Here is a 144,179-nt window from a genome sequence, read left to right as displayed (position 1 = left end):
GAACTCAGTCGAGGGGTTCAAGAGAGGCCTGGATGTCTTCCTGGAGCAGAACAATATTGTATCATACAATTATTAGGTTCTGTAGAAGGACGTAGATCTGGGGATTTATTATGATGGAATATAGGCTGAACTGGATGGACAAATGTCTTTTTTTCGGCCTTACTAACTATGTTACTATGTTACTATGTTACTATATGTGTCTTTTTTGGCTATGCACTAGCATAAATTATTATATATATTGTTCAGTCAGTTTACTATTTTTATTATATACTATTTTCTGACTTGAACGTCCTGCCCTTCACCATGCTGGTATTTTAATTACATCTCAACACAGTTGGTTCTGAGCCTCCTATATAAGTAGGCTTTATCATGTCATTAGCCACAAGTAAGTGTTCACATTGGGCAGTCAACTCAGATACCATAGGTAAGTGTTCACACCAGGCAGTCAGTGTAGTTACCCATTCGATCTGAGATTACCTTGACGTTTGGTGAATGGGCTCACAACGTTTGGCCAAATCTTGTGCTAAATATCTCATGTGTTTTTTCATAAAGTTCATAAGCCATTATGCTATTCATATTCCTTATATTTCACATTTCCTTACTTTAGCACAGATGAGTGCGGCCATAATCTATTTTATATGTGTCTTTTTTGGCTATGCACTAGCATAAATTATTATATATATTGTTCAGTCAGTTTACTATTTTTATTATATACTATTTTCTGACTTGAACGTCCCGCCCTTCACCATGCTGGTATTTTAATTACATCTCAACACAGTTGGTTCTGAGCCTCCTATATAAGTAGGCTTTATCATGTCATTAGCCACAAGTAAGTGTTCACATTGGGCAGTCAACTCAGATACCATAGGTAAGTGTTCACACCAGGCAGTCACTGTAGTTACCCATTCGATCTGAGATTACCTTGACGTTTGGTGAATGGGCTCACAACGTTTGGCCAAATCTTGTGCTAAATATCTCATGTGTTTTTTCATAAAGTTCATAAGCCATTATGCTATTCATATTCCTTATATTTCACATTTCCTTACTTTAGCACAGATGAGTGCGGCCATAATCTATTTTATATAAAATTATATAACCATAAATACAAATATTTAAAAATAATAAATATGTACCGTATATACTTAAGTTTAAGCCCCATAAGATACTCCATAAAGGTTGATAGCCCCATAAGATGCTCCATAAAATAATATGCCCCATATGCTGCTGCTGTGATTAAAAGAAATTTAAAAAAATTACATACTCACCTCTTGTCGCTGGGGGCGAGGTGCAGGTGTCCTGAGCAGGCAGGGACACTGGCGCGCTCTGGGGGCCAGGTGCCGGAGTCACCGCTGGCTCAGGTCCCCGACACTTGGGATATTCTCCTGTCCCCATTCCACCGCCGCGGACGGCTGTGTCTTCCGGGTCTCTGCAGTGACTGTTCAGGCAGAGGGCGCGCACTAAACACATCATCGTACCCTCTGACCTGAACGTCACAGCCAGAGGATGCGGAAGACAGAGCCCAGCAGTGGAACGGGGACAGGTGAATATTGCATGGCTCACCCTCCCCCATCATACTCACCCCATCCTGGCGCGGTCTCTGCTTCTCCGATGGTCTCTGGCACCGGCAGCTTGTTCCTGTTCGAGTAGGAGGGCTTCTTAAAGAAAAACTAACAGGTCTGTGAGAGCGAGAATTCTTGCTGGTTGGTAGGTCATCAAATACTTATTTAATTTCATCAAACGTAATTATTGAAAAATCATACAATGTGATTTTCTCGTTTTTATTTTTAGATTCTGTCTCTGACAGTTGAAGTGAACTTACGATAAAAATTACAGACCTCTCCATTCTTTGTAGGTGGGAAAACTTGCATTATTTTCCCCACTGTGTATAATATAAATAATAAAAATAAATAATACTTTATATGTAAATGTTTTAAGTCTTTTTTTGTTTCGGGATGTTGAAATTTTTTTTATATTTTATACATATTTGCTGCTTGATACCTCACAAGCTTTATGTTTGCACAATAAAGTGGATTACACAGAGACCAGATTGAACAACACATATATATTGGATGGGTGAGCTGTGTTCACAAACTTTCTAGTATTAGGCCGGCGTCACACTGGCGTTTTTAACGTCCGAGTGCAATGAGATAAAAAATCGCATTGCACTCGGACCAATGTTCAGCTATGGGGCAGCTCCCACCAGCCGACTTTTTGTCGGCCGTTTTCCTCGGTCCGAGACAATCGCAGCATGTTGCGATTGTCTCGGACCGAGGAAAACTCTCGGCTCACTCACACCCATATAAGTGTTATGAACTGTGTTTCTGGGCTCCCTCTGGTGGTCACTAACGGTATTGTGTTAGGTATGTCTTGTAGCAGGCCTGAGCTCCAGCTGTGTCGTTAAGCAGCGGGTGTTTCCTATTTGAGTCTCCTCTGGACTCAGTCTCTTGCCTGGCATCGTTGTATCCAGACCTATTTGGTCTCCTCCGGATTCCTTTCAGTCTGCCTCATGCAAGAAAAGCTAAGTCTGTTTTGTACAATTTGGATCGTTTGCATTATTCAGTGTTTTTGTCCAGCTTGCTTTACATTTGATTTTTTGACTCGCTGGAAGCTCTAGGGGGCTGATATTCTCCCTCCACACCGTCAGTCGATGTGGGGGTTCTTGAATGTTCAGCGTGGATGTTTTGTAGGGTTTTCTGCTAACCGCATAGTCCACTATCTATTTTCTGCTATCTAGACTATTGGGCCTCACTTTGCTGAATCTAGTTCATCTCTACGTTTGTGTTTTCCTCTTGCCTCACCGTTATTATTTGTTGGGGGCTTTCTATATCTTTGGGGTTCAATTTCTCTGGAGGCAAGCGAGGTCTTATTTTTTCCCTCTAGGGGTAGTCAGTTCTCCGGCTGGCTCGAGACGTCTAGAACCAACGTAGGCACGTTCACCGGCTACTTTTAGTTGTTTGTGTCAGGATCAGGTATGCGGTTAGCCCAGTTTCCACCTCCCTAGAGCAGTATTTATATTTTTGCTATCTTGCCGGAATATCAGAGATCCTCTGCCATTGGGATCATAACAGAATGCCAGGCCAAAAGAAAATGTTTAATGCACCGCAGAAGCGGGATTAAAAAGAAGTTCTGAGTTTTTTTTTTTTTTTGCTTTGCTGCAGTTTGCCTAGCTTCTTCCATCCCCTTTTTCTCTGAGTGGCTGAAACTCTGCTGCAGATATGAATGTCCAGACTTTGACTTCTAGTGTGGATCAGCTTGCTGCTAGGGTGCAAAGCATTCAGGATTTTGTTATCCATAGCCCTATGTCTGAACCAAAAATACCTATTCCTGAGCCGTTTTTTGGAGATAGATCTAAATTCCTGAATTTTAGGAATAATTGTAAATTGTTTCTGTCTCTGAAACCTCGTTCCTCTGGTAATTCCGCTCAGCAAGTTAAGATTGTTATTTCCTTCTTGCGCGGCGACCCTCAGGATTGGGCCTTCTCTCTGGCGCTAGGAGATCCTGCATTGGTGAATGTTGATGCGTTTTTTCTGGCACTTGGTTTGCTTTATGAGGAGCCTAATCTTGAAAATCAGGCTGAAAAAATGTTGCTGGTTATCTCTCAGGGTCAGGACGAAGCTGAAGTGTATTGCCAAAAATTTCGGAAATGGTCCGTGCTTACTCAATGGAATGAGTGTGCACTGGCCGCAAATTTCAGAAATGGTCTTTCTGAAGCCATTAAAGATGTGATGGTGGGGTTTCCTATCCCTACAGGTCTAAATGATTCAATGGCTCTAGCCATTCAAATAGATCGACGTTTGCGGGAGCGCAAATCTGATAATCCTTTGGCGGTGCTGTCTGAACGGTCACTTGATTCTATGCAATGTGACAGAATTCTGACCAGAGCCGAGCGACAAAATCATAGATGTCAAAATGGGTTGTGTTTCTACTGTGGTGATTCAACACATGTTATCTCAGCATGCTCTAAACGTTTAAAGAAAAAAGTTAATCCTGTCGCCATTGGTACTTTTCAGCCTAAGTTTATTTTGTCTGTGACTTTAATTTGTTCATTATCTTCTTACTCAGTTATGGCTTTTGTGGATTCTGGTGCTGCTTTAAGTCTGATGGATTTGTCGTTTGCCAAGCGCTGCGGTTTTGTCCTGGAGCCTTTGGAAAATCCTATTCCTCTTAGAAGAATTGATTCTACGCCATTGGCAGAGAATAAACCTCAGTATTGGACGTAGGTGACCATGTGCATGACTCCTGTACATCAGGAGGTGATTCGTTTTTTGGTACTGCATAAAATGCATGATGTTGTCGTTTTGGGTCTGCCATGGTTACAGGCCCATAATCCAGTTTTAGATTGGAAAGCTATGACTGTGTCTAGTTGGGGGTGTCAGGGGATTCATGGCGATTCTCCATTGGTGTCTATTGCTTCTTCTACTCCTTCTGAGATCCCTGAGTTTTTGTCAGACTTTCAGGATGTATTTAATGAGGCCAGGTCCAGTGCCCTTCCTCCTCATAGGGACTGTGATTGTGCTATAGATTTGATTCCTGGTAGTAAGTTTCCTAAGGGACGACTCTTTAATTTATCTGTGCCAGAGCATGCCGCGATGCGGAGTTATATAAAGGAGTCTTTGGAGAAGGGACATATTCGCCCATCCTCGTCCCCTCTTGGTGCAGGATTCTTTTTTGTGGGCAAGAAAGACGGGTCTCTGAGACCTTGTATTGATTATCGTCTTCTGAATAAGATCACTGTTAAATTTCAGTATCCTTTGCCATTGTTGTCTGATTTGTTTGCTCGGATTAAGGGATCCAGTTGGTTCACCAAGATAGATCTTCGTGGTGCGTATAACCTTGTGCGCATAAAGCAGGGAGATGAATGGAAAACGGCATTTAATACGCCTGAGGGTCATTTTGAGTACCTGGTGATGCCTTTCGGATTATCTAATGCTCCTTCTGTGTTTCAGTCCTTCATGCATGACATCTTCCGGAAATATCTGGATAAATTTATGATTATTTATCTGGATGATATTTTGTTTTTTTCTGATGATTGGGAGTCCCATGTGAACCAGGTCAGGATGGTGTTTCAGGTTTTGCGGGAGAATGCTCTATTTGTGAAGGGCTCAAAATGTATCTTTGGGGTACAGAAGGTTTCTTTTTTGGGTTTTATTTTTTCCCCTTCTACTGTGGAGATGGACCCAGTTAAGGTCCGTGCCATTCATGACTGGACTCAGCCCACGTCTGTTAAGAGCCTGCAGAAGTTCTTGGGCTTTGCTAATTTTTACCGTCGTTTTATCACTAATTTCTCCAGCGTGGTTAAACCTTTGACGGATATGACCAAGAAGGGTTCTGATGTTGCGAATTGGTCTCCTGCGGCCGTGGAGGCCTTTCGGGAGCTGAAGCGTCGGTTTACTTCAGCGCCAGTCTTGTGCCAGCCGGATGTCTCTCTTCCCTTCCAGGTTGAAGTTGATGCTTCTGAAATTGGTGCAGGGGCTGTTTTGTCGCAAAAAAGTTCTGATGGCTCCGTGATGAAGCCATGCGCCTTCTTTTCAAGGAAATTTTCGCCTGCTGAGCGGAACTACGATGTTGGTAATCGGGAGTTGTTGGCCATGAAGTGGGCATTTGAGGAGTGGCGACATTGGCTCGAGGGAGCTAGACATCGTGTGGTGGTCTTGACTGATCATAAAAATCTGATTTACCTCGAGTCTGCCAAGAACCTGAATCCTAGACAGGCCCGTTGGTCGTTGTTTTTCTCCCGTTTTGACTTTGTGGTCTCGTACCTGCCTGGTTCGAAGAACGTGAAGGCTGATGCACTTTCTAGGAGTTTTGTGCCTGATTCTCCGGGAGTCTCTGAGCCGGCTGGTATTCTCAGAGAGGGAGTAATTTTGTCTGCCATTTCCCCAGATTTGCGACGAGGGCTGAAAAAATTTCAGGCTGATAGGCCTGATCGTTGTCCACCAGAGAGATTGTTTGTCCCTGATGGATGGACCAACAGAGTTATTTCTGAGGTTCATTCTTCGGTGTTGGCGGGACATCCTGGGATTTTCGGTACCAGAGATTTGGTGGCCAGGTCCTTTTGGTGGCCTTTCTTGTCGCGGGATGTGCGTTCTTTTGTGCAGTCCTGTGGGATTTGTGCTCGGGCTAAGCCTTGCTGTTCTCGTGCCAGCGGGTTGCTTTTGCCCTTGCCTATCCCAAAGAGGCCTTGGACGCACATTTCCATGGATTTCATTTCGGATCTTCCGGTGTCTCGGAAGATGTCTGTCATCTGGGTGGTGTGCGATCGTTTTTCTAAAATGGTCCATTTGGTGCCCTTGCCTAAGTTGCCTTCCTTCTCTGATTTGGTTCCTTTGTTCTTTCAGAATGTGGTTCGTTTGCATGGCATCCCTGAGAATATTGTATCTGACAGAGGATCCCAGTTTGTGTCCAGATTCTGGCGATCCTTTTGTGCTAAGATGGGTATTGATTTGTCTTTTTCGTCGGCTTTTCATCCTCAGACTAATGGCCAGACCGAGCGAACTAATCAGACGTTGGAGACTTATTTGAGATGTTTTGTTTCTGCTGATCAGGACGACTGGGTTACCTTTTTGCCACTGGCCGAGTTTGCCCTTAATAATCGGGCTAGTTCTGCCACCTTGGTTTCGCCCTTTTTCTGCAACTCTGGTTTTCATCCTCGTTTCTCCTCGGGTCAGGTTGAACCTTCTGACTGTCCTGGGGTTGATTCTGTGGTGGATAGGTTGCAGCGGATTTGGAACCATGTGGTGGACAATTTGAAATTGTCACAAGACAAGGCCCAGCGGTTTGCCAACCGCCGCCGTGGTGTGGGTCCCCGACTTCGTGTTGGGGATTTGGTTTGGTTGTCTTCTCGGCATGTTCCTTTGAAAGTCTCCTCTCCTAAGTTCAAGCCTCGCTTTATCGGTCCTTATAAGATTTTGGAAATCCTTAACCCGGTGTCTTTTCGCTTGGACCTTCCAGCGTCTTTTGCTATTCATAATGTGTTCCATAGGTCCTTGTTGCGGCGATACGTGGTGCCTATGGTTCCTGCTGTTGAGCCTCCTGCCCCGGTTTTGGTTGAGGGCGAGTTGGAGTACGTGGTGGAGAAGATTCTGGATTCTCGTATCTCTAGACGGAAACTCCAGTATTTAGTTAAGTGGAAAGGCTATGGTCAGGAGGATAATTCCTGGGTTGTCGCCTCTGATGTTCATGCGGCTGATTTGGTTCATGCCTTTCACGCTGCTCATCCTGATTGCCCTGGGGGTCTTGGTGAGGGTTCGGTGACCCCTCCTCAAGGGGGGGGTACTGTTGTGAACTGTGTTTCTGGGCTCCCTCTGGTGGTCACTAACGGTATTGTGTTAGGTATGTCTTGTTGCAGGCCTGAGCTCCAGCTGTGTCGTTAAGCAGCGGGTGTTTCCTATTTGAGTCTCCTCTGGACTCAGTCTCTTGCCTGGCATCGTTGTATCCAGACCTATTTGGTCTCCTCCGGATTCCTTTCAGTCTGCTTCATGCAAGAAAAGCTAAGTCTGTTTTGTACAATTTGGATCGTTTGCATTATTCAGTGTTTTTGTCCAGCTTGCTTTACATTTGATTTTTTGACTCGCTGGAAGCTCTAGGGGGCTGATATTCTCCCTCCACACAGTCAGTCGATGTGGGGGTTCTTGAATCTTCAGCGTGGATGTTTTGTAGGGTTTTCTGCTAACCGCATAGTCCACTATCTATTTTCTGCTATCTAGACTATTGGGCCTCACTTTGCTGAATCTAGTTCATCTCTACGTTTGTGTTTTCCTCTTGCCTCACCGTTATTATTTGTTGGGGGCTTTCTATATCTTTGGGGTTCAATTTCTCTGGAGGCAAGCGAGGTCTTATTTTTTCCCTCTAGGGGTAGTCAGTTCTCCGGCTGGCTCGAGACGTCTAGAACCAACGTAGGCACGTTCACCGGCTACTTTTAGTTGTTTGTGTCAGGATCAGGTATGCGGTTAGCCCAGTTTCCACCTCCCTAGAGCAGTATTTATATTTTTGCTATCTTGCCGGAATATCAGAGATCCTCTGCCATTGGGATCATAACATATAAGCCTATGGGTGCGAGTGAGACAGCGCACACCACTCGGATATCATCCGAGTGCTGTGCGTTATAAGCGGACCCCAGCAATGGAGGAGATGGAGAAATTCATTTCTCCGCAGCTGTGTCCGATCCTCCCTGTGAGAGAGAATCGGAGCACAGACGCATGACACTCGGCTCCTGCTCTGCTGCGAGCAGGAGCCGAGTGTCATTAGCATATCGCATCCGATGATCTCGCTTCGGATGCAATACGCCAGTGTGACGCCGGCCTTACTGTTAAAATGTATGGCATCAAAACCATACTGTTAGCAGCAAATTATTAATCTAGGTGCATACTTTATATTCTGAACTCACTGTTGTAACTACGAACAAGGGAGCCAAAAAAATCACTAACCTATCCTTTTCAAAAGTTTTAAAATGAATAATAGCAGCATGGGCATAAAAAACACTAACGCGTTTTGAGTCTGGCTGACTCAGGCAGACACGAAATGCGTTAAATTTATTTTTATGTTACTATTTTAATGAAGTCACAATAAAGAATTTTTGCTTTTAAATCGCTTTTGCTGTATTGCAAAACTTCTTTTTATCATGTTGAACAAAGCTTCTTGATACCCCACAAGCTTTATCCGGGCACAGTGGATTACCAAGAGACCAGATCGAACAACATGTATAGATTTGGATGTGTGAGTTGTATCCACAAACTTTCTTATATTACTTTTAAAATGTATGGCAGCAAAACCAGAGACCTGGTAAACATTTGTCTAAGACTGAACCAGCCTCAGCTTTCAATACTTATTGCACTTTAACCCCTTTACCCCCGAAGATGGTTTGCACAATAATGACCAGGCCAATTTTTACATTTCTGACTATTGTCACTTTGAGGTAATAACTCTGGAACGCTTCAACGGATCCCGATGATTCGGAAATTGTTTTTTCGTGACATATTGTACTTCATGATAGTGGTAAAATTTCTTCAGTATGAATTTGGTACAAATTTTGAAACTTTATCAAATTTGAATTTTCATGCCCTTAAATCACAAAGCTATGTTACCAAAATAGTTAATTTTAATAGTTAATAAATAACATTTCCTAGATGTCTACTTTACATCAGCACAATTTTGGAACTAATTTTTTTTGTTAGGAAGTTATAAGGGTTAAAAGTTGACCAGTGATTTTTCATTTTTCCAACAAAATTTACAAAACCATTTTTTTTTTAGGAACCACATCACATTTGAAGTCACTTTGAGGGGTCTATATGATAGAAGATACCCAAAAGTGACACCATTATAAAAACTGCACCCCCGAAGGTGGTCAAAACCACATTCAAGAAGTCTATTAACCTTTCAGGTGCTTCATAGGAATTTTTGAAATGTGGGAAAAAAATAAACATTTAACTTTTATTCTCACAAAATTTACTTCAGATCCATTTCTTTTATTTTGACAAGGGTAACAGGGAAAAAATGGACCCCAAAATGTGTTGCGTAATTTCTCCTGAGCATGCTGATAGCCCATATGAGCAGGGCTCATGGAGTCGGTATTAAATGGACCGACTCCGACTTCTAAAATGTATAATAAATTGGGTACAGTAGTTCAATGCAGTTTGTGGGGAATATTTTGTTCATAAGAATTTGGGAAAGTTATGAAATGTCCTATAAATGTCTGTCCTATTCCTGATCAAAGGTCTAGACTTTTAGCTGAGATGAATCTGTGCAAGAGTTTATGTTCATGATAAGTAGTGAGGCTCCTCCTCTACAGATAAGGGGAAAAATAACAAACATACATAGAAGGAAAGCCTGCATTGATCTCAGAACTTCTGGAGTGAACAGGAAAGCAGGATTAAAGAAGGTAAGCACATCGTAAAGCTTATCTAAACTTTTAATAAACTGTCCATAAATCAATAGTCCAGTATATGTTGTCTCCGTATGCTTGATGTTTTAGTTTGTTTTTCCTCTTAGCTCATGTTTGGAAAAATTAGCTGCACTGATGACTTATATACACTACACATGGAATATAAAGGGAAAAACTGTTTTGTAACATCTCAAATTCAGAAATACATTAACAGGATTGATGAGAATATATATTTGTGTGTTCTGCAATATGATTCATCACAAACATGCTCCCTCCCTCCTCCCCTCTTCATAGACTGTGAAGAAATATGATGTGAAGCATTTAGTGAGCTGTACACTGAGACAAGCCTGACATTGTAAAATATGTTAGATAGCGTGATGCTGAACTTTCAAACTTTATACTTATCATCTGTCCTATTGATTTATGCAAAGATTGTTTTATTTATATCCTAAATTATACAGTGCATGATTCCCTATTCTTGCAAGAATTACAATATACCTTATTTTTTTACAGGACAAAAATATTTTGAGAGCGAATTTACATAATTACAAAATGTCTAAGAAGCATCTTATGAAGTCAGCTGTATGTGTGCATTTTACAGTGACTCAAGATAAAAAAACATTTTGTGTGTCAGTGTGTAAGTGACCCAGATGAAAACAAATGCTGTGATGCCAAAATCAGTGATACTGATACTCAGGCAGTGATAAAAATGCTCCTTCAAGAGATTCCAATCTAAGAAGACATTTACAATGCTGCCACCCATAAGTTTACAAAGCTGTGATAGAAAAAGATCAAAGCAGCACCAAGAAACCAGAGACCAGCACTTCCGCCAGGCAAAGGAGGAAAGAGTGTCTCAAACATCAGTTACAAGATATTTTGTAAGTGATAAGGTTACTGCAACAATGACAGAGGATGTGTTTGAAAGACATCTCATCGAGCTTGTTGTGAAGGACTGTGTACTATTATCATTATTTGCATGACCAGCTTTTACAGCTCTTAATGGAGAAATGGCCCACAAACTTGGGGTTTCTCTTGAAAGAGAAAGTATTAGAAAATTAGTGATTGAAGAAGCCCTTAGGCTACTTTCACACTAGCGTTAACTGCAATCCGTCACAATGCGTCGTTTTGCAGAAAAAACGCATCCTGCAAAAGTGCTTGCAGGATGCGTTTTTTCTCCATTGACTAACATTAGCGACGCATTGCGACGGATTGCCACACGTCGCAACCGTCGTGAGACAGTTGCGCCGTGTTGTGGCGGTCCGCCGGGAGCAAAAAACGTTACATGTAACTTTTTTGCTCCCGACGGTCCGCTTTTTCCGACCGCGCATGTGCGGCCGGAACTCCACCCCCACCTCCCCCGCACCTCACAATGGGGCAGCGGATGCTCTGGAAAAATGCATCCGCTGCCCCCGTTGTGCGGCGGAGACAACGCTAGCGTCGGTGACCTCGGCCCGACGCACTGCGATGGGCCGAGCCAGACGCTAGTGTGAAAGTAGCCTTAGCCAAAAGGAAGATCGTAAAAAGACTCTCAAGAGATGCTTTGTATTTCTTAAAATGGATGCCTGCACACGTCACAGAGTGAACTATTTTGCTAGCAATGTTCGATATGTTTGTGACAACAAAAAAACTGTTACTAAGACGCTGGCACTAAAAGATACTAAAGCTCTTCACAGCAGCCAGTTTCTCCACAACTTAGTAGAAAATGTTCTGCAAGACTATGAACTAAAAAACAGGTTCTTGCTAGTGTAAGTGATAATGCTGCAAACATGATAAGTACAATTAAACTGATGAATGAGAATAATGAAGGTGAACTAGAAGAACATTTCAAATTCAGTGTGTTAAAGATGGAGGGCCACAGTCCTGTTCCCATAACAGGGGAACAAACAGATATTACTACAGATGAACAGCAAAATGATCCTTTACAATTAGATGATCTTGTTTAAGCTGCTTCACGCCTCTTTCCTATTCATCACATGCGCTGTGTTGTGCACACGCTGCAGCTGGCAATAAGAGATTGTCTGCAAGAGGGACAAGCTGGAACTCAGATTAGCAAAGTGAGGAAATTGGCTATTGCTGCCAGAACCCCTAAAATTGATTCTATCTTCAAGAGACGTGCTGGAAAGGGGGCAATGGTGGATCAAGCCACTCGGTGGGGCAGCACCTATTTAATGATTGAGTGATTGCTTGAGCTGAAACCCTTCCTTGTAGATATGGCCAACCCTCAGGTAACAGTACATGAAGGTCAATGGACACAGGTGGCTGAATTGAAGGAATTTCTTCATCACCCATTTACAGTGACTAAAAAGTTACAAGCTGAGGATTTAACTCCTGGTATTTTTAGAAAGGAGTGGAAGAACTTGTTGTTTTGCCTGTCCCAAAGAGGAGGCTAAATCACAAATTGCATTGCTGCTTCAATGAAACAGAGACACTTCTTTAAGAAAATAAAACTCTTCTAGAAGCTGTTTATGAGGACCAGAGTCATCGTATATTGCTGGACGATCAACAGCTTACTAAAGGAAAAGCTTTGATTCAGGTAGCAGTTAGGATGAGCTACAGGACGGCCAAGAGAAAGAGGACTCGGGTCCTGCCATTGCTGCTGCTGTTCCTTCATCCTCATCAGATGAGGAGTTTGATTTCGACAAGTATCTGGATGACATGGAGCAGGCAAGGCATTGCTGCAGGGAAAAAGATTCCACTCCCATAGAAAACAGATTGACCATATTTCAGCAACGTTTTTCACTTGCTCTCAAAGAAGTAGAAGAGTTCAACTGTTCATCAAAACTGACTGTGCATGAGGCAATTCCTTTATACCCTGAAATTGCTAGAGATGTTGCTCATGTGGTTACTGCTTTGCCACCAACCCAATATATAGTTACATAGTTACATAGTTATTAAGGTTGAAGGAAGACTTTAAGTCCATCTAGTTCAATCTTAATCAGCAGGAAGAGTATAACCCATAATTAAAACATAACTTTTACTGGTATGGTTAAAATAGACATTAATAAACAATAATAGTGCTCACGCCGAAAACTGTGCAGAATAAAAACTGGTTCAGTCTCACCGATTGTAGACGTGGGATGCCCACACAATTGAGGAAGGGTCCCAAAAGGGGGGTCCAGTATAGCACCAAAAAATTCTGGGGTAGGGGACCTGTTCCCTACTCCCCTGTCGTGCCCCAGCAATTGACTCCTGTCCTAACAAGGACAGGCCCGAGTATGCCCTGCTATGGACACCCCCCACCAAAACAATAGTAACCAACGCCTCCCAACGCGTTTCTTCTCCGGTCACGGAAATTCATCAGGGGAGTTTGAGAGATATCAATGGGCAAGGTATGCTCAAATGTCCATTATAATGTAGGTATCAGCAGTGGCTGTATACCCTCAAGGTAGATGTTTAGAAGTGGCCGCTCGCCACAATCAGTGAGTGACCCGGCATAGCACCCGCTGTCCACTTATATAATATATCCTGTCCCGCCCTCAAAACGGTCATTCGGTCCTCCCCCCTCCATATATTGTGTGGCCACAATCCCCATATTGTCCCATACCATTCAGTTGGAACGCACGCCAGCTCCTCCATCCGGTACACGTGCATACTCCACTCGTCGCGCATACCGGAAGTGTCGACGCCATCTTGTGATCGTCACTTCCGGTGCGCGGCCTCCGTTCTGCGCTCCACTCTTGGACCGCAAGCCAAATCCAGGCAACGGGGCGAGATATTAACGTCACAGGTGCGCATGCCCAACGACCCAACACTGCACCATATCCTCAGGGATGGACTACCAACCTCGTACATCAGTACGGACAGGCTGACGTACCAAAGCTTCATCTATAAATGATGATGTAACAGACGCAGCTGGATACATGCGTGTAATTGCTCAGGCTGTGCTTCATATATCACAAAATAAGTTTAATTACCTATGTTGCTACAACACTTGATAAATGTATATCCCATGAATACCGTTTTGTAGCATGGGTATCTACATGTATGTTGTCTGGAAGTGTCCAGACAAACTTATTATCCAGCACATTAGAAATATCAGACCAAATCTTGGATATTAGGAATAGCACCCAGGTGCTCACATAGATGCAGTCTCAGTCATGTCAGTACTATGAAGGTGGGACCAAACAACCGGGGGGGGGGGGGGGTGGGTTTGAGGGGGAGGGAGGGGAGGAACCACATAGACCCGGGGCTATAAGTTATTGGGGGGACACAAAATACGGACAGACATCCACTTATTGAGTCAGCACAAATGTCAGACATATGTCAATTTAACAAACACATCCCCCACTACTGGAAAATCACCCGATTCCAGTAAAATGCACCATCGGTCCCAGTTTATTCATAAGGGGGAACAAGGCAAGCAGAATAATGATCCTGCTCACATACATTGCAAATGTTTTGTTTATTATGGCTAGTTTGAAGGCAAGCAGAGTAGAACACCACCCATTCACCTGTACATGTTGGAACCAGAAATAATAGTAATAATAAATCCCCAAGAACCCGCAGAATAGGGGTCAAACGAAACAAGAACCCCGGTTTAGGGAGGAAAGGGCTAAAGGACATCCCAGGAGACATCCAAAAGGACTATAGGGAGCACAGGGCCACCAAGCATAGAGAGAGTCCTTTTGAGTGGAGCGCAGAACGGAGGCCGCGCACCGGAAGTGACGATCACAAGATGGCGTCGACACTTCCGGTATGCGCGACGAGTGGAGTATGCACGTGTACCGGATGGAGGAGCTGGCGTGCGTTCCAACTGAATGGTATGGGACAATATGGGGATTGTGGCCACACAATATATGGAGGGGGGAGGACCGAATGACCGTTTTGAGGGCGGGACAGGATATATTATATAAGTGGACAGCGGGTGCTATGCCGGGTCACTCACTGATTGTGGCGAGCGGCCACTTCTAAACATCTACCTTGAGGGTATACAGCCACTGCTGATACCTACATTATAATGGACATTTGAGCATACCTTGCCCATTGATATCTCTCAAACTCCCCTGATGAATTTCCGTGACCGGAGAAGAAACGCGTTGGGAGGCGTTGGTTACTATTGTTTTGGTGGGGGGTGTCCATAGCAGGGCATACTCGGGCCTGTCCTTGTTAGGACAGGAGTCAATTGCTGGGGCACGACAGGGGAGTAGGGAACAGGTCCCCTACCCCAGAATTTTTTGGTGCTATACTGGACCCCCCTTTTGGGACCCTTCCTCAATTGTGTGGGCATCCCACGTCTACAATCGGTGAGACTGAACCAGTTTTTATTCTGCACAGTTTTCGGCGTGAGCACTATTATTGTTTATTAATGTCTATTTTAACCATACCAGTAAAAGTTATGTTTTAATTATGGGTTATACTCTTCCTGCTGATTAAGATATTTATCCTAAGAGTTGTGCAACAGTCTGGTAATTCCAAACTGCAGCTGCTAAATAAATATCCATCTAGTTCAACCCATAGCCTAACCTAACATGCCCTAACATGTTGATCCAGGGGAAGGCAAAAAAACCCCATGAGGTAAGAGTAAGCTCCACCATGGGGAAAAAAATTCCTTCCCGACCCCACATATGGCAATCAGACTAGTTCCCTGGATCAACGCCTTATCAAGGAATCTAGTGTATATACCCTGTAACATTATACTTTTCCAGAAAGGCATCCAGTCCCCTCTTAAATTTAAGTAATGAATCATTCATTACAACATCATACGGCAGAGAGTTCCATAGTCTCACTGCTCTTACAGTAAAGAATCCGCGTCTGTTATTATGCTTAAACCTTCTTTCCTCCAGACGTAGAGGATGCCCCCTTGTCCCTGTCACCGGTCTATGATTAAAAAGATCATCAGAGAGGTCTTTGTACTGTCCCCTCATATATTTAATATATTTATACATTAATATATGATCACCCCTTAGCCTTCGTTTTTCCAAACTAAATAGCCCCAAGTGTAATAACCTATCTTGGTATTGCAGACCCCCCAGTCCTCTAATAACCTTGGTCGCTCTTCTCTGCACCCGCTCTAGTTCAGCTATGTCTTTCTTATACACCGGAGACCAGAACTGTGCACAGTATTCTAATTGTGGTCGCACTAGTGACTTTTATAGAGGTAAAATTATGCTCTCCTCATGAGCATCTATGCCTCTTTTAATGCATCCCATTATTTTATTTGCCTTTGTAGCAGCTGCCTGACACTGGCCACTGAATGAGTTTGTCATCCACCCATACACCCAGGTCCTTTTCATTGACAGTTTTACCCAGAGTTTTAGAATTAAGCACATAGTTATACATCTTATTACTTCTACCCAATTGCATGACCTTACATTTATCCCCATTAAAGCTCATTTGCCATTTATCAGCCCAAGCTTCTAGTTTACATAAATCATCCTGCAATATAAAATTGTCCTCCTCTGTATTGATTACCCTGCAGAGTTTAGTGTCATCTGCAAATATTGAAACTCTACTCTGAATGCCCCCTACAAGGTCAATAATAAATATGTTAAAAAGAAGAGGGCCCAATACTGACCCCTGTGGTACCCCACTACTAACCGCGACCCAGTCCGAGTGTGCTCCATTAATAACCACCCTTTGTTTCCTATCCCTGAGCCAGCTCTCAACCCACTTGCACATATTTTCCCCTATCCCCATTATTCTCATTTTATGTATCAACCTTTTGTGTGGCACCGTATCAATAGCTTTTGAAAAGTCCATATACACTACATCCACTGGGCTCCCTTGGTCCAGTCCGGAACTTACCTCTTCATAGAAGCTGATCAAATTAGTCTGACATGAACGGTCCCTAGTAAATCCATGCTGATATTGGGTCATGAGGTTATTCCTCTTCAGATACTCCAGTATAGCATCCCTTAGAATGCCCTCCAGGATTTTACCCACAGTAGAGGTTAAGCTTACTGGCCTATAATTTCCGAGTTCAATTTTTGTCCCCTTTTTAAATATTTGCACCACATTTGCTATACGCCAGTCCTGTGGTACGGACCCTGTTATTATGGACTCTTTAAAGATTAAAAATAACGGTCTATCAATGACTGTACTTAGTTCCTGCAGTACTCGGGGGTGTATCCCATCCGGGCCCAGAGATTTGTCAATTTTTGTGATTTTTAGACGCTGCCGTACTTCCTGCTGGGTTAAGCAGGTAACATTTAATTGGGAATTTTTATCACTAGTCATATTGGCTGCCATGGGATTTTCTTTTGTAAATACTGATGAAAAAATAGAATTATTCTTACCGCTAATTCGGTTTCTAGGAGCCTACCACGACAGCCACCAGAAGGTTGTCTCCATACCCTAATGGGGGACAGGAAGCACGAGAGGTTAAAAGCCCCTCCCACCTCCCATTAACCAGTGACTTACAACTGAACCCACAGCACCGGTTACCTTTTAGGTTCTCAGAAAATTATCCAAGAACATCGGGAGGGAATTAATGCTGTCGTGGAAGGCTCCTAGAAACCGAATTAACGGTAAGAATAATTCTATTTTCTCTAGTAGCCTTCCACGACAGCCACCAGGAGGAATGCCAACCAATTCTGTAGGGAGGGACCACAGCCTGAAGAACCTTTCGGCCAAAGGCAAGATCCCGGTTGGACCAGAAGTCCAATCTGTAATGCTTAGTAAAAGTGTGCAAGGAAGACCATGTTGCTGCCCTGCAAATCTGCTCTGTTGAAGCACCAGCCCTTTCAGCCCAAGAGACAGACGTAGATCTGGTGGAATGAGCTTTTAGGCCCGCAGGAATAGCAATATTCTGGGTTAGGTATGCTTCAGTAATGGCTTTCTTTATCCAGTTGGCGATGGTACTCTTCACTACCTTCTTGCCCTTGTTTCTGCCAGAAAGATGAACGAAGAGATTTTTGTCAATCCTGAATGATTTAGTATGTTCTAAATAGTACAACACTATACGTCGTACATCCAAAGTATGAAATCTGTGTTCTTCCAGCCTTGAAGGATTGTGACAGAACGATGGGAGGACTATATCCTGTGATCGATGAAACTCTGACACTACCTTCGGGAGAAAACATGGATCAGGTCGGAACACGATGGAGTCATCTCTTATGGTAAGATAAGGCTCTCTGACTGAAAGGGCTTGTATTTCTCCCACTCGTCTTGCAGTAGAAATTGCAACCAAGAAGGCCGTTTTGCAGGAGAGAAGTTGCGAGGAACAAGATGATAATGGCTCAAATGGAGGAGCCGTAAGGCCCTTTAGAACTATGTTTAAGTCCCATGATGGTACAAAAATTTGTTTTCTTGGACAATGCCTTGATGCTGCGACCATAAACCTCTTTATCCAACGATGACTTGCAAGGTCTTGATCGAAGACAGAGCTCAAGGCTGACACTTGAACTTTCAAGGTACTTGGCTTCATCCCCAACTCCAAACCTTTTTGCAAAAAATCTAATATCTGTGAGATATTAGGATGGAAAGGGTCAGGATTATGAGGATGACACCACGAGGAGAATCTATTCCAAATTCTTCCATATATGGCATTGGTAATAGGTTTTCTAGACTTCTGTAGGGTAGAGATTACCGACTGTGAAAGGCCTTTAGCCCTTAGTACCTGGGCTTCAATAGCCAGGCTGCCAGATTGAACCTTTGTGGTTCCGGATGATAAAAGGGGCCTTGGCGGAGAAGATCTTCTGCTTGAAGAAAAACTGGACCATCCACCTTCAGTTCTTTTATGAGGTGGTACCAGCTTCTTTTCGGCCATGTCGGCGCTACTAGGATAGTTTGGACCTGATCGTCCCGGATCTTCCGGAGGGTCTTCGCCAGTAACGGTATTGGAGGGAATGCGTACGCTAGATGAAACCTCCATGCGTGAGCGAAGGCGTCTACTGTCATGATTCTCAATGGCGAGAGAACATAGCCCAGCATATATGAGAACTAGCTCTTGGAAGATGGAAACTATACTGACCATGAACTAAACCTGCCGCACAACTAGAAGTGGCCGGGTAGCATGCCTACGTTTTTTTATCCCTAGATGCCCAGCGCCAGCCGGAGAACTACCTAATCCTAGCAGAGGAAAAGACAGTCCTGGCTCACCTCTAGAGAAATTTTCCCAAAAGGCAGACAGAGGCCCCCACATATATTGGCGGTGATTTTAGATGAAATGACAAACGTAGTATGAAAATAGGTTTAGCAAAAATCGAGGTCCGCTTTCTAGATAGCAAGAAGACAGAAAGGGCACTTTCATGGTCAGCAGAAAACTCTATCAAAACACCATCCAGAAATTACTTTAAGACTCTAGCATTAACTCATAACACCAGAGTGGCAATTTCCGCTCACAAGAGCTTTCCAGACACAGTAACGAAACAGCAGCTGTGAACAGGAACAAAATGCAAAAACACACAAGGACAAAAGTCCAACTTAGCTGGGAGTTGTCTAGTAGCAGGAACATGCACAGAAAGGCTTCTGATTACATTGTTGACCGGCATGAAACTGACAGAGGAGCAAGGTTATATAGCGACTCCCACATCCTGATAGGAGCAGGTGAACAGAGGGGATGATGCACACAAGTACAATTCCACAAGTGGCCACCGGGGGAGCCCAGAATCCAATTTCACAACAGTACCCCCCCCTCAAGGAGGGGGCACCGAACCCTCACCAGAACCACCAGGGCGATCAGGATGAGCCCTATGAAAGGCACGGACAAGATCGGAGGCATGAACATCAGAGGCAGTGACCCAAGAATTATCCTCCTGACCGTATCCCTTCCATTTGACCAGATACTGGAGTTTCCGTCTGGAAACACGAGAGTCCAAGATCTTTTCCACAACGTACTCCAACTCACCCTCAACCAACACCGGAGCAGGAGGCTCAACGGAAGGCACAGCCGGTACCTCATACCTGCGCAACAATGATCGATGAAAAACATTATGAATCGAAAAGGATGCAGGGAGGTCCAAACGGAAGGACACAGGGTTAAGAATCTCCAATATCTTGTACGGGCCGATGAACCGAGGCTTAAACTTAGGAGAAGAAACCCTCATAGGGACAAAACGAGAAGACAACCACACCAAGTCCCCAACACAAAGCCGAGGACCAACACGACGACGGCGGTTGGCAAAAAGCTGAGTCTTCTCCTGGGACAACTTCAAATTGTCCACCACCTGCCCCCAAATCTGATGCAACCTCTCCACCACAGCATCCACTCCAGGACAATCCGAAGATTCCACTTGACCGGAGGAAAATCGAGGATGAAACCCCGTATTACAGAAAAACGGGGACACCAAGGTGGCAGAGCTGGCCCGATTATTGAGGGCGAACTCCGCCAAAGGCAAAAAAGCAACCCAATCATCCTGATCCGCAGACACAAAACACCTCAAATATGTCTCCAAGGTCTGATTAGTCCGCTCGGTCTGGCCATTAGTCTGAGGATGGAAAGCAGACGAAAAAGACAAATCTATGCCCATCCTAGCACAGAATGCCCGCCAAAATCTAGACACGAATTGGGTCCCTCTGTCAGAAACGATATTCTCCGGAATACCATGCAAACGAACAACATTTTGAAAAAACAGAGGAACCAACTCGGAAGAAGAAGGCAACTTAGGCAAGGGAACCAGATGGACCATCTTAGAGAAACGGTCACACAACACCCAGATGACAGACATCTTATGAGAAACAGGCAGATCCGAAATAAAATCCATCGAGATGTGCGTCCAAGGCCTCTTCGGGATAGGCAAGGGTAACAACAATCCACTAGCCCGAGAACAACAAGGCTTGGCCCGAGCACAAACGTCACAAGACTGCACAAAGCCTCGCACATCTCGTGACAGGGAAGGCCACCAGAAGGACCTTGCCACCAAATCCCTGGTACCAAAGATTCCAGGATGACCTGCCAACGCAGAAGAATGAACCTCAGAGATGACTCTACTGGTCCAATCATCAGGAACAAACAGTCTACCAGGTGGGCAACGATCAGGTCTATCCGCCTGAAACTCCTGCAAGGCCCGCCGCAGGTCTGGAGAAACGGCAGACAATATCACTCCATCTTTAAGGATACCTGTGGGCTCAGAATTACCAGGGGAGTCAGGCGCAAAACTCCTAGAAAGGGCATCCGCCTTAACATTCTTAGAACCCGGTAGGTAAGACACCACAAAATTAAACCGAGAGAAAAACAACGACCAGCGCGCCTGTCTAGGATTCAGGCGCCTGGCAGACTCAAGGTAAATTAAATTTTTGTGGTCAGTCAATACCACCACCTGATGTCTGGCCCCCTCAAGCCAGTGACGCCACTCCTCAAAAGCCCACTTCATGGCCAAAAGCTCCCGATTCCCAATATCATAATTCCGCTCGGCGGGCGAAAATTTACGGGAAAAAAAAGCACAAGGTCTCATCACGGAGCAGTCGGAACTTCTCTGCGACAACACCGCCCCAGCTCCGATTTCAGAAGCGTCGACCTCAACCTGAAAAGGAAGAGCAACATCAGGCTGACGCAACACTGGGGCGGAAGAAAAGCGGCGCTTGAGCTCCCGAAAGGCCTCCACAGCATCAGGGGACCAATCAGCAACATCAGCACCCTTCTTAGTCAAATCAGTCAATGGTTTTACAACATCAGAAAAACCAGCAATAAATCGACGATAAAAGTTAGCAAAGCCCAAAAATTTCTGAAGACTCTTAAGAGAAGAGGGTTGCGTCCAATCACCAATAGCCTGAACCTTGACAGGATCCATCTCGATGGAAGAGGGGGAAAAAATGTATCCCAAGAAGGAAATCTTTTGAACCCCAAAAACACACTTAGAACCCTTCACACACAAGGAATTAGACCGCAAAACCTGAAAAACCCTCCTGACCTGCTGGACATGAGAGTCCCAGTCATCCGAAAAAATCAGAATATCATCCAGATACACAATCATAAATTTATCCAAATAATCGCGGAAAATGTAATGCATAAAGGACTGGAAGACTGAAGGGGCATTTGAAAGACCAAAAGGCATCACCAAATACTCAAAATGGCCCTCGGGCGTATTAAATGCGGTTTTCCACTCATCCCCCTGCTTGATTCGCACCAAATTATACGCCCCACGGAGATCAATCTTAGAGAACCACTTGGCCCCCTTTATACGAGCAAACAAATCAGTAAGCAGTGGTAACGGATATTGATATTTAACCGTGATTTTATTCAAAAGTCGATAATCAATACACGGCCTCAAAGAGCCGTCTTTCTTAGACACAAAGAAAAAACCGGCTCCTAAGGGAGATGACGAAGGACGAATATGTCCCTTTTCCAAGGACTCCTTTATATATTCTCGCATAGCCGCGTGTTCAGGCACAGACAGATTAAATAAACGACCCTTAGGGTATTTACTACCCGGAATCAAGTCTATGGCACAATCGCACTCCCGGTGCGGAGGTAGTGAACCAACCTTGGGTTCTTCAAAAACGTCACGAAAGTCAGACAAGAATTCAGGAATCTCAGAGGGAATAGATGATGAAATGGAAACCAAAGGTACGTCCCCATGAGTTCCTTTACATCCCCAGCTTAACACAGACATAGCTCTCCAGTCGAGGACTGGGTTATGAGATTGCAGCCATGGCAATCCCAGCACCAAAACATCATGTAGATTATACAGCACCAGAAAGCGAATAACCTCCTGGTGATCCGGATTAACACGCATAGTCACTTGTGTCCAGTATTGTGGTTTATTACTAGCCAATGGGGTGGAGTCAATCCCTTTCAGAGGTATCGGAGCCTCCAATGGCTCCAAATCATACCCACAGCGTTTGGCAAAGGACCAATCCATAAGACTCAAAGCAGCGCCAGAGTCGACATAGGCGTCCGCGGTAATAGATGACAAAGAACAAATCAGGGTCACAGATAGAATAAACTTAGACTGTAAAGTGCTAATTGAAACAGACTTGTCAGGCTTCTTAGTACGCTTAAAGCATGCTGATATAACATGAGTTGAATCACCACAATAGAAGCACAACCCATTTTTTCGTCTAAAATTCTGCCGCTCGCTTCTGGACAGAATTCTATCACATTGCATATTTTCTGGCGTTTTCTCAGTAGACACCGCCAAATGGTGCACAGGTTTGCGCTCCCGCAGACGCCTATCGATCTGAATAGCCATCGTCATGGACTCATTCAGACTCGCAGGCACAGGGAACCCCACCATAACATCCTTAATGGCATCAGAGAGACCTTCTCTGAAAATCGCCGCCAGGGCGCACTCATTCCACTGAGTAAGCACAGACCATTTGCGGAATTTTTGGCAGTATATTTCAGCTTCATCTTGCCCCTGAGACAAGGACATCAAGGCCTTTTCCGCCTGAAGCTCTAAATGAGGTTCCTCATAAAGCAACCCCAAGGCCAGAAAAAACGCATCCACATTGAGCAACGCAGGATCCCCTGGTGCCAATGCAAAAGCCCAGTCTTGAGGGTGCCCCGGAGCAAGGAAATTACAATCCTGACCTGCTGTGCAGGGTCTCCGGCAGAGCGAGACTTCAGGGACAAAAACAATTTGCAATTATTTTTAAAATTTTGAAAGTGAGATCTATTCCCCGAGAAGAATTCAGGCAAAGGAATTCTAGGCTCAGACATAGGTGCATGAACAACAAAATCTTGCAAATTTTGTACCTTTGTGGCGAGATTATTCAAACCTGTAGCTACACTCTGAAGATCCATTTGAAACAGGTGAACACAGAGCCATTCAAGGATTAGAAGGAGAGAAAGAGAGGAAGGCTGCAGTATAGGCAGACTAGCAAGTGATTCAATTAAGAGCACACTCAGAACTAGAGGAAAAAAAAAAAAAAAAATTGTAGCAGACTTCTTTTTTCTCTCCTTTCTCAGCCAGTAATTTAACCCTTTTTTTTGGGCCGGTCAAACTGTCATGATTCTCAATGGCGAGAGAACATGGCCCAGCATATGTGAGAACTAGCTCTTGGAAGATGGAAACTATACTGACCATGAACTAAACCTGCCGCACAACTAGAAGTGGCCGGGTAGCATGCCTACGTTTTTTTATCCCTAGATGCCCAGCGCCAGCCGGAGAACTACCTAATCCTAGCAGAGGAAAAGACAGTCCTGGCTCACCTCTAGAGAAATTTTCCCAAAAGGCAGACAGAGGCCCCCACATATATTGGCGGTGATTTTAGATGAAATGACAAACGTAGTATGAAAATAGGTTTAGCAAAAATCGAGGTCCGCTTTCTAGATAGCAAGAAGACAGAAAGGGCACTTTCATGGTCAGCAGAAAACTCTATCAAAACACCATCCAGAAATTACTTTAAGACTCTAGCATTAACTCATAACACCAGAGTGGCAATTTCCGCTCACAAGAGCTTTCCAGACACAGTAACGAAACAGCAGCTGTGAACAGGAACAAAATGCAAAAACACACAAGGACAAAAGTCCAACTTAGCTGGGAGTTGTCTAGTAGCAGGAACATGCACAGAAAGGCTTCTGATTACATTGTTGACCGGCATGAAACTGACAGAGGAGCAAGGTTATATAGCGACTCCCACATCCTGATAGGAGCAGGTGAACAGAGGGGATGATGCACACAAGTACAATTCCACAAGTGGCCACCGGGGGAGCCCAGAATCCAATTTCACAACAGTCTACTCCTTGAGACTTGTCCTTGGGGTTAAGGGAGAAGTAGTTCTCGACCTGTGCATTCTGACTTGACGCTAGAAGGTCTATATCGGGAAGTCCCCATCTGTCTGTCAACATTCTGAAAATGTCCGCCTTCAGGCTCCATTCTCCCGGATGCAAGTCGTGACGACTTAGGAGATCTGCATGAATGTTCACTGACCCTCTGAGGTGTATTGCTGATAGTGAGAGGAGATGTTTCTCTGCCCAGCAAAATATTCTGTTTGATATTGCTCTCAACTGGTTGAACTTTGGACTTCCCTGGTGTTTTAGATGCGCAACAGTCGTCATATTGTCCGAATAAATTCTGACATGTTGACCTATAATGAGACTGCTGGCCGCCAGGAGGGCCCTCTCCACTGCCATCAATTCTCTGGAGTTGGAGGAACTGGAACTTTCTCTTTGATTCCAGTGACCCTGGAATGGGATCTGCGAGACAACTGCTCCCCAACCTTTTTGACTGGCATCCGTTGTCACCGTGATCAGAGGATCTTGTACCCAGTCTACTCCTTTTAGCAGGTTTGATTGGATCGCCCACCAGGTTAACGAGACCTTTACCTTCCCAGGAGTGTATATTCTTCTGTTCAGGGAATTTGGATTTCCGTTCCAGTTCCCTAAGATGTGTGCCTGCAGTACTCTTGAGTGGCTTTGAGCCCACTGGACTGATTGTATACAGGCCGTCATTAACCCCAGGAGAGACATTGCAGCCCGTAGAGTCGGAGAACGTTGTTTTTTGAAGTCTGAGACTTTGGAAATCAGGTTTATTCGGTGTTCCTCTGGTAGGAAAGATTTCTGATTCTCTGAATCCAAGAGGACCCCGAGGAATTTCCTCACCTTTGATGGTGACAGTTGAGACTTTTTTAGATTTGGTATCCAACCCAAATCCTGTAAAATGTTCAGAGTTTTGGAAATTCTCTGATTGAGAATTTCGGCGGAAGGACCAATTAATAGAAGGTCGTCCAAGTACGGCACTATAGCGATGTCTTGGCTCCTGATATGGGCTACTGCTTCCGCCATGACTCTGGAAAACACCCTTGGGGCTGAGGAGATCCCGAAGGGGAGAACATTGTATTGGAAATGTAAGATTTTTTGATTGAATTGAACCGCAAATCTTAGGTATTTCCTGTGGCGAGGATGCATTGGAATATGGAAATAGGCATCATTGAGGTCTATTGTTGCCATATATGATTGAGGCGCTATTAGAGGGATGGCTGTTTTTACTGACTCCATCTTGAACTTGCGGTAAGTTATATATTTGTTGAGAGCTTTCAGATTTATTATAATCCGAGATTGCCTGGAAGGCTTTTTTATCATGAAGATACGGGAATAGTGCCCTTTCCCTTGCTCGTTCACCAGGACCGGGGAGATAGCTCTCGAGTCTAGCAAGTCCTGAATTCCAGCCATCATCAGCTTCTGGGTCTCCCGAGATGACAGGGAGGTGACTCTTACGATAATGGGGGGAGGTGCATCGAACTCTATCAGAAGCCCCTGTTGTATAACACTGACCACCCAGGGACTGTTGGAGATATTCTGCCAACTGTAAGCGAAGTTCGAAAGCCTCCCCCCCACTGGATCGGAGTCATTGTTTTTCTTGTTGAGTTTGCTGGGGAATAAGGATGTTTTTAGGCTTCCCCTTAGCATAACTCCACCTCCCGGTTTTTCCTTTCCCTTTTCCCTGGGAGGGCTGGGACTGGGAGGCTCGAAAAAAACGCTTCCTGGGAGGCCTCTGTTCAGGAAGAGTTTTCTTTCTGTCTGTGGCTTTCTCTAAGATGTCATCTAATGAGGGCCCAAACACATAGTCACCCTTAAAGGGAATGGAACATAGTTTTATTTTGGAAGTGACTTCTCCGCTCCACATTTTTAACCAGAGAGCTCTTCTGGCTGAATTTGTCTGGACCAAGGACCTGGCTGCCACCCGGATAGATTCCAGTGAGGCGTCTGCGAGGAACCCAGTCGCTCTGTGTAAAATAGGCAGGGAGTCCAGAACTTCTTCTCTCGGAGTACCCTGAGAGATGTGGTTTTCTAGCTCTTCTATCCAGCGGAAGAGGGAGCGGGCCACACAGGTGGATGCGATGTTGAATCTGAGGGCTGAGGTAGACGTCTCCCAGGATTTTTTGAGCAGGCTCTCAATCTTTCTATCTAAGGGGTCCTTTAACTGGGAGGAATCCTCGAACGGCAAAGCCGTTTTTTTAGCCACTCTAGCCACCTGAACATCAATTTTTGGGATGTTCCATTTTATTGCGTCCTCATCAAGAGGAAACTGATGAAAGTCTGGAGGAGTTGTCAGACGCTTCTCCGGCAATTCCCATTCATTATTAATCATGTCTATTATGCTTTTATGGACGGGAAACCCAGGTTGTTTTTCAGTATGTATACCGAAAAGTTCGTCCTGTATAGACTGAGGAACTGACTCCTCTTTTAGCCCCATGGTGTTCCTCACTGCAGATACCAATTCCTCAATGTATTCAGAGGAAAAAAGATATTTCCTAATTTCCACAGATTTATGGGGTAACACATCCTCCCATTTGACAGAAGAGGACGTATAAGATCCCTCAGACTCTGACTCAGAATACTCCTGGATTTTTCTCTTTTTGGGGAGAGATGGACCAGGTGAGGATGGTGGCAGCGGTGGAGGTGGGGCGAGCGTGGCCAGAGAGGTCTGAACCTCCTGCCTAACCAAAGAGCGGATTTCCTCAATTAATGAAGGGTGTTCCGCCCGGACAATTTTATTCGTACAAGGTTGGCACAACTTTTTCTCCCAATCTAGTGGCATTTTCACATTACAGGTAGCACATTTGCGTTTGGTAATGTTTTTAGGGCCAGACTTGACTGCCTGCAAAGAGAGAGGAAGCGGTGTAAGAAGGTGTATAAGGCACTACCTTAGAATGGGACCCATCTCTGCCACACTTACTAGGGCTTGAGGAGCGTTGGGCTCTGCAGCTGCAGGGCAAGACGAATCCATGCTTACAGCAGGCTTACCTGAGACGTCTTCGCAGCTTATATAGAAAATAAGCCTGCACCAGCGCGAAGCAATTCGCCGCCCCTCCCCCTCCGCAGTCCCAGGCAGGCGTGCGAGGATTCAGCGTGCCTCACACGCCGTTCGGTGATCCATAGCGCTGGTCTGTCGCTCCTGTGCAGGAGCGCCGACCCGGAAGTGGAGGATCACCTGACTTCCGGGTCACCGAACAGCGTGCGTCAGGAGGGGGAGATGCCGGAGAGCTCAGGGAGGCCTCCGGGATGGGCTCACCGGCCAGCTTTGTCCCCGCAAGAGGACGCAGGAGGACCGGGAACGCGGTCCCAGAATCCAGGGGAGACGGGAGGCACAGCGCAGGAGGAAGCCCCGAGGGACCCGACCATTAGTGCCCGGCAGAATAGAAATACAGGTACACTGCTCAGAGCCGCCGCTGCAGCGCACCAGAAACCTCTCCATGCCCCATGGGGGACAGGAAAGACACTGGTTAATGGGAGGTGGGAGGGGCTTTTAACCTCTCGTGCTTCCTGCCCCCATTAGGGTATGGAGACAACCTCCTGGTGGCTGTCGTGGAAGGCTACTAGAGAAAAAGTCATTTAGCATATTGGCTTTTTCCTCATCCTCATCCATTTCACCCAGACTATTTTTAAGGGGGCCAACACTATCATTTTTTAGTTTCTTACTATTTATGTAGTTAAAGAATATTTTGGGGTTATTTTTGCTCTCTCTGGCAATGAGTCTCTCTGTCTCAATCTTTGCTACCTTGATTTGCTTTTTACAGAATTTATTTAATTTTCTATATTTATTTAATGCCTCATCACTAGGGTTGAGCGACTTATTTTTATAGGATCGGGTCGGGTTTCACGAAACCCGACTTTCTCAAAAGTCAGGTCGAGTGAAATTGGCCGATCCTATAAAAAAGTCGGGGTCGGGGTCGGCCAAAACACGAAACCCAATGCAGTGCAATGGGATACTATGGTTCCCAGGGTCTGAAGGAGAGGAAACTCTCCTTCAGGCCCTGGGATCCATATTAATGTGTAAAATAAAGAATTAAAATAAAAAATATTGATATACTCACCTCTCTGACGCAGCCTGGACCTTACCGATGGTAACCGGCAACCTTCTTTGCTTAAAATGAGCATGTTCAGGGCCTCCCATGACGTCACGGCTTCTGATTGGTCGCGTGCCGCTAATGTGACCGCCACGCGACCAATCACAAGCCGTGACGTAATTCTTAGGTCCTAAATTCCTAATTCTAGGAATTTAGGACCTGAGAATTACGTCACGGCTTGTGATTGGTCGCGTGGCGGTCACATGGGCGGCCGCGACCAATCACAAGCCGTGACGTCATCTAAGGCCCTGAACGCGCTCATTCTTAGGAAGGAAGGCTGCCGGAAAGAAGCCGAGGGTGAGTATATTCCTATTAGGTATATACTCACCCTCGGACGCGCCCTGCTTCTTTCCGGCAGCCTTCCTTCTTAAGAATGAGCGCGTGAAGGGCCTTAGATGATGTCACGGCTTGTGATTGGTCGCGGCCGCCCATGTGACCGCTCACGCGACCAATCACAAGCCGTGACGTAATTCTCAGGTCCTAAATTCCTAGAATGAGGAATTTAGGACCTGAGAATTACATCACGGCTTGTGATTGGTCGCGTGGCAGTCACATGAGCGGCACGCGACCAATCAGAAGCCGTGACGTCATGGAAGGCCGTAAACGCGCTCATTTTAAGCAAAGAAGGCTGCCGGTTACCAGCGGCGATGTCCAGGGGCCTCCGGAGAGGTGAGTATATCAATATTTTTTATTTTAATTCTTTATTTTACACTTAAATGTGGATTCCGATACCGATTTCTGATATCGCAAACATATCGGAACTCGGTATTGGAATTCCGATACCAGATTCAGAAGATCGCCGACCTCATGGCCGACCCCACACAGGGGTCGGGTTTCATGAAACCCGACTTTGCCAAAAGTCGGCGACTTCTGAAAATGGCCGACCCGTTTCGCTCAACCCTACTCATCACTACCTACTTCCTTTAATTCTCTAAATGCTTTCTTTTTGTCACTTATTGCGCCCCTTACAGCTCTATTTAGCCATATTGGTTTCCTCCTATTTCTAGTATGTTTATTCCCATACGGTATATACTGTGCACAGGTCCTATCCAGGATGCTATTAAACGTCTCCCATTTTCTTTGTGTACTTTTATGTCTCAGGATATCGTCCCAGTTAATTGCACCAAGATCCTCTCTCATCCGTTGGAAATTTGCCCTCCTGAAGTTTAGTGTCCTTGTCACCCCTCTACAACACATCTTATTAAAGGAGACCTGAAAACTTATTATTTTGTGATCACTATTCCCCAAGTGACCCCCAACCCTTATATTTGATATGTGGTCTGGCCTGTTGGTTAATATTAGGTCTAGCAGTGCCCCCCTCCTTGTTGGGTCCTGAACCAGTTGTGAAAGGTAATTGTCTCTCATAGTTGTCAAAAACCGATTACCTTTACTGGAACTGCAGGTTTCTGTTCCCCAATCTATTTCAGGGTAGTTGAAGTCCCCCATAATAATGACTTCTCCTTGAGTCGCAGCTTCATCTATTTGCTTTAAGAGGATATTCTCCATTGCTTCCATTATTTTTGGAGATTTATAACAAACCCCTATCAGTAATTTATTATTTTTCCCCCTCCCCTTATCTCCACCCACAGGGACTCTACATTTTCATTAGATTCACCTATATTATCACGCAGGATGGGTTTTAAGGTGGATTTTACATACAGTCACACCCCTCCCCCTCGCTTATCTGTACGGTCATTTCTGAACAGACTATAGCCCTGCAAGTTAACAGCCCAGTCATGGCTCTCATCCAGCCATGTTTCAGATATCCCCACCATGTCATAATTATGTTCCAACAACATTAGTTCTAATTCGTCCATTTTGTTGGCGAGGCTTCTGGCATTAGTATACATGCACTTGATGTTCCTCTCTGTACCTCTATTCTTTCTTAAATTATTAGCTGTTCTAACCCCACCCCCCATGCCAATATAGTGTAGAGAGGTTGTTCTCTAGCCTTAAAATAATTAGGTCAGATGTGAGGTCATCTATGAAGGAGGATCTGATGGAGGCGATACTATTTCTCAGAACAAATTCATAGACTGCACAAATGCTATTCAGTACGTTTTTGTTGAAAACGTTTTTTTTTTTACACTTACTGCATAGTGTATAATAAATTGTAAATATGAAAAAGTTTTTGTTCTAAAGTTGTATTCCAATAAATATATTTTATGTTCTATCTACATGGCGTGATTATTGTATCATAATAATGATTAAAAGCCTAATGTGACCATTTTACCACAGTAAATTTGTCACTTTAACTTAAACATGAGCCATGTATGAGGGAGGTGGAGTTGCAGTCATTGAAATTGAGGATTTAGCCTACCGACTCCACAGCCCTGCATGAGGGAGAAAACCACTGATTGGGTGCACGACAGAGCAGCAAAATTTGCTGAAACAATTGGCGGATGCCATGTCGCATTTGGAGAACCTCTGATGTGCCTAAACAGTGAAAATCCACTACAAGAGGCACCATTTTGGAAACTAGACCACTCAGGGAATTGATCTAGATGTGTAGTGAGCACATTGAACCCTCAGTGACTTCACAGAAGTTTATAACGTTGAGCCGTGAAAATAATAAAATAACATTTTCCTCACAAAAATGTTATTTCAGCCCCAAATTTTGCATTTTCATAAGGGTAACAGGAGAAATTGCACCATACAATTTGTAGTGCGATTTCTCCGGAGTACGCAGATACCCCACATGAGGGAGAAAACTACTGTTTGGGCGCATGGAAGGGGTTTGAAGGGAAGGAGAGTCATTTGACTTTTTGAATGTAAAATTTCCTGGAATCACTAGCGGACGTCATGTCCCATTTGCAGAGCCCCTGATGTGTCTAAACAGTGGAAACCCCCCACAAGTGACCCCATTTTGGAAACTAGACCCCTCAAGGAATTTATTTAGATGCGTGGTGAGCACCTTGAACCCCCAGGTGCTTCACAGAAGTTTATGACGTTGAGCTGTGAAAATAATAAAATTACCTTTTCCTCAACAAACTTTTGTTTTAGCCCCAAGTTTTTAATTTTTCCAAGAGCTAATAGGAATTTTTTTTAAATCAAACCGAGGTCCATTTTTTCCTGCGTGCACCAATACCGTACATGTAATTGGGAAATATTTTTCAGGCACAGTGTTATGGTTTGCAGGTGCCATCACTCACTGGGAGAGCCCCTGAGGTGCCAGAACAGCAGAACCCCCATAAGTAAGCCAATTTTACAAACTACACGTCAATGAATTCATCTAGGGGTGCAGTGATCATATTGACAAAACAGGTGTGTTACAAAATATTATACCATTGTGCAGTGAAGAAAAAATAACTACATTTTTACCACCAAAATTTTATTTTAACCTCAAATTTTACATTTTCACACAAGTGGGTAAAAATGGTACCATAAATTGTCCCACAATTTCTACTGAATGTGGCAATACCTCATATGTGAATGTACAGCACTATTTAGCGTTCCGTTCCTCCAGAGTCTCTCCATATGGCTATTTGCCTTCTGTAGCGCAAACTGCCGCTGTAGTGACCAGTACGTTGCAGTCACCAGTACGCTGCAGTCACCAGTATGTTATGCCCAGCCCGTGCGTCTGGAGGTATGCACCCATAAGTTAGGTGGGCTCTCATGGCTTTAAAAAATGCCAAACATGTGGACTCTATATGTGGTTTAGGTACACTGTGGGGCTCAGACGAGAGGGGGCATTTGGATTTTGGAGCACAGAATTTGCTGAATTTCTTCTGGAGAGTTATGGAGCCACTTAACTTTTCCAGAGCCTTTGTGATACCAGTAACATGGAAGCCCCCTATACTTCCGTTAACAGATGACAGACCTGAAGGGGAACTTGCTTTTTTTGTGGATTGAGTTGAAGCTTTTATTGGGAACATTTTACATAACGGTTGGGATCAAACTTATCTGGCGCTCTACGCTGTCCACTTACTTTGTTGTTTCCATCTAAATCTCTGAGTGACAGGATTCAGATGAAACCCCTGAAGGATCCATTCACTATAATGAGGCAGCAGAGTTACTCTGGACTCCTTCTGGCCTCTGTTCAGCGGTGTCCTTTTCAGAAGTGCATAAAACTGGTCCACCACACTTTTATGCTCGCCTAACGCAAGATCACAAGTCCTATGACATCCACAGTGCCTCAATCTGCCTCATTACAGGGAATATTCTGCCAGAAGTTCCATCTGAATCACGTATTTCAGAGATTTATACGATGTACAATAACAAATTGTATTGTGGTACCGTGTTAGCCAGAAAAATAGATGTGAATACTTTTCTTCCCAACGATGACAAAAGTATTCTAGGAGTGATACCTTTATTGGCTAATATGAAACAAAGATGACAGAGACACATGATCCAAATTATCTGCAATATATTTACCCACATCATGTGTCTGCTAGGACTATCAGACTCATCATCATAAACCATGAATGAAAAAACCACAAAAAAGATGATACAATAGCCAATGTATAGAAAATATTATTATAAACTTTATTAGCACATATTAAAAACTCCATCACACCAAATTGGAACAGAGAGTGAACATCGGCACTACAATGCGCTCCGTGTGATACATGGGTGACCGACACACTCACCCGGCACCGCAGCCAAACACCCGGCATCAATATGTATATGTTATATGTTAGCCCTCTATATGTAACGCACCAGTAACTATGGCCATTGCTTACTCCATACAAGAAAGAGTGCTAGTTACTTACGCTATTTACTGGCGCAATAGACAGGGCACACCTGCTTCACTTTACCCCATAATTCCTAATAGCAACCATATAGTAAGTAAATAATTTTACCTGTGCCGCAGGGATACCAGGGTGAGGCTGTGGTCCGGGCGAGAGCGTCTGCCCCGACGTACGTTTCGGACCTATACCTTTTTCAAGGGGCCCTTGAAAAAGGTATAGGTCCGAAACGTACGTCGGGGCAGACGCTCTCGCCCGGACCACAGCCTCACCCTGGTATCCCTGCGGCACAGGTAAAATTATTTACTTACTATATGGTTGCTATTAGGAATTATGGGGTAAAGTGAAGCAGGTGTGCCCTGTCTATTGCGCCAGTAAATAGCGTAAGTAACTAGCACTCTTTCTTGTATGGAGTAAGCAATGGCCATAGTTACTGGTGCGTTACATATAGAGGGCTAACATACACTCACTGGCCACTTTATTAGGTACACCTGTCCAACTTCTTGTTAACACTTAATTTCTAATCAGCCAATCACATGGCGGCAACTCAGTGCATTTAGGCATGTAGACATGGTCAAGACAATCTCCTGCAGTTCAAACCGAGCATCAGTATGGGGAAGAAAGGTGATTTGAGTGCCTTTGAACGTGGCATGGTTGTTGGTGCCAGAAGGGCTGGTCTGAGTATTTCAGAAACTGCTGATCTACTGGGATTTTCACGCACAACCATCTCTAGGGTTTACAGAGAATGGTCCGAAAAAGAAAAAAAATCCAGTGAGTGGCAGTTCTGTGGGCGGAAATGCCTTGTTGATGCCAGAGGTCAGAGGAGAATGGGCAGACTGGTTCGAGCTGATAGAAAGGCAACAGTGACTCAAATCGCCACCCGTTACAACCAAGGTAGGCCTAAGAGCATCTGAACGCACAGTGCGTCGAACTTTGAGGCAGATGGGCTACAGCAGCAGAAGACCACACCGGGTACCACTCCTTTCAGGTAAGAACAGGAAACTGAGGCTACAATTTGCACAAGCTCATCGAAATTGGACAGTAGAAGATTGGAAAAACGTTGCTTGGTCTGATGAGTCTCGATTTCTGCTGCGACATTCGGATGGTAGGGTCAGAATTTGGTGTAAACAACATGAAATCTTTGGGATGTGGTGGAACGGGAGATTCGCATCAGGGATGTGCAGCCGACAAATCTGCGGCAACTGTGTGATGCCATCATGTCAATATGGACCAAAATCTCTGAGGAATGCTTCCAGCACCTTGTTGAATCTATGCCACGAAGAATTGAGGCAGTTCTGAAGGCAAAAGGGGGTCCAACCCGTTACTAGCATGGTGTACCTAATAAAGTGGCCAGTGAGTGTATAACATATACATATTGATGCCGGGTGTTTGTTTGGCTGCGGTGCCGGGTGAGTGTCGGTCACCCATGTATCACACGGAGCGCATTGTAGTGCCGATGTTCACTCTCTGTTCCAATTTGGTGTGATGGAGTTTTTAATATGTGCTAATAAAGTTTATAATAATATTTTCTATACATTGGCTATTGTATCATCTTTTTTGTGGTTTTTTCCTTTATTGGCTAACCAGAAAATAATATGTTTGCAAGCTTTCACAGCACAGAGGCTCCTCCAGGCAAGATTACAAATAGATTAAAGGGCCACTGTCACCCCCCTCCAGCCGTAATAAACTAAAAGAGCCACCTTGTGCAGCACTAATGCTGCATTCTAACAAGGTGGCTCTTTTAGTTTTTGGTTCAAGTATTCCCAAAATAAAGCGCTTTGAAACTTAGCCAAAATACCTGTCTTTAGCCAGGGAGGCGGGTCCTCACTCCCCAGCTTCAACCGCTACTCTGCTGTCACTCAAATCTTCAGGGGCTTTCGGCGCCACCCCCTCCACGCTTTTTTCTCTTCAAAACCGGCGCCTGCGCTGTGTGTAAGCTCTGGCCGTGTGACGTCCCAGCCAGGCTTGCAGACTGCGCCTGTGCGGGCATTGCGGCCACCCACCTTGGGAATCCCAGCCCCGCAGTGTGTTATGCATTATGCACAGTGCGGGGCTAGGATTCCTGGGCATGCGCACTGCGTGTGTCAGCCTGTCACCCAGGTCCCCCGCCTTACAGAGTTTGTATACTGTATTCAGCTGATCGTGCCTCCTCATACAGTATACAGTACAGTATACAGACGCTGTAAGGCGGGGACCTGGGTGACAGGCTGACACACACAGTGCGCATGCCCAGGAATCCTAGCCCCGCACTGTGCATAATGCATAACACACTGCGGGGCTGGGATTCCCAAGGTGGGTGGCCGCAATGCCCGCACAGGCACAGTCTGCAAGCCTGGCTGGGACGTCACACGGCCAGAGCTTACACACAGCGCAGGCGCCAGTTTTGAAGAGAAAAAAGCATGGAGGGGGTGGCGCCGAAAGCCCCTGAAGATTTGAGTGACGGCAGAGTAGCGGTTGAAGCTGGGGAGTGAGGACCCGCCTCCCTGGCTAAAGACAGGTATTTTGGCTAAGTTTCAAAGCTCTTTATTTTGGGAATACTTGAACCAAAAACTAAAAGAGCCACCTTGTTAGAATGTAGCATTAGTGCTGCACAAGGTGGCTCTTTTAGTTTATAAAGGCTGGAGGGGGGTGACAGTGGCCCTTTAATAGGAAAAAAAGCACAACATTTAAAGAATACTACAGCAGGACATTTGTTCAGAGGGGTGGGAAGTGTGATGCCTTCTAAAGATAAGCCAAGGAAATCAAATTAGGCATTTTCTTACAAATGGAGTTGCAGTGGGAATGATGTTCTTTGTTATCTGGAGTCCGACTGGTGGAGGTGTGAATTGTATCCATGTAGTAACTCATGAATCCAGGTGTTAAATTGAGTCCTAGTGTCAAAGAATTGAACATCTTCATTAGCTTGAATTTCCAAATTTTTCTTTCCCTGTCACCCTTAAAATGAGTAGTAAAGTATGTAGGGAAAAAAGCAGATGTTTGGACCAATTACATCCAATACCTGGAATCGGCAGCTATATTCCCCTTACGGTCCTAATAAACTTCAGCTGTAGAACATGAAATAGCATTACAGGAACTTGTATGAGCTTGAGATTTATGCAGAAAATAATGCAAATCTACGTTTAAAAAAAAAATATCTTGGAGAAATAACATGAACCTCGCTAGGTTGCATAATTACATCGTTAATTAGCTCAACCATTCTAAAGACTTAGCTGGTTGATTTAGAAAAAGGCAAATCTCTGTCCAACGATTGACTCATGGTAGTTGGACAATTTCACTATATCAATTATGTATCAGTTAATGGTAAATTAGAAATAATCCTCATTGACATTTGTGATAAGCTATGCATCCGACTATGGATTAGAATGCTTAGTACTGTGCAGGGGAGGGAAGGGAGGTGGGGCATTTGCTCCAGGGCCGGTCCCCCATCTCATGCTCAGGGCTGGAGTGGCTAATTTAAATGTGACAGCTGCTGTCTTTAGCACCAGCCAATGAGATTGTTGAGCAGAAGCCCTGCAGAAACCAATGAGAAGAGTTGGGCGGGGAACAATTACAGTGCTGAGCTCTTCCTCTCATAGCAATTTCGGCCTCCATCTGCTGTGATGTCACCAGAATGACGGAGGACCAGTGCGTCTGTGCTTCCTTTCTACTCCTAAACACTGTCCTCCATCTCTGATTGACGTGGATGACCCGTCCTGGGTCATCAACATAGCACAACGAAAACTTTTAGCGGCGTAGTAGCATTGCTCACCCGCGCACTTTCACCTGATATCTGATTACATGATATCTTTCACATCTTACACAATAATGTGCTTTGCTCTGCCCACAGTAGGACAGAGCAAAGTGCGCATGCCGGCAATGCTACTACGCAGGTGCAAGATTTCTTTGCATTATGTAGATGATGCAGGAAGTGTCGTCAACATCAATCAGAGCCAGAAGATTGTGTTTAGAAGCAGAGAGGAGGCACAGATGTCGCAGCAATCACGCCAATCAGCCTGGACCATCCTCATTTAACCCCTTCACCACCAAGGGTGGTTTGCACGTTAATGACCGGGCCAATTTTTACAATTCTGACCACTGTCCCTTTATGAGGTTATAACTCTGGAACGCTTCAACGGATCTTGGCGATTCTGACATTGTTTTCTCGTGACATATTGTACTTCATGATAGTGGCAAAATTTCTTCGATATAACTTGCGTTTATTTGTGAAAAAAACGAATATTTGGCGAAAATTTTGAAAATTTCGCAATTTTCCAACTTTTAATTTTTATGCCCTTAAATCACAGACATATGTCACGCAAAATACTTAATAAGTAACATTTCCCACATGTCTACTTTACATCAGCACAATTTTGGAACCAAAATTTTTTTTTGTGACGGAGTTATAAGGGTTAAAAGTTGACCAGCAATTTCTCATTTTTACAACACCATTTTTTTTTAGGGACCACATCTCATTTGAAGTCATTTTGAGGGGTCTATATGATAGAAAATACCCAAGTGTGACACCATTCTAAAAACTGCACCCCTCAAGGTGCTCAAAACCACTTTCAAGAAGTTTATTAACCCTTCAGGTGTTTCACAGGAATTTTTGGAATGTTTAAATAAAAATGAACATTTAACTTTTTTTCACACAAAATTTATTTCAGATCCAATTTGTTTTATTTTACCAAGGGTAACAGGAGAAAATAGACCCCAAAATTTGTTGTACAATTTGTCCTGAGTACGCTGATACCCCATATGTGGGGTAATCCACTGTTTGGGCGCATGGCAGAGCTCGGAAGGAAAGGAGCGCCATTTGACTTTTCAATGCAAAATTGACTGGAATTGAGATGGGACGCCAAGTTGCATTTGGAGAGCCCCTGATGTGCCTAAACATTGAAACCCCCCACAAGTGACACCATTTTGGAAAGTAGACCCCCTAAGGAACTTATCTAGATGTGTGGTGAGCACTTTGACGCAACAAGTGCTTCACAGAAGTTTATAATGCAGAGCCGTAAAAATAAAAATTCTTTTTTTTTTTTCACAAAAATGATTTTTTAGCCCCCAGTTTTGTATTTTCACAAGGGTATCAGGATAAATTGGACCTCAAAAGTTGTTGTCCAATTTGTCCTGAGTATGCTGATACCCCATATGTGGGGGGGAACCACTGTTTGGGTGCATGACAGAGCTCAGAAGGGAAGGAGCGCCATTTGGAATGCAGACTTAAATGGATTGGTCTGCAGGCGTCACGTTGCATTTGCAGAGCCCCTGATGTACCCAAACAGTACAAACCCCCCACAAGTGACCCCATATCGGAAACTAGACCCCCCAAGGAACTTATCTAGATGTGTTGTGAGAACTTTGAACCCCCAAGTGTTTCACTACAGTTTACAACGCAGAGCCGTGAAAATAAAAAATCTTTTTTTCCCACAAAACTTATTTTTTGTCCCCCAGTTTTGTATTTTTCCAAGGGTAGCAGGAGAAATTGGACCCCAAAAGTTGTTGTCCAATTTGTCCTGAGTACGCTGATACCCCATATGTGGGGGTAAACCACTGTTTGGGCGCATGGGAGAGCTCGGAAAGGAAGTAGCACCGTTTGACTTTTCAATGCAAAATTGACAGGAATTGAGATGGGACGCCATGTTGCGTTTGGAGAGCCACTGATGTGCCTAAACATTGAAACCCCCCACAAGTGACACCATTTTGGAAGTAGACCCCCTAAGGAACTTATCTAGATGTGTTTTGAGCGCTTTGACCCACCAAGGGCTTCACAGAAGTTAATAATGCAGAGCCGTAAAAATAAAACAAAATTTTTTTCCCACAAAAATTATTTTTTTAGCCCCCAGTTTTGTATTTTCCTGAGGGTAGCAGGAGAAATTGGACCCCAAAATTTGTTGTCCAAGTTGTCCTGAGTGCGATGATACACCATATGTGGGGAGAACCACTGTTTGGGCGCATGGGAGGGCTCGGAAAGGAAGGAGCGCCATTTGGAATGCAGACTTAGATGGAATGGTCTGCAGGCGTCACATTGCGTTTGCAGAGCCCCTAATGTACCTAAACAGTAGAAGCCCCACACAAGTGACCCCATTTTGGAAACTAGACCCCCCAAGGAACTTATCTAGATGTGTTGTAAGAACTTTGAACCCCCAAGTGTTTCACTACAGTTTATAACGCAGAGCCGTGAAAATAAAAAATCTTTGTTTTTCCCACAAAAATTATATTTTAGCCCCCAGTTTTGTATTTTCCCAGGGGTAACAGGAGAAATTGGACCCCAAAGATTGTTGTCCTATTTGTCCTGAGTACGCTGATACCCCATATGTTGGGGTAAACCCCTGTTTGGGCACACGGGAGAGCTCGGAAGGGAAGGAGCACTGTTTTACTTTTTCAACGCAGAATTGGCTGGAATTGAGATCGGACGCCATGTCGCGTTTGGAGAGCCCCTGATGTGCCGAAACAGTGGAAACCCCCCAATTATAACTGAAACCCTAATCCAAACACACCCCTAACCCTAATCCCAACAGTAACCCTAACCACACCTCTAACCCTGACACACCCCTAACCCTAATCCCAACCCTATTCCCAACCGTAAATGTAATCCAAACCCTAACCCTAACTTTAGCCCCAACCCTAACTGTAGCCTTAACCCTAGCCCCAACCCTAGCCCTAATGGGAAAATGGAAATAAATACTTTTTTTTTATTTTTCCCTAACTAAGGGGGTGATGAAGGGGTGTTTGATTTACTTTTATAGCGGGTTTTTTAGCGGATTTTTATGATTGGCAGCCGTCACACACTGAAAGACGCTTTTTATTGCAAAAAATATTTTTTGCGTTAACACATTTTGAGAGCTATAAATTTTCCATATTTTGGTCCACAGTCATGTGAGGTCTTGTTTTTTGCGGGACGAGTTGACGTTTTTATTGGTAACATTTTTGGGCACGTCACATTTTTTGATCGCTTTTTATTCCGATTTTTGTGAGGCAGAATGACCAAAAACCAGCTATTCATGAATTTCTTTTGGGGGAGGCGTTTATACCGTTCCGCGTTTGGTAAAATTGATAAAGCAGTTTTATTCTTCGGGTCAGTACGATTACAGCGATACCTCATTTATCTCATTTTTTTATGTTTTGGCGCTTTTATACGATAAAAACTATTTTATTGAAAGAATAATTATTTTTGCATCGCTTTATTCTCAGGACTATAACTTTTTTATTTTTTTGCTGATCATGCTGTATGGCAGCTCGTTATTTGCGGGACAAGATGACGCTTTCAGCGGTACCATGGTTATTTATATCTGTCTTTTTGATCGCGTGTTATTCCACTTTTTGTTCGGCGGTATGATAATAAAGCGTTGTTTTTTGCCTCGTTTTTTTTTTTTTTTTCTTACGGTGTTTACTGAAGGGGTTAACTAGTGGGCCAGTTTTATAGGACGGGTCGTTACGGACGCGGCGATACTAAATATGTGTACTTTTATTGTTTTTTTTTTATATTTAGATAAACAAATGTATTTATGGGAATAATATATATATTTTTTTCATTATTTTGGAATATTTTTTTTTATTTTTTTTTACACATTTGGAAATTTTTTTTTTTACTTTTTTACTTTGCCCCAGGGGGGGACAATACAGATCGGTGATCTGTCAGTTTGCATAGCACTCTGACAGATCACCGATCTGAGAGAAGTGCAGGCTGCTTCACAGTGCCTGCTCTGAGCAGGCTTCTGTGAAGCCACCTCCCTCCCTGCAGGACCCGGATCCGCGGCCATCTTGGATCCGGGTCTGGAGCAGGCACGGAGGGAGGTAAGACCTTCGCAGCAACGCGATCACATCGCGTTGCTCCGGGGGTCTCAGGGAAGCCCGCAGGGAGCCCCCTCCCTGCGCGATGCTTCCCTGCACCGCCGGCACATCGCGATCATGTTTGATCGCGGTGTGCCGGGGGTTAATGTGCCGGGGGCGGTCCGTGACCGCTCCTGGCACATAGTGCCGGATGTCAGCTGCGATATGCAGCCGACACCCGGCCGCGCTCCCCCCGTGAGCGTGGCCGATCGCGTATGACGTACTATCCCGTCCGTGGTCATGGGGGCCCACCCCACCTCGACGGGATAGTACGTCAAATGTCGGGAAGGGGTTAAATACCCATTTTTGGGGTTTTATGTGAAACCATGTAAACGTTGCCTTTTTTCCTCTATGTTGTTTCAATACACACAAAGGAAATAAATGTGTATAACAAAACATGTGTAACTTGAAATCATTTTTTGGGAGAAATACTTCATTTTCTGCAACAAGTGCCAACTAGTGATAAGAGAACGTGCTCAGATAACAGGTTATCTGAGCATGCTCACGTTTTTTCCAAGTATCTGTTAGGCAAACCCCGCATGTGTTGTGGCTGTCTAACAAACAGGCAATCCCCGTATGTGTTGCGGCTGCATTTCATATTTTCAAAAATAATTGCTAAGCAAGATTAGATGTGTCCAACCTAAAAAATTAATTAAAGAACCATGCATCTGTTGTTCCACGGTTATAGCACATCTCAGCGATCATTAGAATTCTCCTTTCTAAATTATTTTATCCTACAAAAGACTTTTAACCCCTTCATGACCTTGGGATTTTTCGTTTTTCCGTGTTCGTTTTTCACTCCCCTCCTTCCCAGAGCCATAACTTTTTTATTTTTCTGTCAATTTGGCAATGTGAGGGCTTATTTTTTGCGGGACGAGTTGTACTTTTGAACGACATCATTGGTTTTAGCATGTCATGTACTAGAAAACGGGAAAAAAATTCCAAGTGCAGTGAAATTGCAAAAAAAGTGCAGTCCCACACTTGTTTTTTGTTTGGCTTTTTTGCTAGGTTCACTAAATGCTAAAACTGACCTGCCATTATGATTCTCCAGGTCACTACGAGTTCATAGACACCTAACATGACTAGGTTATTTTTTACCTAAGTGGTGAAAAAAAATTCCAAACTTTGCTAAAAAATAAAAATAAAATTTGCGCCATTTTCCGATACCCGTAGCGTCTCCATTTTTCATGGTCTGGGGTCGGTTGAGGGCTTATTTTTTGCGTGACGAGCTGGCGTTTTTAATGATACCATTTCTCGCTATGCTGTTTAGCGATCAGGTTAATGCTTTTTTTTTTTAATTGATAGATCGGGCGATTCTGAACGCGGCGATACCAAATATGTGTAGGTTTGATTTTTTTTAATTGATTTATTTTGATTGGGGCGAAAGGGGGGTGATTTAAACTTCTATATTTTTTTTATTTTTTTCACATTTTTTTTAAACTTTTTTTTTTTTTACTTTTGCCATGCTTCAATAGCCTCCATGGGAGGCTAGAAGCAGGCACAGCACGATCGCCTCTGCTACATAGCAGCGATCTGCTGTTCGCTGCTATGCAGCAGAAAATCAGGTGTGCTGTGAGCACCGACCACAGGGTGGCGCTCACAGCTGCCGGGATCTGTAACCATAGAGGTCTCAAGGACCTCTATGGTTACTATTCTGAAGCATTGCCGACCTCCAATCATGTGACGGGGTCGGCGATGCCGTCATTTCCGGCCGGATGCGGTAGTTAAATGCTGCTGTCTGCGTTTGACAGCGGCATTTAACTAGTTAATAGGCGCGGGCAGATCGCTATTTTGCCCTCGCCTATTGCGGGCACATGTCAGCTGTTCAAAACAGCTGACATGTCCCGGCTTTGATGCGGGCTCACCGCCGGAGCCCGCATCAAAGCGGGGCTTCTGACCTCGGACGTACTATCCCGTCCGAGGTCAGAAAGGGGTTAAAGGGTGCCCCCAAAATGTAATAAAATGGCCATCGTCTCACAATTCTAACGACAGCCCGTCCTAGTCACGAGTCAGTAAGGACTACAGTCTGAAGAAGCACAGCTCCAGAAACCGATGTCTCAACTGTCAGAAGACCAGTATCGTAGGCACACATACAAGAGCTGCGAGAAAAATGTACAATGGGAGAAGAAATCTTCTCGGCTGACTGAGCGCAGAGGAAAAAATCCTCTGTGCTCAGTCAGCAGCGGAGATTCATTTCTATTCCCATCACACACGTCTGCGACAGCTCTTGTGTTTGTGCTTTCGATACTAGTCGTCTGTCAGTTGAGACATTGGTCTCAGAAGCAGTGTTCCTTCAGACTGCAGGCTGTCCTGACATGTGAACAGGACAAGTTGCCTTTTGTATTAAGTGACATGGGCCATTTTATTATATTCTTTAGAACGTCTTTAAAAAAAAAAAAATTCAGAGACTACATTTACACATCAGCTTGGTTTTGCTTTTCTTTATTTTTATCTAGTAGACATGGTATAAAAAAGAAAATAAATGGCAGTAACCAAGTGGTCATTCAGCATTTTTTTGGTCTTTCCCTCCATTTGTATAGTATATCAGATAAAAGATGGTGCAGGTAATTCTCTCACTGATCCATTTTATTGCTAAATTATCAGCTCTGTTGTCATCCATTGTTAAATTACCTGACCGACATTCTGTGGAAGCCAGTCACACTGTACAGGCCTACGATTCATATCAAGGCTCCCCAAGAAATGTGTAGAAAGACCTTCTTTCTTTTCACACAGATTACGCTACAGGGTTTGGATAGTTGATGCTTTTGTAAGGGCCCCCACAATTTTGCCGTGTTGCCCTCGAATCCTGATGCAGTTAAATATATGGACTGTAAACATAAATTATGCTTTATAAAATTATACATTTTTTGTTTTATTTGGAAATGATCTCTGTGAACAGAGATTGTATTAATGCCTAGATACAGAGGCTGGACACCTCCAACATATTTAAATAAATGGAGTTGGTAGAAAACCCGGCAAGTCATATGTGTAGCATACAATAGACATCTCTGGGGAGTAGTTTCACCGTTCTTCCACACTTGCACATCCTGGTGTCAGTGATGGATTACTAGAACTGTACAAGTATGGTCCATATCTTTAGTCTCAGGGGTTTAGTTCACAGACACCACAGAGGACTGTAATGTGGCCACGGACGCCTCTTACTTTTGTCCAAGATGAGACAACTGGAAGGGGAAAAAGAAAAACAAAAATTATTGAATTAATCAAAAACAGAATTGTACATGATATTATGAAGACAAGTAATGAAAAAGCAGTACTGAGGGATTAAACATTAACACATGTAAGATGATAGTGCAGAGAACGGGATGAACAATTACTTATGTCTGAGCAGTCAACTTTAACTAGATGTTCCTGAGATTCCCACTGTTTCAGCCTTTGTTCTTAGAGGCCACATAGCAACGTGTGTGGGTAAAAACATAATAATACCTTTCTTTCTTCACTTACTGGATAGGAATACAGCTCACTTTAATGTACAGTATTGCTGCATTACAAATTAAAGGTGTCACATATAAGAAAGAGGCGCTCATTTGTGCTAAGCCCCCATGGTGTATTCTTCGTGTCTTTATGGGGCGCCTGCATTGTCCACAGCTTTAAAGTCGCTTTGATGTCCGCCATAGAAGGACAACTGCTTTACCACAATATACTCTTCCCAACCCGTTTTTCCTCTCTCTTACTAATCTACAAACCTTAAAAAATCCCAACCTATACATTATCCAGGAGAGGTGATGGATGCCCTACAATGGCAGTCTTCATTTACCATACGTCACAAAAAGGTATTGAAAAGCTCACAATTTCTCCGTTTAAAGAATGTCTGTTTTCAGATGCATCTGTCACTGTAGGCTGCCCATGTTAAATAAAATTACAGACTAATGTATAGAAAAAAAACCCATATAAAAGATATACTTTATTAATAATGATATAAAAAGAAGAAATAAACATTACAAAATTCCCAAAAAGGTATAGTATTAATTGGCCAAAGTGGTCACAATAGACATCCGCCACTACGCCAAATCAAGATAACAAAGCAATAAGACAAGAGTAAAGGTACCTTCACACTAAACAACTTTACAACGATAACGATAGCGATCCGTGACGTTGCAGCGTCCTGGCTAGCGATATTGTTGTGTTTGACACGCAGCAGCGATCAGGATCCTGCTGTGAGATCGCTGGTCGTTGCTGAAAGTCCAGAACTTTATTTCGTCGCTGGATCTCCCGCTGACATCGCTGGATCGGTGTGTGACACCGATCCAGCGATGTCTTCACTGGTAACCAGGGTAAACATCGGGTTACTAAGCACAGGGCCGCGCTTAGTAACCCGATGTTTACCCTGGTAACCATTGTAAAAGTAAAAAAAAAACAAAAACCACATACTCACATTCCGGTGCCCGGCGTCCGCTTCCCTGCACTCCTCCTGCATCCTGTGTAAGTGCCGGCCGTAAAGCAGAGCGGTGACGTCACCGCTCTGCTCTGTGGGAGATGCCGGAGATGTTCGGCGCTGACACAGGATGCAGGAGGAGTGCAGGGAAGCGGACGCCGGGCACCGGAATGTGAGGATGTGCTTTTTTTTTTTTACTTTTACAATGGTAACCAGGGTAAACATCGGGTTACTAAGCGCGGCCCTGCACTTAGTAACCCGATGTTTACCCTGGTTACCAGGGGACTTCGGCATCGTTGGTCGCTGGAGAGCTGTCTGTGTGACAGCTCTCCAGCGACCACACAACGACTAAACAGCGACGCTGCAGCGATCGGCATCGTTGTCTGTATCGCTGCAGCGTCGCTTAGTGTGAAGGCACCTTTAGTGACGACGGGACAGGGAGAGGGAAAAGAACCGACTTACTATTTACATTTAAAAAGGGGTATATCTCGTGGACCACTATGTGTTTGCGCACAAACTTGGTACAACCCTCAACTCGGTTGCAAAAACTGTGAACAATCCAAGGCCCCGGGTAGTATCCTTCAAAAAAAGGTTTATTGGCACCAGTGTACAGGTCAGAGAAATGGACATGCGACCTTTCGGCCACACAGGACTTTTTTCAAGCCAAAAACCATGTTCACCTTGTTTTTGGCTTGAAAAAAAAAGTCCTGTGTGGCCGAAAGGTCGCATGTCCATTTCTCTGACGTGTACACTGGTGCCAATAAAACTTTTTTGAAGGATACTACCCGGTACTTGGGATCCTTTGATTGTTCAACTCTCTATTTACTCTCCCTAAGAGGTAGAACCTACAGATGACCCAACCTGGTCACGAAGGATGGCACCCTAGATAAGCCCGCAATATAGGTGCCTCCGTCAGACTAACAAAAAATTAAGAAATCTGGAGGACTGAAATACTAAGTAAAGTTATACTTTAATGAATACGTTTTTATAGGACTCCATGGTTGGTACAGCATAGTCTACTATGCTTTATTTTGAAGTATAGTGGCCAAATTAAGGCCAAAAAGATACTTTTGGACAATGGAGTATGGCAGGAGCTTTAAATTGTGTACATACTTATTGTAAACAAAAAAAAAAAAAGGCTATGTGCACACGTCAGGATTTCTGGCAGAAATTTTCCTGACAAAAACCGGACATTTCTGCCAGAAATCCGCATGCGTTTTTACCGCAATTTTACTGCGTTTTTACCGCATTTTTGACGCGTTATTCCCCAATGCATAGAATAGCGGGAAAAACGCGAAAAAAACGCTAAATTAATGAACATGCTGATTTTTTTTACCACGATGCGTATTTTTCCGCGAATGTGCATGTGCACAAAACATGCAGAATGCATTCTAAATTATAGGATGCATAATGTATGCGTTTTTAATGAGTTTTTATAGCGTTTTTATTGCGAAAAAACCTGAACGTGTGCACATACCCTAATAACCACAGCTAGAAAGACAGTATCATGTGTTACTCTCTACCACTTGAAAATCCCTTGGCATTGGTCTCCAGTCTTTCTATAGAAGAGAGTTAGCATAACACAGAGGTGCAGATAATTCCTTATATAAGCCATTATGAGGGTTATCTGCAGGGTATACTTGAGAAGGCTTGAGAACCTGTCTCAGGGGTGGGGGGGCACTTGTTAGATTACCTGCTTAACAAACTGTGCAGCGTTGAAGAGCTCGGTGCAGCCATAGAGAATGTGCTTTGCTTGTTTGGTCTGGGAAGAGAACACGGGAAAGAAGAAAGTTTAACAAACACATGAAATGCAAAGGCTAAAATATGGAAGAAGGAAACAGTAGAGGTCCTACATGACCAAACCTATGGGAGCACACAATTGAGGTTTCCCATTCAGTCCCATGGACACAGATTTATAAATTCCATCCTGTCTCCGTGCCGTCTGCCTTTACTAAATTTTGTGAAAGAATGACTCGTTGTAAAGCGTTCTCTGATACCAGCGTGGTCCTGTGATGTTACACCGATGGCGTCATAAGTCAGTTCATAAATCTCTTCTCCATTAAATATTCCAAGAACTGTGAGTAATATTATTGAAAAGTAGAATTGTTTAGGAACCAAAAGCTACTATCACCAAAGGAGAACCCTGCTAAAATTACAGAATAGGATCGATGGACATTGAGGAGCATAGTGCATAAAAGTCATCAACTCTCTGCTAACTTAATAGCTGGAGGGTTCAAACCACCTCCGGCATTAACATCAGCACAAAAACATGGCATGGGTTTCAACAGCCGAGCAGCCTAATTCAAGTCTTACATCACCAAGCACAATGCCGAGTGAGTAAAAGTAGTTGCCAAAGGACTGTGGAGCAGGGGAAACATGTTCACTGCAGTGATGAACCACAGTTTTCTATCTGGCATTTGATAGATGAACCAGAGTTTAGCAAATGCCAGGAAAACGTTACTAGTCTTGTGAAGAAGGTTAATGTTAATACTATGGGGTTGATTTTCAAGAGTTGACCTAGGCTTAAAGCTAAGAGGTGTATTGTTTAGGTGTCCCAATTTTTCGATCCACTCTCAGTCAAATGGTTAAACAGAAAATGAACATATTAGAATTAGCAAAAATGGCCCTGTGAAGCGTTCTGTAGAGCTGACCATGTAAATAAATTATATGCAGCAGGCAGCAAAGGAAAGACCAACATTAGCAACCGGCAGGAAGATCCCAGAACAAAGCAAAATCAGAGCCACATGCCGGCCATGAAATGTATTTTTATGGGAAAGAGTATGTTGCTTACCCCAAGTGAAGGGCATTGTAGTAGCTTAGGCATCCATAGTTTGGACCACTCATATAGTGACAGATACTTATTAGTGGTCTTAACCATGGATACCTAAGCTACTACAACGCCCTGCACATGGAGTAAGCGACATAGTGAATTAGAAGAACTATACTACATTTCTAATGGGAGGCATTTGCTAATATCATTATTACTACATCTACTATATATTGGGATAGGATCTTGGAGATGAGAATGCCCTTTTAAAAGCATGATAAAAAAAAAACAGAGGCTCTCAGGTTACCTTTATGTAGTCCACTAGGTTCTGATACTCAATGTAGTTCCCTCCTCCTACCACAAATACAATGGCCTGCACAAAACACAATACGTTCTTGTTAATTACTTTCACCAAATGCTACAAGTCTAAGGCACTAGTGTAGCAAGCATTAGAATAAACACAGATTTATGACATTGCTACATGTGCACGATGGTAGAAATGATCCAGTAACAAATGGCCGTCGCAACAGGGGCATGGTGGCATTACTGATGAGTGTGCATGGGCGCAGGCACATAAAAAGTGTTTTTTAAGTCATGACAAGTGATGGTCTAATGCTAGGACCACAGGGATCTCCACTGATCACAAAAAGCGCCTGTATGGGGAACTGCACGAGGAGCGGTGCCAGCAGCTCGCCTCGATGCTTATGGCACTGAGCAGGGTGAAATTCAGAAGGAGACGCTGTGTTCCATAAACACCACTAATAAATCGGAAATAAAAATAGTCTCATATTTCATGAGCTGTGAATGTTCTCTAAATATTGGGCAGCTTCTGCCTGTTTTATTGTAGTTTTTCCTGCAGAACGCTGAAAGGTTACCAGGTACATTTGTATCTCCCAGGCACATGAATATACTTTTATGGGATGTGAGTATAAGTGCAGCTAGGAAATGTCACAGTAAATAGCACTTGCCACCAAACTAAAACAAAATAAACATCTTATTTACTTTGACTAATTGCAAAGATGCGAAAACATTAAATTATAGAGCAGAGGTGGTTAATAATCTACCCAACACTGAAAACTTTTTACATTTCCATGTGACCCTGCTGTCATTATACTTACCTCCTGAAAGGGATTTTTGTTCCTTGGTATAGAACTATTTTAAACACAAAAAAATTATTTGGTCAAGTTAAGGCAATTTTTCCAAGAAAACAGAATTGTATGTAAGATTATTTCATTTCAAAATTATTTCATTAAAAAAAAAAAAAAAAAGTAAAAAGCAAAACAGAATATCAATAATTTAGGTTACATGTAATGATGAGTGAACATGCTGGGATAAGGTGTTATCTGGGCATGCTCGGGTACTAACCAAGTGACTTTGGCGTGCTTGAAAAATATGTTTGAGTCCCCGCACCTGCATGTCTCATAGCTGTTCAACAGCTGCAACACATGGAGGGATTGTCTTTTTGCTAGACAATCCATGCATATTTTGCGGGTGTCAAACAGCCATGAGACATGCAGGTGCGGGGACTCAAACATATTTTTCAAACACGCCAAAGTCACTCGGTTAGTACCCGAGCATGCCCAGATAACACCTTATCCCAGCACGTTCGCTCATCACTAGTTACAAACAGTCAACAAAAGGTATGCATATGCTCATCACCTGTCATTTCCACGTAGCATCTTGGGGTCAAAGTATCTGTAATCATCAGTTTCCTGCAGAAGGAAATCCCATTACGATAATTTAGTACAAAAAAAAACAAAGAAGAAAACACAAGTATAAAACTGACTGGTGAATATTCTGTTATTATATAAAAAATACCAGCTTAATGCAGATGGGCATATTAACGCAGAAACCTCGCACATCTAGACATTCACAGACTCTCAGACTCTCTCCTACCCCTGTCATCCATATCTTCACTCCACAACACGGACAGCGCCACCGCGTTCTATAACTCCACTCTCACATCAGCCATAGACTCAGTCGCCCCTCTCATGCATGGCAAAGTGCGACGAACCAATAGGCAACCTTGGCATAACAATCTCACAAAAAAACTTAGACAAGCATCCAGGGTTGCAGAGCGACATTGGAAGAAAACACGCCTGCCAGACGACTTCACTGCTTTCAAGCAAGCTACATTTGACTTCAAATTAGCCCTCACCTCCGCTAAACAGACCTATTTCACTAACCTTGTATCTTCACTATCCTACAACCCAAAACAACTGTTCAGCACATTCAACTCCCTCCTCCGCCCACCACTGCCACCTCCAACTCCCCTCATCTCCTCCGAGGACTTTGCCACCCATTTCAAAAACAAGATCGTCCAAACAAGGCAAACCCTAACTGTTACACCACCCCAACCACTCCATATACCAGACCTCTGCCCTCCCCTAATAACCTCCCTCTCCAACATCACTGAAGGAGAGCTTACTCACCTCTTCTCCAAATCACACCTCACCACCTGTGCACTTGACCCCAACCCCTCCCACTTGCTCCCCAACCTCACTAACATGCTCATTCCAGCCCTAACACATCTCTTCAACCTATCGCTTTCTGGTACCTTCCCCTCTGCCTTCAAACATGCCACCATCACACCCATCCTCATAAAAACTAACCTTGACCCAACTGCTATATAAAGCTACCGCCCCATATCACTGCTCCCGTTTGCTTCAAAACTCCTTGAGCAGCATGTCCATGCTCAAATTTCCTCCCACCTCTCATCTAACTCTATCCTTGACAACCTTCAATCTGGCTTCAGCCCCCACCACTCCACCGAAACTGCCCTGACAAAAATTACTAATGACTTACTCACAGCCAAAGCTAACAGACAGTTCTCCATCCTCCTCCTTCTTGACCTGTCCTCTGCTTTCGACACAGTCGAACACTGCCTACTGCTACAGATTCTTTCTTCCCTTGGCATCAAAGGCCTTGCCCTGTCCTGGATTGCCTCATACCTTTCCGACCGCACATTTAGCGTTTCCTACTCCCACACTACCTCCTCATCCCGCCCTCTCTCTGTTGGAGTCCCTCAAGGCTCTGTCCTAGGGCGCCTACTTTTTTCCATCTATACCCTTGGCCTAGGGCAACTCATTAAGTCCCATGGCTTCCAGTACCACCTGTATGCGGACGACACTCAGATCTACCTCTCTGGCTCAGATGTCGCCTCTCTTCTGTCCAGAATCCCGGAGTTTCTGTCAGCCATATCCTCCTTCTTCACCTCTTGCTTCCTAAAACTCAATGTAGACAAAACCGAACTCATCATCTTTCCCCCATCTCACGTATCCCCCCCACCTGATCTATCTATTATGGTAAACGGCATCACGTTCTCTCCCGCACCTGAAATCCATTGCCTCGGAGTAACTCTCGACTCTGCCTTGTCCTTCAAACCGCACGTTCAAACTCTTGCCACCTCCTGTCGCCTCCAACTCAAAAATATTGCCAGAATCCGTCCCTTCCTTACCCCACAATCTACTAAGACTCTTGTGCATGCCCTCATCATCTCCCGCCTCGACTACTGCAACACCCTCCTCTGTGGCCTCCCCGCTAACTCTCTTGCACCACTCCAGTCTGTCCTCAACTCTGCTGCCTGGCTAATCCACCTCTCTCCTCGCTACTCCCCTTTGCAAATCCCTCCACTGGCTCCCAATTCCCCAACGAATCCAGTTCAAACTACTAACACTGATCTACAAAGCCATCCACAACCTGTCCCCTCCCTATATCTCTGAACTAATCTCCCAATACCTTCCCTCACGTAACCTCCGATCCTCCCACGACCACCTACTCTCCACCACACTTATTCGGTCCTCACACAACCGCCTCCAAGATTTCTCCCGAATATCCCCCATCCTCTGAAATTCCATGCCTCAACACATCCGACTATCCACCACTCTCGGATCCTTCAGACGGAACCTGAAAACCCATCTCTTCAAGAAAGCCTACAGCCTGCAATAACCATTCTGCCGCCTCGCCATCGCCAGAGCAGCCGCCTCTCCATCGCCAGAGCTGCTGCACCTCTGACCTTCTGTCTCTTCCCCACTATCCCCACTATTCCCCACTATAGAATGTAAGTCCGCAAGGACAGGGTCCTCTCCCCTTTGTACCAGTCTGTCACTGTAAACTTGTTTACTGTAAATGATATTTATAACCCTGTATGTAACCCCTTTCTCATGTACAGCACCATGGAATTAATGGTGCTATATAAATAAATAATAATAATTATTATTATTAAAGGGGTTGTCCAATACCTATAATGCTGCTTAGAAATACATATATCTGTAAGCTCTAATTACTTTTGCAATTTGCTTTCTTGTGGTAATCCCTATATCTGTGTTGCTACTTTACTTCTTGTGACTTTTGAGTCTCAATGGGACATCACAGGAGGATGGCCCTGCAGTCACTTCTTGGCAGCTTCCCCTGAAACAGGACGACTTCCCTGATGTCATCCCAAATCAAAAGTGGTGATGGTGGCAGAGAGGGGTGACAACAGCTTATTTTACCGCCATTACATTTTTCTCAATGCTGTCTCATTCACTGAAATGAAACGCCATCAGGTGACGGTGATAGAAGCACGGTAAGTGACGGCAGTACCGCATCCTGATGATGAACCATTTCAGTGAATGAAGTGGCTTTGACACTAGTGTGGCAGTACGGACTGAAAGTGTGGGGTGATGGTGAAAAAAGCTGCAGTCACTTCTCCTGGCCTCCATCACCACGATTGATTTGAGGTGCCATCAGGGGATGGCAGTGACAAAGACTGTGGTAAATGACCGCATTGCCGCCTTACTGATGAAATTCTGTTTCGAGGTTCAAAGGTGGCGGAAGGGTTATAAAACCTGTAGGAAGTGACTGCAGGGCTATCCTCTAGTGACGTCCCATTTGAGATTCCCCTAAAATGAAACACTGCAGGAAGTAAAGTAAAAAACAGATATGTGGATTAGCTGTATAGGGGGAATGTAAAATAATTTTAAAATAAAGCAAACTAATAAAGTGGTTAGGGCTTAAAGATGGTTATCTACAGGTATTTTAATGTATCGGACCACCCACTGTCACACGTGCCTAATATGGTTAAGACCAATAGATATTTATGGACAACTGACATTCCTTAATTAACGTGCAAGTAACCTGCATAAAAATCAAGACACAAAAACAAGGTGTTTGATATTTTTCTACACATTTTTTTTTTACACCAATGCTCATGAGTAATAAGACTATAATACATTTTAAATTCAAGTAAAGTAGGAAATGCAATTGTTATCCAAAAGTAAAAAGGTAGGACCAAGGATTCATTAACATCTTTCACCGTTCTAGAAACACACACACACACACACACACACACACACACACATACGGAATTAAATCATCAACTATAAAAGTGTCAAGATAATAAATCAAGAAATTGGAAACTATGTAATGTTATCTCAGGGTTTCGCCTGTAAAATATTAGCTCAGTTCCGCAACCATAACTCTTCATTTTTAGGGTTTAGCAGTTAGTGGAGGGATCTGGAGCATAATGATCCAGTGCACCATGAGCTCGGCACAGAAAACCGTCAAAGCTGTGACTGGAACTGGGCCGGGCATTTACATGGAGATGAGACTTTGCATACAAACACATGGCCTCCAGAGCAATCAGTTTACGAGTGCTGGCAAGTCAATCGACTTTAAGGAGGGCATCCGGCTGGGGCCATCGTTCTTTCCAGAACACATGAACTGGTTTTTTTCCCCCTCTCTATTTTTACTTGCGCTGAGAGCAAATAAAATAAAACTGCCAATAACAAAAAAAACCCAAACATATAAAGAGGAAAATAAAAACAACTGGTAGGAACAGAGTGATCCGGGATGAAATATATTTATTATGGTACTTTACAGAAGGAAAATCTGCAATTTATAATCCAAGGGGTCAATCATTACATAGAAAACGACTCCTGACATGAAAGACATCACCTGCAGAGCAGCACATAAGGTGACGGCTGCGGTATGGCCTACAGGAGTGTGTAACCCCCGCAGGAAAACGACTCTTTCTTACCGGATTGGACTTCATTTCCATTAGACTATCAAGGACTCGAGTGACTGGCAAGTTCTATAAAGAGAAGAGTAGACAAGACGTACTTCTTAATGTGCAGAATAATTGGATATACAACTGGTTTATTATGTTTAAGCTGTATGATCGTTATGCAGAAGCCGCACAATGGACTACAAACAACTGGACTTTCTTGGTCAGAGAGACCTCTGGCTACAACTGCTGACATCTTCCAGCTGCCATTCTAAGAGTAGACACATTTACTATGGGCTCAGTGGGATATGTGACAGAAAGTCCTGTGCCCTGTGTTTGTATCAAATGTCTAAACACATTCACAAAGCTTCTTGTTTTGCGCAGCCAAAGCAAACAGGATGGGGGAACTGGGCAGGATGGGAATGTAGCGTGATGAATCTATGACGGGGACATGGAAATGTTCAGCTCTACAGCACAGAAGCCTGCACCAATACCTCTCCTTCCAACTGAATAGCATTGACCTACATGAAGACTTCTTCAAGACAGGACCGCTGTGTGGTTTGGGTCCTCACAGTATAAGGACTCGTGGGCTAACCTTCTGCACTCACTCATCGGACTTTTCTTTTTATAGGCGGCTCGATTACACTCACATCAGCTACCACTAGCAGATGGGATGCCAGCCAGCTGATTTTACACTTGTCAAAATAAATCTGGCTCTTTAGGCTGTTTACCTGTTGCTTGAGAACCAAGTTTTTCACCCCCTCCATGACAAACTGTGACCCCGTATTCATGACTCTGGAGAGCAGCCTGGAAGCATAAAAAGAAGACGGTACAAGATGGTGCCAGCTACTACTCACTGAGCCGACTGCAAAGAAGGGGTCATTGTACCTAAACAAACAGCGTGTAGCTTCCAATGCTTCAGTGGTCTATGTGGTGTCTTACACTATTATGTGGAGGGAAGATGGCGAACAAGAGACTCTCTGTGGCAGAAGAGACTCTCTGTGTACTACTTGTAAAATCCAGCCCGGTCGGTGAACGTTCTGCCATCAATAAAAATTGTTCAAAATACACTGGATTTATATTTGACTATATGTACAATATCATTACATGATGAAGTTAGGAGAGCCGTGACTGATCATCTCGACCCGGTGCTGGACTGGACTTCACAACTACTGGATTTCTTGGTGTGCTCGTTTAGCTGAGACCATGTCTCAGAATTGGGGAGAAACTAGGACTGAGCTTGTGAGAGTTATTATGTAAATGTGCAATTGTACAAGACTATTAGGAGGGCCGGGGTCTAATGTCAAACAGGTCAAGGGTGAAAACATTACAATATATATTACTACAAGAACACAGTAAATCTCAGTGTACTCTACGCACCACCAATAAAGAGCAAGAATTTCTGAAGTATGGAGCAAGGGGTTTCATTTTTATTAAATACCCTTTAATGAGTAGAAATTTTAAAGTAATCCTTACCCTTTGGATTTAGTAGCACCAATCCCATAGTTTGCTGGTGCTGCAGCCATCTTGGCAAAAGCCCTGGATAAATAAATGCAGACATATCCATATAAGAGGGGTCTTTGGTTTGCCAAAATCTGTTAGACGAGTAAAAGAATATAAAATGTACAAATGTCCTTACTTCCATTGCTTGATGTAGTTTAGTGGGGCCAAGCTACACCCAGCATCCTCTAAGGCTTTCTTATACTGATCAAGATCAATCTGTGCAAGGGAAAAACATGAATTATAAACAGAATTATAAAAATTAGCTTATTTAGCTGCTATTGTCCGCAGTTTTAAGAAGAGGGCAGTCTCTGCATATGGAGGGAGGAGATGGCAAATCAGGAACACTTTGCTGCACTCATTAAGGGAAATAAATTAACTGTATTTTAACAGGCCGCATAGAGCAAATTACTGCTGTCCTTGATCCAATAAGCCTCAATTGAGTACTGAAATTCCACAACTAGCAGGTTCAATGTACACGTTATGTACAAAAGTCTTGGGACGCCTACTAGTGATGAGCGAATATACTCGTTACTCGAGATTTCTCGAGCATGCTCGGGGGTCCTCAGAGTATTTTTTAGTGCTCGGAGATGTAGTTTTTCTTGCCTCAGCTGAATGATTTACATCTGTTAGCCAGCATAAGTACATGTGGGGATTCCTTAGCAACCAGGCAACCCCCACATGTACTTATGCTGGCTAACAGATGTAAATCATTCAGCTGAGGCAAGAAAACTAAATCTCCGAGCACTAAAAAAATACTCAGAGGACCCCCGAGTGTGCTCGAGAAATCTCGAGTAACGAGTATATTCGCTCATCACTAACGCCTACACATTAGACCAAAGGCATTAATCTGCAGCTGATTCCCCATTTGCAGCTATTACAGCCTCTACTTTTCTGGAAAGACTTTCTAAAAGGTTTTGGAGGGGTTACTCTCCTCTTCTTTGGAAAAAGATCTGGAGGAAGTGAGAGCATCCGCAGCTCTAACTACCTCGAGATGTCAGTGAAGGAGGGGACAGTGAAGTGGCCGCTGACTGGCCGCAGCGATCTCGTGACATAATTTCAAGTGAGCCCTGGGAGTGCAAATGCTGACACCAGAGGTGTGTGAGGGAAACACTGGGATTTGAAAAAGGGTTATTCGAGTAGTGGACAACCCCTTTCAGAATTATTTTCAGCGTAAAAAAAAAAGAACAAGGAGTTCTGGAAGTGATGATTTGGCCTCCAAGTAAACCTAATCTCAGCATCATCCAGTCTGTGTGAGATTACATGAAGAGAAAGAAGGTTTTGCACAAGCCAACATCTACAGATCTGTAGTTAGTTCTCCAAGATGTTTGGAACTTGAACAACCACCCTGTCAAATTCCTTCAAAAACTGCATGCAAGTACAAGTGTACCTATAAGAAGTGATGCTGTTTTGAAGACTAAGGACGTTCACATAAAATATTAATTTGACTTAGATTTCTCTTTGTTTATTCACTTTGCATTTAGTTCATTGTTAAAAATAAACTAATTGGCACTTCTCCTATTTTTTTAAAACATTCTTAATTTGCAGAGTTTTTTTCCACACCTGCCTAAAGCTTGTACACAATACTGTGTATCAATTTAATACTCTACATTCCTCATTCAGTACCAAAAAAGCCTTCCATTTATGTTTTTCTCCAAACAAAACAGAATCCATGCGTGAGAGACAGAAAGGCTTTCTTTTCGTAGAATAGGCCAAAATGATTTCCTTTAAAGTATGACTAACAAATAAAAACTAGCCATTCCTATTGCACAAAGGAGGGTTGTTAGGCTAAAACAGAAGAATGCACCAAGCTTATTAAAATACATCACTCAGACATTCCACTTAGATACAGGATATGCTGGAAGAAAACAACGGGGCCGTTCCATCCTTCAGTTGTCTACGATCTGATGTTTGGTTCGGCTCCTCTTGTGTAGTGTTGGATTACATTTTAACTCTTGAACCTTTTCACTATTTCTGTTTAGCTACTACATTAGCCCTTAGGGTCTGGTCTTTTTATATTGGATCCATTACAGATATGACAGATTCAACTTGTACTGGATACCAATAACTTATAATGAATCTGAGCACAACAATGGTAACCTGAGGGGAAAGAACCTTGATGAGGATGCTAAGAGAACAGGTATGCCTTTCCATTCAAACATCGTCACAAAACCATAAAAAACAACAGGTATAATATAAACACAAAGATATAAAGAAGCTCTAATAAACTGGAAAAAGAATAGATTTATAGATGCGAACAAATAATCTCTGGAGATGTACAGTTAATAACATGTAAATTCTAATATTAATGACAGGTAGGAAAATGTAAGAGCTTACCGTAACCCTTTCAGAACATCCGCCGTACATGTATGCTGCAAGTTGGAAGTGGGTGTATGGAGTGGGCTCACACAGCGAGCCAGCTCTATACCAGTCAGGTGATGGCTGTGTATTACATACTGCCAGGACCTGCCACTAAAAATTGTGGGTGGAGTGGTGGTCCGACCGCGATTGTTAACCAACCTGTTAAATGTTACTGTCAATCTCTGACAGTAGCCTTTAACAAGCGCTGGTATGCATGCGTGTCATTCTCTCTGTTCATTGGCGCGCCCATGACATGATCGCGCGTCGCCGATGGGTTGTCATGACAGACGGGGGTCAGCTGATGACCCCTGTGCCTGTCGTTACGGAGCTCCTTTGAAACCTTGCTTGTGGCAGGGCTTGGAAAGCAATTGGGATTCTGCTAGATATAGTGTTTGGATGATCGCATCTTCAAGTCCCCTAAGGGGTCTAACAATAACAGTGAAAAATACAAAAAAAAGATGTCAAAAAAGAAAAAAAACTAAAAGTTCAAATCACACCCCCCCCTTCCAACATTGAAAATAAAGTTATGAAAAAAATGGGGGCAAAAAAACCACATGTGGTATCCCTGTGGCAGAAATGTCAGATCTATGAAAATTTAAAAACACTTAACCTGATCTGTAACTAAAAAAAAATTCTAGAACGCCAAAATTACGTCACATCTATCCCAAAGTGGTAGTAATAAAAACGTCATCTCGCCCTGCAAAAAATGAGTAATCATACAGCTCCATCGGCAAAAAATAATAATGTTACGGGTCTTGGAAAATGGAGACAACACCAAACATTTTCTTTTGCAAGCTTCAGATTTTCTTTACCACTAAATTTTTTTAAAAAACTGGACATATTTGGTATCGCCAGAATTGCTTGATGAGGAGAATCATATTGCCAGGTTATTTTTTCCAAAAAATGTACACTGTAAAATCAATTCCCAAAAACCAATGTCATAATTGTGTTTGTTATTCACAATTTCTCCACAGTTGGAATTTTTTTTTACCCATTTTTTAGCACTCTATGTGGAAATATGAATGGTGTCATTCAACAGTAAAACTCGTCCCGCAAATAACAAGCCCTCATAGGTCTGTGGCCAGAAAAATATAAAAGTTATGGCTCTGGGAAGATGACAAAAAAAAACGGAAATTGGCTTTGTTGTGAAGGGATTGAAGGGGTTGTCCAGGCAAAATAAAAATGTTTCCAGAGTCTTGATATATTGAAAAAATAAACAAAGCATCTACGGTCACTTATCAGGATGCAGCATGCCGTTTTGTAGTCTGCGCTTACACCGGAAGAAAGTCAACATCATAAGAAGCTGGAGCAGGATCGCTAGGACCTACGGTTGGCTGCAGTGTTCAGGTGACTCCAGCAGCGTGTCATCGATGACATCAGTGATTATGCAATGCTGAAGTCACCTGACCACGGCAGCCAATCACACATCCCGACAGTATTGCAGCCACTTTGAACCGCGATGGCTTCCTTCCAGTGTAAGCGCAGACAGCGGAGCGGCCTGTGCTGGATCATCCTGGATTTATGCTGGTAGGAGAGTATAGCTTCATTTGTTATTTTTCAATATAGCAAGCCACTTGTAAAAAATTAATTTAGCCTGGAAAACCCCTATAAGCTCACTCAGTCCTTTGAGAAGACAGAGGAAGACATTCAGAAGATGAATTAAAACCTTGTAATATTTCTCTCTGCAACAACATTTTCCTGACTTCAGATACATTAGCATCTTATTACATTTCATTCACAAATCCAATGAAATTTTTGTTTTTAATGATCAAAATAAAGCAGTTTTTGGTACCTCAGATGGGGGCTGTGCAGACGTGATGTAATAGATCAGAAACAACCGCATCTTGTCTTCTGGCGTCCCCGCTACAAACAAACAGCGGGAAACACACAAACATGTAAAACGTGCAATAAAAGAAACCATTTGTGGCATGACCACAAGTCAACGGAATAATAAATTATCGCTAATCCGGGAATAAAATTTTAAAAGGTGTAAAAGTAAACACTGGAAATGAGTCAGTGCGGCTGGAGGACTATTAAACACAGCAATAAGACGACACTGCGTTATTAGAGCGCTGCTAACAGTTATAGGAAATGGACAAGGATGTAACTACTGAAAAACAAGTAGCACAATGCAATCTGTCAAACAATTCCAAGTCGCCCGATGGGGCTCTAAACATTATATATATCTGTCCAATATGCTATAACATAAACGATTTGCATTTCTCCTCTACTTGGGCACTGTATATAGTGTCAGACTGGGATGCCAAGGGCCCTTCAGTAACCAACTCCAGGGCCCCACTTTCCAGCTATATCCAAATCTGACATTATTCCCTGTCCTGATACGCGTACAAATTTTATTAATTATTTTATTAAATTGCCATTTCTGCCCAATAAAGGCATTTTTTAACTGATTTTCTGCTTGAGATACACTTTTTGGCTATCCATGTTTCAGGTTGGTCTCTCAGATGATGTGACATGCATGGCCGAGTCCAGTATAAAGTGCACATTTATATAAAACAATTAAAAGGAGCCATGTATAAATAAAGTTAGATCCATATGAATACATTCAATAATTTTACGTTCACCTCTCTACACTCAGAATTAACTTACTGCAAAGCCATCAAGATGTGATTCAAGTTTAGGGTAAGTTCACACGTTTTTGCTGCTTTTTTATGCTAATTTTCTGCTGCTTTTTACAGTACCAGCAAAGCCTATGAGATGTCAGAAATCGCATGCACACATTGGTTTTTTGTTTGATCAGTAGTTTTTGCTTTGCTGCGTTTTTTGGACATAGATCATATCACTTCTGTTTTTGCTGCATTTTTTCACCCATTGACTTGAATGGGTTATGAAAAAAACGCAGCAAAAACGCAGGTATCATTATTTGCTGCGTTTTTGCGGCTGAAAATCCAAGGACATTAGCATGGACAAAGAGAAAAAACCTGCAACAAAAAAAACCGCACCAAATACGCAACAAAAACGCAGCTTCTTTCCTGCCAATAACACCATGAAACACAGGACATCAGCTGTATTGAAGCAAAACTCAGATGCAGCACCACATGCGGACCGACCAGACACCAAGGTAAGAAACTAAAATTAAAATAAAGTGCTCGTGCAATCAATATAATTTCTTTAAGTGCTACTACCAGGGATAGCCATAGAGAATTAACACAGAGTCATAGTGACCACTATATGTAGGCCTACGGTCACCGGTGTTCATATTTATACTGTCCTAAAGGTCTTTTTGTTTTCTTCTTTCCTGCCAAGATGAGGTTTTGCTGCAGAAAAAAAGCAGCAAAAACGCCCTGTGTGAACTTACCCTTAGACTTTTAGTTTTTTGCTGATCCAAGAGTTATTTTTAAACTATTTAGAAATTATTGAGATTATTTTTTTCTTTACAATAGGCCCTCCATTTCCACAGGCTAAAAAATAATTGAACACTTGACTAATTAGCGGTTTCACGAATCAGTTTGGCCTGTCAGCTCGTCATTTCATGACAGACTAAAGGTATAAATGGTCTAAAGTTGATTAAGGCCCCCGATTCATCAAAGCAATTTTGGCAGAAATCTGGCATAAGGTACTTTGAAAAGTTGCTACATTTTTGCATAACTCAGAGATGAACAAAAATTATATGACTTTTAGTGTTTTCAATCCAGTTTCTCCATGCTCTGCCAAAATGGGAATAGCTTTGGTAGCATGAGGGTATTACACTGTAGCTCTTCTAATTTATTATAAGCAGCGCCATGCCTTACTCCAGAAATCTTACCCTAGTGAGGGACTGGAATAAGATCTGTGGAGCGGTGCAAGGATGCACATGCCACTCGTCAGACACTCCTGATCCATTAAAGAGAATCTGTCAGAAGGTGATCTGGACGCATTTCGGGAAAATTATAAACTTTTTTACACAATAACACTAATCACTACAAATAACTTCAATTACACAACAGTCTGGTACTCTGTTTCAATTTAGGACCTAAGGGAACAATCTGACGGTCATTTCCACTAGTAATATCGCCGGTGATGATTTACCTCCATCCAGCAACCATGGCCATCATTTCTTAATAAGTGTTCTTGAAGTTAACATCTCGGACAGATGGTCATAAGTTATGACTACGCATCACTGGAAGTTTATTAAGAAGTCACAATTTACTGCGCCGTGCTAACATTATACAAAGCGCCAATCCCACACGTTTCACGTGTTCAGTTGTTTTCTCGTATGAATCAGTCGGTGACTTATTCGAAGAATCTTGAGTCTTTTAAAGGCATCCGAAAATCTGAATTTATTACATGGGAACCCCGATCCCTGGATCCAATTCATAAAGCAAGTGATAATCTCTCTCACCTAATAAAGCATAACTCATTTCTTTGACACAAGGCCAGGCAGCGGAGCTGAGAAATTATTATGGAAGTATAATAACAGCAGGGCAGCCACTCACAGAAGCCAAAGGCCAGCAGAATGTGGAATGAAAAGGTACTTGCTACAGATTAAATATTCTTCTAAACAATGTGTTAAAGAATTCTACAATTGCATCTGCAGTGCTACGTATATATAGGTATACAATGGTTCAAGGTGGTGCTATATCACAAGTCTACAAGGCAGCAATGATGCTAACTCGGGTGACTGCGTCAAAGAGGACCTGTAACAGATCAAAAGTGGCCAGTGTTTGCACTTATTCATTACTATTGCTCTCCTGATTAATCCAATTATTTTTTTAATCTGCTATATGGATCTAGAGACATGGGCCTTTTAATTTAGTACTAATTTTATGGTCTTTACCGAGGGGGCGTGACTTACAGGAAAATAATACAGAGCAGCTCGTTCAGCTGTGAGTCACAGCTCGTGAAGACCATAAAAATTAGCATTAAAGGGAACGTGTCTACAGGTTTTCCCAATATAAAACGGCCACCACCATTAAGGCTGCTTTTACAGCATATAGGAATGAAGTACACGTCCTTAATCCCCTCTGTAGTCATGTGCTCCATTAATGACAATGCCATCTAGTGAACATCTTGTCGCATGTATACAGTCCTTGACCAGTCGTTTGGGGGTGCACACAGCTATGAGAGATGTCTGCATGTTGTACCATCAGTTCCAAGGTATTGGATCTAAATGAGCAGCTGGCAACACTGCAATCCATTGACAAGATGGAAAAGAGTTTGCCAGAATTGCAATTTTTTCGGTTGCTGCATTTCCCGAAAAATACATACAATAAGAAGCGTTGAAAGTGACGTAAGTAACCCAAAATAGCATCAATAAAAAGTACACTCGGCACCTTAAATAAAAACACTGACCCAGCTTCATGGAAGGAAAAATAAAAGTTATGAGTCTCAAAATATAGCACAGTGTCTGCAAATTGAGATTCTGGTTTGGCTATTATCCTAAGTCATGTGACAAGGCTCGTTAACCCCTTTCTGACCTCGGACGGGATATAAAATTTTGGGACGGGAAAAAAAAAAAATAAATAAAAGTTTAAATCACCCCCCTTTTGCCCCATTCAAAATAAATCAATAAAAAAATTCAAACCTACACATATTTGGTATCGCCGCGTTCAGGATCGCCCGATCTATCAATAAAAAAAAAGATTAATCTGATCGCTAAACGGCGTAGAGAGAAAAAAATTGGAAAAGCCAGAATTAGGTTTTTTAGTCGCCACGACATTGCATTAAAATGCAATAACAGGCACCAAATCTGCACCAAAGTGGTATCATTAAAAACGCCAGCTCGGCACGCAATTTTTTTTTTTTTTTTTTTTAAAGCAAAGTTTGGAATTTTTTTTCCACTACTTAGATAAAAAATAACCTAGACATGTTAGGTGTCTATGAACTCGTAATGACCTGGAGAATGATAATGGCAGGTCACTTTTAGCATTTAATGAACCTAGCAAAAAAGTCAAACAAAAAACAAGTGTGGGACTGCACTTTTTTTCGCAATCTCACCGCACTTGGAATTTTTTTCCCGTTTTCTAGTATACGACATGCTAAAACCAATGATATCATTAAAAAGTACAACTTGTTTAGCAAAAAATAAGCCCTCACATGGCCATATTGACGGAAAAATAAAAAAGTTATGACTCTGGGAAGGAGAAAAACGAACACGGAAAAACGGAAAATCCCAAGGTCATGAAGGGGTTAAAGGGTCAACATTGACTTGTAGGATTGCTACCTTCCAATAGGTGGCACTAGAGTTCTAGCTCTCTTCCTCGCTAAAGAGACAGTTTGCATAATTATCAAAATATAGAAAAACAGATTATTATTATTATTTTTTTCTAACAAATAAAGACCCGGGGAATCATATTGCCAGGTCATTTTTACCACACAATGAAATAGCAAAACCTAAAAAAAAAAAACAATGGCAGAATTACATTTTTTTCTCCACTTTACCCCACACATTTTTCCCCTCTCAGTACATTATGGTACAATGAATGGTGATGTTGAAAACTATAACTCATCCAGCAAATAAATAGAAAAATTAAAAAGTGACTCATGGCAGAGGAGGAAAAAAAGAAAGCATAAAAACAAAAAAAGTCTAGGTCCTTAGGAGATTAAAATCGGTTTACACTTCTGACCATTACAACCCTGACTATGTGGGTTTCCTAACCTTAAAAACAGTCACATAGCCGTTTATCAGGTTGGTGCTCTTTTACTGATTAAAATGATACCTTGGTTGATGAAATCCGTCTTGTAGTTTTTATGCAATCAGTATTAGAAGTTTTCAGTTAATGATATGCCCGTGCTCTGGGGCGGGACTCTAGGCAGAGTCTTATCTTCCTGCTCTAAGCCAGAGAAACCATGGAAAGAACTGCCCACAGGCCGCCCTGAAGCCCCAACATGTTCCTCATCATAGAGACTGAGAGACAGACTGTGCTTCGGGGCGGCCTGTGAACAGGACTTTCCTTGGTTTCTCTGGCTTAGAGCAGGAAGATAAGACTCTGCCTACAGTCCCGCCCCAGAGCACGGGCATATCATTAACTGAAAACTTCTAACACTGATTACACAAGAACCACAAGACATTTCTTCACACTAGATATCATTTTCATCAGTATATCGGTGTCAACCTGACAATGCCTGTAGTTTACTTAGCACAATCCTGCTGACAGGTTCGCTTTAAGTTTTTATCAGGAGACCAAGAGTCTACCTGGACATCATAATATATCCTTGATTTGTGAATGATGGAATTGTGAAATCAGCTTAAAGTAGAAAATAAGCTGACTGGACAAAAGTGTATAAACGAGAGTTAATTGTGAATCCCTTCACTGAGGACATCCATTTTATAGGTCCTAGCTTATGTTTTCAATATCTGGTGTCAGTTATTCAACTCCTAAAACATCATATTTGGGAAGGAACTGGTAAATTGTGGCCACACGGATGACATGCTAAACAGCAATTTCTTAATCATTAGGACATTTTCTTCTACTGTGAACTGTTTCCATTTTAACTGTTTGTGTAGCTGGAGTGTAGACCTTTCCACAAAGTTACAAGTTGTCACTTATTTATAAGGGAGAATCTTGATTTGTTTGCTGATCTCATCGCCTACTACAGTACATCTACTAACATCACAACATTTTTCTTCCTTTTTCCTAATGTGCTATGAATAACAGCGATGTCCTCCCCAAAAGAAGAAAAAATGGACCTCAAAATGTAATTACACAGAAATAGATACCATATGGTTTTCATGTACAAACCAGTGTCCTAACTATTGACTATATTCGGCTGCTTTCACACCTGCATTTGGAAATTCTGTTCAGTTTTAAGAACAGAATATTCATGTTCAACATGGATCAGCCGCAGAACTAGTACAAAGAGAAGCAGAGGAGTCCCGATTATTATGGGGTATGTCTAGGTTACGTTACCACTGACACATGATGAAACCCAGCCGGACACATAATAGTCATCGGGGACCTTGGCTTCTGTTTACACCAGCTACGCGGCTGATCCGTCTTGGACATATTTCAAAAAGGTCTCTTTTTCTAAGTTTTTAGTACATAAAACCCTGAAGTGTCTATGTGTTTTATTCTTTTATTACATTTCAACGTCCTAATGATCACGCCTGAAAGACCTTTAATGACTGGACAAACAAGTTGTCGATCAATATAAGGGGATGTGGGGCGGATTGGAACTGGGGATGGAACGGTGCACTCGGCCCCTTGGCCACCTCAAGGGTGCACCGAGAACCCCTCATTTACATATCAAATACAAAAATGTTTTTACATAAAAATAAATTTAATATACATACACTACAAGTACAATGTTTATAGGGGGCTAGGGAATGACAGATTTCCTTTAGCTCTAATTAATACACTTTATAAAACAGCAGGTCAAGTATTCCGTAATTATTTCCAAGAAGTGACAATGGTGCATTACCTAAACAGATACACTTAATAAATTCAGCTTCCTCTCCTAATGTGTTTCCATTATGGGGGGAAATAACAGACTATCCTTGCTTTTATCTCCCTACAGAATATAATAACTAGCCCTTAAGTCAAAATGTGTTTTACCAAACAAATGTCAGCAATTATGTGAAATGTCAATTAACCTCTGAGTAATGAGAAGTTCCTTCATATACCAGGCTGAGCATGTCCACATGCTGGATACAAGGTACTCTGTATCTGACTGTATCTGGATTGCGATAATCCCCCCACCAAAAAATGTGCTTCGGGAATAAAACAGACACAGGAACCATATCTACCCATGAATAGGCCACTCACATGAAAGCTGCTGTTTTCCAATAACAAGATAGGAGCAAGATCATTTTAATAAAATATTGTAAAGTGTCACGGCGGTAACGTTCATGCCTCCACAGCGCCCCTCTACTCACTGTGCAGTTTCCCCCCACATCAGGCAACTTCACGGAGTCTGCCTCTTGCAGCACTGCTCAGTCTGATTCTGGTATTTATTTAGCTTTATGGGGGCATGACCGGTCTCTGCAGGAATTTCACCCTGCTGTGTCCTACAGAGATTAGGTTTCACAGCCTATCTAGCAGGGCCTTTATTAGGCTAGGTTCACATTGTGTTAGGGCAATCCGTTTAGCGCATACGCTAGCGGATTGCGCTAACGAAATGTACCAAAAGGGATCACGTTTGGCGATCCCGCTAGCGCAGTTGCCCGATCTGCGCTAGTGAGGAATGGACCTCGGACGCTGCAAGCAGCGTTTGAGGTCCGTTCGAAAATAACGGGACATCGCTAGCGCATGCCACAAATGGCATGCATCTGCGATGCGTTAGCGATGCGTTAGCGACCCGTTAGCACATTGCGGTCAATGGGTGCGCTAACGGACCCGTTACATAGCGTTAATTGCGACAATTGCGCCATGTAACGGAGTCCGCTAGCGGACACCCATTAACGCAATGTGAACCTAGCCTTAGGCAGCTCCTACTACCACTCCTTGTCCGAATGTTGGTTCCTGTCCTGATAGCACCCGTTTATGCATTCCTCCATATTCTGTGTCCCGATAATGACCTCGCTTGTTTACTTGTCCTGTAGCTCCTGACCACAGCTATGTTTACTGATCCTGTGCTGCCTGCCCTGACCTCGGAACGTCTGACTATGGCTCTGTCTCGCCCTTCTGTACCTTGTACCAGTGCCTCTGACCCTATGGTCAGCTGCTGCAGACCAGGGCAAGTGCCAAGGCTCTGAGCAGGCAGGGGGCCCACTCGCCGTCGGGGACACCAGCGCATTATGGAGGCCCAATGGCAGTGCCCGAGAGTGGGCCCACATAATATGGGGCCCATTATATATGGAGCATCATATGGGGCCTATTATATATGGAGCATCATATGGGGCCCATTATATATGGAGCAGCATTATATGGGGACTATTCTGTATGGAGCCTTATATGGGACCCATTCTGTATGGAACAATATAAGGGGCCCATCATATACTGTACGGAGCATTATATGGGACTCATACTGTATGGAGCAATATATGGGGCTCATCCTATACCGTATGGAGCATTACATGCAGTCCATTATATATGGAGCAATATATTGGGCCCATCATATACTGGATCATATACTGGAGCATAATATGTAGCCCATCATATACTATATGGAACATTATATGGGACCCATTATGTATGGAGCAATATATGGGGCTCATTATTCTTTATGGAACATTATATGGTGTCCATTATACTGTATGGAGCAATATATGGGGTCTATCATATACTGTATGGAGCATTATATGGGGTACATTATTGTGTATGAAGCAATATATGGGGCTCATTATACTGCATGGAGCATTATATGGGGTCCATTATTCTGTATGGAGCAATATATGGGGCTTATTATTCTGTATGGAGGATTATGTGGAGCCCATGATACTGTATGGAGGACTATAGTGTCCAGTTTCTGACCTATTGTACAATAGTTATCACTCATGTAATGTAATAAGTGAAATCTTTGGCATTGTACTATACCTATATTTCTCTGCCGTATCTGTGCATCATGAATAGTGGTATGTGTTGGAGGGGCCACTGAGACTCTTTCTACCGTGGCCCACGAAAACCTGGAGCCGGCCCTGCCTGGAGTTGTACCTGGTGAATACCTGTCCTCGCCTTCAGAGGCTCTAGTAAATACCCTGTAGTCACTTAGTTACACCCCTCCAGGTTAACCTCCGCCATTGGCACAGTGGGTCCACACCCAGCAGCGTTACATAAAGCACATGCTGAGAAAACCCTTTTAACCTGAGTTGTGCCCATTACCAGTATAATCTTATTCACCTTGGAGCTAATACAAAACACATGCCATCCTGTAGACTGTAAGCCCACAAAGGCAGGATCCTCTTCCCTCTGTACCCATCTACCATTGTTAGTTTGCTTACTGTAACACAGTGATATCTGTATTTTGTATGTAACACCTTCCCATGTACAGCGCCATGGAATCAAAGGTGCTATATAAATAAATAATAATACTAATATGGCTTGCAAATATAATGACCAAATATCATTATCAGAATAACAATATTTTGTAAAAAAAATCTTTATAATTATTAGTGATAAGCGAATATACTCGGTACTCAAGATTTCCCGAGCATGCTCGGGGGTCCTCCGAGTATTTGTAAGTACTTAGGGATTTAGTTTTCAGCGCCTCAGCTGAATGATTTACATCTGTTAGCCAGCATAAGTAAATGTGAGGGTTGCCTGGATGCTAGGGAATCCCCACATGTACTTTTGCTGGCTAAAATATGTAAATCATTCAGCTACTGCAAGAAAAACTAAATCTCCGAGCACTAAAAAATACTCGGAGGTCACCCGAGCATGCTCGAGAAATCTGGAGTATCAAGTATATTCGCTCATCACTAATAATTATGTCAATCACAATTAACAAAAGTATGAGTGAATCCACAAGAATAGGGTGATTAGTGCTTCATGTTCTGGATAGCAGAGTGGTAATAATAGAACTATAAAAAAGACAAAAAAATCTAATATTCAACCACCACAATAAAGGCATACTACATTTTTTTTACCAAATGCAGAAAGAAACAAGTTATTCATTTAAAAAAAATCTGCTCTTATTAATCTCTCTAGTCCCAAAATAAGCAAGAAAGAAGTGTGTTTTTTAATAGTAAATTTAAGTATGGATACTCCTATTAAGGCCAGATCAATACAATTTTGCTGTTCATAGGGTCGCTAAAAGTGCAATCTGTACCAAGAGCGCCTTTCTGAAGAAGGCATGTCTGAAAAGGCAGGAGTGAATACTAATGTCCCAGAGACCAAAACAGCGAGACTTGCCATGGAGGTCACGGCTTGGAAGTGCTAATGATGTTTGTGAGTTTTCAGAGCACTGGACGGATCGGTGCCAAGCATTTCCTGGCATCTTATACCAGACGGGAAGCAGTCTAAATAAAATGCGTTAATGAAAATGAGGCTTCTTCTGGCCACACTAAGCATACTATAAACTAGACTGTCTGACCTCATTAAAAATAGGTACAAATCAATGAATATCAATATTCCAATAATTATACATTGAAATTGCTGCTTTAAAAGGGTATTCTCTGTTACTGCTGTAATTAGACAGCATGAAAATAAGCAAGTTTGCAATTAATTTGCTTTGTTATCTGCTGTCATTCTCCTGCAATGAGAGCTTTCATCTTTCATAGTGTACAGCTGGTTTCTATGACATTAGTTCCTGCCCAGACCCAGGCTGAGTGTGCGCCATAGTTACATTCTAGGAGAGGAGTTAACTGCTAACATCTCAGTCACCTTTCTCCAGCCAATTGATTTCTATACAGCAGTTATCTGCTCACCTCCCTCCCCCTCAGCTCCTGACAAGCTGCTGCTATAGATCTTGCAAAATTAAACCAGGAGATCCGGTCTGTCATACATCTTACACACTAAGAAATCTGCTCTAAGCTATGTTGGTGGCTATTTGTCTTTTGAGTGTTGCTGCCTGTTTATGATAAGTCAGCATCACACGGGGAGAATTGCACGTTCTCAGTGACACCTGTTTGATAACACCTAGTATGACTTTAAAAACTTACTAATTAGGGGCCAAATATTATGATTGCCAATATCTCCGCAAGCAAGAGGCAAAATAAAAAAGTTTCATTCTGTTCTGCAACCACTATTACAACATATGTCTAGTTCAACATGAAACATTTGGAGAAAGGTTCTCTGTAAAAGAAGGACCTCAGGGCAGATCTGTTAACAGAACTTTGTTATCTGGATAAGAGAAACTTTTTTTTTTACGTTAACAAAAATAAATATAATTCCAAATTTATATAGTGACAATAATCTGCTTAAACTGTATACAAAACGATCCCTGGTAGTAAATGTATTGGTATATGCAAAAATTCTAGCGACAAGCATAAAATTTTATAACATAGCAATTATGTAAGGCGAAGAAAAAACAATGACCAAGTTTGTTACAGAAAAAAAATCACCAGTGTTAAAAGCTCCACAACTTTCCCTTAAGAAAACAACCCTTTTTACAATGTTTTATGTTTTAATAAGGGATGTGGCTTTTTTGCTAGTGAGACAATGGTAATTATGTCTTTTGATGTTTTCTTTGCCACTGTATTGGCGGCGATCCACCTTATAATCAGTGGTAATTACAATCCATCTGGATCATGTTCTTCAACAGGATAAAAAAAGAAATCTCCATTATTTTTGCATCCTGTTGAATCCAAATTTCAATCCTACATGCTGTAAAAAAAATAAAAATAAATCAGAATGGAGGAATGGCATATTGCCATTTAGATCAATGTTTGGAACCTAGGTGACATTTAATTGCAACCATATCAGATACAATTCGATGCTGAATTGTAAAAGTGCCACCTGGAAGTGTAGGGGTGAGAATTCATCATGTATCATTTTCTGATGCATTAATCTGGCAAATTTGTCTGCAACAATTTTGCGACTATTGCCGTTTTGATGCCAGCCGGGTTACTTTTACAACAAGTAAGCAGGGCTTAGCAGAAGTAGGGATGGTCAACCAGAGCCCTACAAATTCATTATAACACAAGCCAGAAAGTAGCTCATAGCTTAAAGGGAACCTGTCACCAGGTTTGGCCGATACGAGTTATGGCCACCCCCTTTCAGGGCTTATATACAGCTTTCTACAATGCTGTGTATAAACCGCCTATCCATCCTGGGAGAGAAGAAAAATTACTATTATTATACTCACCTGGGGGCGGTCCAGTCCGATGGAGGTCGCTGGACTTGGTCTGGCGCCTCCCATCTTCTTATGATCGCCGACCTCCTGCTTGCGTTATGTTGATGACGAGTTACTGTGTTATCCACACATGATCCCCGAAATTACGCTCCTGCGCAGGCGTACTTCTCTGCCCTGTTGAGGACTTTGCTGCACAGGAGCGCCATTCCGGGGAGCCTGTGTAAAGCAAGCAGGAGGACGGCTCACAAGATGGGAGGTGTCGGACCAAGAAGAGCGACACACCTCAGACCGGATCGTCCCCAGGCGAGTATAATAAAAGTTATTTTCCTTCTCTTACAGGTCGGGTTGGGGGCAGATATACAGCATTATAGAATGCTGTATATCAGCCCTGAAAGGTGATGGCCGTATCTCTTTATTGGCCAAACCTACTCACAGGTTCCCTTTAAGTAGGTTTATGATTCTGGTGCATGGGCAACCTAAAGACGTAGCAATTTCACTTGGAGCTTAATGAATTTAGTGCATGTTACTACACATGAATTTTGATCAAAACTGGCATATGCAACAGCAGTTTTAGTGAATTCACTCTATAGTACTATACTGTATGTGCTAAAAGCAAACATTTCCAGACCAAAATATGACCACCAATTTCTCTTCGTTCTATATTATACCAAAAGTATTGCAAGGAAAAAATGTTTGAATATATAGTGTAAAGAGGTGTTGGTGGTAAAACACACATATGAAGTCAGATTAATGAACCAGTGCCATGCATAGAGATGTGTGGTGCGCTCTCTGCCAGCAGCTTCCTAAAGGTATACCGTGAGGCCAGAAATGGGTAATCAACGAGGTGTTGAGTGTGGCAACTTTAAAAGCCAAGGCCTGAAAAGTGGGGTGAGGATTAGGAACAAATAAAAAACTAGCAGCGTATAACTCCCACTGACGTTTCTCGTAAGATTAAACTGTTCCTTAGTATTGGTCCCGAAATAAATAAAAACACATAAAACTTACCATCGGGGTCAGAGATGACGTCTAAAAGAGACTTATCCAAAGTAGATTTGCTCATCAACTTCTCTTCATATTCAAAATACACATCCAACTTCCTGGTCTAAAAGGTGGAAGAAATGGTACCGGTAATTAATAAGAACGTACAAAGTTTAAGGCTTATTTTCAAGTTCCTTAAATGGATAAAACTACAAAGTCCTTACTTCTTATTAAACATCCTTCAAATTTTGAAAAACGGAGGGATTTTTGATTTTGTAGATTACTGCACTTCCTCGTTGACAGGGGTGCCGGCCACCCCTGCAGACTATCAGCGGTGATCAACTAGTCAAGAAGAGCAGTACTTAGAAAGCTCTTTGCAATAGAGCTCGTGAGCGTGGCTCTGAAGCTATCAGCAACTATCTGGTATTACACTTATCTCACAAAAGACTTGTTGAAGCAGTCTGGATGGCTGGATCTGGCCAGCCATAGTGCTTCTGCGCTACTCCAGTGCTGCAGGGATAAGGCTGCCTCCGCATGCAGCAACAGAGGGCAAAAAGAACCGCAATCTTGTGGGTCCCAAACTATCAATCATTCAGGAGCCCCTCACCGTCCAGAAAGCCAGGACACTTAGGGGCATTGCAGTCCTGAACAGAGAAGAATGCTGAGATTTGACAGCTGATCTGCTGATCAGCTACATAGCACCCAATCATCGCTCATATAATGTCCTGTTTAGAACGGCCAACCACACTACTATGCACACAGAATGAGCGTTAACATTTGCATAAAATATTATCTAATCGGCAGCACATCACCTGTTTACATGGGCTGATGTGCTGCTGAGAATAATGATTTTTTTTTAAGGCTAACTTACCGTAAATATGAACATTCATTCAATCGGTCTAGCTTGTTCAGACGATCTGATAATTAAGAATTGGGAATGTTTTATGTATGCTTGTTATTCTATTAACTCCTCATCTAAATGGAGCCTAGTCATTTAAGCGATGGGATAATAATCAAAAATTGAAATAAGACAGACTGTAAAGGCCCCACCACAGATATTATAATTAGTTCGTCTGAACCCACCGATAACGATGGATTCAGCTGACAGTCAAATGAACATGAGGGCGCCAGCCAACTGATTGTCAAAGTAGATGTCAATCGGTCGTGTCGGATTTAGGACTGACGAGAGCTTTGTCCTCCCAGATATGAGCCGCCAATACAGATGTTTGTCGGCAGCTCTCTCATATAGGATGCAGGAGCTCTCAGCCATTGGTCGAACGATCATTCGGCCAAAACAAATCTAATGAGTGTGGCGGGTTTTAGACATGTGTAAAGACAGAAAACAACTAATGGACAGTTTAACTCCATAGCTTAACCTTTGCCAAGTTATCAACTGGGATGTCATTTAGACTACAAGAGTGAAATAAAGGCAACTTCATAAATGGTGGAGCTGGGAAATAGCAACTCTCCCATCACTTGGTAAACAAAAGGCCATGTACACTTCTGCTTAGCATGCCGGGCTAGAGAATTCCAGAAAATGAAACAAAAATTCAGAACCACTGTGCCACTCAGGTAAAAAATACCTATATGGCCAGCCAACCCTCGTTTTCCTCCCTTTGCTGCAACTGACAACCCCAAGATCATTTCTGAAGGACATAATCAGGTTAGGAATATTAGAATTTGTCCATGGTTGCTTTCTCTGACAATTACTGAGGAATGTAGAACTCTTATTTCACTGCTTTGCATGCAATTGGTAACTTAGCTGAGAACAAAACATGGAAGAAACTACAAATAGTAATAGTCCTGGTTATAAAGGAACAGAAAATAAAGATGTATGAAACCCAGGAGAGCGTAACATATAATAGCTAACACATGACTTTTTGTTCTTTCAGATCCAATAAATACTTTTACTGTATGCACTAAAACAGACGTTTCAGAAAAAAAAAAATTTCTTAAAAGAAAAAGCAATAAATAAAATTGGCCTTTTATCAAATACTCTTATGTCGCAATTCTATAATATCTCGTAATTAGGATTAATTCACAAATGCCGTACTGAAGAATGAGTAAAAACAAATTCTAAGTGCACAATTGTGCACTAGTGATGAGTGAATGTGCACGGAGAAGGTGTTATCCAAGCATGCTCGGGTATCTTCGGCGTACTCGAAAAATATGTGCGAGTGCCCGCGACTCCATGACAACAGCAACACATGCAAGGATTGCCTGTTTGTTAGCAAACCCTGCAGGTGTTGCACCTGTCAAACAGCCGTGGGGACTCAAACATATTTTTCGAGTACGCCAAAGACACTCAGCTAGCACCAGAGCATGCTCGGATAACAGCTTATCCCAGCACATTCGCTCATCATTAGTGTGCATGTGACCGTAAGGCAGGACCCAGGTAATGTCCACAATTTGGCAGCTCTGGTCTGACTCTTCCTAAACAGTAATCTGGATTTAAAAAAAACGCAAAGATTTTGGCTTGTCTAGTGGCAGATTCTGAGGGTGCTGATGGTAACCTCCTAGCAACTTTAAGCTGACTAATGAACTGTGCTACTGATAAAAAATTGGGTTGTATATAGAGGCCACCATCTATTTTCCTGCCATAATTACAGGCCAGTCCTTCACTCATATCACTGTAAAATTATATGCAAATAAAGCGTTCCAGTTATATATGGCCCCCTAAATTACATAAAAAGCGTTTTGAGCCTTTAAAGGGAACCTGTCACCCCCAAAATCGAAGTTAAGCTAAGCCCACCGGCATCAGGGGCTTATCTACAGCATATTGTAATGCTGTAGATAAGCCCCCGATGTAACCTGAAAGATGAGAAAAAGAGGTTATATTATACTCACCTGGGCGGGCGGTCCGATCCGATGGGTGTCGCGGTCCGGGGCCTCCCATCTTCATACGATGACGTCCTCTTCTTGTCTTCACGCTGCGGCTCCATAGCAAGTGTACTTTGTCTGCTCTGTTGAGGGCAGAGCAAAGTACTGCAGTGCGCAGGCAGCATGAAGACAAGAAGAGGACGTCATCGTAAGAAGATGGGAAGCCCCGGACCGCGACGCCCATCGTACCGGGACCGACCCTGAGTGAGTATAATCTAACCTCTTTTTCTCATCTTTCAGGAGACACCGGGGGCTTATCTACAGCATTACAGAATGCTGGTGGGCTTAGCTCAACTTCGAATTTGGGGGTGACAGGTTCCCTTTAAAGAACAAATTCTTCTGAGAAATCGCATAAAACTGCAGCTGTAAGATAAGATCCAATGTTGGACAAGTTACTTTTATTCTGGTAGTACAGGCGGCTCACATGAAAATGCTAATACAAAAACCACAGATGATCCAGCTGATAAACCAAAATCCACACATGAGGGCCAACACCTGGAATATCGCATACACTTTCTACTTCTCCCTTCGCCCACACTATGACCTTAGGTAACAAATAGGTGAAAAAAGTCCAAGCTTTAGATCTTAAAGTCGATAAATCAATCTGGTCTAATGGGCTGACACGTGACACCACCAAGCGGAAAGGTCTTTGGACAAGACTTGGGTGGCTGGACCTTTTCTGTTTATGGTGGAGAAGATACTGGAGAATACTAACAGCTATGTAAGCCCAGGATAAAGACAGGGGCTGCTTGTTGAAATCTTTCAACCTGCTGGGGTGTTATGAGACACAAACACTGAGTCAAAGCACTTACTTAATCACCCGATGTGCCAGCGAGCTGCCAGCAACACACCAGAGGAGCTGATTGATGGTCAGTTTCCTTAGGACGATGCAAAATGCAGATGAAATATGAGCAGTAGGGACAGAGATCACATATCACAAGCAACATATGAAGACTTCACAGTTCTGGCCAAAAGACTATACAAGCGCATAACTGTGAGAAAGTGTCTACACAAAAAAACCTGATTAAACAGGCAGACGTCTTCATTCACACAGTTGACCGTACAATTAATTATATTTTATGTAGCGAATACATAATGGTAAGTGACTGATGAGATGTCACAACACAAAGCAGCATTCATAAGGCAAAAGTAAAAAGTCTAAATATTTCCTTCAAGGTTCTAGCGCTTGGTACACTTCGTCTTCTGACGCATACTCACACTTTTTCAGATCCCAATTCCAACAACCTCACACTGTACACATCCATAGGACACTGACAAGCTGCTCTCAGTGAGGGAATTGGTATTCTATGTACATCCCCCATAACAACGATAATAGAAAATTCCGGGGGTCTATTATATAAAAATGTGTTTCTACTGAATTAAACTTTGTGATGATTTAAGTGCTAAAGTGTCACACCTTGCAAAAGAAATCTCTCAGCTTATCATTTATAAACAGTTGATGTACATAAAGGAGAAAACTTTCGAGAGACGGTATATCGAGCATTTTCTGTGCAATTTGCTGACAAGCCGTAATAAGCATCTGGAGATGCTGAAGAGAATTGCACAAACCACATGTAAGTGTTATAAATAAAACATTAGATCAGATATATTTCCTTTAAGGGAAGTTTGGCAAAAAAAAGAGGTTTTGCACAGAAGCCGGTTCTTTTATGTCGAGCAGTGTCAGAGGATAAGGTTCTCTATTCACCTCCATGTCTTTCATGTCCGTTTCTGAATATGTCACAATAGGATGTAACCAAGCTGTTCCGACACGTGGCGGATTTTTTACTGGACAGAAAATTTTCAGTGTATTAAAGTAAGAGAAATCTGAGTTTAGCCAAAAGGCAATCTACAAGCTGTGGAAAGCCTACAGTGGGCATAGACTGGTGTTGTGAACTAACGGGAATGCCACCGGTTTTCCCAATATAAAGTACGACCAGCACCTGTAAGCCCTCCGTTACAGCATTCTAGGCTGCCGTATGTCTGTCCCCAATTCACTACACAAGGCACAAAATGGAGATTTTATTATGCTCATAGATGGCGCGGTCCGGTCCAAAGGGTGTCTCTGGTCTTGATCCGATGCCTCCTTTCTTCTTACAATCGCCATCCTCCTTCATGTGGATGATGTATCCAACATCATCCACACATTGTCCCCCATCACGCTCCTGCGCAGGCGCACTTCTCTTGGCCCTGCCGAGTGCAGAGCACAGTACTGTAGCAAGTATGTGCCGGGAAAGGACAAAGAGAACCGGTGACCCACTAGGCAAAGCCGGCGCATGCTTATTACATTGCTTTGTACTGCCCTTGGCAAGGCAAGGCAAAGAGAGGTACGTTTGCACAGGACCGTGATGGAGGACACTGTATGGATGATGTTGGATGTATCGTCCACATGAAGCAGGGAAAGAGGACGGTGACTAAAGAAGAGAGGAGGCACCGAGTCAAGACCAGAGATGCCCATGGGACCAGACCGTGCTGAGTATATCAAAAAGGTCTTTTTTGTGCCTTGCAGAGCGGATTGTGGACATACTTACAGAATACATATTGGAAAACCTGGTGACAGGTTCCCTTTAAAGGGTATTTGTCTGTAATGTCAATACACTCCACACCACATAAATTGACACGTAGATCGTTGTAATGTAAATCCTTCAACACTGTTATATCTTCTATCTAATGCTGTATTCCTGAGTCATTTGTGTCTTCATCCTCATGCAATTGAGGCTGTTAAGTGCTCTGGATGTGACCGAGCACTTAACTAGAATCTGCCTCCAGAGCTTTGTACCCAGCCCAGCACCAGTCTCTTTAGCCTGATTGATCATTGTCTGTTTGCCGTCAGCTGCCAGTTAAGAAAATTAAACAGTAAGCTATCAATCAAGCTAAAGTGACTGGTGCTGGGCGGAAGATCATCCTCAGGAGACACATGAATTAAAACAAACACATTTGAATAGGAGTGAATCATGAGTATAGCAACAAAAATAAGATATAAAACTGTTGATGGATTTACATTTCAAAGACTTACTTTGCCATATGTGCAAGTTTGGGATTGATCTTACTGCAGATGTTCACATTTGCAGTGTAATACCCATTGCGATACCCATCCCGAGCCTTCAATAAAATGTGAATGTAAAATCAGCAGTGGAAGATTTGCACATGTGAATCTATTCAAAACAAAACGGTTTATTCACATAGGAAATGTAAAAGATTAAAAAAAAAAAAAAAAGTATTAACAGCGTCTTGGGCTCGGAATGATTCCAGCAATGTAAAATTGGATACTTTCATTCCAGTTTATGACTAAATTTAAGAACATTTACATGTGGTGGCAAGAAAACAATAGTTTACAGTTTTAATCAAAACTGCTTAAGTTATCTACCATCATATTTCTCCAATAAGAAATATTACAACATTTCTTATCTTCACTTGTACAATTGATGCATGAAAACATTTTAAACTGTTACACTTGGCTATGTGCACACGTCAGGATTTCTTGCAGAAATTTCCTGAACAAAACCGGACATTTTCTGCAAGAAATCCGCACGCATTTTTTTTGCGGATTTTTCCGGAGGTTCCCAATGCAATAATATAGTGGGAAATCCGCAAAAAAAACAGCAAAATTAATGAACATGCTGCTTTTTTTTTTACCGCGATGCGTTTAATTTTGCGGAAAAAGACGCAACATATGCACAAAAATTGTGGAATGCATTATAAATGATGGGATGCGTATGTATGCGTTTTTTTATGCGTTTTTATCACGTTTTATAGCGAAAAAAATGCAAAAAATCCGGAACGTGTGCACACAGCCTTAGACTCGGGGCCATATTGCTATTGGTGGATATCAATGGTAAAGATGCTGCTACTCTCCAACCCACAAAATTTCTCAGACAGGTTTTCTTAGATTAAAGCCAGAGCCAAATCCTCTTTCTTGCCAGTCCAGTTGAGGCCAGGTTACAGAGAACCTATAAATGATTTTGTAACCTAAAGTAAAGGCATGGCCGTATTGGGGCTGATATATAAAGTTGATACCTTTGGTGAAGAAATCTCCTTTGTTGTTGTTCTTTAATCAGCATTTGAAGTTTGTTGGTAATCAGATTTCGGTGCACAGGAGTCGGACTAGGTATTGGGTGGTCTTCTCCTCCCTCCTCGGCCCCTCTGCCTGACTCTGGTATTTCAATGACAGGTTACCTCCTTTTCAGTGAGCGCGGTTTGTCACTGAGCAAAGATCCCAATCTGCACATGCGCAGCCAGAGGGGCCATTTTGCTGGAGATCGCCAAGCGTTAATCTGAGCATGTGTGGCCTCCAGCGCCATTATGCTGGAGACCGCCAGGACATGAATGTGCGCAAGCGCAAAATTTAAAAGAGGAGGCTCATATAAATGCAGAGGGGACACTGCAGAGCCAAAAACACACCCAAACACCCTGATGCATGAAGAGGCCATTGCATCAAAACTTCTAAGGTGAATTTATCAAGAACCAGGCTACATATTTTTTTCACTACAGTTCAAATCAGTGTAACAGGGGCTTTATGGCCATCCCTTTATTTTAAAAGGTTAAATCAAGATGACAGGTTGCCTTTAAAGCGGTTTTCTGGGCCTGCGTTCCATTTCCGCAGTCGTTCTATTCAACTGCAGATTGGCCAAACCTGACCGTGAGCAATTAAGCACACCGTCAGGACTCACCTCATTTCCGTGATCGGGCAGGCGGTCTAGTGCCAGTATGCGATTTGCATGAAGAGAAGAGGATGGTAATCTGGTTGGTGTGTGACATCCAATATGCAAATTGCATACGGGCAGTCAAATATCCACCCACTTGACCTGGCAAATGAGGGGAATCCTAACTGTGTGCTTAATGCATACTACCAGTATCCACCAAACTGCAGTCACACAGACTGAAAGGCCATGAAAATTCCTCTAATTCAATGTACTTAATAAAAGACATAATGAACATATGAGCTTTAATGTTTCCTGCTCTATTACAGTGGTTCTGGAGCATCTTTGTAAAGCTCAAATTCTATAGAAGGCTTTTTTTTTTTTAATGGTACTCCACTTCTTTTCTCATTTTTATTTTATAGGTCAATACAGCAAAGCCAAACAGCTATTTGTCTTGGGACACACCGTACAGACATGTCCGGTGATGACATATGCGTGGGAACGATGACTCCCACAATTTGAAATCTGAATATCCTACTTAGTACCCTCTACAGAGATTAGTAAATTCATTACCTAATAACACACAGAATTTGAAATATATTTCAACGGCTTAAAATAAGCTACAGACTTAAAAAAATAAAAATAAAAGAGTACAACAGGCTAATATGATCTTCATTTTTTAGGATGTGTTTCAAGTTTTGCTTTGTTTTTATGCCAGAAAATTGGAAACTGCAAAACATTTTCAGTTTGGAACAAATTTTTCCACAGAAACATCATTCTCAACAAACAAATTATCTTAACCTACAACTTAATCTGAAAAAAGCAAGAATAGCTGGGATGTGCAATTATAGCTGACACACTTCATAACACAGAGTTCTGGTGAGAGGCTTCTGGATCGGGCTGACGTGCAGCAGCTCGCGGCACACAAGGTCTGGCAGCAGAATGCCGCAGATCATCTGTCTCTCATTGCTGCACTTTGTGTTTATGATCACTAATCATCTCTCTGTGATCACATACTAAACCATGGATTTAGGAATAAAGGCTACCGAGGATCCTATGAAGATGCGGAACAGCTTGTGGATATAGTTCAGCGATCCACTATGTAGATGTTTAACTTTAAGATTAGCCATCGCTTACATTTAGATTTCATAAATCGCACAGCGGCTCATTTACTCGTGGAAATAAGCAACTTTGTAATATACAGTTAGGTCCATATATATTTTGACAGAGACAACATTTTTCTAATTTTGGTTCTAGACATTACCACAATGAATTTTAAACAAAAGAATTCAGATGCAGTTGAAGTTCAGACTTTCAGTTTTCATTTGAGGGTATCCACATTAAAATTGGTTGAAGGGTTTAGGAGTTTCAGTTCCTTAACATGTGCCACCCTGTTTTTAAAGGGACCAAAAGTAATTGGACAATTGAGTCCAAGGCTATTTCATGGACAGGTGTGGGCAATCCCTACGTTATGTCATTCTCAATTAAGCAGATAAAAGGCCTGGAGTTGATTTGAGATGTGGTGCTTACATTTGGAAGGTTTTGCTGTGAAGTAAACATGCGGTCAAAGGAGCTCTCCATGCAGGTGAAACAAGCCATCCTTAAGCTGCGAAAACAGAAAAAACCCATCCGAGAAATTGCTACAATATTAGGAGTGGCAAAATCTACAGTTTGGTACATCCTGAGAAAGAAAGAAAGCACTAGTGAACTCATCAATGCAAAAAGACCTGGGCGCCCACGGAAGACAACAGTGGTGGATGATCGCAGAATAATCTCCATGGTGAAGAGAAACCCCTTTACAACAGCCAACCAAGTGACCGACACTCTCCAGCAGATACGCGTATCAATATCCAAATCTACCATAAAGAGAAGACTGTATGAAAGTAAATACAGAGGGTTCACTGCACGGTGCAAGCCACTCATAAGCATCAAGAATAAAAAGGCTAGACTGGACTTTGCTAAAAAACATCTAAAAAAGCCAGCACAGTTCTGGAAGAACATTTTTTGGACAGATGAAACCAAGATCAACCTCTACCAGAATGATGGAAAGAGAAAAGTATGGCGAAGGCGTGGTATGATCCAAAGCATACCACATCATCTGTAAAACACGGCGGAGGCAGTGTGATGGCTTGGGCATGCATGGCTGCCAGTGGCACTGGGTCACTAGTGTTTATTGATGATGTGACACAGGACAGAAGCAGCAGAATGAATTCTGAGGTATTCAGAGCCATACTGTGTGCTCAGATCCAGCCAAATGCAGCCAAACTGGTCGTCGTTTCATACTACAGATGGACAATGACCCAAAACATAAAGCCAAAGCAACCCAGGAGTTTATTAAAGCAAAGAAGTGGAATATTCTTGAATGGCCAAGTCAGTCACCTGATCTCAACCCAATTGAGCAGCATTTCACTTGTTAAAGACTAAACTTCAGACAGAAAGGCCCATAAACAAACAGCAACTGAAAACCACCGAAGTGAAGGCCTTGCAGAGCATCAAAAAGGAGGAAACACAGCGTCTGGTGATGTCCATGAGTTCAAGACTTCAGGCAGTCACTGCCAACAAAGAGTTTTCAACCAATTACTAAAAATGAACATTTATTTACAATTATTGAATCTGTCGAATTACTTTGGGTCCCTTTAAAAACAGGGTGGCACATGTTAAGGAGCTGAAACTCCTAAACCCTTCATCCAATTTTAATGAGGATACCCTCAAATGAAAGCTGAAAGTCTGAACTTCAACTGCATCTGAATTGTTTTGTTTAAAATTTCTTCAACTACCACCAGCTACAGCGGATGGAAAAATCTGTATTTACTGAGGACAGATTGTACCCAGGAATTGGGAATTCTGAGACTGAAAGTGACATAAAATTAAAAAATCATCACAGAATAAAGGCAGCCATATTTACCAACTCCAGAACACAATAATAATGCACTGCAGGATGCACTAGATCCCCATGATAAACAACGACTCACTCATCGACCATTCATGGAGGAGGTGGATGCCTAATATTATAAATACACACCGATGAGGCTTGTATGGGGCGCCAGTTACACATCTGGCTTACTGCCTATTGATGACGCTCATATTATTAGATCATGGGGCTGCCCAGCACTATATAAGTGCACCCCCCCAGCGACAGACACCCCAGCTCCCCAATCCAACACTAAAGGCCTGGCTGCACTCCGGAAAAGGTGAAAAATGGGCAATAAAAAAAAGATTAAAGAGATGCATAAAATCCATAAAACACTGGTTGATATTTGGGCCAAAATACGTAAGCTAGCTCACATCAAGGGTCCTCATTGTCTTGAGAGTCCCTACACTAACACATGTGTGTGTATTTGTAACACTGGGCAGCGAGCCCCTCCATGAACGGTTGGTGTTTGAGCGCCTGCTCCGTCAGTATGTTGCACCTCTGCTGCTCCCGCCTTTAACATGGGGTCCGCTGTATCCTGTGAGTGCATGTATATCGGGTCTTGGTGTTGGTAGATACAGCTGCCATTTTACTGTGATTACTCCAGGAGGAGAAACAAGTGGATTTCTCTGATAAGATATATGACAAAGTTTCTATTTTTCACATGTACTATTGATTTATGTAAAAAAAAACAAACAAAAAAAACAAAACAGCGGCTGCTATTCAAAGGGTGTCTGTGGGTGGGATGTACCTTCTTAAGCCGTCTATATGTGCATGTATGTAATAAAAGATGAATAAAATGATACCTTGATATCAGAAATCTGATATCTTATTCCAGAGAAATCCACATTATTCTTTATATATAAATGAGCTGGGCTTAGATCTCCCTGAGAATCTGTCTCCAGCGCTTATTTTACATAAAAGGGGCGTTAACAGTGTGAGACATGTAATGACTGACAGTCTGCTCTCATGATCTGCATGTCTCACACAGGTAACGTCCCATCATTTACAATAAGCTTTGGGGGCAGATTCTCAGGGAGATCTATATCCAGCCCACAGATCTTAACAGCTCATTTACATATTAATGAAACATGAATTTCTCTGGGATAAGGCAACAGATCGCAAACATGAAGGCATCATATTATTCAGCTTCCTATGACCTGCATGTCTATAATAGAGAGCTTAGGAGGGTTGATCCTATTTACAGACTGCTTTTAAAGCTTAACTAGTAGTGATGAGCGAACGTGCTCGGAAAAGGTGTTATCCAAGAATGCTCGGGTGCTAACCAAGTGTCTTCAGCGTGCTCAAATAATATATTCGATTTCCCGCGGCTGCATGTCTAGTGACTGTTTGACAACTGCAACATATGCAGGGATTGCCAGTTTGTTAGGCAATCCCTGCAAGTGTTCTGGCTGACGAATAGCAGTGAGACATGCAACTGCGGGGACTCAAACATATTATTCAAGCACACTGAAGACACTTGGTTAGCACCCGAGCATGCTCGTTTAACACCTTATCTGAGAATGTCGGTTCATCACTATTACCTAGACAACCATATCGCATATTTATGGATTTGATCAACATACGGTACAAAACCTTTCAATGGCTCCTCAGAACACAGAAACAAGAGCTGTCACTTTTGCACCGAAGAGCGTAAACCTATTTCTGCCTGATCGAAAATCCACACTGAAGCAGTCAACACATCACATCCATTGTGGATTGGGGTAAGGTCAGATTGGTAGTCTTTTCATTGATTGCATAATTTTGCAGCAGAAATTCTATCGTGATTTTTGCCCGAGTTTGGCCTTACCCTTAGGAGTGAAAGTGAAATAATTGTTTGCCCATTATCTGGCATGGCCATAGCTGTGAGAATATGTAAGTTGGCTTTAATCTACGCAGCAGAGCGCTTGCAGTCTTCAGCAGAGCGCAGCTTACATCGGAGCCTATCTAAGATGTTCTATAAAGGGTATTAAAGCACTTGACCTTTCATACAATCTGCAGAGAGTGAACAATTTAACATATCACAACTGACCTTGATATGCTCCAAAACTGCAGTGGCCACATTAGTATGTAGATCTATGAGCCTCTTCTTCTCTAGAAGTTCTGGAAGAGAGCTGAAGGACACAAGAGGAAGAGATAATCACTGAGTAATCATAAGCCAGGGAAAGATGGCGATATCAGAGGACCCAAAATATTAGCAATCCTAACTAGAGTTGAGTGAATATGTTCAGAATCGGTCGCCGGATCTAAATTTGACATATTTGTGCCATATTGGTACCCTATTTGTGCCGAATTTATGTTTGATGATATGTTCCAAATATGTTCGGTCATTTCTACACCTGCTGACTCCAATTACGTTAGGATGTGTTCAGCGAATATTGCAAAAACAATATTTGCCGCCTATCGTAATCGGAACCAAATTTTGAAGAATTCGCTCAACTCTAATCCTAACTTTATATGGGAGTTAATTTGCCAACTTTTAGATTTTTCCTGGTATATAACTTTAGGAAATAAATGCAAAGCAAGTTTAACATAAATAAAAACAGGGAAATTAGGTCGAGTTCACATCACATTTTACCCTCACTTCAGTGGCTTTGTCGGGGCTTACATCTGTCGAACACATCTAGGTGCGTGCCTTAAAAAGACATATATGGACAAAAATTATGTCTGAAAGCACAAAGTGACTCCGTCTGCATCATTACAGTCATTGGCCCCATGAGCGCAAATGCTAAAGGCTTCAGACATAAGCCCAGACAGAGCCACTGTAAAATTAAGTATGACTATAACTTTAATCAATAAAGGAACAGGAACGGAAATAAATAGATATGTTTAACATAAAAAAGCCATCAATAGATAATTTCCTGGTGAAATATTTTCTATATAAAAGCACCTTCCCGGCACCTACCTGACCGCAGATGTAAGTTTTGCAGTGTTGTCAGACAACATACTAATAGCACCTTCGTCTTCACCTTCCAAGCCCTGAGATAAAAAAAACAAAGATTTGTGAAATAAACTGCCATGTTTACAAGGAAAAAAAAAATGTTGTGCAGAGTTAGCCAGTAGATAGAAAAATACTCAACAGAGTCCTCAGTGGTTGAGGGCAGAGCAAAGTACGGCAGTGCGCAGGCACCGGGAAAGGTCAGAGAGGCCCAGCGCCTGCGCACTGCAGTACTTTGCGCTGCCCTCAACAGGGTAGATAAAGTACACCTGTGCCGCAGCCGCAGCAGGAAGAAAAGAAGAGGACGTCATTGCAGGAAGCTGGGAGGTGCCGGACCCAGACCTGCGACGTCCAGCAGACCCGAACCGTACCGGTACCGCCCCTGGGTGAGTATAATATAACTGTTTTTCTCATCTTTCAGGTTAGATCAGGGGCTTATCTACAGCATTACAGAATGCTGTAGATAAGCCCCGAAAGGCACTGACCGCAGCTCATAGCTCAAAAATGAGGAGACAGATTCCCTTTAATACAAAATCTGAACAAACACACATACACAACAGGACACAGGAATAATGCAATAAATAAGACAAGTGCTGGGAAGCAGAACTATGGATATTAGGAGAGGAGTGACCGCTGTGGCAGTAAGTATTTGAGTTCATATATAAGGAGTTTGCAGGATTTATTGTCCCCCGATAGAGGTCTGCTCCAGGGTTGTGATGCCCCCATGAGGTCTGAGGGACACATTACTTACTGATTCACATCGCTTGTCTTATTACTGCTCTATTCTACCGTATGTCCTGCAGTGTATAAATATGTGGTTCTCCAGATATTTTTCACTACCATATGGGAAAATTTTTTATTTACATGGCTACTGTATAAAATCAATGTATGTTTCTGTGTGTTACAAGAACACTTAGGCTTCTTTCACACTTGCGTCGGTACGGGGCCGTCGCTAAGAGTCAGTGCGACGTACCGACGGATTTTGTGAAAATGTGGCACAACGTGGGCAGCGGATGCAGTTTTTCAAGGCATCTGCTGCCCATTCTAAAGTCCGGGGAGGAGGGGGTGGAGTTCCGGCTGTGCATGCGCGGTAGGAAATGGCGGACGCGACGTACGAAAAAACGTTCCTTTGAACGTTTTTTCGTGCCGACTGTCCGCCAAAACACGACGCATCCAGTGCACGACGGCCATACGTCGCGATCCGTCGGCAATACAAGTCTATGGGAAAAAAGCGCATCCTGTGGGCACATTTGCAGGATCCGTTTTTTCCCAAAACGACGGATTGCGACGGACGTCACACGACGCAAGTGTGAAAGAAGCCTGAGACCTCAATTCATCAAGAATGGTGTTTTTCATTGCAGTCTTGATGAAGGGGTAAGGTGGAGTGCGAGTATCCTGATTCATTAAGAGGCCCACACATCTTAATGAATCAGGTGAGATGCGTGCCACCAATCTTGGAGGTTGAAGTAAGATATGTGGACTATGCACTTGTACCTTTTCCTCTATGTGACGGGTAGGACCCAGGTCATTTTTGGTGGTGCCCTCTTTTTTCCTTCACATATGTGGAGTATGGAATACCACCAAATTCATGACAAGCAGGGATTAACCTGCTCTAGCTCCACTCTCACCTTGTTGGAGCTGGACAAAAATGGCGTGGAAATACGAAAAGATGTAAAATTCTTACTCTGCTTTGGGTTGTGCAAACATTTTACAACTTTTCAAAACTTTTCTGGCATAAAAGCTCATTAGCATACAGAAATAAAGTCCGATTTCTCAATAACAAGACCATTAATATGAGGCATACAGGTAGGACTAGTGTAACATATCTATTACCTGTATGCCCATATTAATAAGTCATATACGCCCCAGGGGGTGACAGATTCCCTTTGATTACTGCAAAGGAGGGAATGCCTGGCACATGACTTATTCCTTCTAAAGCCTCACAAAGTAGGAGGGGGAACACATTACATGTGTGGACCAGGGGGCACTCATTAAGTGTGCAGGAAAGATGAAGGCAGCAGCTAAAAGGTTCATTACAGTTAGAGCAGTCAGAATGTGGAATATCAAACCATAAGAGGTAGTAATGGCAGACACTAGAACAGCATTCATACAAGAGCTGGAGGCTTCTCTGACAAACATTGACATTATGGGGTATAGATAATCTAGGGATAACGAATGTATCACTGGTGGAGAAAGGATGAACTTGATGGACTTGATTTTTTTTCAACCTATATAACCATGTAATGATAATGCAGCAAACAAGTCGTCCAAAGGAAAACACAATGTGATATTTTCTCATGGTGATGGAATGATCTTACCATTATGGTTTTCAGCCTTTTTACTTCATCCTCTTGGTTGCGGTAAGATTCCAGCTCTTGCTGCACTGATTCAGCAACTTCAGGGAAGGGGCTGATGGAAGTCACAAAGAGTGCATTAGTCTGAGCAGCAAACCCTGCGTATCCTGCTGTACAGTGCAGTGTATGGTCCTAGTTATTCACCATATGGAGTGGTAGGAAGCCTCACTGGTCCTCAGCATTAACTCTCCTTATCTGCCTTTTTTGTTTAATTAGCTGGGCAACTATGGCTAACTTAAAGGCTAGATTCCATAAAATTATTCACTTAGTTGTGTTAACCCCTTTACCCCCAAGGGTGGTTTGCATGTTAATGACCAGGCTAATTTTTACAATTCTGACCATTATGAGGTTATAACTCTGGAACGCTTCCATGGATCCCGGTGATTCTGACATTGTTTTCTCGTGACATATTGTACTTCATGACAGTGGTAAAATTTCTTTGATATTACCTGCATTTATTTGTGAAAAAAACTGAAATTTGGCGAAAATTTCGCAATTTTCCAACTTTGAATTTTCAGGCCCTTAAAGAGATATGTCACAGAAAATACTTAATAAGTAACATTTCCCACACGTCTACTTTACATCAGCACAATTTTGGAACCAAAGTTTTTTGTTTTGTTGTTGTTAGGGAATTATAAGGGTTAAAATTGGACCAGCAATTTCTCATTTTTACAACACCATTTTTTTTTTTAGGGACCACATCATATGTGAAGTTACTTTGAGAGGTCTATATGATATAAACACCCAAAAGTGACACCATTCCAAAATCTGCACCCCCCAAGGTGCTCAAAACCACATTCAAGACATTTACTAACATTTACAGGTGCTTCACAGGATTTTTTGGAATGTTTAAAAAAAAAAATAATAAAAAAAATGAACATTTAACTTTTTTTCACGGAAGGGAAGAAGCGTCGTTTAACTTTTCAATGCAAAATTGGCTGGAATTGAGATGGAACACCATGTCGCATTTGGAGAGCCCCTAATGTGCCTAAACAGTGGAAACCCCCCACAAGAGACCCCATTTTAGAAACTAGACCCCCTAAGGAACTTATCTAGATGTATGGTGAGCACTTTGAACCCCCAAGTGCTTCACAGAAGTTTATAATGCACAGAAGTAAAAATAAAAAATCATATTTTTTTCACAAAAACTATCTTTTCGCCCCAAACTTTTTATTTTCCCAATGGTAACAAGAGAAATTGGACCCCAAAAGTTGTTGATAAATTTGTCCTGAGTACGCCGATACCCCATATGTGGGGGTAAACCACTGTTTGGGTGCATGCAGAGCTCGGAAGGGAAGAAGTGTCATTTCACTTTTCAATGCAAAATTGACTAGAATTGAGATCAGACGCCATGTCACGTTTGGAGAGCCCCTGATGTGCCTAAACATTGAAACCCCTCACAAGTGACACCATTTTGGAAACTAGACCCCCTAAGCAACTTATCTAGATGTGTGGTGAGCACTATGATCCCCCAAGTGATTCACAGAAGTATATAATGCAGAGCTGTAAAAATAAAAAATCATATTGTTTTCACAAAAATGATCTTTCGCCCCCAATTTTTTATTTTCCAAAGGGTAACAGGAGAAATTAAACCCCAAAAGTTACTGTGCAATTTGTCCTGAGTATGCTGATACCCCATATGTGGGAGTAAACCACTGTTTGGGCGCATGACAGAGCTCAGAAGGGAAGGAGCACTGCTTGATGACTTTCAACGCAGAATTGGCTGGAACTGAGATCAGACGCCGTGTTGAGTTTGGAGACCCCCCAATTGTAACTCCAACCCTAACCCCAACACATCCCTAACCCTAATCCCATAACCCTAACCACACCCCTAACCCGAACATGCTCCTAACCCTAATCCCAACCGTAAACGTAATCCCAACCCTAACTTTAACCTCAAACCTAACCCTAATGGGAAATAGGAAATAAATAATTTTTTTTTACTTTATTATTTTTCCCTAACTAAGGGGGTGATAAAGGTGGGCTTGATTTACTATTTATAGCGGGTTTTTATGTTTGGCAGCTGCACACACACACAGACGCTTTTTATTGCAAAAAAAAAATTTGCATCTCATTTTGACAGCTATAATTTTTCCATATTTTGGTCCACAGAGTCATGTGAGGTCTTGTTTTTGCGGGATGAGTTGCCTTTTTTATTGGTACCATTTTCGGGCACATGACATTTTTTGATCGCTTTTTATTCCGATTTTTGTGAGGCAGAATGAACAAAAATCAACTATTCATGAATTTCTTTTTTTTTTTTGGGGGGGGGGGCGTTTATACCGTTCCGCGTTTGATAAAATGGATAAAGCTGTTTTATTCTTCGGGTCAGTACGATTACAGCGATATCTCATTTATATCATTTTTTTATGTTTTGGAGCTTTTATACAATAAAAACTATTTTATACAAAAAATTATTATTTTGCATCGCTTTATTCTGAGGGCTATAACTTTTATTTTTTCGCTGATGATGCTGTATGGCGGCTCGTTTTTTGCGGGACAATATGACGTTTTCAGCGGTACCATGGTTATTTATATCTGTCTGTTTGATCGCATGTTATTCCACTTTTTGTTCAGCGGTATGATGATAAAGCATTGTTTTTTGCCTCGGTTTTTTTTTTTTTTTTTTTTTTTTAAGGTGTTCACTGAAGGGGTTAACTAGTGAGACAGTCTTATACGTCGGGTCGCCACGGACGCGGCGATACTAAATATGTGTACTTTTAGGCTATGTGCACATATAGGAAATGTGGTGCAGAATTTTCTGCACTAAATCTGCATCTCCTGGCAGAATCCACAGCTGCGTTTTTTGTGCAGATTTTACCACTGCAGATTTCTATTAATGGAGGGGTGCAGAAACGCTGCAGAAAGGCACAAAAGAAGTGACATGCACTTCTTTGAAATCTGCAGCGTTTCTGCGCAGATTTTTCTGCACCATGTGCACAGCTTTTTTTTTTTTCACATTGATTTACTTTGTACTGTAAATCACAGTGCAGTTCTGCAGCGTTTCTGCTGCAGTTCTGCAGCGTTTCTGCTGCAGTTCTGCACCAATTCTGCACTAAATCTGCATCGTGTGCACATACCCTTATTGTTTTTCTATTTACATGAAGAAATGTATTTATTGGAACAATATTTATTCTTTTCTTCTTTATTTAGGAATTTAAAAAAAACAAAAAAAACTTTTACACAGTATAATATTTTTTTTAAACTTTTTTACATTGTCCCAGGGTGGGACATCACTATATAGTGTCAGATCGCTGATGTGACACTTTGCACAGCACTGAGAAGCCACTTCCCTGCAGGACCCGGAAGGACCCCACGGCCATCTTGGATCCATGGAGACCCTCAGGACAACGCGATCACTTTGCGTTGTTCGGAGGATCTGAGGGAATCACGCAGGGAGCCCCCTCCTTGCGCGAAGCTTCTTTATGCCACCAGAACGCTGCAATCTTGTTTGATCGCAGTGTTCTGGGGGTAAAGTGCAGGGAGCGGTCCGTGACAGCTCCTGGCACTTAGTGCCGGGTGTCAGCTGTGAAAATCAGCTGACACCCGGCCGCGATCAGCCGCGCCCCCTCTGCATTGGAAGTACTATTCCGTCCATGGGAATTAAGCCCCAGGTCACATAGATGGAATAGTACGTCCAATGCCATAAAGGGGTTAAAGGGGCTGTCCGGTCTCAGAAGAGAAGTCTGCAGTGACTCTACGTGACCACAGATTTGCCGAATCAAGACAGTGTGTGATTTGCAGATGGTCATGGTTCCCTATGCAGTTGGGCGATCACGTGACTGAGAATTTAGAGAAGTGCAGGACTCTAGAAGGCACGTTACCGCAGATATTCAAATCACATACATGTGGCCGCCAAGCCTACTGGAAAGAGTAATGCCAGCAAGGCCAAAATATTTGGTGGATATGCCACAAGCGTCTGAGATTGGGATACCCCTTTCCCGACAGGGCTAATTCGCTGTTTCAGTTTTTCGCTCCCCTTCTTCTCAGAGTCATAACTTTTTTCTTTTTTTGTCCACAACGCCATATGAGGGCTTAATTTTGAGGGATGAGTTGTACTTTTGAATGACATCATTCCTTTTATCACAAAGTGTAATGGAAAACTGGAAAATGATTTCCAATTGTGATGAATTTGCGAAAAAAAAAAAAAAAATTAAATTCTGACACTGATTTTTGGTGAATTCTTTTTACGGCGTACATTATACGGTAAAAATTATCTGGCATAATATTTCAGTGATCCCAAACTTGTACAGTTTATTATTATTATTATTGCAGTGGTGAAAAACAGTTCAGAAATTTGTAAAAAAAATAATAAAAAATTAGGATTGTGCAACACAATTTCCCGAGACCTGTAGTAGTTTTAGTAATATTTGCTGATTAATAATCACCTAACAATCACTGTAGCTCTACACAATCTGCCCAAAAAAGTTATGCACAATTTAAATAAAAGATTATTGGGTTAGAATAACTAGTGATGAGCGAATATACTCATTACTCGATAATGCTCGGGGGTCTTCCGGGTATTTTTTAGTGCTCGGAGATTTAGTTTTTCTTGCAGCAGCTGAATGATTTACATCTGTTAGCCAGCATAAGTACATGTGGGGGTTGCCTGGTTGCTAGGGAATCCCCGTATGTAATCAAGCTGGCTTACAGATGTAAATCATTCAACTGAGGCAAGAAAAACTAAATCTCCGAGCACTAAAAAATATTCGGAGGACACCCGAGCATGCTCAGGAAATCTCGAGTAACGAGTATATTCACTCATCACTAAGAATAACAAAATGTAGTAAAAAAAGAAGACGTAGACTTTACCTGCCTTTGTGTTTTTGCCAGAATTTATCCGCCACTGTTAAATCGTAGGACTTCTTGTTCTTCTTCTTAGGCCGGGCACCAGAAGGGCTGCTTTCCACTGCTGCAGACTCCTCCAGATTTACTCTGTTTAAGTGAAAGTCCTACAACAGAAGAGAGGACTATAAGGCACATTCAGGAAAGGTTGGTCGCCTCCTAAAGAAGGAAGCAAAAATCTTGAAGGTAGAGACAGCAACAAGTAAAGACAGCATCAAAGCACTTCTTCAACTACCCATAAAAATGTAGGCTATCAGCTCAAGAGGGATATCATATTAGGTAAGGTTCACAGCAAAGAGGATCGCCTTATTGTTGGCTGCTGGGCACACATGCATTAGCTAATTTATGAGCCAAGTATCCTCATTTTTACCTATCTTCTAGAACAGTAGTGCATTTACAATCTCATGTTTGCATACTATAGTGTTACAGAGTGGAACTTTAATTTGTTGCTAAAGACCATGAACTGACTGGAGCATCGCTAGACAATACAATGAACTAGGTGACCGCCAACTTTACACCATGTACCGGACCCTGAAAAAGCTCTGGCCTTCTACATAGTGTGGGTTACAGCCTCCAGCACTCCTTTCTGACTTCTATCTGTATTATCACAAAATTCACAAGGCACCAATGATTTATATAGACTAGAAACATTTCAAAATCTTCCTTCCTCCATAAAGACTCAAAACAAATCCGTAGTAGTAACGTCAAAATAATACTTCATACAAAAGAACCAGAGTCATGAAAAACCATGCAAATTCCGTAAAAACAAATCTTTATAAGAAATAATAAAACAGGCTTTCTCAGATACGGGATAACTTCCCGTATCAAACAGGCAATCCTTCCGTGTATTGTGGTTGTCGAACAGCCACGTGACATTCAGCCATGGGGAACATAACATATTTTTCGAGCACGCTGAAGTCACTCGGTTAGCACTTGAGCATGCTCAGATAATACCATATCCCAGCACGCTCGCTCATCACTACTTCTCACATCAAAGCTCAAACTCTCGCCATGGATAGTATCCAATGCTGGGTCAAATGGAGGTGAGCATTCTGAGAACTATGGTAAAAGCGTCCATGCCAGCGCTGCTACTAATATGTGATTGCAAGGTCCTCTTTGATGCTTGTATGGGCAAATGCAGCAATACGATTAGTACTATACTGGTGCTGCGACAGCAAAGTGCGATGACCACAGGAGTGAGATCGATGTATACTATGTATACTGTGTCCCAGTCAGTAAACGGCGCAGGATTGAGTGGAGTAAGTACATAATTTTTGTTTTTTTATTACGGTTATAAGAATTTAGAAGATCGAAGTAAGAGAGCATTGAAGCCATTAAGCTGAATGTAAGACTATATTTATGTAGTCGTGCCCAAAAGTTTGTGTCACTGTCAACACCCATGACTGACCTTTAGTTATGGAAAGGAAAAAGTTAGGTATTCACAATGCTGGAAATAAGAGCGGACAAAACGTTCCTAGCAATCACTGTGCACTAATCAGAATACTTAGCAGCAGGTTACAGCATAGTCCTCCCTCTGAGTTCCAGATCCTCCATTTCTCCCCGTGCTCCTTCTGGATCATGCAGGACTCACTCAGCCAGGCTATATTTCTCCAGCACTCATCTTACTACCACTTAGCATGCGGAGAATAAACACCTGAGGAGGAGATGCCCTCTGTCAGCTCCAATCAGTTACCTAATGTGTTAACTGGCTCAGGATGCCTCGTTCCAATCACCGGACCGCAGGAAAACAGAGCTCTGCTGCACCGGCTCCTGAAGACAGATGGAAATTGGAGCAGAACAGCTAACTCTTTTTCTAAATGAGATCCTCTCTAGAACACACAATAAATAATACCCATCATACAGAATATTCTCATCTATACTACAAGGGCTCTTGGACATGGCCCAGAAGAAGTCCTTTTGCACACCTAGCAATGCCTACGTACATAACAATAACTATAGCATTATTGGAAAAAAGACAGCGCTTTATAGGACAATACTATTTGGATGGAGGTTACATATGGATTCTCTATAGTAGGCTGCTCACCTTATGGGCTAGTGGGCGGGATACAACACCTATATGTGCGTGAATTATTACATCGGCGCGCCTCCTTCAGGAAACTCGCTCTGATCGTATATAAGGGTATGTGCCAACGATCAGGAACTGGCAGCACTTTGGACGCAGCGTGTGCCTGCTGCAACCAAAGCGCTGCTGGCTACTGAATGCAGGTGATTCCGCATGTGTTCACTGAACCGTGCGGAATAACCGCATCCGATACATTGTACGGGTGATATTTCTCTTGCGAAACCTAGAGTCTCTGCAAGAGAAATTAATATGCTGCAGTCTGTAAAGATGCACCATATGTCCCTCTCTGCCGGCGTCTCTAGACCCATAGTGTGGAAAGATGCGCCATATGTCCCTCTCTGCAGGTGTCTCTGGACCCATAGTGGACATGGGCATTCTTGAAATCCCATCCACTATGCAGTAACATCTGGATGCTGTGGGTTGGACCCTGCACAAGTACGCAGCAGCCAACCTGCAGTGTTTACTGATTGTCTGCACATACCCTTCAAGAGGAATTTTTGTGCTGCGCTGCTCATCAGGTAGGGTAGTCTGGTGATTTGGGAGCATGGTGAAGCTTTTATTGGTAACAGGTGAACTCTTTTCATGGTCGAACCGATCAGAATAATTATTGTCCTGAATTATTGACCCTGAAAAGCCGACCAATTACCAGCGAAAGTGTCTCAATAAAATAAGTGAACGAGAAACTCTATTTTAGATATACACATTACAGACAAAACAAGACTGATGGAACATGCCACAACTTTTTCTTTTTTTGCACAAAAGGTTTGCTCAGAGTTTTTCTTGAAAATCCACATAAAAGACTTATTCAAAAATTATTCAACGAGTATATGAAATGGTTTTGTATGTGGATTTTAAAGTAGATCCACTTCAACATCCACAGTAAAAAAAAACAAACAAAAAACCCACACCAACGCGCGTTTTGTCTCAACCAGCTTCGTCAGGGAGTGAGGGGGGAAACGCCACTCGCAAGAGGAAACTTGTCACAGTAAGTTTAAATACATACAGTGTATACTTATAATCTTGGAGATTTTAGTTCCTGTGGCGGCACTGACCACGAATCATTAATATGGATATACAGGATGCATGACCCCCTATTTATGATTATTTGCCATATACTGATATTCACATAGGGTATTGTGCATAGCTTCTATATCACAGAACAAAAACTACTACATTCCATATATAACAAACTCCTACCTGCACTTTCGACACTGTTTTGGTCACAATTTGGCATTAAACATCTGAAAGCATCACTAGCCAAAGCGGGTGCTATGTGCACGGCAGCATTTTGTATGGATAACATACTATTTGTTCTCATTTGAATCTGTATATAACCTCCTTTTTCCTCTGGACACTGGTTCACTACTGTCTGCGCCCCTTGTTTTTACTATTGTTTTTATATATTATCATGCATTGTTCTGTTATCGCCTGAATGTTAATACAATACGTATTTTTCACCATTCTTTCACATTGGACTTTAAGGTTGGATTCATTTCTCGTTTTCTCCACTATGCACACCGAGTAGCACGTTTAGGCTATGTTCACACAGTGCAGATTATTTGCGGTTTTTTAGCGTTTTTGCGCTATAAAAACGCTATAAAACTGCAAATAATCTGCATACATTAAGCATCCTATCATTTTTAATGAAATCCGCAATTTCTGTGCACATGATGTGCGTTTTTCCGCATGAAAAACGCATTGCGGTAAAAATCCGGACATGCTCATTAATTTTGCGGTTTTTTCGCGGTTTTTCCACTGTCTAATGCATTGGGAAATGTTTGGGAAAAACCGCGACAAAAACGCGTCAAAACCGCGCAAAAACGCGTCAAAACCGCGCAAAAAACGCATTAAAAAACGCATGCGGTTTTCATGCAGAAAACCGGCAGAAATGTCAGGATTTTCCCAGGAATTTTCTGCATCAATTCCTGAACGTGTGTATGGGGCCTTAATCCTATTTTTTATGGGGTACAATGCACAAACATGGGGGAACACATGCCTCTTATATAACGTGTGTCATCCTACCATGTCTGTTAGTCCAATTTAATCCTGTTATAGACTGGAGTGGAACAGTGATATTACTGACACCAGTTTTTGGAGTAAATTCATAGCACATTTTTAGTTAGGCCAGCCCATTTTGTATAAAAACAACAAGTGCAGAGGAAAAAAACAGAAGAAAGGAGCAAATTTTTTCCACAAAACAAACATCTTCCAAAATTTGTAATTTCCTTTCTAACCGAATTCTGGTGCAGGCGACACATGACACGTCCTCCATAAAGTCTAGGAGAGTGCACCAGGGCTGGTGTACCAAGGTGGCATGAAGGAATCCGAGAGCTTTAAAATTAATAGGAAGCCGATGAAACTCAAAAAGGCCTCGTCTGGGAAACAAATGAATGTGCAAAGGAGGAGTAAAGGTGTTGCCCAGGTTTTATTAGGCCATTATAAAAAATATTTCGGCAAACTTAATGTTTTTTTTTGGGCAATTTTTCTCTTTTCCTTTGCACCAGATTTGATAAATCACCATGACTCGTTTAAGATCTGGAAACTCTGAAAAGTCAACTTCTGATGAGGGTTCCCAAGGCTTTCCATTATGTCATGGCCCTTATGACACAGTACACTGTCCTGCTAAAAGGATAAACATGGCACTCAAACATGGAAGATCTTGTCTACAACCATTCAAGGAAAGTTCTGAGGGAATATTTCTAGCACCAATGGACTTGTTTCATTGACCTGTCTGAATATTTGGATGATCACAGCGTTCTGAAGTCAGAAAGCGTAATTACATAGAAATGCTATAAAATGTTTTGCTGACATAATTGATGAAGTGTTTTTGGCCAGTGTAACGTGCGCTGAGGTTTACAACCAGGGTCTTTTTACAAAACTCCATAATAAAATCTTATGAAACTATCCTGTGTGTCAGTTCCATGTCATTTTCAATATTCTTGTTTACATCCAAAGGTAGTAAACTACATCCAGCTAATACTTCTAATAGCTGAGTGCTCACTACATTGAGCCCTGACGATAGACTGACAGCACTTAGCTACGCTGACCCATTATAGCAAACATCCTACACAGAGGTAGTATACAGCAGGTAAAATAAGAATTGAACACGTTACCAATTTTCTAAGTAAATCTATTTCTAAAGAAGCTATTGACATGAAATTCTCCCCAGATGTCGGTAACAACCCATCCAATCCACACAGGCAAAGAAATCACCATAGATGTCTATAAATTAAGTTATGAGTTATGTGTAATAATGAGAAATGACACAGGGGAAATAGTATTGAACACACTTACCGAAATGTATTTAATACATTATACAAAGTCCTTTGTTAGTAATGACAATTTCAAGACGCCTCCTCTATGGAGAAACTAGTCACAGATATTGCTCAGATGTGATTTTGACCAATTCTTCCACACAAACACTCTTCAAATCCTGAAGGTCCCTTGGGCTCCTTCTATGAGCTCCGAACTTTAGTTCCTTCCATAAATTTTATAATGGATCCAGGTCAGGCGATTGGCTGGGCCATTCTAGCAGCTTTATTTTCTTTATCTGAAACCCACTGAGAGTCTCCTTGGCTGTGCGTTTGGGATCATTGTCTTGCTGAAATGTCCAACCTCATTTCATCTTCATCCTGGTAGATGGCAGCAGATTTTTATCAAGAAGGTCTAGGTACATTTGTTGATTCATTCATCCTTCCTTCAATAATATGAAGTTTCCCAGTGCCTACTTCTGAAAAACAGCCCCACACTATGATGTTCCTAACTTCAAACTTCACTGTTGGTATTGTGTTTTTGGGGTGATAGGCAGTGACTTTTGACCTCCAAATACAGTGTGTATAATAGCATTCAAGGAGTTCAATTTTGCTCTCATCTGACTAGACTATATTCACTCAGTATGTCACAGGCTTGTCTAAATGTTGTTGAGCAAACTTTAAACACGCTTGAACATGCTTTTTTGTCCAGCAATGGAGTCTTGCGTGGTGAGCGTGTAAACATTACTTATTGTTTTCTTTGATTCAATTGTACCTGCTGATTCCAGGCCTTTCTGTAGCTCTCCAAAGGTGCTCCTTAGCTCTTCGGCAGCTCTTCTGATAATTCTTTTCACTCCTCTGTCTGAAATTGTGCAGAGAGCACCTGGTCATGGCTGGTTATGGTGAAATGATGTGCTTTCTACTTCCGGATTATGCCCCCCCTCCCCCCACAGTGCTCACTGGAATCTTCTGTAGTTTAGAAATTCTTCTGCAACTAATGCCATAAGTATGTTTTGCAAAATAAGGTTGTGAAGGTCTTGAGTTAGCACACTGGTTTTGCCCATCATGAAAGTTTTTTTGTGTGGCACCTTGGTAATGAGACACTTTTTTATAGGACATCAGTTGAGTCAGCTAATATTATTTGTCACTAAATTACAGGATTGCTTTATAATTACTAATAGACTAGTGTTATGACTTTCCATGGCTTTTTGCACGTCTTTTTCTTCATGTGTTCAAAACTTTTTCCCTATGTGATTTCTCATTATGGCGCAAAGAAACAAGAGAGGAAAAGAGAGCACTCCCTATGTAACACCGCAGGGTGATCGACAGGATGGCAGTATGTATGTCGCTCACCTGAATGAGTTGTGCAAGGCACAACTCCGACGCAGGTAAAGAACAAATGATAGAAAGCTGCTGCCCGGCCACTGTGCTCAGACACGACATTGGAGAGGAGACTCAAGTTCAGGGAGAAAAATTGCAGCAGTGATGTCCGGCCGCTGCTTAGAAGGAACGGTGAACCAGGTGTGATTATCAGATTTCTTAAAAAAAACTATAAAACAACATGTAACTAAAGCAATTGTTACCATCCACCTCTCATGTCTCCCCTTTTTCCTCATAGTTTGTAAGCTTGCGAGCAGGGCCCTCATTCCTCCTGGTATCTGTTTTGAACTGTGATTTCTGTTATGCTGTAATGTCTATTGTCTGTACAAGTCCCCTCTATAAGTTGTAAAGCGCTGCGGAATATGTTGGCGCTATATAAATACAAATTATTATTATTATTCAGTGTTGGATCAATATCTTCTTCATGTACCTGAAGGATAAAGACTTGATCCAACTGTGAAACACGATGTTTCATAGTTTTTTAAAATAAATCTCATCTTCTACACTTGGTTTACTGTTCCTCCTAGGCAGCGACTGGACATCAGTGCTGCAATTTTTCTCCCGTAACTTCATTTCTCATTACACATAATTTAATTAATATAACATTATGGTTTGATTTCTTTGCCTATGTGCATTGAACGGATTGGTACCAATATCTGGTGGGAATTTCGTGTCATTAGCACCTTTAGAAATATATCTATTTTGAAAATTGGTGGTGTGTTCAATACTTATTTCACCCGCTGTATGTGTTGCTGATGTGTTTAGCGCATGAAGGATGGGCTGAGAAATTAAAAAGTGGTGTAAATCCACTTCTATGAGACCTACTAAAAAGATTATCCATTCCTGGACATTTGGCAGAATGTGTCCTAAATGTTGGAAAGATGTTCGTCCCATCAATCTCAAGCAAGGGCACTTCCAGGGACATGGGTAGACAACTGTCCTGACAGCACAGGACTGGACCTAATAACAAGATCCGCATCTATCATATATATACATATCTAAATCAATATACCATAAATGCCCAAGATTGGACAAACCCTTTAATTATGCTATTGGAATTGTCAGGTCATGTGATATTTATGACCCATGAGCACAATCGGTCATCAAAATCAGATTAGTGGAGGTCCATCACCCAACACGTCCACTGATTATTACCCTATCAAAAAAGCTTGGAAAACTCTTCTTAAAATCAATAAAACTTTATTAAATACAATAATTAATAAAACATATAAATTATAGGGTAGCAAATGATTGGACAATACATGGTACCCTCAAGTACGAAGTGGCATTAAACAATTCTTTTTTAAAAATACATGATTGTTGTCAGACAAAAGCCGTTCTCATTATCTGGGATTATGGCACTATATTCACTATATATCCACATAGATCATAATAATCTCATTATCAAAAAAGACTAGAGTCACAAATCTCCATAAACACTTTGTACAAAATCAAGGAAAAGAATACAAAGGAGAGCTGTATATATTATTTTATTGTTATACTGCCCTCTAGTGGGATAGAAAGAATTACATCTTGTTGAAGATTTAATACATATATCCCACTGCAGTCTTCCCTATAGTTCCTTATATGTATTTTGCAGAGTATACCAAGCACAAATCAATAGTTATGTATATCTCTATTTATAAATCTGTACCATAGTAGCAGAAAAAATACATAAATAATTTTCTAAAGTGCTAAGTGCATTATCATAATACATTGGTGCAAGGGCAGCCATATAACAAATATACATATAACCCTTTAGAGCGACATACCACAAGTTCAAACTGGAGGACCAGGTGTGAGAGCCCCCTAACGCGCATTTCGCGTTGTTGCTTCTTCCGAAGGTTTTTTTTTTTTTTTTTTACGTCCACTGATTAGACAAGCTTCAGAATTAACAAAAGACTATTCTCAAACCTGAAAAGTCAATCCACCCTGTGCATGCTAATGACTACTAATTCACAAAGTGACAAAACCTTTCACTTTAAGGGTATGTGCACACGCTGCGGATTTTGCTGCGGATCCGCAGCGGATTTGACGCTGCGGATCCGCAGCAGTTTTCCCTAAGTTTACAGTCCCATGTAAACCTATGGAAAACAAAAACCGCAGTGCACATGCAGCAGAAAATTCCGAGCGGAAACACTGCGGAAAAAAAGAAGGAGCATGTCACTTCTTTCTGCGGATTCCGCAGCGGTTTTCAACCTGCACCAATAGGAAAGTGCAGTTGAAAACCCGCAGAGGAATCCGCAGAAGAAACCGCGTGAAAATCCGCAGTGAAAACCGCAGTGGTTTTGCACTGCGGATTTTCCAAATCCGCTGCGGAAAAATCCGCAGCAAAATCCGCAACGTGTGCACATACCCTTAGGCCTAGGGGGTTTTTTCCATACAGTTTAGGATTTCAGCCTAACCTAGATGGCTGGAGACCTCTTATGGAAGTAAAAAAAGGCACTAGCTTTAAACCTATGGATTAAAATAGGAATTAAAATAGAAAATTGTTAACATGAGAGTTAAAATCTTTGTGTGGAAATCCTGGTTACTAAAAGTCACTTTATTCCTTGAACCACATGTTTCCGCAATCTTAACAACTCAAGATTATTGGATTTTCTGGATTATCGTAGGGAAAACACAACAGCAGCATCTATGTAGGCATGTTCATATCACCGGCTGTGTTATGGGCTCAGGACACAGGCATGTCTCGCCCCTGTTACATAAGGCTGTGATCAGACTGTTATTATTGCCCCAATTCTTTGTGAAAAGTAAAGTTGGTCATGATTATTCTCAGATGATTTTAGTAGATCAGTGCGGGTTTATATGATATGTACAATAAAAGATTAATAACTTAGTACCCATTAAAAAATGGGGAGAACCCCCAAAAACCCCTCACTAAAAAGCCCAAAAATGATATTTTATTAATTAAATCATTAGCTAGGGTATATAAAATATATGTGCCCCTAATATGCCTATATTCCTTTATACTGTTATTATTATTTTGCTCACTGCTAGCTTTTAAAGCAAATTCGATAGCACCCTAGGGTGCCAACCCTTATGTGGCAGAATAGGACAAAGTTTAGCACACCTGTTTCCCCAACACGTTTCACGGCAGATGCGGCATCATCGGGGGATGGGACATAGGCTAGAATGGTGGCCGGCCATACAAGCCATCTATATAGAGCCTCTGTGTGGCATGGGAACCAATTAGTGACATTTTTCTCATTGCAGGAAGTGACACCAAACATATTGGTTACATCAGCATTCTCAAGACAATTGATCAATAAGGTAGAAATGTGCTTTTGTGAGAAACCCTCAGTGATTAGACATAGATCAGGAGCGTCCTATGTCATGGTTACTATAGAAATCGATAACCAATAGGGGAATCCACTCACCTGCACGTTCCAATCGGTGTCTAACAATAGTATAAAGTTATCATAGTGACGTATTGTTTCCTGATTGGGACGGTCAGCAGACGTGTCATCGTTACTGCTCTCCAATACAAAAGTTACCCGTGACCAGCGCGTCATCGGGCAATGGCCAATCGCAACTAAGCATGCATATGCATGGGTAATAGTGACACGATAAGCCCTGATTGGCTAACACATACGTTGCATCACTCGGGCAGCCCGCTTTATAATTGGAGCATTTTCAAGTCCCATCTAAATGCTACATATTCGTAACCGACATGTCATCGGGCAATCACATCTAAATATGCACGAATGGAAGTAATGCGATAAGCTATAGTTAGCTGACACATTCGTCACATCACTCAGATACAGTTGTGGCTAAAAGTATTGACACCCCTGCAATTCTGTCAGATAATACTCAGTTTCTTCCTGAAAATGATTGCAAACACAAATTCTTTGGTATTATTATCTTCATTTAATTTGTCTTAAATGAAAAAACACAAAAGAGAATGAAGCAAAAAGCAAAACATTGATCATTTCACTCAAAACTCCAAAAATGGGCCAGACAAAAGTATTGGCACCCTCAGCCTAATACTTGGTGGCACAACCTTTAGCCAAAATAACTGCGACCAACCACTTCCGGTAACCATCAATGAGTTTCTTACAATGCTCTGCTGGAATTTTAGACCATTCTTCTTTGGCAAACTGCTCCAGGTCCCTGATATTTGAAGGGTGCCTTCTCCAAACTGCCATTTTTAGATCTCTCCACAGGTGTTCTATGGGATTCAGGTCTGGACTCATTGCTGGCCACCTTAGAAGTCTCCAGTGCTTTCTCTCAAACCATTTTCTAGTGCTTTTTGAAGTGTGTTTTGGGTCATTGTCCTGCTGGAAGACCCATGACCTCTGAGGGAGACCCAGCTTCAGGGCCGGCGTTAGGGGCAGGCAGACTAGGCAGCTGCCTGGGGCCCCCGCTGCCCTAGGGGCCTCCAACCAGGGGCAGACATACTACTGATGGCACTGCTCCAGGGCCCAGAGGTGGAGGGGGCCCCTGCAGGCAGGCCCCGTATCATGCAGGATCTGGCCCCTCTCACTCCCTCCTGTAATCATGGAACACCGAGTGCTGGGGAGAGAGCGGGGCGCGAAGTGCAGGAGATCAAAAAGAGGGCGTGTCATGCAGGGAGAGACGCTGGCCAATGAACGCTTTCCTTACTTCACAGTGACTGACCAGACTGAGGAGAGCGTTCACTGGCTGCCGTCTGTCCTGCTGCATGGAGCATCCCAATCGTGAGTACTCGCCTACAGTCAGGGGCCCCGCAGCACAGCACATAGAGACAGCAGTGGAGGAAGAGCAGGACTTACAGGGGGTCTTCTGCTCCCTCCACTGTTCTGTTCAGAGCAGGCTGCAGCGTCTCCTCACAGAGAAGAGATGGGGGAGGAGCTCACTGCAGGGGACAGCACGGCAGCAGCAGGGGGCCGATATCAGTGCTGCCTGCTCTGTGCCCCATCCCCCACAGTGGGGTCTGCAGCCTTCTCCAGCTGAACTGACCTCCTGCAGAGCTCATCTGATCACCTGTACAAGATTAGTATGTATGTATGTATGCATCTGTGTGTCTCTATGTGTATGTTTCTGTGTGTGTATCTGTGTATGTATGTACGGTATATGTGTGTATGTATGGTATATTTGTATGGCTGTGTGTGTATGCATGTACAGTATATGTGTGTATCTGTGTATGTGCAATAAATTTGTATGGATATATGGTATATATGTATGTTTATGTGCATGTACATACAGTATATGTGTATGTATATGTGTGTACGGTATGTGTATATACTGTATGTGTGTATGTACGGTACGTGTATGTGTATCTATGTTCGGTATATGTGTGCGTATGCATGTACGGTATATGTATGTACGGTATGTGTATTTGGGTGTGTGTATTTTATATGTATGTACGGTATGTGTGTACTATATGTATATAACTGTATCTGTGTATGTACGGTATATGTGTGTGTATCTGTGTGTATGTTCGGTATATGTGTGTACGGCATTTGTGTGAGTGTACGGTATATGCATGTGTGTATGTACGGTATGTGTATGTATGACGGTATATGTATGTGTATCTGTGTGTATGTATGGTATATGTATGTGTTTGCATATACTGTATTTGTATGTGTATCTGTGTGTACGTACGGTGTATGTATGTGTATTTGTGTGTATGTATGGTATATGTATGTACGGTATGTGTATACTATATGTGTATATAACTGTATGTGTGTATGCATGTAAGGTGTATGTCTGTGTATGTATGTACGGTATGTGTATCTGTGTGTATGTACGGTGTATGTATGTACAGTATATGCCGGAACAAAAATCATTGTTCTCATCAGCACATCGCCCAGTTAAAACTGCAGATATTCTGCTAAGATGATACTGTATGGGGACAGATTGATCTACTAGTGATCATTCTGTCCCCATCATTGTTCCTCAGCCAGTGTAAAGAGGCTGGAAACAAGTGGTGAATGACTTCAATATTGTTGATCACACTCGTTTAGTGGCCTGAAATCAGCGCATGTAGCTACAACCAAAATGTTTCTGTTTGATGGTGCATTTGGGGCCCCATTTTAAACTTTTGCCTAGGGCCCCACTTTGCCTAAAACCGGCCCTGCCCAGCTTTCCCACACTGGGCCCTACATTATGCAGGAAAATTTGTTGGTAGTCTTCAGACTTCATAATGCCATGCACACGGTCAAGCAGTCCAGTACCAGAGGCAGCAAAGCACCCCAAAACATCAGGGAACCTCCGCCATGTTTGACTGTAGGGACCGTGTTCTTTTCTTTGAATGCCTCTTTTTTTCTCCTGTAAACTCTATGTTGATGCCTTTGCCCACAAAGCTCTACTTTTGTCTCATCTGACCAGAGAACATTCTTCCAAAACGTTTTAGGCTTTTTCAGGTAAGTTTTGGCAAACTCTAGCCTGGCTTTTTTATGTCTTGGGGTAAGAAGTGGGGTCTTCCTGGGTCTCCTACCATACAGTCCCTTTTCATTCAGACGCCGACGGATAGTACGGGTTGACACTGTTGTACCCTCGGACTGCAGGGCAGCTTGAACTTGTTTGGATGTTAGTCGAGGTTCTTTATCCAACATCCGCACAATCTTGCGTTGAAATCTCTTGTCAATTTTTCTTTTCCGTCCACATCTAGGGAGGTTAGCCACAGTGCCATGGGCTGTAAACTTCTTGATGACACTGCGCACGGTAGACACAGGAACATTCAGGTCTTTGGAGATGGACTTGTAGCCTTGAGATTGCTCATGCTTCCTCACAATTTGGTTTCTCAAGTCCTCAGACAGTTCTTTGGTCTTCTTTCTTTTCTCCATGCTCAATATGGTACACACAAGGACACAGGGCAGAGGTTGAGTCAACTTTAATCCATGTCAACTGGCTGCAAGTGTGATTTAGTTATTGCCAACACCTGTTAGGTGCCACAGGTAAGTTACAGGTGCTGTTAATTACACAAATTAGAGAAGCATCACATGATTTTTTTGAACAGTGCCGATACTTTTGTCCACCCACATTTTTTATGTTTGGTGTGGAATTATATCCAAGGAAAATTATTTTTGTGTTTTTTCATTTAAGACAAATTAAATGAAGATAATAATACCAAAGAATTATAGTGCTTTGGAACAAAGCACTATATTGTAATTTGTGATTGCAATCATTTTCAGGAAGAAACTGAGTATTATCTGACAGAATTGCAGGGGTGTCAATACTTTTGGCCACAACTATAGCCCACTTTATGATTGGAGCATTTTCAAGTCCAATTTGAATATTAAATAGCACCCTTTAGCAAAGAACAAAATACAAGAGTAAGGAAATCAAAACACCATCTTATCATTTTAAACTCTTTTAGATAAATAAATGTTACATACCTATATTTAATTACTATATATTACTATACTAATAGTATATTAGTATGCCCCAGCTGTATGAGAGGACCATAAACATGGATTCCAGCTTTGTGTCACTTCCTCAGCTACTTGCTGAAGTTTTGATAAATTGTCAGTATTATTTGCTGCAAACAAATATTTTCCTTGAAAACGTTATTTTAGTAGATTTACAATACATAAAATAAAGTTTTCAAGGAAAATATTTGTTGGATATATTTATTAGCAGCGCATCCAGTGACACTTCACCAGGATATGTTTTCTAAGGGTGTGTGTCCACGTTCAGGATTGCATCAGGATTTGGTCAGGATTTTATGCAGGTAAAATCCTGACCAAATCTGAACCTGAGGTCACTGGCAGGTCACCTGCGTTGTTCTTGCGTTGTTTCAGCAGTGTAAGGACATGCTGCGTTCTGAAAAGACGCGCCGCATGTCTGTTTCCGCGGGTGTGCCGCATGCATCTTTTAATGTATAGTGGAGACGGGATTTCATGAAATCCCCTCCACTGTGCTGTAACATCTGGAAGCTGCGTGTTTGACGCTGCGGCTCTACGCAGCGTCAAACACACAGCGTTTCCTGAACGTGGACACATACCCTAAGTCCTTTGAACTCGTGTCCTGCAGCAGCTGATATACAGTGGGTATGGAAAGTATTCAGACCCCTTTACATTTTTCACTCTTTGTTTCATTGCAGCCATTTTTTAAATTCAAAAAAGTTCATTTTTTTTCTCCTTAATGTACACACTGCACCTCATCTTGACTGAAAACAAAACAGAAATGTAGTAATGTTTGCAAATTTCACATGGTCATAAGTATTCAGACCCTTTGCTCAGACACTCATATTTAAGTCACATGCTGTCCATTTCCTTGTGATCCTCCTTGAGATGGTTCTACTCCTTCACTGGAGTCCAGCTGTGTTTAACTAAACTGACAGGACTTGATTTGGAAAGGGACACATCTGTCTTCCTAGACCTGGCCGTCCAGCCAAACTGAGCAAGTATGTGACTTAAATATGAGTGTCTGAGCAAAGGGTCTGAATACTTATGCCCATGTGATATTTCTGTTTTTCTTCAGTCAAGATGGGGTGCTCTGTTCATTAATAAGAAAAAAATGATTTTTTTTAAATTTACCAAATGGCGGCATTGAAGCAAAGAGTGAACAATTTAAAGGGGTCTGAATACTTTCTGTACCCACTGTATGCAATTGATACATGTTGCTTATTTGCAACACTACCAGATAAGCAGATCCATGTTGGTTTCTGTGTTTGTTTTTACATTTAAAACCCTATTGTGCGCTCTTCCATTCCCCAGTTTTCCCAACTAGTATTATTTGCTGTAGCTCTGGTAGTTCTCGCAATGATGAGCTCTGTATAACATTGCAAGCACCAGTGATTGGGAGCTTTCTGTGTACACTGTGCATAGGCAGAAAGCAGCCAATCAATGCTGGAGGGCAGAGAAAGAGCTGATGGATATCGAGGACTACACAACAGAAGTTCATCATTGAGAGGACTAGCAGAGCTGCAGAGGAGAGCACTTTGCTATATTAAAACTACAGCAAGAATCTCACTAAGTAACACAGAAAGCCAGGATCAAGCTGGTGATAGGTTCTCTATAAGGAGGCATTTGCATGATATAGCCACTGTGGGTTTTTGTTGTGAGTAAAAATTACATAATTATTTCAGCAATTTTTTTAAATCATGGCAAAATTGAGCGCTATTGCCACCATTTCAGTAAAACAATGCACCTCAGCCACAATGTGTCAATGCAGCCTCAAGGCCTATATATGTAACATTGGAGCGATTCAGAAAAGTCACAAACTGCTGGAGACCGACAGGAGCGACACAAGGAACAGGTGAAGCCGGCAGTTGGTAAGTTTAAGACCAGAAACATGGAACTTAGGTTAAAAGCACCACTCCAGCGCTACAAAAAAAAGAGTGGTGCTTTTTTTTTTTTTTTTAAAGTCACATGACCATTTCTAAAGAAGACAGATGTTACATACTTGCAGAAAGTAACGTCCTGTCATACATGAAAGTTGCATTTAGGAAAGAAAAGCTCACCAGAACATCATGCACCAAGGCCTGGTATGTCCACGTGTGGTGAAGAGGCGTAGAAAGGTCTATATTTCTATCCACAAGAACTAACAAAGGCCTCTGAAAACTGAAAGAGGGAAAAAAACTAAATGAGGGTTAACCATTGCAAGCTGGAGGAAGCTGATAACCTCACAAATAATAGCCTTGTGATCTCTCAATGAAGAGATAATTAACCTCCAATATACAAAGTAATCTAGAAGAGCACTGGCTGCAAGTTTACAATGCACATTACTGCTGTAGAAATATAAACTTTTTTTATATTTTATAAAATAAAGCTATACAAAAAGTATACTGGAAATTCAGATGAATGTATCGCTTGGCACAACCCTGGTCCACGGTCATGCGGGAATTTTCTAAGTCTGAGTTCCTCGGTACATTTTGTTTTTACTTGCCGGTCTGGTGTGACGTCACCTGTGCCACATACAGATGATGGTGACGTCTCACCAGACCGGCTAATCATAAGCCAGACCTGGGATGCCGGAGGGTAAGGATATTTGAGAAGCGCCTTTCCATGACCGGAGAGCACTGACCTGGACTGTCATTATCTGTTGGGTGGCAATTGGGAGGCCCTAATACACAGTAGATGGTGGGCCAATCCTTGAGGGTTTGGCTGACGTTTAGCTAATGTTTATATGGGCTTTTACTTTGGAAAGGTTAAGTAACATTAGGCGTAGCTAGCCAAATATGTTTATTCACAGTGGGTAATCTCATTTACATCTCAAAAAAAATTGGGGGGCCCTGCCCTTAGCCCCCTTTGAAGAGTGAGGGAATTTTGAATTTATCATGATAACCGAATAGTGAAGAAAAGTTGTAAAGTATAAGAAAGTCTATTAAGATTATTACCTGAATTGTCCTGTCCCAAGGTTATCTCCAGTAAACAGACTATTTCTGGCATCTCGAAGATTTTCACGCAACTTTTTATCCAGTTTCTAAAAAGGCAATGTTATGGTATTAACATGAACGGAAAGACAAGTCCTGATCTGGCAGAACTCAGGCTTTCTTACATTACATGGATAACCATTCCTGTAAATAGACATTTTGCTGTATGAGGTGTGGCCCTAAACTAATACTAATTAGGCAATGTCCAAAATAAAGCAGACTTTAAAAGGGAAGCAATCATCAGAAAATCACCTATGGTTTAGATCAGGTGTTTTTGTTACATGTATTTTAAAAAAAAAAATTACGGTAGTAATCTTGTACTTTCCCAGTGACTACTGAACCTTTTTTTAGACTCATACTTTTTATCCTTTCAGGATGAGTTTTCTTTAAGTTCCTTATCAGCAGAGGTGGGATTACACTGGCAGGTAACACCTCTATACAAAGTATACACCAATAACAATAGACAATGTCACAGCTGAACTCTTCCCCCTTCCTTCACAGTGATCTTTGCACATGCACATTAGACACTTCAATACAGAAGATAGGGTCGGGGTCTGTACATTGTGGCTAATGTACATGTTGATTTCCAGAAACATCAGGAAGTTAAGGTACCGTTACACTAAACGACTTACCAACGATCACGACCAGCGATACGACCTGGCCGTGATCATTGGTAAGTCGTTGTGTGGTCGCTGGGGAGCTGTCACACAGACAGCTCTCTCCAGCGACCAACGATCAGGGGAACGACTTCGGCATTGTTGAAACGGTCTTCAACGATGCCGAAGTCCCCCTGCAGCACCCGTAACCAGGGTAAACATCGGGTTGCTAAGTGCAGGGCCGCGCTTAGTAACCCGATATTTACCCTGGTTACCATTGTAAAAGTTAAAAAAAAACCAAAACACTACATACACACATTCTGATGGCGCACTGCTGCCGAGAGCTTCCCTGCACTGAATGTGTCAGCGCCGGCAGTAACAGCGGTGACGTCACCGCTGTGCTCTGCTTTACGGCCGGCGCTGACACATTCAGTGCAGGGAAGCTCTCGGCAGCAGCGCGCCATCAGAATGTGAGTATGTAGTGTTTTTTTTTTTTTTACTTTTACAATGGTAACCAGGGTAAATATTGGGTTACTAAGCGCAGGGCTGGTTACAAGTGAACACATCGCTGGATCGGCGTCACACACGCCGATCCAGCGATGACAGCGGGTGATCAGCGACGAAATAAGATGCTGGCCTTCTAGCTCCGACCAGCGATATCACAGCGGGATCCAGATCGCTGCTGCGTGTCAAACACAACGAGATCGCTATCCAGGACGCTGCAACGTCACGGATCGTTGTCGTTCTCGTTGTAAAGTTGCTGAGTGTGAAGGTACCTTTAGTATAAAAAAAAAAAACCTCAGGGGCCAATGTGAAAATTGCGAAATTACTAATTTTATTTTGTTATAAAGATTGTCATTTAAAATAAATAACTAAATAAATCAACATTTAAAAAATACATGTATCAGAAGCAACTGATTTGAACAATAGGTCATTTTTTGGATATCTTCCCTTCCTTACCAAGGACACTTTTTGCCTTTGCAATTTTGTCTGTCCTCCCCTTGTTGCCATAGCCGTACCTTTTTTTTTCCCACCACCACAGCCACATGAAAGCTTGAGGATGAATCATATTTTTAAATACCATCATTCACTTTACCATATAATGTAGGCAATGTAACATGTAATTTTGTAATTGCTAATTTTTTTGGGTGGGGTGAAAAAGTAAAAAAAGAAAGAAAATTTCCGCCATTGTTTTCTGGTTTTCATTTTTACCGAGCCCAAGTGTTGTAAAAACAACCTGATAACTTGACTTTGCATCTCATTATGAATTTTTCTTTTTTTATAGCTCGCTGCTTTTAAAAGCCGTACATTTATTTTCTTTTACAGCCTTTTATGAAATCTAGATCTTTCTTCATAGCTGGAGCTGAGTGAGGACCTAGTTTCTCCAGAGGAAGCTGTACTTCATAATGGTACTATTTTGGGATACGTACATCTTTTTGATTGCTTTTCATTCCATTTTTTGGGAGAGGTAAACTGACCAGAAAAGGGCAGTTCTGATGCTTTTATTTTTTTCTTTTAACGATATTTATGGCCTTTCGATGAGGTGATGAGTGATTAAATAGACCACCCTCCACCATCCCTTAGCAGATAGCTGCTGTCAGAGGCAGGTGCCGGCTGTATAACACAACTGTCACCCACAATGTACGGACTGTGGACAGATATTGGGACAAATATTCAGAAAACGCATCGAATAGATAATGTAATTCTCACCACTGCGACCATCTCTGCTGCATTACCCCTTGGACATCTGATGATGGGTACTGCCCCTATAAAAGAGAAAAATCCACACCTCATTAGTACTAACAAATTCCCATTCACTGTAGACTCATTAAAGCATCCCTGAAGCCCGAAAATCCATAATAACTTATTGTTATACAGCAGAATATATATTATATAATTATATATTGTTATATAGCAGAAGCCATTAAAGGGGTCGTCCACTAGTTGGAATACAGCACCTACGTAGATAGAAAATGCCCAGTCGCAAATCCTTTATATACAAAGTTGGTGCATGTCAAGTCTAAGTGAACTTCAGTGTCATTCTTCTGTGTCTTTATGTCTTACTTTTGGAATAAAAACCATTTTAACAGCCACTTTTTATTTGTGCCTTGATAATTATTTGTCACCGGCTCTTACGTTAACTTTCCTTAGTTTGAACTGTTTTTCTTTGATTCATCACTTGCAACTTTTAATTGAGCTCCAGTTATTTGTTTGGGCAGTTGAGTACTAGAATGCAACGATTTAAAGCTCAATGAAAAGTCGGTAGGGCAATAAAAAATACAAGACAGAAAGGGGGAAAAAAAAGGAGCACCACTGAATTTGTGCAAATTTCAAACACTGAGTGCCATCGTTATAAAATTGGTGCAAAATCTAAAAAAAAAGAAGACAAAAGACTTAGAAAAAAAAACCTCAAACGAATAATTGGAGCCAACATTGGTAAAATGGCACGGGACCATCATAATTTCTTTTATACTCGTTTACTCGCTTTAAAAAGGTGGCAAACTTTTGAACACATCGAAAATGTTGTGACTTCAGAGTTGGCTTTGCAGTAAAAGAAGGCTGGGTTTAGCTGAAGGACATGGGCCACTGATGGCCCAACAGAAACTTACCCAGAAACCTACTACAGAATAGCTTTTTTTCTTAAAATAACCTAAGGCAGGTATAGAAGGGTTACAAAAAGTAGTCACTCCAGCATGTGCCAATAATTACCTAGTGTGACGAAGAAGCAGAAAAGACTGTCCACAATAGTATCCATGATCGTTTCCATCTCCGTGTCTGTGATGTCTGGTCTGTTCAAGGCTGAATAGAAAAAGTGAAATCTATACTAATATTTTACTTCGCACAATACATGCAAGCACAAGGGGGGATACAGAAATACGGCACATAAAGCTCTATCAATGTAAGAAATGTGAATACAATCACTCAACATGTTTATACACATAGTCATCAAGTCAAGATCTGTCTGCTTAGGTCTTATGAAAAGCGACAAAGTCATTTCTGGCTTCAGTGTGTGGCTACAAGGACGGACAGGAGTTTACTCAATTATTTTCCTCTACACAAGTCAGCAAGTCAGTATTAACCTGCATCAACCTGAAGGATCACAATCCCGAAATACAAGTATGGTTTGTTAAGGCAACTCTGTCACCCCCATATCATTTAACCTCTTCATGCCGCCGACAATTTCCATTTTTCCGCACATTCTTCCCAGAGCCAATAGTCTTATTTTTTTGTTTACACAGACATATGAGGGCTTGTTTATAGCAGGACAAGTTGTACTTTTGAAGGACACCATTCATTTTATCACATAATGCATTGGAAAACAATCCAAATGCAGTGAAATTGTGAAAAAAATACAATTTTCACATTGTTTTTTGGGAATTTTTACTGTGTACATATTGTGGCAAAAATTACGCAATAGGAATCTCCTCATCAATACAATTAAGGCGATACCAACATGTTCAGTTTTTATAATTTTGGTGCTGGGAAAAAAAAACAACAGATGTCTGCAAAAAATTTTATTCTGGGTTGTGCTGCCATTTTCCGAGACCAGTAACATTTTTATTTTTGGCCAATGGAGCTGTGTAATAGCTTATTCTTTGCAGGGTGAGACAACATTTTTATTAATACTATTTTGGGATAGATGTGACTTTTTGATCGCTTGTTACAGCATTTTTTGTGAAACTGTTGCGACCAAAAAAAACCTTAAATCTGGCGTTATTGAATTTTTTTCATTTTCGGTGTTTACCCGGTCTGTGTTCTCCGTCACGGTCTGAATTACTAGATTAGAGTGTGTGCACACACAGCTCTCTCCCCCACCGTCTGCGTTCCTAGATTGGAGTGTGTGCACACAGCTCTCTCCCTCACTGTCTGTGTTCCTAGATTGGAGTATATGCACACACAGCTCTCTCCCTCACCGTCTGTGTTCCTAGATTGGAGTGTGTGCACACAGCTCTCTCCCTCACTGTCTGTGTTCCTAGATTGGAGTATATGCACACACAGCTCTCTCCCTCACCGTCTGTGTTCCTAGATTGGAGTGTGTGCACACACAGCTCTCTCCCCCACCATCTGCATTTCTAGATTGGAGTGTGCACACACAGTTCTCTCCCTCACTGTCTGCATTCCTAGATTGGAGTGTGCACACACAGTTCTCTCCCCCACCATCTGCGTTCCTAGATTGGAGTGTGTGCACACACAGCTCTCTCCCTCACCGTCTGCATTTCTAGATTGGAGTGTGCACACACAGTTCTCTCCCCCACCATCTGCGTTCCTAGATTGGAGTGTGCACATACAGTTCTCTCCCTCACTGTCTGCGTTCCTAGATTGGAGTGTGTGCACACACAGCTCTCTCCCTCACCATCTGCATTTCTAGATTGGAGTGTGCACACACAGTTCTCTCCCCCACCATCTGCGTTCCTAGATTGGAGTGTGCACACACAGCTCTCTCCCTCACCGTCTGCATTTCTAGATTGGAGTATATGCACACACAGCTCTCTCCCTCACTGTCTGTGTTCCTAGATTGGAGTGTGTGCACACACAGCTCTCTCCCTCACTGTCTGTGTTCCTAGATTGGAGTGTGTGCACACACAGCTCTCTCCCCCACCATCTGCATTTCTAGATTGGAGTGTGTGCACACACAGTTCTCTCCCTCACTGTCTGTGTTCCTAGATTGGAGTGTGTGCACACACAGCTCTCTCCCCCACCATCTGCATTTCTAGATTGGAGTATATGCACACACAGCTCTCTCCCTCACCGTCTGCGTTCCTAGATTGGAGTGTGTGCACACACAGCTCTCTCCCCCACCATCTGCATTTCTAGATTGGAGTGTGCACACACAGTTCTCTCCCCCACCGTCTGCGTTTCTAGATTGGAGTGTGCACACACAGTTCTCTCCCTCACTGTCTGTGTTCCTAGATTGGAGTGTGTGCACACACAGTTCTCTCCCTCATTGTCTGTGTTCCTAGATTGGAGTGTGCACACACAGTTCTCTCCCTCACCGTCTGCATTTCTAGATTGGAGTGAGCACACACAGTTCTCTCCCCCACCATCTGCGTTTCTAGATTGGAGTGTGTGCACACACAGTTCTCTCCCTCACTGTCTGCGTTCCTAGATTGGAGTGTGTGCACACACAGCTCTCTCCCCCACCATCTGCATTTCTAGATTGAAGTGTGCACACACAGTTCTCTCCCCCACCGTCTGCGTTTCTAGATTGAAGTGTGCACACACAGTTCTCTCCCTCACTGTCTGTGTTCCTAGATTGGAGTGTGTGCACACACAGTTCTCTCCCTCACAGTCTGCATTTCTAGATTGGAGTATATGCACACACAGCTCTCTCCCTCACTGTCTGTGTTCCTAGATTGGAGTGTGCGCCACACAGCTCTCTCCCCTGTTATGATCCGGTGACCCTGGAGCCGCATGAGACTATCTCTGGAGTAGGTGGTACCTGTACTGACCGCAATCCTAATACTGACACCGCAACTAGAAGTAGCCGTGGGATGTACCTAACCAGGCCTAGACACCTCGACACAGCCGGAGAACTAAATACCCCTAAAGATGGAAACGGGAAATCCTATCTTGCCTCAGAGCAGAGCCCCAAAGGATAGGCAGCCCCCCACAAATATTGACTGTGAGTTTAAGAGGAAATACGTACACAGGCAGAAAAAACAGAGTTTAGCAAAAGAGGCCCTTTTAGCTAGATAGAAAGGATAGGACAGAGTTCTAAGCGGTCAGTAATAAAACACTAGAAAATTCCACAGCAGAAAATACTATATACTACATCTAACTAAAGACATAGGATGTATATCTGCATCTCCAGAGAAACCAGCATGACAGAAAAATCCAAACAAGTCAAGCTGGACAAAAACACAATAGATTGCACTGCACATAAAAGCACACTGCATGCTTGCTACAGAGAACCAAAACAAGACACTTATCTGAGCTGAAATGACAGCAGGGCAGTGGAGCCAGACAGAGATGCAATCCCTCCAAGATACAATTGACAACTGGCAGGGATTGATGGATCCTAAAAACCTAAATACCTAATAGAGCTGCAATAAGCAAAAACACCTGCCCGGCCTATAATTCAGAGACCACAGCACTACCACTAACAACCACCGGAGGGAGCCCAAGAGCAGAATTCACAACAGTACCCCCCCCTTGAAGAGGGGTCACCGAACCCTCACCAGAGCCCCCAGGCCGATCAGGACGAGCCAGATGAAAGGCCCAAACCAAATCAGCAGCATGGACATCAGAGGCAAAAACCCAAGAATTATCCTCCTGGCCGTAACCTTTCCATTTGACAAGGTACTGAAGCTTCCGTCTCGAAAAACGAGAATCCAAAATCTTCTCAACAACATACTCCAACTCCCCATCAATCAACACAGGAGCCGGAGGATCAACAGAGGGAAGAACGGGCGCCACATATTTCCGCAATAAAGATCTATGGAAAACATTATGGATAGCAAAAGATGCCGGAAGGGCCAAACGAAAAGACACCAGATTGATAATCTCAGAAATCCTATAAGGACCAATAAACCGAGGCTTCAACTTAGGGGAAGAAACCTTCATAGGAACATGACGGGAAGACAACCAGACCAAGTCCCCAACCCGAAGCCGGGAACCAACACACCGACGACGATTAGCAAAGCGCTGCGCCTCCTCCTGAGACAACATCAAATTGTCCACCACATGAGCCCAAATTTGCTGCAACCTGTCAACCACAGAATCCACCCCAGGACAATCAGAAGGCTCAACCTGCCCCGAAGAAAAACGAGGATGAAAACCAAAATTACAAAAGAAAGGCGAAACCAAGGTAGCCGAACTAGCCCGATTATTAAGGGCAAACTCGGCCAATGGCAAGAAAGCCACCCAATCATCCTGATCAGCAGACACAAAGCATCTCAAATAAGTTTCCAAAGTCTGATTAGTTCGCTCGGTTTGGCCATTTGTCTGAGGATGAAATGCGGAAGAAAAAGACAAATCAATGCCCAGTTTAGCACAAAAGGCTCGCCAAAACCTAGAAACAAACTGGGAACCTCTGTCGGACACAATATTCTCCGGAATACCATGCAAACGAACCACATGCTGAAAAAACAATGGAACCAAATCAGAAGAGGAAGGCAACTTAGGCAAAGGCACCAAATGAACCATCTTAGAAAACCGGTCACAAACCACCCAGATAACCGACATCCTCTGGGAAACAGGAAGGTCTGAAATAAAATCCATAGAAATATGCGTCCAAGGCCTCTCAGCGACCGGCAAAGGCAAAAGCAACCCACTAGCGTGGGAACAACAAGGCTTAGCCCGCGCACAAGTCCCACAGGACTGCACAAAAGAAAGCACATCCCGCGACAAAGAAGGCCACCAAAAAGACCTACCAACCAAATCTCTGGTACCAAAAATACCAGGATGACCAGCCAACACAGAACAATGAACCTCCGAAATCACCCTACTAGTCCATTTATCAGGAACGAAGAGTTTCCCCACTGGACAGCGGTCAGGATTGTAAGCCTGAAATTCCTGAAGAACCCGTCACAGATCAGGAGAGATGGCAGAAAGAACCACCCCTTCCTTTAGAATGCCGACCGGTTCAAGGACCTCCGGAGAATCAGGCAAAAAGCTCCTAGAGAGGGCATCAGCTTTAATATTCTTAGAACCCGGAAGATACGAGACCACGAAATTAAAACGGGAGAAAAACAAAGACCATCGAGCCTGTCTAGGATTCAGCCGCTTGGCAGACTCGAGGTAAATCAGATTTTTATGATCGGTCAAGACCACAATACGATGCTTGGCTCCCTCAAGCCAATGTCGCCATTCCTCGAACGCCCACTTCATAGCCAACAATTCCCGATTGCCGACATCATAATTACGTTCAGCAGGCGAAAACTTTCGGGAAAAGAAGGCACATGGTTTCATCAAGGAACCATCAGAATTCCTCTGAGATAGAACGGCCCCTGCCCCAATTCTCAGACGCGTCAACCTCCACCTGAAACGGAAGAGAAACATCTGGCTGACGCAACACCGGAGCAGAAATAAATCGACGCTTAAGCTCCTGAAAGGCAGAGACAGCCGCAGAGGACCAATTCGTCACATCAGCGCCCTTTTTCGTCAAATCGGTCAGGGGTTTAACCACACTGGAGAAGTTAGCAATGAAACGGCGATAAAAATTAGCAAAGCCCAAAAATTTCTGAAGACTCTTCACGGACGTGGGCTGAATCCAATCGTGAATGGCCTGAACCTTAAACGGATCCATCTCTATAGATGAGGGAGAAAAAATAAAGCCCAAAAAAGAAACCTTCTGTACTCCAAAAAGACACTTAGACCCCTTCACAAACAAAGCATTGTCACGAAGGATCTGAAAAACCATCCTGACCTGTTTCACATGAGACTCCCAATCATCAGAAAAAATCAAAATGTCATCCAAATATACAATCATGAATTTATCAAGATAATTCCGGAAGATATCATGCATGAAGGACTGAAAAACAGACGGAGCATTAGAGAGCCCGAAGGGCATCACAAGGTATTCAAAATGACCCTCGGGCGTATTAAACGCAGTTTTCCATTCGTCACCCTGCTTAATACAATATAATTCTGCCGCTTCTTGACCCTGAAACAGGGTCAACAAGGTCTTCTCAGCATGATCCAGAGAATTAGGTTCATCATACAATAACCCTAGAGCTTGAAAAAAGGCTTCTACATTAAGCAAGGCAGGATTCCCAGATTCCAGGGAAAATGCCCAATCCTGAGGATCGCCACGCAGCAGGGAGATGATAATTTTAACCTGCTGAATGGGATCACCAGAAGAACGAGGTTTCAGAGCAAAAAACAGTTTACAGTTATTTTTAAAACTCAAAAATTTAGACCTGTCCCCAAAAAATAACTCCGGAGTAGGAATCCTAGGCTCTAAAACCGGAGTCTGAACAATATAATCGGAAATACCCTGAATCCTAGCAGCTAGTTGGTCTACACGAGAAGCCAATCCCTGAACATCCATGCTAGCACACAGCTCCTCAGTCACCCAGAGAAAAAGAGGAAAGGAAAGACAAAACAGACTGCAGAAAAAAAACATGGCTCAGGACTTTTCTTCCCTTCTTCTGAGATGCATTTAACTCATTGTTGGCCAGTTGTACTGTTATGATCCGGTGACCCTGGAGCCACATGAGACTATCTCTGGAGTAGGTGGTACCTGTACTGACCGCAATCCTAATACTGACACCGCAACTAGAAGTAGCCGTGGGATGTACCTAACCAGGCCTAGACACCTCGACACAGCCGGAGAACTAAATACCCCTAAAGATGGAAACGGGAAATCCTATCTTGCCTCAGAGCAGAGCCCCAAATGATAGGCAGCCCCCCACAAATATTGACTGTGAGTTTAAGAGGAAATACGTACACAGGCAGAAAAAACAGAGTTTAGCAAAAGAGGCCCTTCTAGCTAGATAGAAAGGATAGGACAGAGTTCTAAGCGGTCCGTAATAAAACACTAGAAAATTCCACAGCAGAAAATGCTATATACTACATCTAACTAAAGACATAGGATGTACACTCACCGGCCACTTTATTAGGTACACCATGCTAGTAACGGGTTGGACCCCTTTTGCCTTCAGAACTGCCTCAATTCTTCGTGGCATAGATTCAACAAGGTGCTGGAAGCATTCCTCAGAGATTTTGGTCCATATTGACATGATGGCATCACACAGTTGCCGCAGATTTGTCGGCTGCACATCCCAAAGATGCTCCATACAAGGCAGGATGGATCCATGCTTTCATGTTGTTTACGCCAAATTCTGACCCTACCATCCGAATGTCGCAGCAGAAATCGAGACTCATCAGACCAAGCAATGTTTTTCCAATCTTCTACTGTCCAATTTCGATGAGCTTGTACAAATTGTAGCCTCAGTTTCCTGTTCTTAGCTGAAAGGAGTGGTACCCGGTGTGGTCTTCTGCTGCTGTAGCCCATCTGCCTCAAAGTTCGACGCACTGTGCGTTCAGAGATGCTCTTAGGCCTACCTTGGTTGTAACGGGTGGCGATTTGAGTCACTGTTGCCTTTCTATCAGCTCGAACCAGTCTGCCCATTCTCCTCTGACCTCTGGCATCAACAAGGCATTTCCGCCCACAGAACTGCCGCTCACTGGATTTTTTTTCTTTTTCGGACCATTCTCTGTAAACCCTAGAGATGGTTGTGCGTGAAAATCCCAGTAGATCAGCAGTTTCTGAAATACTCAGACCAGCCCTTCTGGCACCAACAACCATGCCATGTTCAAAGGCACTCAAATCACCTTTCTTCCCCATACTGATGCTCGGTTTGAACTGCAGGAGATTGTCTTGACCATGTCTACATGCCTAAATGCACTGAGTTGCCGCCATGTGATTGGCTGATTAGAAATTAAGTGTTAACAAGAAGTTGGACAGGTGTACCTAATAAAGTGGCCAGTGAGTGTATATCTGCATCTCCAGAGAAATCAGCATGACAGAAAAATCCAAACAAGTCAAGCTGGACAAAAACACAATAGATTGCACTGCACATAAAAGCACACTGCATGCGTGCTACAGAGAACCAAAACAAGACACTTATCTGAGCTGAAATGACAGCAGGGCAGTGGAGCCAGACAGAGATGAAATCCCTCCAAGATACAATGGACAACTGGCAGGGATTGATGGATCCTAAAAACCTAAATACCTAATAGAGCTGCAATAAGCAGAAACACCTGCCCGGCCTATAATCCAGAGACCACAGCACTACCACTAACAACCACCGGAGGGAGCCCAAGAGCAGAATTCACAACACTCCCACACCATCTGCATTTCTAGATTGGAGTGTGTGCAAACAGCTCTCTCCCCCACCATCTGCATTTCTAGATTGGAGTGTGTGCGCACACAGCTCTCTCCCCCACCATCTGCATTTCTAGATTGGAGTATATGCACACACAGCTCTCTCCCTCACTGTCTGCGTTCCTAGATTGGAGTGTGTGCACACAGCTCTCTCCCTCACTGTCTGCGTTCCTAGATTGGAGTGTGTGCGCACACAGCTCTCTCCCTCACCGTCTGCGTTCCTAGATTGGAGTGTGTGCACACACAGCTCTCTCCCCCACCATCTGCTTTTCTAGATTGGAGTGTGTGCGCACACAGCTCTCTCCCCCACCATCTGCATTTCTAGATTGGAGTGTGTGCACAGACAGCTCTCCCCCCTCACCGTCTGCATTTCAAGACTGGAGTGTGTGCACACACAGCTCTCTCCCCCACCATCTGCATTTCTAGATTGGAGTGTGTGCACACACAGCTCTCTCCCCCACCATCTGCATTTCTAGATTGGAGTGTGTGCACACACAGCTCTCTCCCTCACTGTCTGTGTTCCTAGATTTGAGTGTATGCACTCACAGCTCTCTCCCTCACTGTCTGTGTTCCTAGATTGGAGTGTGTGCACACACAGCTCTCTCCCTCACTGTCTGTGTTCCTAGATTGGAGTGTGTGCACACACAGCTCTCTCCCCCACCATCTGCATTTCTAGATTGGAGTATATGCACACACAGCTCTCTCCCTCGCCGTCTGCGTTCCTAGATTGGAGTGTGTGCACACAGCTCTCCCCCACCATCTGCATTTCTAGATTGGAGTGTGCACACACAGTTCTCTCCCCCACCATCTGCGTTTCTAGATTGGAGTGTGTGCACACACAGTTCTCTCCCTCACTGTCTGCGTTCCTAGATTGGAGTGTGTGCACACACAGCTCTCTCCCCCACCATCTGCGTTTCTAGATTGGAGTGTGTGCACACACAGCTCGCTCCCTCACTGTCTGCGTTCCTAGATTGGAGTGTGTGCACACACAGCTCTCTCCCCCACCATCTGCATTTCTAGATTGGAGTATATGCACACACAGCTCTCTCCCTCGCCGTCTGCGTTCCTAGATTGGAGTGTGTGCACACAGCTCTCCCCCACCATCTGCATTTCTAGATTGGAGTGTGCACACACAGTTCTCTCCCCCACCATCTGCGTTTCTAGATTGGAGTGTGTGCACACACAGTTCTCTCCCTCACTGTCTGCGTTCCTAGATTGGAGTGTGTGCACACACAGCTCTCTCCCCCACCATCTGCGTTTCTAGATTGGAGTGTGTGCACACACAGCTCGCTCCCTCACTGTCTGCGTTCCTAGATTGGAGTGTGTGCACACACAGCTCTCTCCCCCACCATCTGCATTTCTAGATTGGAGTGTGTGCACACACAGCTCTCTCCCCCACCATCTGCATTTCTAGCTTGGAGTATATGCACACACAGCTCTCTCCCTCACCGTCTGCGTTCCTATATTGGAGTGTGTGCACACACAGTTCTCTCCCTCACTGTCTGCATTTCTAGATTGGAGTATATGCACACACAGCTCTCTCCCTCACCGTCTGCGTTCCTAGATTGGAGTGTGTGCACACACAGTTCTCTCCCTCACAGTCTGCATTTCTAGATTGGAGTATATGCACACACAGCTCTCTCCCTCACTGTCTGCGTTCCTAGATTGGAGTGTGCGCCACACAGCTCTCTCCCCTGTTATGATCCGGTGACCCTGGAGCCGCATGAGACTATCTCTGGAGTAGGTGGTACCTGTACTGACCGCAATCCTAATACTGACACCGCAACTAGAAGTAGCCGTGGGATGTACCTAACCAGGCCTAGACACCTCGACACAGCCGGAGAACTAAATACCCCTAAAGATGGAAATGGGAAATCCTATCTTGCCTCAGAGCAGAGCCCCAAAGGATAGGCAGCCCCCCACAAATATTGACTGTGAGTTTAAGAGGAAATACGTACACAGGCAGAAAAAACAGAGTTTAGCAAAAGAGGCCCTTCTAGCTAGATAGAAAGGATAGGACAGAGTTCTAAGCGGTCAGTAATAAAACACTAGAAAATTCCACAGCAGAAAATACTATATACTACATCTAACTAAAGACATAGGATGTATATCTGCATCTCCAGAGAAACCAGCATGACAGAAAAATCCAAACAAGTCAAGCTGGACAAAAACACAATAGATTGCACTGCACATAAAAGCACACTGCATGCCTGCTACAGAGAACCAAAACAAGACACTTATCTGAGCTGAAATGACAGCAGGGCAGTGGAGCCAGACAGAGATGCAATCCCTCCAAGATACAATGGACAACTGGCAGGGATTGATGGATCCTAAATACCTAATAGAGCTGCAATAAGCAGAAACACCTGCCCGGCCTATAATCCAGAGACCACAGCACTACCACTAACAACCACCGGAGGGAGCCCAAGAGCAGAATTCACAACACTCCCCCACCATCTGCATTTCTAGATTGAAGTGTGTGCACACACAGCTCTCTCCCCCACCATCTGCATTTCTAGATTGGAGTGTGTGCACACACAGCTCTCCCCCCTCACCATCTGCATTTCTAGATTGGAGTGTGTGCGCACACAGCTCTCTCCCCCACCATCTGCATTTCTAGATTGGAGTACATGCACACACAGCTCTCTCCCTCACTGTCTGCGTTCCTAGATTGGAGTGTGTGCACACACAGCTCTCTCCCCCACCATCTGCATTTCTAGATTGGAGTGTGTGCACACACAGCTCTCTCCCTCACTGTCTGCGTTCCTAGATTGGAGTGTGTGCACACACAGCTCTCTCCCCCACCATCTGCATTTCTAGATTGGAGTGTGTGCACACACAGCTCTCCCCCCTCACCATCTGCATTTCTAGATTGGAGTGTGTGCGCACACAGCTCTCTCCCCCACCATCTGCATTTCTAGATTGGAGTACATGCACACACAGCTCTCTCCCTCACTGTCTGCGTTCCTAGATTGGAGTGTGTGCACACACAGCTCTCTCCCCCACCATCTGCATTTCTAGATTGGAGTGTGTGCACACACAGCTCTCTCCCTCACTGTCTGCGTTCCTAGATTGGAGTGTGTGCACACACAGCTCTCTCCCCCACCATCTGCATTTCTAGATTGGAGTGTGTGCACACACAGCTCTCCCCCCTCACCATCTGCATTTCTAGATTGGAGTGTGTGCACAGACAGCTCTCCCCCCTCACCATCTGCATTTCTAGATTGGAGTGTGTGCACAGACAGCTCTCCCCCCTCACCATCTGCATTTCTAGATTGGCGTATATGCACACACAGCTCTCTTGCTCACCATCTGCATTTCTAGATTGGAGTGTGTGCACCCAAAGTTCTCTCCCCCACCGTCTGCATTTCTAGACTGGAGTGTATGCACAAACAGCTCTCTCCGTCATCTGCGTTTCTAGATTGGAGTGTGCGCACACAGTTCTCTCTCTCACTTTCTGCGTTCCTAGATTGGAGTGTGTGCACACACAGCTCTCTCCCTCGTCTGCGTTTATAGATTGGAGTATGTGCGCACACAGCTCTCTCCCCACAATCTGCATTTCTAGATTGCAGAGTTTGCACACACAGCTCTCTCCCCCACCATCTGCATTTCTAGATTGCAGAGTTTGCACACACAGCTCTCTCCCCCACCATCTGCATTTCTAGACTGGAGTGTGTGCACACACAGCTCTCTCACTCACTTTCTGCGTTTCTAGATTGGAGTATGTGCACACACAGTTCTCTCCGCCACCGTCTGCATTTCTAGACTGGAGTGTGTGCACACACAGCTCTCTCCCTCACTGTCTGCGTTCCTAGATTGGAGTGTGCACACACAGCTCTCTCCCCCACCGTCTGCATTTCTAGATTGGAGTGTGTGCACACACAGCTCTCTCCCTCACTGTCTGCGTTCCTAGATTGGAGTGTGCAAACATAGCTCTCCCCCCCACCATCTGCATTTCTAGATTGGAGTGTGCGCACACAGCTCTCTCCCCACAATCTGCATTTCTAGATTGCAGAGTTTGCACACACCGCTCCCTCGCCCACCGTCTGCATTTCTAGATTGGAGTGTGTATACACACAGCTCTCTCCCCTCGCCTGCAGCTGCACTCTACCGTATATAGTAGTGGAGCAGCTGCAGCAGCGAGATGCGCGCACAGACAATCAATCTAGGAACTCGAGACAGATAGTGATTGCAGGTATCAGCTCTCTCCTGAGCTGCACTCTCCATCACCAGAGAGGGAGGCAGAGGTATCCAAACTCAGGAGGCAGAACTGTGTCCTGAAGCTGCTTGGCCACAGTAGGTGCAAAATGCACACAAATAAGCATGAGGGAATAAAGAGCATTTTTGTGCAAAAAAAGTAAGTGATGTTTGTACAAGGGCTAAGATAAGATCCATATATAACTAGATTGTTAGTTTAAATTGTGATTCCGGGGCGATGGACTACCCAAATGGGTTCTTACATGGATAAAGATGTTACCGTCACACTCAGCGACGCTGCAGCGATATAGACAACGACCTGATCGCTGCAGCGTCGCTGTTTAGGTCGCTGTAGAGACGTCAAACACAGCAGCTCCAGAACGATGCAGGAGCGATCCTGTGACGTAGCGGTGACTCACTTATCGTTCTCACAGGTCGTTAGCTCCATGTAAAACATTGCTGACATCGTTGCTTTTGCTGTCAAACACGACGATACACGCCGATCTGACGACCAAATAAAGTTCTGGACTTCTAGCTCCGACCAGCGATATCACAGCGGGATCCAGATCGCTGCTGCGTGTCAAACACAACGAGACCACTATCCAGGACGCTGCAACGTCACGGATCGTTGTCGTTCTCGTTGTAAAGTTGTTTAGTGTGAAGGTACCTTAAGAAGTTTGGTCCTTTATTAGAAAGGAAAATATTTAAACAAATCACTTGTACAGAACTGACACAAAGTACTGGTGGTAGTAATCAGCACTCCAGCATGACAGCCATGCCCAAGAGTATCCCCTTGAATTAAGGGAATGTAAAGACAAACCCATTCCCTGACCCCCAAAGATACACTCACTTATAGTAGGGGGACAACAGATTAGGCATATGTACTTACCTCTATAAGAAACAAGCTCCTTGTTCTGGTTGCACAGCACAAACATGTCGTCCTCTAATGTAATGAAATTCAGGTACTGATCAAAAACCTGAAATAAAGGAAAAACAATTTCCTACAAACTCTCTACTACAGACTGATTCATACAAATTCTACTGTAGTAGCTTATATACTTGATATAACAATATTGCACAAAAAAAAAAAACTATGGGAGAAACGTATTTTTTTTTTCACTATTTCATGGCATTTTAGTAGAGTATATGGTAAATCAAAAGGAGTCATTTAAAATTACAGTACAACACATCTTGTAAAAAAAACGCCCTAATACAGTTATGGTGGCAGAAAGCAAGTCATGGATCTAGAAAGGACAGGAAATAAGTTGGCTGTAGCAGAAAGGGGTTAAAGCCTTACCATGCCTTATACAAGTTTAGATGAGGATTCAGATTCTGACCGATACAAGGCCAATAAAAATTGTGCTAAAAAACTGAATGGAACCCATTATGAGGAAGATGGTTGTCCCACCATTCTGCATTCCTGCCCCCGTTCTCATACTCTGCTTCTAGCGGGTTCACCTTTTACCAACGCCACTCTGGTCCCGTGGCACCATTTTGTGCCTGATGGAAAGTCAAAAGTTACGCCGCAAGAGCTCAATGCAACTCTTTGAGAGCTAGAACGAGGCTCTCATAGATTTGCATTGAAAAGTGACCTCCGCACCACTCCATGAAACCCTGGAGCTGCGATCAGGTCACTTTTTGTCAGAGACCCATGGGAGTAATGTTAGAAAGAGGATGAAAGAGGCGGAAGGCGAGTATCAGACAAGGGCAGGAGATTTCCATTTAAAAGCACCACTCCAGTGGTGCAAAAAAAAATAGAAAAATCACTAGAGTGATGCTTTAAAGTACAGACTTAGTGAAGTAATCCACATGGTGAATGTTCTTTAATCAGTATTTGACGTTTAGGTATAATAAGCTTTAGTTGCACAAGGGTGGAACTGTGGATAGGGTCTTGCGCTCCTGCCTCGGCCCTTCTACATGCCTGTGGTCTCTGTATATGCTTTTTGTTTGAAAGTTTGCGCCGACACCTTCCTCGCCATTTGTACCGCATGCATAGATTGACCTCCTGACGGTCATAAATAAAATTTCACCGGGGGCGACAAACGTGCAGATAGAAATGTCGGCTCAATGACAAGCCGAGATCTCAATCTACGCATGTGCTGTTACCGATGCCATATTACTGAAGACCACCAGGATGTCAGTCTATGCATGGGCCACCATCGACAGCACTTCATTAGAGACCGTTGGGAGATCAAGCGCCGTTCAAGGCAAGGAACGCTCCAGAGTGAACTTTCAAACAAGAGGCAGATACAGACACCAGAGGAAGGTGGGGGGGCTGACGCAGGAGCTGAAGAACCTACCAACACTCCCGATCCTATGCACCTACAGCTTATTATACCAAAACTTCAAATGCTGATGGGAGAACACCCACTATGTGGATTTCTTCCCTAAAGGTATGTATTTAATCAGTATTATAGCACAATTATGGCCATGCCTTTACTGTAACATGCAAAATCGTGATGATAGGCTCTTTTAAATCCACTTTCCAAAGTAGAAGTACCATTTCACAGATGTGCCAAGCCTTTGGTCTGGTAACAGTACGTGACCCTGCAGAACTCCGGCAATGTATCATTAGCATACGTGCCAGTCTAGCAGCCCTTCATGTAAAACCATCTCATGTATAGAAAGAGGTTGCTATATTAATTGTGCTGTACAGGGAAGTTTCATTGTCAGAAGCTCCCTGTCCTCTCAAACAGCTGCAGGAATCTTTCCTTGCAACCAGAAAAATGTAAAACCTGTCCATTTAGAATGACCATGGACAAGATAAAGATCCCCAAGTCACATCAGGACTACAAGATACCAGGTACTTTCAGCTGCATCACATCTAATGTGGTGTACTTAATTATTTGTACTAAATGTCCAACTGGGGGTCTGTATGTGGGTGAGACAGGGCAAAAACTGAGGACAAGGATGAACTCTCACCGCCACACAATAAGAGAAAAAAGAATGGATATACCTGTGGCAATACATTTTTGTCTCCCTGGTCACAGCACCATCGACATGAGATTACCGTATATACTCGAGTATAAGCCGAGATTTTCAGCCCATTTTTTTTGGCTGAAAGTCCCCCTCTCGGCTTATACTCGAGTCATACCCAGGGGTCGGCAGGGGAGGGGGAACGGGGGCTGTCTAATAATACTCACCTGCTCCTGGCGCGGTCCCTGGCTTCCTGGCGCCCCAGCTTCTTCCTGCACTGAGCGGGCACATGGTACCACTCATTACAGTAATGAATATGCGGCTCCACCTCCCAGAGGTGGAGCCGCATATTCATTACTGTAATGAGCGGTAACGGTGACCGCTCAGTACAATTAGAAGCTGCAGCGCTGGGGAAGCCAGGGACCGCGCCAGGAGAAGGTGAGTATAATGGGGTGGGGAAGCGCTGCGCGATAGTCACCTTTCCTCGTTCCGGTGCCGCTCCATCTTCAGCGTCTTCTGCAGTGACGCTCAGGTCAGAGGGTGCGGTGACGTGGTTAGTGCACGCCCTCTGCCTGAACGTCAGTGCAGAAGACGCTGAAGATGGAGCGGCGCCGGAACGAAGTCAGGTGAATATTGCAAGTGCCGGGGACCTGAGTGACGGAGAGGTGAGTATGTGATTTTATTTTTTTTATAGCAGCAACAGCAAATGGGGCAAGTGTCTGTGTAGAGCATCTTATGGGGCCATAACGTTTGTGCAGCACTATATGGGGCAAGTGTCTGTATGGGGCCATAACGTTTGTGCAGTACTATATGGGGCAAATATCTTTATGGAGCATCTTATGGGGCTATAATTAACGTTTGTGGCGCATTATATGGGGCAAGTGTCTGTATGGAGCATCTTATGGGGCCATAATCAAGGTTTGCGCAGCACTATATGGGGCAAATATCTTTATGGAGCATCTTATGAGGCCATAATCAACATTTGTGCAGCATTATATTGGGCAAATGTGTCTATGGAGCATCTTATGGGGCCATTACTAACCTTTATGCAGGATTATATGGGGCATATTTTAATATGGAGCATCTTATGGGGCCATCATAAACTTTATGCAACATTATATGGGGCTCCTGATTCAATATGGATATTCAAAAAACACTTAACCTACTGATGTCTCAATTAATTGTACTTTTATTGGTATCTATTTTTACTTTTGACATTTACCGGTAGCTGCTGCGTTTCCCACCCTAGGCTTATACTCGAGTCATTAAGTTTTCCCAGTTTTTTGTGGCAAAATTAGGGGGGTCGGCTTATACTCGAGTATATATGGTACTTGCATTAAAGGGTAATTTCAAATCTCGGAGAGACAGAAGAGTCTGGGAGTATAAGATTATGACAACCTTTGACACTCTCAGTGCAGGAATGACTGTGTCACATGGGTTAATGTCTTCCTACATAATTTAAGGAATTTGCTCCTCAGACCTTGTGGGGGCATCACAACACAGAACCAGACCCCAATCAGAAGACAATAAAACATTCACACTCCTTATCTATGAACTGTTCCAATATTTATGGACATAACTGTTTATCACTCTCCCATAATGATAGCTCTGCTTCACTTGTCTCATCCATTGTATTATTTCAGTGCCGTGTTGTGTATAAATATGTGATTCTTCAGAATTTGTATTAGTCTATGCCTGATGAAGAGACCTGTGTAGTCTCGAAAGCTTGTAATTTGTTACCATCTTTTCAGTTATCCATTAAAAGGTATCAACCACTGAGGACTCTCAATTCTAAATATTTTTCTATCTACTGGCTAACACGGTACAGTACAGAGAGACGGCCATGGACGGGATCACATTAACCCTTAACATCACCTTTGAGACGTGCGATACTGTGTTGGCTGTAAGGGCTGCGCTTGCAATGTCTTCCAGTTTACTGCGTGATATTGCAGAAATGAAGTTCAGATAATAAGACTCGTATAGCTGTGTTCTCAAGTCCTGTCATAAAAAGTAAAAGAACAAGACTCACACATTGGATCCAATCGCAAGCACAAAACAATTGCTTTATAAGAATTCTATGGGGTGTAGTAGAGAATATTGAGACATTTGGAAGAAAATGGAATTCATTCTGCAAGTATTACAATACAGGGGTATACGCATCATGCCTGGGGTACTCGTGTTTAGGTTAGCACACTTACCTGACAAATTCTGTCTACATTTTCCTCTGTAGGCATCACAAAATATATGGCAGGAACGTCTGGGATGGCGTCACGGTCAGTGTGCAAAAGGCTGGAGATAAAAAGCAAACGACTTGTCACATCTCGTCAATATTGTTGTCAATCTCCCCAAACATAAGAATACTTTTCCTAAACTCACAGGTGTAAGGTGACCCCCATTTCTCGCAGCTCCTTCACAGATAGCAGGGGAGAGATGATATCTTGGCCAAAGCGATCGTAAATAAGAACCTGTAATAAGCGATCAATGAAGAGAAGTTAATATGGCCGGACAGAAAATGAATCTTCATACAGCGATTCATGCTGATCTGTCTGCTGTTACTGTAAGGCTGAATTCTCACACTGCAGATTTTCTTGCAGAAATGTCTATCACTAAATCAGTGGCATTCACCTGAATGGGGATGCTTCCCATGAACATTTAGAGCCCCCCCCCCTCAAAAAAAAAATCAAACTCACTTGTGTACGTCGGGAAGCGATTTACTTATGTAAATGTGTCTCAATTGTGGCAAAATTTGTGACAAAAGACTGTCTTAGCGCCTGTTCACATCCTGGCTGGTCCACAAGTTCATGGTTCTGTTAAAGGGAATCTGTCAGCAGGTTTTTGCTGCCCACCTGAGAGCAGCATGATATAGGTGCTGAGACCCTGATTCCAGTAATGTGTCACTTACCGGGCTGCTTGTTGTAGTTTTGATAATATCCCAGTGTTCTTTCCTGCAGCTCTCTGAATGCTGAGCTCTATATAACCCCACCCACATCACTGATTGATAGCTTTCTGTGTACAGTGTGCATAGGAAGAAAGATGCCAATCAGTAGTGGGGGTGGGGAATATACAAAGCTCATGAATATGCTTGGCAACCTGGCAGAAGTTTTACTAGTCCTCTAGTGATAATCCGCTAACAAAACAGTAATTTTATTAATATTACAGCAAGCAGCCCAATAAGTGACACATCACAGGAATCAGGGTCTCTGTCCCTACATCATGTGGCTATCAATCTAGGTGGTAGAACCCTGGTGACAGATTCCCTTTAAGGAATACATGTGAAGAACGGAAAGCGGCTGTAAACCAGACACAAAAGTCTAGTCTGCCAACCCCCTCAAGATCAATATTATGCATGCTATGGGCAAGCGGGAGGTTTTTGATGAGTTTGCTTTATTACCGCTTCAAAAACGCTTGAAAGACCCTTCCTATCCATTTCCCATCTAAAACCACGTTGCCGTTCATATGTTCAGTCTTTTGAGCTAAAGGTTTTGTAAACCTCCTGGTGGAGAAAACAAATTGCATCTCATGTCTTTAAAGTGTCTCCTGATTGAAGCTGCTCCAAACTAGGAACTGTCCATTCAAAGGGTATGGGCACATGCTCCGTCGTGTGGCGCCTCTTCTAACCCTGAGACGGTTAAAAGAAGTGAAAGCCTCAGGTGTTTTCATATAGTGCTGTCATCTACAAAACCGAAAAAAAACTGAACTGGAGTAGAAGTTGATTTTGGATGCAAAATGGGAGCATGTTCACACTGGCCATCAAACAGACAAAAAACAGAAACAAAATGAACAAATGTAAAAGCAATAAGTAAATAAAGAATATAAGTAAAAGCAATAGTGCATATAACGTAGGGTACCTAGTAGTGATGAGCGAATACAGTCGGCACTATTCGTTACACGCACAAATAGTACGGTACTCGGGCTATTCGTTACTCAGGGAGTAATTTGCCATTCGCCTCGGTATATTCGAGTGACTCGCTCAGCATGTTTGGCGCTTTATTTGCAGCCAAGGAACAAGCTGAGCTTGAGTACCAATCACAGTAATGTTGGCACCATCTTTGGTGTTGCATTACTGTGATTGGGTGCCAGAACACTGGATGTTTGTCGTGCTGTCATGTGCATGACAGCGCGGCAAACACCGCTTCTCATCGGTGATGAAATCATCAAAAGACGGCGTGAGCGCGCAGCTGTGATCAGAGGTATAAAGTTTACCTACGGTCGCTGGTGTCAGCGGATGGGACTACAGCTCCCATCATCTGACACCTGCTAATAACAGTGAGAGCAGAAGCGGCTAATAGGAGTATTCATCAGCCGGCTGCTGCACTGTAAATGTATAATTAAAAAAACCCAAAAAACTGCGTAGGTTCCCCTGTATTTTTTAGGACCAGCCAGGCAAAATTCACAGCTGGGACCTGCAACCCTCACCTGTCAACTCCAGCAAGGCTGGTTATGAAGAATTTCTCACGGTGATCTACTGTGAATACAACAAGCTTGAACTGCGGTGACTGGCTTTTTCCCACAGTGATGAGGTCCCGGCAGTTCAGCCTGGCTGGGAATGCAGCCTCAGTGACCGGCAGTATCCACAATTATGTCACCGCTTGTCTCTGCAGCTGCACTAACAGCAGGTCATCCACCAGTGGTTCTCAGCCTGGATGGTCGCATTTGGTACCGTCCAGGTTGAAAACTATTAACCCCTCAGACATGGATTACGGCGTGGGACAGAACGACGGACAGGTGAGGGATATTGTTGTTTTTTTTTTGTTTTATTAAAGGAGACAAGAGATTCAGTGGAATTATGTGTTAGGCAAGTATAACTGTGTTTACTAGTTTTAAATAAAAATGGAAAAGTGTGTTTGATTTCATTTCTAATAAAATACTTTATTCTGGCTGTGTCTTTATTTACCATACAACTATAGGATTAGTAATGGATAGGTGTCTTATAGACGCCTCTCCATTACTAATCCGTGGTCTGACAATACAAAGGTGATATCAACCCCACAAATATAAACCCCACTTGCCATCGCTACAGGGCAAGTGGGAAGAGCCAGGCAAAGTGCCAGAATTGGTGCATCTTATAGATGCGTCTTTTCTGGGCAGCTGCAGGCAGCTATTTTTAGGCTGGCAGTGGGTCAATATCCATGGCCCCTTACCAGCCTGAGAATACCAGCCCCCAGCTGTCTGCTTTGGCAAGGCCGCTTGTCCAAAATTGGGACCCCACACCTTTTTGAATTATTTAAATTAAAAAATATGGCGTGGGGACCCCTCTATTCTTGATAACCAGGGGAACCCTGGGTTTTTCATTTATTTATTTATAGCGCAGGCAGCGGGTGAGGAATACTCCCATCACTCGCTCCTACTGTCACTGTTATTAGCCACAGCAGGTGTAGGCTGAAGGGAGTAATAGTCTCATCAGTCACCACCTCCTGTCATTGTTCTCGCTTGACGACGAGTAGGGCAGAATGATGAGAGTTGTATTCATCGCCAGCAAAGCAGGGGAGAATGATGAGAGCCGTCTTCAGCATCCGGTGCCGGGGAACAGCGCTTACTGTACCTCTTTCCCTGGTGCCCGTTGTGTGGTACTGATGCGGCACACGGGCTGCACACAGTTGCCACACGTATTACATACACGGCCACGGACATCTCCGGTACCGTTTTGACGTTGGCCCGAGCGCTGTGGGATAATTTTGGCGCTTGCGCTAATGTCAGATGGGTGAAGTGAGTTCATTGGCTGAGAACTCTCAGGACCTTTGTGATGGCACCAGGAGCATGAGAACTTTCTCACGCTGCTAGCGATAGCAGACGCTGCAATCATGCTGCCTGCCATCTAGATGTAGCAGAGCTAGAATATTTTTGTTCTTTATTTTAACTCTTTTGTAGAAGATAACGTTGTCGGTGGAATGGGTGATGTCATAAGTATGGTTTAATTAAGATTTATTAAAGGAGTCAGTGTCATCCTTTCAATTAAAGGACTTTTTTTCTGGGTGTCTGTGTTTTTATACAATATGACTATGGGATTAGTAATGAGGCCATCCTATAGAAGCCTCTCAATTACTAACCTCGGGGCAATACAAAGGTGACATCAACTCCCCCAACTATCACCCCACTTGCCACTGCGACAGGGCAAGTAGAAGAGAGAGGCTTTTCTGGGGCGACTGAAAACTGATGTTTTTAGCCTGGGAGGGGGGGGGGGCAGTATTCATGGCCACTTCCTAGGTTATTAATATCAGCCCACTGCTGTCTGCATAGCCTTTGCTGGTTATTAATTATAGGGGGACCCTACGTCATTTTTTTGGGTGGTTCCCCATTTTAATAGCCAGTAAAGGCCAAGTATACAGCTGTGAGCAGATATTAATAGCCTGTGAAGCTCCATGGGTATTACCCCCTTCACAGGTTATAAACATCTGTGACCCAGCAGTCGGCTTTCCCTATGCTGGTTGAGAAAATTACATGGGAGCCCATGCCATTTTTTTCTGAAAAATAAACTTTTAATAATTAAATACATGTACAGTAATTTGCTCACATATGTCACTGACATCTGTATAACTATCTATTCAATGTGTTAATACTGTATGTAATCCATCTATTCTACGCTGTTGGTTCCTGCTGTGATTTTACAGTATGTGGCTGCTGAATTGCCGGCTTTTCATAGATAAATAGATAGATCTAATATATATACATATATATGTGTGTGTTACTGACATATCTATCTATTCTATGTGTATATATCTATTCTATGATAACCTGTCACTTATGATTTTACTGAACGAGGCAGATGAATTGCCGGCTTTTCATCTACAGTATATCTATCTATCCAATCCATTTTAGCTTTTTTGTTGGGTCCAGCAGAAAAATATTCGGCTTTCCCATTGACTTGCATCGGATCCGTTATTCGGTATGAATATATGGATATTAGAAAGTATTTGTGCCGATTTTCCCGAATTCGAATATTTCACTATTCACTCATCACTAGAACTTAGTAAACTCCCTTTATTAGAGTTGGACATAAGGTTTATACAGCTGCTTGGCAGTTATTTACCGTACATTCACGACACTTTGATACATAGTAAGGTTTTAATACTAAAGTTTAGGACGTCCCGATTCTGGTACACCTTGGCGCTGGTGGGATGGCTTTTACGCTTTTTTTTTTTAATTAAAAAAAAGATCAAAAACAGTGTTTACTGTGCCCTATGTTATTTACATGCAATATTGCTTTTACTTACAGCAGGGTAAAAGATCATTTTGTTTATGTCTTGGATTTTGCAAAAATCTGCAAAAATCACTTAAGGAAAACCCTCTTCAAAACCAAAATAAAGAGGTATTACATGGAAAAAAGACTAAAGGTTTGAAGGAACCTTTCACCACAAAGCAGAAACAAGAACTCTTACCTTCCATACTGGCTCCCCGGTTGTGCTCTTCACAACTGGAACATTAAAATTCAGCATACGTTTTAAAGCAACTGCAAAAAAACAAAAACAAATTCATAATCCAACAAATAAGTTTAGTATAGCTGTGGATTCTGCACAAAAAAAGGCACAGATTAGCCCAGCTAAATAATCACAATAATACATGCGATCCAGATCGTACATCCGTTTTCAGACGTAACGTGTTTAAAAAAAAACAAAAAAAAAAAACAGTCGATTTGCCCCCCCCAAAAAAATCTGAGGCTTGTAAACACAGCCTCGTAGTTGTATCATAGCCAATGTGAACAAAGCCTATGCTACATACAGATGCAAAGAAGAAATCAGCTATTTTTTAGTTTAACTTTGGGACGAAAAAGAGAAAATAAAACAGCTGAAGATAACTATTGTGTTGCAAAACTAATCAACTTTTTGGGTAAATTCACATACAGCTGCAACAACTTTTTGTGTGGAATAGGGCCCATTCAAACATCACAACACGGACACATTAATTCCAGTTGCAACATTCACACGTCTATTTGAATTCTTTTTTTTTTTTTTGCAAACTGCCATTAAAGATAAAAACATTGTCTTGCCCATCTTCATCCAATCTGCGGATCAAATTCACCCATTCAAGAAAATGGCTCCGTTCTCCACTGAGCAGTTGATAAAAGTTTAAGGCCATGTTCACAACTTGTGTATTTGCTGCGTTTTTTTTTTTTCCGCAGGCAAAACCTGCTCTCTTGGCAGTAAAGATGCAGCTTAAAAAAGCCGGTTTTGCTGCGTTTTTCGGCATTTTTTTCTGCGTTTTTATAAGCTCTTGTGCATGCTGATGAAGTTTAGTGACCCCTACCCCACCCCCCCAACATGATGTACCTTCCTTAGGGCTTGTTCACACTTTGCAGATTTTGCTGCGGATTTTTCCGCAGCGGATTTGGAAAAACCGCAGTGCAAAACCGCAGCGGTTTTCACTGCGGATTTTCCTGCGGTTTCTTCTGCGGATTCCTCTGCGGGTTTTCAACAGCACTTTCCTATTGGTGCGTGTTGAAAACCACTGCGGAATCTGCAGAAAGAAGTGACATGCTCCTTTTTTTCCGCAGCAATTCCGCGCGGTTTTTAAAGGGATTTTCCGCAATGTGGGCACAGCGGTTTTTGTTTTCCATAGGGTAACATTGTACTGTACCCTGCATGGAAAACTGCTGCAGATCCGCAGCGGCAAATCCGCTGCGGATCCGCAGCGTCAAATCCGCTGCGGATCCGCAGCAAAAACCGCAAAGTGTGAACATAGCCTTAATGTTTTGTGACCAAAAATGCAGCAAACCTGATACATGCACTTTTTGCTGCGTTTTTGCACTTACCAATTGCCTTCTATGCGTGAAAAAATGCTGCAAAAGCACTAAAAGTGCTAAAAGAAGTGTCATGCTATACAGTTTGCAGAAATGCAGCCTTTTTCCAAATCAGTCAGGAAAAACAAAACAATGTGTGTGTATGAGATTTCTGCAAAACTCGTTAAAGGGTTGATTGTGACTTGTAGGATCGCTACTTCCAACAGATGGCGCTATGAAGTTCAAATCCTCTTTTTCTCTGAAGAGGCAATTTGCATATGAGATTTCTGAAATCTTGCAGCTTTTGCTGGTACTGTAAAACGCAGCTTAAAATTTGCATTAAAAAAGCAGCAAAAATGCAACATGTGAACAAAGAGCTTAAGGCATTTTTTTTTTTTTTTACAGACAAAAAATCTAAGTGACCCATGGATTCAAATTGCAAAATAAAATGTAAGACACAGTCCAAGAATGGATCCAGCACAGTAAAAAAAAAAAAGACCCTAAAATCTACATGAGGCCAAACAGTGACAATCTTCACCAATCTACATTAAAATATTTATGAATAAAGTTTGTGAAAACCCTATTCAGCATCCACAAAAAAAAATTGAGTGGAGTTGAAGATACACTTGCAGAATTTCAAGCAGATCAAGAGAATAGGGTAAATTATGGTGGTCGAACTCTGATCCGATTCTCTTGCATGAGGAGAAGATGCAAAACCAAGTGTCTCCATCTTCTCCATTCTGTCAGCGCGTAGAAATCGGACTGCAATCAGATGTCATCCAAGTGCAGTCAGATTATATCCATGCTCATAGACTTGTATGTGTACGTCTCATCCAATTTACATTGCAAATTGCAGCATGCTGCAATTTTTTTCTCAAGATAAATCAGTACAAGGTAAAAGTGCTGATCAGCGCTACCCATTACAGATCATTAGACCAAGTGATAGCAGACAAAAAAAATCTAGTAGCACTAGTCGGATTAATACGGAGATGTGAGCGAGCCCTTAAGGCTATGTGCACACGTTGCGGATTTTCTGCGGATCCGCAGCGGTTTTTGCGGTGCAGAAATGCTGCAGATCCGCAATTGATTTACAGTACAATGTAAATCAATGAGAAAAAAAATGCTGTGCACACTTTGCGGAAAATCCGCTGCGGAAACGCTGCTGTTTAAAAGAAGGTGCATGTCACTTCTTTTTTGAGAATCTGCAGCGTTTTTGTACCCATTCCATTATAGAAAACCGCAGGGGTAAAAACCGCAGCAAATCCACACAAAAAAAGCACAAAAAAACGCACAAAAAAGCGACAAATTCGCAGATGCGTTTTCTGCCAGGAGAGGCAGAATCCGCACCAGAAATTCCTACGGCTAATCCGCAACATGTGTGCATAGCCTAAACCTAAAAATAGTCCAGACAGGCTGTGTGCACACAGACCTTTTTTTTTTATTTTTTACTTCTGCTCCAAAAACTTAGTAGAGTGAAAACTCCACATTTTGGGGAAGTTTTGTGATTTGGAGGAGGATTACTAACGCTACAGGAGCAAATTACTCACTAATAGTTGAGAAACATCAATATCAAATCAGGGCCTATGTCCATTCAGGGATGCAGACAGCTGATCTGTGGGGTGTCAGACCCCCATCATCTTGACATTAAGGATGGGCCATCAGTATTAATGACGTAGATGTGACCGAGCAGAGGTTTATTCAGTGAGGAAAGCAGCTGCCAGACCTCTCAGGAGCCGCTTATCCATGGGGACAAAGGATCAGGCATGTCCAAACCCAATATGCCCCCACGGCACACCAGGCTGTATACACTCACTACTGGGAACCAAGGAGTATAGGAACAATACACATTAGGGGATGTGTGTCCTGGCGGCGTTTCTGAAGTACAGGGTGGGCCGCTGTCCTGTCAGCCGCTCCACGGGGCCACACACGGGAACTAGGGAGGAACACTTGAAGACACAGGAACACGCATGGAGACTATGGTCGCCATACACGAAAACTAGGGAGGCACACACAAAGACTATGGTCGCCACACATGGGAACTAGGGGGACACACACAAAGACTTAGGTTGCCACGCGGGAACTAGGGGGCCACACATGGGAACTATGATCACCACACATGGGAATTAGGGGGAACACAGACTACGATGGCCACACACACAGGGAACAAGGGGAGCACACATGTAGACATGGGGCCACACACACGGGAACTAGGGGGGGCACACATGGAGACATATGGGCCACACATGGAGACAACGGTCGCCACACAAGGAGAACACGGGGCCACAAACACAGAGACTATGGACACCACACAAGGAGACTCCGATCTCTCCTTCACCTCCCATATACATTCTCTTGCCCGCTCGTGCCGCTTACACCTAAAGAACATCTCTAAAATCCGCCTTTTCTCACCATGGAAACAACAAAAACCCTCACTGTCGCCCTGAACCACTCCCGTCTGGACTACTGTAACGCTCTATTAATTGGCCTCCCCCCTCACGCGACTTTCCCCTCTCCAGTCCATCCTTAATGCAGCAGCCAGGGTCGTCCATCTGGCTAATCGTTACTCGGACGCGTCCGCTCTTCGCCAGTCGTTATACTGGCTGCCCATTCATTACAGGATACAATTCAAAGTACTTGTTCTCACCCACAAAGCTCTTCACAGTGCGGCACCCCCTTACATCTCCCTCATTTCGGTCTAACCGCTGTGCTCTGCAAATGACTTCCGACTAACCTCTGCACTAATCCGTACCTCCCACTCCCGACTCCAAGACTTCTCCCGTGCTGCGCCAATCCTCTGGAATGCTCTACCCCAAGATATTAGGACCAGCCACAATTTGCATAGTTTTAGGCGCTCCTTCAAAACACATTTGTTCAGAGCGGCCTATCACATTCCCTAATCAGTCATTTTATGTTTGTGTGTAGCTCATTCACTATCTCCATCTACCCCCCACCCCCTGAAGACGGCTGGACCATCATTGTAAATACATCATTGTAAATACACACCTGTACTTTGTATCTCCCCCACCTCATTGTAGATTGTAAGCTCTCATGTGCAGGGTCATCTTATTTCACTTTAATTATTGTATTGTTAACGTTGTTACTTATGACTGTTGTGTTTGAAACTGTAAAGTGCTGCGGAATATGTTGGCGCTATATAAAGATTATTATTATTATTATTATGGAGACCACGGGGCCACAAACACGGAGACTACAGTCGTCACACACAGGAACTAGGATGGCCACACATGGAGACAACGGGGCAACAAACACAGACAGACTATGGTCGCCACACACGGGAACTAGGGTGGGGGCCACCCGCCATCTCTACGTGACGGCCACAAATGCTCCACACAGTCAGCACTTTGGGGGATTTTTTTTTTACCACAGAAGCTGACTACAAGCCATCACTTGGAACGACAGCCAACAGCAGGGTCACTTTATGTATCATTAGCACCAGATGACGGTTACTATGGTGACGCAGGCTCCACACTAGCAGAGCACCCGTCCACGCCGCCCACAGGCCTCCACATCCTATACATCACACTTATCTCATTTACTTCTCACCCGTCTGTTTTTCCCGGATAGAGGCCGCCATCTTTTGTTTCTCCTCCTCTCCTCGTGACGTCACGTACGGTGACGTGGCAGCCACGGCTCACCGTATGGCCAGCTGTATCTCCATAGCGACCGGTTTGGAACCTGGAAGCGATCCTCCCTTTGCTATTGGCTGAGCAGCTAACACGTGCCCACCTACAGTTTATACCCGGAAGTGTGTGCGTTCCACGGCCGAGAACGGAAACAACCGTCATGTCTTTGCACACCGTATATGTGCTGTCTCCATGGTGTGAGGAGGCCCAGGCCACAATGGCCGCGTTACAGGGAGGTGTAAGTGGTCATGTGACATCATGGACCTTATCCTTCATTAGGGAAGGTGGTGCTGTGGATTATTTGGTGCACTCGCACGTGAGTGGCGTTTGTTCCAGGTGATGAAACCAACCAAAACCTGAACCAATGGACAGCCATGGAAGTCCAGACAAGGGATAGTAATTGAAAATGATACCTAGTGGCAAACAATAGTGCTATATGACAAAGGCATCTCCGAAACGCGCGTCGGGGTGGGCGTGAGATTGGGACCTTGGCGGCTCTTCAAGGTATATGGTCCCCCCTTTTTCATTTTCATCTTTGTCACTTTAGCACTTTGCGGTAATGAGTTCTGCTGTCTAGCTTGACACTTATGCACTTTAATTGCCCACACTTGGGGGTGTTCCCCCCTCATTTTTGGACACAATTTTTATGGAGATATTTATATTTTTTGTTACATTATTTATTGGAGGTATTTTAGATGATTTTTCTCTTTTATGTATTCACATATACTTTAAGCGTACTCACGTCCCTTATCTTGCATCATTCTTTCCTTTGGGTCCACCGTTTGTAATATGGTTTTATTTACATAATCATTTCTTCATTCTAATTCTATTTTTAGATCTTTCATCCTGATACGTTCACATTGCTCATATAGTACTACTGTTTGCCACTATCATGAAATAAAGGTATCATTTTCAATTAATATCCCTTCTCTGGTCTTCCATGGGTATCCATTGTTTCAGGTTTTGGTTGGTATCTTCACCCTGAGTAGTTTCCACTCTTTCTTAGGCTGGGTTCACATTGCGTTAGTGCAGTCCGTTCAGCGCCTATGCATTGCACTAGCGCAGATGGAGCATCTACTAGCTCCATCTGCGCTAGCAGTGACGGACCCGGAAACGCTGCAGCCCGCGTCCCAGGGTCCGTCACTCAATGACGGCACATCCCTAACGCACGCCCATTGTGGACATGCGCTAGCTATGCGTCTGCCATAGGAAGTAATGGCGGCGTTAACGGACTACGTTACACCGCATTATGCCGCGGTGTAACGTAGTCCATTTAACGGATCACACTAACGCAGTGTGAACCCAGCCTTACAGAGCAGCGGGGTTACATCATATATTTATCTATCTGTATATCAGATTGATTTTTATATATATGTGTATAGGACCGTGCAGTGTTTTTAGTGCTGATCTCGTTGCAAGTTTAGGCACCCGTGGTAAACAATGTTATTGTGAACAGTTAAGCAAGTTGAAGATTAAATAATTAGTGATCAACAACGAATAGCATTTTTGCTCGGGTGGTCTCCCGAGTATTTTGTAGTGCCTGGACATTTAGTTTTTGTAGCCTCAGCTGCATGATTTATAGCTGCTGGACAGTCTGAATACATGTTGGGATTGCCTGTTAAGGAATTCTCACATCAATCTCTGACAGCGGCATTTTACATGATCGCGCAGGAAGCATGTCATTAGCTCCACCCACCAACGCCTGTGTCACAGGACCGCGGGTAGTCGATAGATTGGCATGACAACCCAGGGTCTGTGGGAGATCCCTGTGGTTGTCATTGCCAGATTACTAAGAGTGCCCCCGTGTGGCCGGCGCTTATAGCAAGGCTTCAATCCTGCTATGTGTAGCACAGGTGATTGGATGACCACAGCTTCTAGTCTCCTACTACGGACTACTGAGGTCAGTAAAGTTTTTAACCCCTTCAGCACTTTCGGTTTTTGAGTTTGTTTTTTGCTCCCGTTCTTCCCAGAGCCATAACTTTTTGTTATTTTTCCATCAATATGGCCATGTTAGATCATCTTTTTTGTGGGACGAGTTGTACTTTTGAACGACACGATTGGTTTTGCCATATAGTCTACTGGAAAACAGGAAAAAAAAAAAAAAATCAAGAGTGCAGTGAAATTGCAAGAAAAGTGCAATTTAACAAGTTTTTTGATTTTTTTACCATGTTCACTAAATGTTAAAACTGATCTGCCATTTTGATTCTCCACGTCATTACGATTTCATATATTCCAAAATTTCTAGTTTCGGTTTTATTTAAGTGGTGAAAAAAAATCCAAAGTTTCTAATAGAGTTTCTCCTCTAACACTCTCACACCCCTCCAATCTATTCTAAACTCTGCTGCCCGACTAATCCACCTGTCCCCCTGCTATTCCCTGGCCTATCCCCTCTGTCAATCCCTCCACTGGCTCCCCATTGCCCAGAGACTCCACTACAAAACCCTAACCATGACGTACAAAGCCATCCACAACCTGTCTCCTCCATACATCTGTGACCTCGTCTCCCGGTACTTACCTATACGCAACCTCCGATCCTCACAAGATCTCCCTCTCTACTCCCCTCTTATCTCCTCTTCCCACAATCGCATACAAGATTTCTCTCGCGGATCACCCCTACTCTGGAACCCTCTACCACAACACATCAGACTCTCGCCTACCATCGAAACCTTCAAAAAGAACCTGAAGACCCACCTCTTCCGACAAGCCTACAACCTGCAGTAACCACCGATCGACCAAACCGCTGCATGACCAGCTCTATCCTCACCTACTGTATCCTCACCCATCCCTTGTAGATTGTGAGCCTTCGCGGGCAGGGTCCTCTCTCCTCCTGTACCAGTTATGACTTGTATTAAGATTATTGTACTTGTTTTTATTATGTATACCCCTCCTCACATGTAAAGCGCCATGGAATAAATGGCGCTATAACAATAAATAATAATAATTATAATAAAGTTTAAAAAAAAAAGTGCTATTTTCCAAGACCCGTAGCGTCTCCATTTTTTGTGATCTGGGGCTGGATTAGAGCTTATTTAGAGCTTATTTTTTGCGTGCCGAG

At 43.0% G+C, this 144,179-nt stretch overlaps 1 protein-coding gene across 1 annotated transcript; it reads right to left on the bottom strand.

The window, feature by feature from the left end:
• Nucleotides 1–43,462: 43,462 nt before the first annotated feature.
• On the bottom strand, nucleotides 43,463–141,277 carry SCFD1 (sec1 family domain containing 1). Its single transcript, XM_077260931.1, has 25 exons — nucleotides 141,045–141,277; nucleotides 136,144–136,214; nucleotides 131,144–131,232; nucleotides 130,966–131,056; nucleotides 130,643–130,765; nucleotides 126,741–126,828; nucleotides 113,533–113,622; nucleotides 112,534–112,589; nucleotides 110,192–110,277; nucleotides 109,316–109,415; nucleotides 93,178–93,317; nucleotides 88,330–88,420; nucleotides 85,979–86,052; nucleotides 85,106–85,187; nucleotides 72,673–72,769; nucleotides 59,849–59,919; nucleotides 55,835–55,914; nucleotides 55,672–55,734; nucleotides 54,927–55,002; nucleotides 54,229–54,282; nucleotides 49,869–49,921; nucleotides 49,328–49,361; nucleotides 48,517–48,582; nucleotides 47,136–47,204; nucleotides 43,463–44,231 (listed from the first exon to the last, which is right to left on the bottom strand). Exons 1-25 carry the CDS (start codon nucleotides 141,073–141,075, stop codon nucleotides 44,208–44,210), a joined length of 1,899 nt encoding a protein of 632 aa, XP_077117046.1. The 5' UTR covers nucleotides 141,076–141,277; the 3' UTR covers nucleotides 43,463–44,207.
• Nucleotides 141,278–144,179: the final 2,902 nt, after the last annotated feature.

This window comes from Ranitomeya variabilis, chromosome 1 (assembly GCF_051348905.1).
Source record: "Ranitomeya variabilis isolate aRanVar5 chromosome 1, aRanVar5.hap1, whole genome shotgun sequence".
NCBI classification, from domain to species: domain Eukaryota; kingdom Metazoa; phylum Chordata; class Amphibia; order Anura; family Dendrobatidae; genus Ranitomeya; species Ranitomeya variabilis.
The sequence above is the reverse complement of the archived record's forward strand: the minus strand, read 5'-3'. Positions and strand labels throughout refer to the sequence as shown.

Bases quoted from the DNA above. Each gene is read 5' to 3' on its own strand.
- SCFD1 (XM_077260931.1), bottom strand. From the start codon at position 141,075: ATGGCGGCCTCTATCCGGGAAAAACAGACGG. The intron at 131,233-136,143 runs GTAAGAGTTCTT...CGCTTATTACAG, and splicing joins CCGGGGAGCCAGTATGGAAG to GTTCTTATTTACGATCGCTT. The intron at 85,188-85,978 runs GTAGGTGCCGGG...TGTGTCCTTCAG, and splicing joins AAACTTACATCTGCGGTCAG to CTCTCTTCCAGAACTTCTAG.